The 144179-nt window shown below is 34.2% G+C and overlaps 3 protein-coding genes across 5 annotated transcripts; 1 reads left to right on the top strand and 2 right to left on the bottom strand.

Annotated features, from left to right (window-relative positions):
- Window positions 1-65460: 65460 nt before the first annotated feature.
- On the bottom strand, window positions 65461-66267 carry LOC124361404 (nucleoside diphosphate kinase homolog 5-like). Its single transcript, XM_046815454.1, has one exon. It carries the CDS (start codon window positions 66108-66110, stop codon window positions 65481-65483), a length of 630 nt encoding a protein of 209 aa, XP_046671410.1. The 5' UTR covers window positions 66111-66267; the 3' UTR covers window positions 65461-65480.
- A 7383-nt stretch (window positions 66268-73650) lies between these two features.
- LOC124358955 lies at window positions 73651-81848 on the top strand. 3 transcript variants are annotated; one of them, XM_046811242.1, is made up of 3 exons: window positions 73651-73859; window positions 79208-79901; window positions 81160-81848. In XM_046811242.1, exons 2-3 carry the CDS (start codon window positions 79236-79238, stop codon window positions 81343-81345), a joined length of 852 nt encoding a protein of 283 aa, XP_046667198.1. In that variant the 5' UTR covers window positions 73651-73859; window positions 79208-79235; the 3' UTR covers window positions 81346-81848. The 3 variants fall into 3 exon arrangements, with proteins under 3 accessions (XP_046667198.1, XP_046667197.1, XP_046667196.1); XM_046811241.1 differs by having other exon boundaries at window positions 73653-73841; XM_046811240.1 differs by lacking the exon at window positions 73651-73859 and adding an exon at window positions 74053-74103.
- A 16792-nt stretch (window positions 81849-98640) lies between these two features.
- On the bottom strand, window positions 98641-143792 carry LOC124358953 (antichymotrypsin-2-like). Its single transcript, XM_046811238.1, is given in 9 exon segments — window positions 98641-98857; window positions 117276-117360; window positions 117362-117415; window positions 120419-120604; window positions 121338-121546; window positions 122367-122568; window positions 124397-124579; window positions 128758-128849; window positions 143633-143792. Coding segments are annotated over 9 exon segments (1167 nt in total). The 5' UTR covers window positions 143646-143792; the 3' UTR covers window positions 98641-98714.
- Between the last annotated feature and the right edge of the window lie 387 nt (window positions 143793-144179).

Here is a 144179-nt window from a genome sequence, read left to right as displayed (position 1 = left end):
GACGCCTCTCCCCCACCGAGACTCGCACTTGCCGGTGCAATTTGTGACCCACGTTTCCACACCACGGTAAGCCAGAATGGCTAGGCCGTAGGGGTCCCAGTGCGTTTTTGATTATAGTGAGTTTCCCCAGTAGGCCTATTCTCACTCTTTCACTTTACTAATCACTTTACTCGGTGAAGCCTTTCAATGTGACCAGTATTTGTGTACAGCCCCAACCACCGCTGTACACGATAGCGATTCACTCCATTACAATGTATCGCTCCTCAACATATTTTTGTCTCCTGTAAGTTTCAATAGCCACTTTACTCGGTGAAGCCTTTCAATGTGACTCAAAAACTTACCGGAGAATTTTACATTTTTTAAATTTTTTTATTTTTTACAGCATCTAGAGCGAGGTACATACCCCTGGACTTACGGAGTTTAGGCCTGCCATAGAGGTATCTGTCACACACACACACACACACAACTGCTCCCGGTCTTACGGAGTTTAGGCCTGCCGTAAGAGCAGTAAAGAGCCCCAGGACTTACAGGTTTTACGCCAGCCTTAGGAGCTTACCAATCATTCACCCCGCTCTAGAATTTTTCGTATCTAACCTACAGTTAAAAGTCACTTTACTCGGTGAAGCCTTTCAATGTGACCCGTCGGCGAGTCCTTTCAAGCCAACACGTCGGGATTCTCAACTAAATGCCGAACCCCTCCGCCCCTTTACTAATCACTCGCCGATACTAATAAGCGTTGGTATTGTGCAGCTGTTTGTTAAGGATCTCGAAACGGCACTTTGCTGCAATCATTGCGCATTTCACATTGGGATCCTCGGTTGACGTATGTTGTGGCAACGAGCAAGCAAACCTGTGTGTTGTTTTACAGCTACACGGATTGCCGGCCTCCTCGCACACTATATCGTCCAGTTCACGGACATCACCGTGAAACTTTCTCAAGAACTCTGCCTTCTCCAACCCGCGCGTGTAAATCACGGCAAAGGGTTTGCATAGAGTGCGAAGTACATTAGCTCTGTAGGGATAATCACCCTCCTCCCAAGAAATCTTATGGTAGTTATCTTCAAGCCAGCGAGCTGTTGTACGATTTTTGGCGCTCAACCGTTCTCTAGGAAAAGGTGGTTTAAATATAATTTGACATTGAAAAGAGTTTCCCACGATCGCGAGCTCTTTAAGAATAAAGGGTCTTTTATTGCCTTGAAATGCGTGAAATTCAACTACTGCCACATCCATTGGGCCAACGTTTGTACAAGGCCACTTCAAGAGCTAATTTATGAGCTGTGGAGCAGAGGAGTCCCTGACTATCTGCTTTTGCAAATACGTCCTCCTCTACCAACCCTGATGCTAGTGCGTGAATGGTAAACCGTACAGACTCTTCGATAATAAAATTGTCTCTGAGAGCAATGTACATCAGAGGAAGGCTGTTTGTAAACTGAGTCCATTCGGCCTCGTTAAGCGTTAAAGTATGCTCCCCGTCAAAGAGAAACACGTGCATACGACCGAAAACATTTGTGACCTTGATATCCTCCTCCGTGTCCGATTTAATATAAAATTTGGTTTTATTCTCCAGAGCCAGGGTTATGGAATTGAAATGAGGAGTGATTTGATTGAACACATCGTGTGACCAATAAACGCATCCCTTTTTACCCTTAAAGAGAACCCCGAGAGAGTCACCCCGATTCTTAACAAACCCTACAATTACGCATTTTGAAAGATCACTATCCAAAAAGTAGACAGATCTAAGAAAAACCCCGGTTAACGCATTGATACGCTCTTTACGTTTTGGAATCCGCGTGGGTTCCACGTCCATAGTCTGCGACTCCATCTCAACGTCTGACGTAAATTCTCAAATTTTACTTTTAGACAGGAGAATTTCGACCAATCAGAGACGCGCTTATTTCGACCAATGAGATTTTTTAGCAGGTGGTTCTTCCCCCTCCACCTCCTCCTCCTCCCATTCGTATGTGAAAGGATCTATCGAAAAAGAGACACGAATTTTGTCACAGTCCCTCACATCCCAGGCGTCGCCATGGGATGTTAAATTAGCACAGTTGATGGTTTTAAACGCTTTAAATTTTCCGTCCTTCCACAAGGAAGCGTGTACATACGCTTTAATACCCTTTTTATACCCTTTCAGCTTCACATCATCCTCTCTGCAAAACCTAACCCTAATCCTGTCAAAACCCGTCACATCATAAAACTCACTATTAGGTGTGAAATTAGCACAGTCGAGGTATTTACATGTTTTCATTTCTCCGTCCTTCCACAAGGAAGTGTACACTCCGGCTTTTATACCCTCTCTATACCTATTTAGAGCCTGTTTAATAGGATTATCCTCATCATCCGTGTCGTATTCCTCGGGCTCATCGACTACCTCAAAACAAACCTCAATTTTGTTAAAGTCCTTAACATCATAAAAGTCGGTATAGGATGTACAATTAGTACAGTCGAAGTATCCCAATAATTTCCCCTCTGCTTCGTCTTCCTTATAACTGAAAATGTATAGCGCCATCGTTGCGAGAGTGTTCAACACTGGGTAGGTAATGTACGTCGGCGTAGGAGTCGCTCAATTTATACAATTACCCCACCCTAACAATTACCCCCACCCTAACAATTACCCCCACCCTAACAATACAGCCCCTGTGTTGCGGTATCACGGAAGGGTTCAAGTAGAAACTGTAATCTCGAAAGAAACGGATCGTTCATTTCAGCTAACTGATCCAAAATCGTAATCGAACCCCTAATGTATGAATCCATATAGTGACACTGACAAGTGTCAGGACCTGACGTAGCGTCGGGCCGTGCCCACGCGCATTCCTTGAAATGGCCGTATCTATAAGAGTCACTGGGCACTCTAACTGTAGGTCTAAAGCGAGCAAAGAGTCTTCGCATGCCCTCGACCTTGTAGAGTAGTTCGTTCTTTAATGTTAAGTATCGAGTCGCCTCGACCGAGTCAGGCTCGTTTAGAAAACTGTTTAGCTTCTCCATGACACAGAATGAGACACACGTACAAAATTCAGCTATTTATAAGGGTTTACCCCACCACCGCTCCTACACCACCCGCTTAACGTTACCCGTGAGCAGAGTGTATGCCAGGTGTGAGTCATATAGTACTAAGCAGTAAGCCGCAGTGTTTGCAGCAATAGCGTTTTTAGTCTCAAACTCCAGACGCACGTCTACGGGGCCAGTTTTTATTGAATCATTCTGCTTGGAGCAGTCAATAACATAGAGAGGTACGTTACTTTTAAACGTGTTGAAATCAACTGTAGGGGCACCTTGTATCTGGTAGTATGAGCTCTGGAATCTGGTAAACATGTCGTAGAAAATGCGTAGATCACCATGGATGTTATCGTACGGGAAGTACTGTGAATTCAGAAACAGTTTGATATTGAGTAGATCGCAGTGATCAAAGCTGGAAGCGTCTTTTTTCAAATTGTTCTTCCTTCCAGTCTGGAAACCTAAAATCACGTAACGAGGTTTTTCAATTTGGGTACTCGTTTTTATTGTCCAACTATGACGTGTTGTCAACGGCAAACTGGGGTACTCGTGAATTTCCCATGATCGAAACGGAAGGTGAATCAGTGTATCTTTCTCGACCATACGCAACAGCTTTAACCTGTGGCTGTCTGATATTGTAATGTAAGGAACCCTCCAGTACAAGTCAGTTATATCAAGATCAACAGTAGCAGCGTCAGCTGAAATTACAGCATTGTTATCAGAGGCGGCTCTCAGAAGAACCAACTCTTGTTTACTGTTAACCACTACCTTTTTGTAATCTTCGAAAAATCCCATCAATGTCCTAACGGGAACGGCGTAATTGAACTCTTTAACAGCGTCTGCGGAATTATTCGCCCCGAGCCACCCTCCGTTAGCCAGACTCATTTTTTCATTTTCCTTAAAAGATACCAGTCCTTTGATCGTCGTAGTTATGCCGACACTGCGTGTTTTATCGATTACTTGACCGTTCAACTCGTAACGAATCTCATCAAATAAATGTGCCATCGAGTTGTTCACTAGATTTACATTGCAAGCACTGCCGTCAGCTTTTTTAGCCTGCAGCGTCCCTTTAACATGTATGAAGCTTTCGAACGGTGCTGTGATTATGTCTTGCTGACTAATCGGTATTCTGATTTCATCGTTATTCTTAAACGTAGACGAGGCGTACGGTTTATGGGTATGAAATTCCCACCCCGTTACGTCTTCATCGTACATTGCTCCGGACTCTATCGATAGAAGCGCCATACTTAAAGCCTAGAGACTTTAGAAACTTTATGTTCTTTGATGTTAACGCTGCCACCTTTCGGTGATTACTGACCAGTGTGTGGCTCGGCAACTCTCTAAATACTAGACCCATTATTGTTTTCTTATATGCAAGCGTAGTGAGACTATCTCGTTACGGAAATTAATCAATCTGCCGTCCTGGTCCTTGAGTGTTACGGAAATGTTGTTCACTCTACGAACGTTCACCGGTAAATAGATTACATTGGCGGGTTTCTCAACTATTTTATAGCCTGGGGCCACTTCAGGGTAGAACTCATGCAGCACGTGTCCCTCTACACCGTTTTGAAAGGATCCTCGTGCGATATTGCATTCAACGCGTATAGTATTTACATTCATTATGTTTATGGGGACATCGGATGTGTGTACCCTGCCTGGCTCAAGTGGTTTTTTACTGAACCCTAGTAGGGGAGCGATTGTCTGTTCTCTGTCAAAGTGTATGATTTTATTACAAGTGATTTCGGATTTTAGCGTATTATTGTTTCCTTTCAGACTAAATGTCACATCCGCGCCTAAATGGGATTTGATGTATTCTTCGATATTTTCAATTTCGTACGACCCCTCTGCTATCTTGATTTGTTTATTGTCACCGTAATAAAACATATCGTTTATTCCCGTTTCAATATTTGGAATCGTATAGTATGTGGAGAGGTCAACTAGACCAATTTCGTAATCACCATCGCTCACGTCCATTGGAGGAAATACCTCGCATGATACCTGTGGAGCAGGACCGCTAAGTGAAAACATTACTGCTGAGAAACTTTAAACACAAGTGTCCGCAGACTACTGAGCCCTCACTCTGTCTTCTCTCGTAATTATACCGTACGTTAACGTCTGGTCCTAGGTATGATATAAGCTCTATTGGTGGTCTTAGGTTACCAAAACTGTCAAAGTAGTATACCCTGTTACCTAACTTCCTGTAACACACCCAATGTGTACCTTCACCGGCCGAGTTATCCAGATTAATTATGGCCGATTCATACGATCGTGGGCGTTTGGGTAGAGCGTCTCTCATATAAACTCCACGGAAATTCGGAATATTAAGTAGTTTCGCGTAGTGTACTAGCTCGTAATTTGATAACGGTTTTACTGGTATCGACGTTTTTTTTTATTGCAACACCTCCTCTTCTTTCTTACCCCACCGCCTCTCTTTGGATACGGCTTGAGGTACATACCCTGACCTTTACGTTTGGGCTTCCCTCGCTTGCTCTTCCGCCTCTTCCCTCCACCGAGGGCTGTTTTGGTCTTCATGGCTCCTGTTACAGCTAAGGCTGCGGCTCTTTCCCCAATACTTGCGTCGGCCGATTTGACTCTTTCCCAGGCTCTTTTGGCTAATTCTTTGTCGGCTTCTCTTCGGTGTTCGGAATCCCTGTATTTTGAGTACGCTATATCGTGATTTTTACAATATTCGTCCAAGGGATTTATACCCTTATCACCCCTTGCCAATCTCACCCCTAATTTCGTACCTGGACCACAGTATCGGTACCCACCAGGTAAATGGAGTTCGACAGGTAGAGCGTCAATTGCACGGTTCAAAAGATTTCCAGCGACCGATCCGGCGTTTTGCAAAGCGCTCGAAACCAGACCTCTTCCTCGCTTGACGGTTCGTTTCAATCTGTTTCGCTTTACTTTGTGCTTTCCCATTTTATTCCCTTATATACCGTAATACGTTATAGAGTTGCCTGAGCAGGGTCTCCCTAACACATGTGATCTGCAGTACGTCAAAGATATCCGCCTCGGATCTTGTAACCACTCCTGTAAACTCGTCGTACTCCAGAACGTGACTGTCTGTTATAAAGTACAGACGGCCATTTATATATCTGAAACCTCCTCTAATTCCATCAGGGACTCCTGGCAACACGCTACTGGTCATACCCAACATAGTGCCTCTGAGAGTGCATTCGTTAAGTTCTACAACAAATTTGTCATCGGTAAAAATGTCAGCTGCTCACATATAAATAAAACCATCACGGTTTCGATCTCACCCTGCTCACTGGGTCTTTAAAGTATGGGTCGACAATGTTGAACCTAATCCACTCGTCTTTATCGGTTAGGTGTATAGCGTCTAGCGTCGGAGCCAGTAGTTTGTACATACCGTAAAAGACTTCGCTCACCACTCTCACCAGATAATTAACAGACACAGCGTCACTCATGTCGACAGGGTCGCCCACAAGTTTCAATCTTTTATTCCTACAATTCCACGTGTCACCGTCGAGTATCGGAGTGTTCACTTTAAGGTATCCTCTATTAACAGCATCTCCGTCATACAGCGGAGAAGCTACTTGACTTAATCGTTTACGTCCAAATAACCATTTATCCTTATCCGTATCCGGTGTTCTTTCCTTCACATAATTTACAGTGCACGCGTCGGTATCTTCTTTAGGTTCGGCAACATTAGAAACTCTGTAATTATTAAAGATAACTGTTCCGTCCGCAATACTTTTAGTAGCAGGCAATAGATTTTGAAACTGAGAGAGTGTAACGGCATCGTTTGGTCCTTGACCATCGGCTACATTCACTAGTCTCCTCTTTTTAGCGTCGATCGTGTCCTTGTCTATCGCCAGCGTTTTTTCATTCAGTTTCCTGTTCAAAGTCTGTAGGTTTACACCGTCGCCAGCGAGAAGAGGATCAGCCATCTGTCCGAGTCTTTTGTTATCACATTCCCAGACTTTACCATCACTACTTCTTTTTAGAGTGTTCGTTTTAAGATATTTTAGCGTCACTGCATCTGTATCCCCCGCGGGATCACCTATCATGCGCAACCTGTAGTTGTCAAACCTGTAATATTTGCTGTTCGTGTCCTTATATGGTACCTCCCTAGCAAGACGGCGAAGAGTCAGAGCATCGGTCCAGAGTAGAGCATCACCTATGTTGCTAATTCTGTTACCTTTAGCGTCCATCACATTTTTCTTGGATACAAGCGAAACGTCAGACACAGTCTTGAGGACTGCGCTATCCACATTATTTTTCAAGGTCTGCAGGTTTATAGCGTCTAGACTGTGCTGGGCGTCGGCCACGTTACATAACCGCTTGCCCTTGATATCGTAGTTGCCGTCGACTGTGAGACTGAATCCTTGTCCAGGCGGACCTCTCTTACTTCCTTCACGGACCGTATGACCAAACTTGTCAACACTCATTGTGCAAGTGATGAAGACTCCTCCTGTACATTGCTCTTTATAAATATCTTATCCCAGTCAATATATGTGTTTTCATCAACATCTAAGACGCCGTGGAAGCGAGCTGGAGGTACGGTAGTGTGTATCTTATTGATCCAGTGAAATAGTTGAACTGCTAGACGCCTTATAACTTCTTCATTTGTATTTTGTAAGCTGTTTATTTGATTCTGCTGAATAAGCGCTTGATTCTGAAGGATTGCAATTTGAGAGTACAGTCTTCTTACATCTTTCTTTAGCTTTTTGTTTACAGTATTCGTAACTCTCTGAATGTCTTGCTTCTTCAGAGATTGCGGCCTCTGACCAAACTTATTGATGGTCATCTCATCAATGATCTGAATCTCGCGTTACCATCACCTGATATAGTCTTTGATTCTTTGAGTTCTTCGATAATGTTTATTATTTCGTTCCTATGTCCCGTGTTACCGGTCTCTGCTGAGGACACGAGGAGTCTGAGTCTGTCACACAGTTCGTTTGGGTCATCATAGTAGATAGGGTCTGGTGCTCCTACATCCTTATACCCGCTACCGGTCTTTGGGAAGAGTTGAGAAATAATGACTTTGTATTTCGTTGAAGCGTTACGGTTCACGTGATTTTTATAATTGTAACTTCTCTTGTGAGCAGAAGACAGTGTCAATATATCCTTGTAAGCTCTCATATCGTTTACGTTGTAACGTTTGTCATCAGGCAGACGATTAAAAAGCAATTCATAAAGTCCCTGTGTAGGTCTGTAGGACCGTTCACCTACGAGTATGCTACCGTCATCTCCAAATGATAACTTCTTATCTCCTACCATTAGCGTATTGTTGTCGTAGCGTGGTCCGTACGTATGGTCGATCTTACTATGTTTACCTGACATATCCTTCATCATACTTGTCATGTACCTTATGGTTAGTGGATGAGAGAACGTGTTCTGTATCCATGCAGATGCTGAGAGTTGTCCTTCTTTCGTGCTGAGTATATCACTGACGTCTGGTGACGACGGTCCTGCTTCAAGCACATCATCGTCCTGCAGGAACGCAGGTGTTTTGGGGGTTGACATAACGTCCGGAGTGAACTGTACGGCTGCCTCATCTTCATTTTCCTCTTCTTCTTCTTGCTTTGGTTCGGTTTTCGGTTCAGTTTTTACAGATCCTGTTGTTTTTCGTAACTCTGACAGGATAGGTTTGTACTGTTTTTCTAGAAATACGTCTGTGGCCAGAGTTCCTTCTCTGAACTGTTTATACTTTTGCTTTATAGCTTTCCTCAAACGAGTTATACTGAGAGTAAGGTCCTTCTCCTTTGAAGCCATTGTTTAAACTGACAATGTGACTCGGTTTTAGTACTTTAATACTAACTACTTTATGGCAGTTCAACCTGTCTAAAGAAGAGGGCTCGTTTTTTATGCTTTCTTAGAAAGCGTACGACCTGCTTTAGTGACACCACGGTACCTAGCCCTCTTAGGTAAACTGTTCTCGGTATCTGTACAGGTCTATCAGGGTCCCTGAACACAAAGGTCCTTTTCCATCCGTCTCTCCACTGGGGTATCTCAGCTACAGTATACTTGTCACTCTCCACGTGCTTTTCCATATATTGTTTCAGATGCTCTATAGGTCTGTTCACCCTACTGTGTATGTGAATCATGTAAGAGTTGAGTAACCAGAATTCACTTGGATTAGCTCCTGTAAAACTCCTCCAAGCCTCAAACTGTTTGGTATTTGTAATTGAGTAAGTCCCGTCACGCAGTGTTATTCCGAACTTATCGCAGTACATTGGTACGGTCGGTAAAGCCAATTTGAGAAATTCTGTCGTAAACAGACTTTGACAAAGATTGTTTACACCAGCAAAATCTTTCTTCCTTTGACCTCGCGGTAAACCGTCTGGGACGGGACCGTAACCTACGTTGTAGCTAATGTCAATGTAGCACTTTGAAGCTAGAGCACGATTGTAGATCTTGACAGGGTTCCTGATTGGTATTGTTCTCTCTGTAATGAGAATACAGCGAGCTGCATGCGGTATGTTACACCCGTACTGGAGCATCCTTATACAGGTCTGCGCAAAGTTTACACTACCATGAGCGTTTCTCAACGGTACGATTTGACCGAATTGATCGGGAAACGGTCTGAATCTGGATAACATGTTCTGTGGATTTCTTACCGTACTATTTAGCATGTCCTCGTGGTACACCACGAGTTCGAGCGGTACCCCTTTGTTTTGACTTCTTTTCACAAACTCTATCCATATATCGCGATTGTAGAACCGTTCGCTTGCTGAAATCATTAACAAGATTACGGGTGGTAGACTAGCACTGTACATCCCTACACGCTTATGTCTCCAGCACCTCCTATTGAAGAGAAAACCATGTGGTCCGCGTCTGCTACAGTAATTACCGCAAAACTTTTTCTTATCGGCATAGTACCAGGTGCACAGGTTTGAATGGACTTTGTTGGATCTCTGGATTGAGAAACCTCTGAGGTCATTGTAGTGGTATATCCTTACCATCATAGATCTTGAATGAAACTATCGATTCCGATACGATACCTGCCTTTATCAATGTCACAGTCCTTGCATATGACCAGGAAGCCGTGTCTGTCTTTCCACGCCAGAGCACACATTTGTTTAAACTTTTCAAAGTCTATATCGGTATTGACGTGGTCACTGTATGCATGGTGAAGGTTTGTTTCGTCTTGTTTGAATAGTACGATAAAGTTGGCATTGTCTCTAACGAGCTGTTTGGGTATATGGCTGTAGGTCTGACCTAGGTAGAATGTGTCAATATTCTTGTGTCTACCCATGGTGAAGTAGTTTCGTATATTGTTATGTTTTTCACAGGCTATGTCGTCGAATATCATTACTGAATTCTGTTTAGCCTCACTCGGGTGTATGACAGATGCATTGTCATCATACGCGTGGTATCCGATCTCTTTCGGCATAATCTTGGATAGTAGCTGGTACTTTGGTTGGTAGAGTGATTTTGAAAACACGTAAACATTTTCAAATCTCAAACCGTTAGGATCTACCAATAGGTTAAACAGTACGTTCGTTTTACCGCAATTGGACGGTCCAACAATTAATCCGCGAATCGTGTCAGGTAGCAGAGGACCGTTTTTATTTGTACGATTCATACCACCACCTACAAACTCGTCAAAGTTTCTCACTGGTAATTTCACAGATTGACTAATCAGTCTCATTGTCGAAGATAAACTAAGTTGCACATTATTATGACATAGTATATAAAGTAACAGAGCTGAGCTGGTAGCCCTCCTGGACGTTGGAGCGCACAGCTGCATCCGCTCCCACGCAGCGGCTGGTGCAGCTGCATCCGGTCCCACGACTGCAGTTGCAGTCACACTCAGTGTGTGGTGATGTCATGCTTGCTCACCCATGTGTCACTGTTTTTATCGAACCCTTGCCATCTAACAAGTACTTTGTCTCCTTTCCGCCTCAACACTTTCTCAACTAGATATACATTACCAGTTTTGGACCTGAGGAGTTCTTGTTCATAAAACCCACCTTTCAATACTTCACCTTTAGAGTCTTGTAGAATGTACGTTACGGGTTTTGTAGGTTTTATTGCATATACTGTAAATACTTCATTTGTCCAGTTAGGCAGATAACCTTTTTTAAAAACTCCTTTGTATTTGCTAATCCTTACCTTATCGTTTAGCTTGAATTTAGTGATTTTAATTTTTTGTTTTCTTTTTGTGGTTTTGTTTAAACGGACAAGGATTTGTTTTACGTGTTTCTGTTTAACGTCTTTTGGTTTCATACCGATTGTTCTGTGGACATTATTATTGTACTCCTTGACTATATCAGATAGAATACTGAACCATTCGTAACTTCCACGTGTCGTGAATTTTCTATACATTTTTTCTTTTAATGTTCTGTTTAGACGCTCTACAATAGAGCTTTTCAGATGTGAGTAGGTCGAGTAAAGGTTTATTTTATATTTGTCCATTAGCTTTTTGACGTGAGTGTTGTACCACTCCTTACCCTGATCAGTCTGAAGATTTTTCATTTTGTGTTTAGACAGTATAGGTTCTAGTGCATGAGCTACTTCTGCACCTGTCTTGTTTTTTAAAGGAATGGCAAACGCAAGTTTACTAAAGCAGTTTATCATTGTCAATATATACTTGTAACCTTTGTTCACCCTTGAATACGGGATCATCTCTACTAGATCAGCCTGGTATAGATCATTGAGTCCCTTCAGAGTAACCCTGCGTCTGGGATAGTTTTTCCTAGCCGGTTTGTGCAGTTCTTTCGCTATCGCGTCCATCTTTCAAAATGAAGAAAAAAATCTGTATACCGGTATTTATATTAGTCTAAGTGGTGTGGTTTGGAACACCCACATCGAACACTAGCATGCTCGATGCCCAGGTTAAACAGTATTTGATTTTGAGGGCCAGTCCAGAAGTAACTGGTTGTCGCCCGGTGACCAAATACTGTCCCATCCCTTGTTGCTTAGACAATGGAAAGGTCGCACATGCAACGCCCGGTCCTATAGTAAAAGAGCCGATTGTTACACGATGTACACTCCCATAAACTACGCATTGTGTAAAATGTATCTTCCGTGAAGTAATACGCGGTCGACGATTCTTTTTGCCAAACAGCTGAACGGTCTCGAGCACACATATGACAAAGTCTGCGTAGTCCGCGTCCGTCGTAAACTTCTTTGTATCTGACTACCAATTCAAAGCAGTATTCAAGATGTTTAGATTTAATTTCCCGACGGATGGATTCGGGGATCTGGTTATATCGTAAGAAGTCAATACGGTGTTGGGCAATTTGCCGCAGACAAAGATCATAGAGGCTCTTTGGGTTCCACGCCATGATTGAGAATGAAGTGCTCTCCCACCACCACCACTGCCTCCACGGTTACTCTCCCACCACCACCGACTCCCCCACTGAGACCTCACACTTTGCACAAATATAGGTGTTTACAGCAATATTTACAATTTTACAGTAATATCAACACTATATACATTTGTAATTTGTCATGGCTGAACCGGTCCATCGCTATCTCCCACACATTCACACTCGATCCCAAGGAATTATGGGGATTAGTCCACCTGAAGGATCACATTCAAACCCCAAGGCCACGAACCTCTCGGCACATTCACGGCAAGAGTACATCTATGGGGTTTAGCCCGCCTCGTTGCCACACACATTCATACATGATCCCAAGGAATTATGGAGTTTAGGCCACCTGAAGGATCGCAACCACTCCGTCCGGGACCTCAGAGCCATACACACACACACTCAGGCTTTTGGGTCTGCGAGGGCCGGTAGCAAGCACAGCGACAGGAAAGTCAGTGGACGCTGTGTGGTAGTGGGGGTACACGGTTGCGAGGAGAGCGTTCAGTCTCGGTCAGTGATGGAAGAGAAGCAGCATCTACTCGAGCAATCGCGGGAGAAGTTAAAGAGGATGAGGGGGAAAAGCATTGACCTACGAAGGTTATTGTTTGTGGTGTCTGTGTTTAGAAGAGTGAAGGAGGCTGTATTTACACCTACTGTAAGTATACTATAATATACTAATATTTAGAAACTTTACTATAGCCATACGGTAGTGTCTCATACTCTCCTTCCCGCTTACGCTTAGGACCGGTAATTTTAAATAGTTTAGTCTCTTCTACGGTAACTATGTTTTTGTCTTTTGTCCGTCTAATACGGTTTTCTGTTATTTCTAGAGTTGGATCCGTTTCACTGAGAACCATTTCTTTTAATTTTTCAAAATTTAGACGTTTACTAGTTTTTAAATTTAGAGTGAGACCTTTAATTTTACAAACTTCAACTAACGAATTTTTATTTGTGGACCACACTAAGTAGGCATAGGTTTTAGGACCACCAGAAACGAATTCTACAATGTATGAACCGGGTCCGTAGTCGACCAACTCATCGGTCATCTCCCCGAGGTAGTCACCGGTAGGAACTTTATACATGCCGTTTTTATGTATGTACAGTACACTATCTGTGTCATAGTAAAGGACTTGAGATTGTAGCTGTTCCAAGTGTTCATACAGTTTTAACCTCGCGTGAGATGTGGTAAAAGCGGCCAAGACGACGTTGACGGTTCTGAGGGACTCGCTAACCTCTTCTATGTTTTGCCAATTTACGAGGAGAACCTCTTCGTTAATTTCTTGAACCGTATTTACTTGTGTCCCGGGACTGGTTAGTAGTTTGAAAAATGTGTCGGGTGATCGTATTATCGATGTCTTTGTCTGGTTCTCTCTCTGTCCGAATTTTCCCCAAAACGAATTTAGCATTAATTTTGCTAGGGAGCGAAGACCCGCGTTCTTTTCAATTTTTGTTTGGTCAAGTCTGATACCTTCATGTTCAAAATATTTTTTAATGTACGTTTCTTTGTCCTGATCAGTGAGACACCAGGAAGGGTAGCCCGATGCCTCCTGCTTGATTTTTAAAAATTTATTTACAAAGTCTGTGAAGAGTCCGCCATCCTCATAGGTCACTACCTCGTATTCCCATAATTCGTACATTTCTAAAATGGAATAGCCTTTTTCTACAGCTTTTCTAATTTCCTGCATCGTCCATGTCCCTGTCAATGCTCTCTCTTCCGTGGTGTGGGCACAGTCACCCGAGTACATGTCCTCCCCACACGTCCTACATAAAACAAACATTAATTTATCGTTCATGCGTGTAGGGAGAACCGGGTGATACAACTTTAGCGGAGGCAGGACTTTACATTTAAGAAGACCTTCAGCCTGCATGCCTCGCCCCCTACATTCTCTGTCACCCACATAGATTTTAGGATGAGATTTTACGTACATTTTAAATTTATTAACAAAAGGATAGAGAGAGCATACGTCCACATACTGTATAGACTCCCCCTCTGCACACTTGTGGTATGTTCTTGCGTTGCCTGTTCTACCACCAAAGAAGGCGTCTCTTGGATTAAGTGGGAGCGTGTTTAGAATTGGTAATGAATTTAGGTATGCCAATCTAGGATCTTTTTTCATTTTCTTAAATTCACACTCCCACATCTCGATAACTTCGTATCCGGAATTTTGGAGTTTAGCTATTTTGGATTTGGTCCTTTCGTACCTCAGATGCAAAGAGTCTGAGGGATCGTCTGTTAAGGGCACTTCCCTCTCGTACTTGTAACATTTAGGGCACCCGTGGAAATAACAACCCTGAAATTCATACACACGTTCACCGTCGAAACCGTCTACTTTCATACCGGCAATTTTGACTTCTCTTTCCCGCCCTGCATGCTGGATTCGGACGCCGCGCTGATCCTCCTCCCAAGTCAGCCACTGCAAAGCGATGGGGGATTGCATGTCAACAAGTCTGTATCCATTGTTAGGGACCAGGCCAATAGTATTGGGTTTTAAGAACTTACGTCTAAAAACCAGATTACAGGCGCTGGCTATGGTGACGGCTTCCATGAACGGGTCTACGTTACATTCTTCGAGAAACATTGCTCTGAATTTTATACACGCCTGCGCCAATATGTCTACATCTGAAATACAATACTCAATAAGTTCTTTTTGTAAATCGAACACTACGTTTTTGTTGACCTGGTCATTATGCCAATTTTCAAAATCTGTATAACTTTTTTCGAACATCGATTCAGGGCAGTAGTATTCCTTGGGTGGGATGGGGCCTACATAGTTTTGGTTTGCCAGAGTGTTAAACAAGTGAGGGAAGTAACCCTTCTTCTTCTCTGGGGGTAGATCAAAGGCTTTGTTGAGTGCTGAGAGGGCCATGGGGAAATAGTTCAGTGAGTCGATAAATCTCACGTTGTCCAATTCCATGAGAATTACTTTGGTGCCACGCATAATTAGCTCTGGAGTGAATTTTGTCTGTTCCAGTACGTACTTTAAGATGAACTGAAAATCAAAGCCCTGGCCGTTATGAGCCATTACACAAACGTTTTTGAAATTTTTTCTAACATCCATCACATAATCCATGAATTTAACTACAGGATCTTGTCTAAATACTCTAGTGCGGGTATTACAATGTTCACAATTTCCACCACCGATACATTTGAAACAGAATTGTTGCGAGACACATAGATTTACTTTATGAACTTTTTTATCATTAATGTACTCGTCCTGTCTTGTTTCCAGATCGAAAAATATGAATAGATAATCTTCTGTTTTGGGCTTGCCTGTGTCGACTCGCATGTAGCACTGGTGGTTTGGGGCCTTGAAATCATTACAGATTTTACAGAAAACTTCCCCGCACACGTGTTTCGATTTACGCTGTTTCAGAAATACGAGTCTTTGACATTGTTTGCATTTATTAACAGATTTACACCGTTCACCCTGGTGAGCCGCGAAACATATTTGATTTTTTAGAGTTATGTTACAATTTGGGCAAACTATTCCTCCATGCTCCTCTTTACAGGGCGGAGAAACTGTCTGACACGCAGGACAGATGTTTGAGCATCTGTGATAACCTTTGTGGTCGTAAGGGACATGGCACGCCTCACAATAGAGTTTACAAGCAAAGGCTGCAGTCAGACTAGTGATTACATTGTAGTGACCCCTATGGTACAGTAGGTTAATTTTATACAGAGCACTTTCATTATTACCGCTAAAATACACGTCCCTACCCTTACTGTTATAGTTGTAAACTGTAATATTATATTTTTTGAGGTGCTCTTGAAATTTTGAAAGTTCGTGGACCCCCGCTCCCTGTTCAGAAATTTGGACCCCGGCTTTGGTCATCAATTTTTGGGCTCTAAGAGTTTGTCGCTTACCATTGTCCTGCCTTATTGCTTTGAACTGAGGATCTTTTTTGGCGTAAGCTTTTGCTACCACTATAGCTCGGGGCAGACACAGATTGTCCACATTTACTATCGATACAATACCTGTTCGTGCTTTACATTCTTCGTGAAAATTATTGTACAAGCCAGGTCTTACCCTACCACTACCAACAGGGAGATTGACACGCGTACATTCGACTTTGAACGTATCGGTAGATTTTACAGAGTCCGCGTTACTTTGAATTATCCCCCCGAAAATTTCAAAAAGGATATCGTCTTTGACCTGATCAGCTGGTCGAAATGCCACGTAGCCCGGATCTTTACTTTTTAAATTTAGACTATGAAGTGTAAATCCGAGGTAGTCCGAATCAGTGCAATTTGCTTTCATTTCATTTACAATTTTAGAAAACCCCGTCCTTAGCCAATCGATCTCATCAATGTTTTCAGGAACGGGATTGAATTTAAAGGTGGTCTTAGTACCGTATACCCTATATTTTTTTATGTAAGTCTCGTTTCTTCCTAGAATTTTTACAGGATCCAACTCCATATCCATATATACAGGTTCAGAATCTACTTCAATATTTTCGTAAGACATGTTTACAATATGGTATTATAGAAACGATATTACGTTAGAAAAGCAACTAAAATGACTAACAAGCTTAACTGCTACTAGTAACGATTATTATTTAGATTAAGAAAGATAATTACAAGAATAGTATTAACGGTAATTAAAATAAATATAAGTAAAAATATTTTAACGTATTAGATTGAATTATTTTACTCAAGTAATATCAAAAGATCGTATTAAGAAACAATATTTATTTATTCGAAGAAATAATGTTAATGTATTTGTGTAACGATAGTAAAACTGAGAGCGACACACGTCCTATCTCCCTGACCTCCCGCACGGATCTGACGGGAGAGAGAGGAAGGAGTGCCGGCCTCTCAGGTTCCACCAATCAGAGCGCTTAGATACTATTTACATCCAATCAAGGACGCGCTTATTCCAGCCAGTGGGGAAGCGCGGAATTTTCTTGTTCAGAACTGGCTAACTCAGGTCTATTTATGTTACAGACTTCCTCTGATGACGTCACCACCACATATTGCTATCTGTGTGGCGGGAGTGAAGAGTGCCAATGTGGATAGTTGTTTAGAAATAGTATAATAAATTAGTTTTTACCCAAAAAATGTTTTATTTTAAACTCCTGGAACCCCTATGCTATATCATCACACAATAAGGTACGATTCGTCTTTATTTCTCTTGTTTAGTTTACTTTCCCGCCCTTTTTACATTTGAGGTTATGTTCCCCTGTTCCCGCCAATTTCACAATTGAGGTTATGTTCTACTGTTCCCGCCAACTGGGCGCAGCCATATTGAATACGCGGGAAACCAAGAAAGTGAGGTTAGGTTCCCCTGTTCCCGCCAATTCATCATGGGCGCAGCCATATTGGAATTCCCTCCGTCCCTCGTTTCTCCCTCACCGGACCCAACAAATCACCGATTTTACCGAAAAACACCGATTTTCACACCCAAAATCACCGATTTTACAGAAAAACACAGGTTTTCACACCCAAAATCACCCCAAAACACTAGGATAAGAGTGTGAGCAGGGAATTTCTCCCGCACATGAGGGGATTTCTCCCTCCCATAAGAGCCCATGTTACGGCCCGAGGGGGGCGAGGTCTACTTATTTACATGAGTATATTTGAAATGAACGAGAAGTTGTATATTAATTTTGCTAATTATTCATATTTTTTATTCATATTATAATCAGCAAAACGAAACAATGTAGACGTATATTCATGGTGTATAACTTCGTTTAAGATAGAAGAGTTCAGTCTTACATTAGCATTATTTGTACGCCATAAAGCCTTCGCAAGAATCCTACTTGACGGATTAGGGGAGAATTAGGTTAGGTTTGTAGATTGCACGATAGATGCACTGATTACAAGTGCTTCTGAAGTTCGGTCGGATTGTTATCAATGACATCTGTAACAAAAATTTTCAAACCTAAAAACGGACAAAATAATTTAGACTAATTATTAACCTTTTTCTAAATCAGCATGTAACAAGGCAAGTGTAATGTTTGTGTGATATTATAACATATCAACATAAGGTGCAAGGTTTTTTTCCGGATATTTGCCATCATTCAGTGATGCAAATAATCAGTAACAAACACTACGTTTCGAGATCTGCAATCTGATCTCTTCTTCAGGTAAATAACTAACCTACAATATAATTATAAACTAGGTTAAAGTAGACAAATTATACTAGAGCGTTGTGACACGCGGAAGTCAACAATCACAACCACCATGTTGTGTGTTAACTTCACTAACTCTAAAAAATGCACTTAATTTAAAAAAAAAGGCCTCTGGTCAGTCGTAGGAGGTTGGTCGGCGATGCAGACCTATTGTGACCTGTATTCTGCAGTTCAGTTTTAATAATTAGTGTTGTGTTTAGTTTATATAAACACACACACACACACACACACACACACACACACACACACAAGTGAATGTTTTAGAGTTAGTGAAGATGACACAACATGGTGGTTGTGATTCCTGGCTTAGGCAGATCACAACGCCCTGGTATGATTTGTTTATTTTAACCTAGTTCGTAATTATGTTTTAGCTTAGTTATTTACCTGAAGAAGAGATCAGATAGCAGATCTCGAAACGTAGTGTTACAGATTTTCTTGTATCACTGAACAATGGTAAATGTCCGCAAAATCATGTTTCCTTAACAATGCTTCCATTGTCAAAAACAAACTTCAAACAAAGAATAAGGTGCAATCTATTTTTTAGGTCTTTTATTTCATAGTCACGGCTTTCTGATATACCCTGCCTAACTGGAGTAAATAAATAAATATATTTTTATCATTCCATTACAAATATGATATTTTAAAATTAGTAGTTGCGACTATTTTAACTCGTATCCATGGAATAACCATTGAATATAAATAATATGAATTTTTGAAGTATGTATATAAAATATGACCTGTATCTTTATTTACGGCATATATATTCACATTCAGTAGAAAGAAGAATCACGCAAAGATAATCGTTATACTTAAGTTCTTTAATACCCCATCCAGCCTAACTGATGTCAGAATTCATTTGAATAAAGTTCAACACTTTCGCCAAAAAAGTTTTTAGACTTATTTTTTCAGTGGTTTTGGGACTTATTGTGTAAAATCCAGGCCAACATATTCGATTAATATTCAGTTCTTGCTGTTCCACTTACATTCTATTGTTCTGAGTGAAGTAATTTTTGGTTTTCTTCTGTGGGTATAATATTTTGAGTTTATTACTTACATGATACACATTAGGATGTACAGAAACTATCAGAATTCCACGTTTGTGGAGGTATTCTGCTAATGCTTAAAATGGCTTTTCTGTCACACCAGAAAAAAAATTGATTTTTTGCGTAAAAATTAAATTTTTCAATAATTTCACTCTATACTAAATGACCTTGAGAACTCCAAAAGCCAGCAAGCACTCAGGTGTTTGCTGCAAGTCAACGTGTTTGTATAACTGCTGAATATCTACAATACTAACTGCAGAATAAACTACACTTTGGAAAACAGTTTCAATTTTGTCTGAGGCACGAACTGACATATACACCATGGTTATTTTTCATTTTGTATTTTACATTACTCAAATTTTACATAGAAATTATAATTATTACCCACCACTATCGAAATAAATTTTAAGGAGTTTCTATGTACTTGTGTTGAACAGTGTAACCTACTACAAAATAACAATAACAATACCAATTATAAATATCGACACCATTGATACCAATACCATTCAATAGGGTGAGCCTACTACCACATTTTTTCTTGTGCAAAAGTTAAGCTACATTCAAGGAGTAATATAGTTATTTTTAATGTCCTAATATTAATTTTTATTAATTATTATATATCTATATATGGAATATCCCCATGAACGATAGGCTGCACTAATGATCAGAAAAATCCCATACTCCAATATTTACCTTATTGAACTCGATCTTGCCTGTTTATAAATGATGTACTATGTAACATTTATGTTTTTAGGCAGAAGGTAGATTTTGCATGTCCCTGAATGATAACGCTCATCCAAATCCAAGAAGGGAGATGAACCATATCGAATTCAACAGTGTCAATGCAGAACTGAAATTTCATGAACTATAGCTCAAGTCTACAGCTCAATTGGCTCTTGTCCTCGAGATATCACAAGGAGGGACAAATCAAAAGAGAACTTTTTCCAGCCTATGAATTGTAGGTTTCCCTAACGCTCAGGTTAGACAGAACAAAAAATGGATAAAACCTGAAATGAGCTAAACCAAAAAGACCTTAAAGAGGTTAATACGTGATTCGTACAAGATGCTACGAACATGCAGTAGGAACTGTCTATTTAGCGGCAGCTGTTAAACAGCTGTGACCTCTGATAACAGAGCGACATGAGGTTTATGACCAACCTTGGACGTGTTATAAAACACTTCACTCTGTCATCATTAGCGCTTTATTGCCGATTAGCTCTCCACTCAAACTATGTTTATGTCGGCAAAAACTGTCTGTGTCTGGTAACCTATGACCGGAAAGAGCGCACTATTCATTCAACCATTCGTTAAAGCGTTCTTCCGTTAATTATTAAAGAAAGAGAGATGATAGAGTTTCTTACAATTTAAATTAAACAACAGTTGAAAGAGCTAGCTCACGAAATAGTTGTCTGTAATCTCTGCCGTAACTCTAAGACGGTAGTTTGCCACATCACTCGTGCCGCGCAACAGGTATGTTGAGGTTCAAAGTCAAAGTCAAATAATTTATTGTTCATAGACCAAATATTGTGTACAACATACAGTATTCATACAATAAACAAAGACATGCAAAGTTTAAAACAGACTATGGAAGATGTAAGGGGTATAATAATAAAACCAAGCTAGTACAAGTCTCCGAAATACTCTTCAATTGAGTAATATCTTTTTTAATGAAGTTACACTTTCGCAATCTGTTATTGTTTTAAGAAGACTGTTGAACAATTCGGGTCGTAGGTATTGAATTGATTTTTAAATATGCTAATCCTGAACGTTACTTTTGTGCCTAGTTTCAAATCTGTGGCTATGAGTTGCAATATTGGAATGATTATTAAAAGGGAACAAACAGACTGAATATATGAAAATAGATGGTAGAGTAAACAACAGTTTTCAGGGAAACCTATCGGCAGCTTCACGACATCCCTGCCCACAGATGATTCGAAATGCCCGCGTCTGTAATTTAAACACTCCGTGAAGTGAAGACTTAGCTGCGGTTCACCAGAACATAGTGCAACTTAGAGGAGAGTAAAAGTAGCCGAAGTACACAACCAGTACAGGTTAATGTACAATTTCAAGTCTGTGGAGTCTACCACTTTTATTTTATTGGCCGGTAGCCGCACCGAGCCTTCTTCCCATATTTAGCTACAGTGGTCTTGTCGTCTGCCAATTCTAGTTAATAACCTTGCTTCTGAGCACTTCAACTGTTTTAAACTGTTATCAGTTGTTCCGGTGATTAGGAACTTACGTAATCTAGTTTTTTTCAGGATGAGGTCAATTCTCACTCTCTCTTGGTTTTCCGGACTTCGTAGGTTGAACACGAGCTGCGCAACATTAGTAAACAGAGTGATTAATCTAACCTGGTTGCCCCGCTCCCTCACCATAGCACGGTGAAGTGGTTTTAGTATCGCTCCTTGCCTTCTTTAAATTTCCACGGAAATTTAGTGCCCAGTTACCTTCCAAATTCAGTGAAACGTAAAAATAAACTTTTCAAGTCTAAAGTTCATCTGATTCTTAAATTCTTTGTTTAAAGTTTGTTATTGACGCTGAAAGGATAAGATTTCGGACATTTGCCATCGTTATATGTTACAAAAGCTATAACACAACGTTACGAGGATTGGAATCTATATCCGCGCGCGCGCGCGCGCGTGTGTGTGTGTGTGTGTGTGTGTGTGTGTGTGTGTGTGTGTGTGTGTGTGTGTGTGTGTGTGTGTGTGTGTGTTACTTTGAAAACTCTATTAAGGTTTTGTTGCTAGGTGCTCTAGTAATCAAATAATACCAGTACAGAGATGAAAATAGCGGCCATTCAGCTGATGAAATGACATCGAACTATTTTGGCACTGGCTTTTCTAGTAATCAAATAATACCAACACAGAGATGTAGATAGCAGCTATTCAGCTGATTATCAGCAGCGAGATGGCAACACCGCCTCAAATGTCATTAGAGCATTTTAGTGCTTGCTGCTCTAGTAATCAAATAATACCAACACAGAGATAAAGATTCAGTTGGTTATCAGTAGCGACATGGCAACACCGCCTCATATGTCATCGAACTATTTTGGCACTGGCTTTTCTAGTAATCAAATAATACCAACACAGAGATGTAGATAGCAGCTATACAGCTGATTATCAGTAGCGAGATGGCAACACCGCCTCAAATGTCATTAGAGCATTTTAGTGCTTGCTGCTCTAGTAATCAAATAATACCAACACAGAGATGTAGATAGCAGCTATACAGCTGATTATCAGCAGCGAGATGGCAACACCGCCTCAAATGTCATTAGAGCATTTTAGTGCTTGCTGCTCTAGTAATCAAATAATACCAACACAGAGATGTAGATAGCAGCTATACAGCTGATTATCAGCAGCGAGATGGCAACACCCCCTCAAATGTCATTAGAGCATTTTAGTGCTTGCTGCTCTAGTAATCAAATAATACCAACACAGAGATGTAGATAGCAGCTATACAGCTGATTATCAGCAGCGATATGGCAACACCCCCTCAAATGTCATTAGAGCATTTTAGTGCTTGCTGCTCTAGTAATCAAATAATACCAACACAGAGATAAAGATTCAGTTGGTTATCAGTAGCGATATGGCAACACCGCCTCGAACTATTTTGGCACTGGCTGCTCTAGTAAGTAAATAATACCGACTGACACAGAGACGAACACGTGTACAGTTCACGCGATGACCGCAATAGCCGCCAGATGGCAGTAATGTCGCCAGTTATGTGTGTGACAGTGTATACAAGCGCCAGGAGACTTGCGCCCCAAATTGATACGCTGGAGGGAGGGAGCTGCGGCCGGCCTTTATTCCGGATAGCTCCCTCGGGAGTCGCAGTTCACTCCTCCTCCATTATCCCTCTCATCCGTCATCCGCGGAATCGGCCGTCGGCGGGCTTCATGTTTCCTCTAAATTTAGTTTCTCCAGAACCGAAGTGCCCGACTATAACTTTACGAGACGCTCTTAGTCTGGGACCCGACAGGCAATTTGTATTGCACCTGTGTAACCACACAGCCTATTATTTCGTGAAATTGACAGAGAACCTTCTCTTGAGATAGAAATAGCATTGTATAATTTTGGTGGAGGTCAAAAGAGAAAGGTATTAAAAGGCATATGAAACTATATATTTTTTAATAGGTCATACTTTGTAACTATACAAGCTCACAGATATAAGAACCTGGATAATATACTTGTATTACAGGCTGATTTATTGGTTATCAGTCGGTTATTGTCACCATAACTGATTAATTGAGTCTTAATACTGGGTATTCCCATATATGTGTTTCATTGTTTCCGTATTTTTATATTTTTGGTAACAATTTCTGGTTTCTGCCATATTGAAAAATTAGTTTGCTTACATTCGAATGTTATGATGTGAACGAAACGTTGACAGCTGTAGTTCGACAAAATTTCTGAAACATATGTTTACATTTGAATTTTATCAATAATAAGTAAACAGTGCTTGATCGGTAGTGTAATGCAGATAGTAAATAAAACATTAATATATAAATTTTACTCCAGATTGCGCCAGTGACGAATTAAAATAATCTAATGCATTAAATACTGTTATAAAACTAACCTTAATGAACAAAGTTATGAATGTTTTCACATAAGTTACTTTAAACTGGTGGGCTTCCTTGACATTATGATATTACATTTTAACAATGGCTTACGGAAAATACACCAAAAAACAAGTGTAACGCAAAACTTTAATAACGATTATTTTGGAATGTTGCATAACCTTAATAAGGATTTCCCCCTTATACCGGAAGTACATAAGAAGTAGGTAGGACTTCCCCCTAGGTCGTAATAGGCTTTTCAGTCCTAGCAAACTCAACTACGCCAACACGATTTTGACCAAAATAGATTTCCGAGAACTATATAATCGAACGTATATAGTATTTTAATCGAGGCAATATGGCAAGCTAACCTGTGACATAGTAGGTAAGTGAATTTAAACGGTCTTAAGTAGGCACTTTTTAACCGAAGTAGGCATCTCGGTCCTATCAAGTTCAAGTTCAAATCATCTTTATTCAGGAATAACATGCAATACATTTTTCTATTGTTCCCATGCAACTCATAGGTTGCGCGTGGGATTGAAGTAATTATTATACATGTACTATATAAACTATTAATTTATACAATGTCCTTACGACAGTAATTACGTGATTTATAACAGCTATAGCAAGATATACAAATAATTATTATATGATATAAAATATATAACATGGTAACAGCAATTATAAACTTCATAATCGATAACAAATAACAATAAGGTTTAACAACAATAATATATATTTATCAATAGTGCAACAAATAACAACAACAACAATAAACTTCCTCAAGTAGCCTGCACAAAAATAAATATTATATACTCCATAAAAGTAACCAACCAGTAACCAGTAAGTAAGTAGTAAGTAGTAGTTACTCCTATGTAAGTATATATATATATATATATTTATATATATAATATATATATATATATATATATATATATATATATTCTTCGTCAAAACAACAAGGCAAACTCTACTATGGTACTGGAAATATCTTAGACCTGAAATATATGACAAGGACTGGAAGTATACGCTTTTTGACCAAAGTAAGTTTCCGAGACCTGTGTGATCCGAGATTTGCCTTTTCTTGATCGGGATTACAAGGCAGATTCAGCTGTGACGTTATGTATATAATTAATTAGAACCAGAAATGCTCATACACGTGCCAAACATGATATAAAAATTAAGTTAAACTCTGATACTATTTACCATGAACTTAAATAATATCTACCTGATGTATGCCTACTTACATTTTAAAATGTTTGTAGGGCTCCCATCACATTACATCATAATTGCTTTTTATAAGGACTTCGGTTCTAAAAATTGCTTGCGAAGCCGCGGGTAACAGCTAGTAATGATATATTTTATGTGTTCAATTTAATTAATGGTTGGAGACTTGTTTTATCAATCAATAAGGCAGTAGTACGCTATACCACTTGTCGCGTAACAACTTCGCGATTTCAAGTTCTATAGCTCATTATTTTTACTCTCGAGTTGTTCTGCGTGCACGTAAAAAGGCAGAAAATCATCTAAAAACCATTTGTACATCCTCCTGGTAGATGTGTATGGTGATGATGTGGGAGGACATTGTAGCGCAATCATAGAAATCATGGAAGTAAGGTTTCATGCAAAATTTAAAGTCCACATAATATGATGTGTGTCACGAGATATCACGCTACGTGATACATTAACATTAAGTACATTAAGTAAAGTGTTCAAATAATAAAAGTTTCTGTTAGCTAGGAAGGAAACTAAACGCACAAATGCACTGAAACCAAATGTTGTGACCGAGTTTTAACATTTATTTCCCATTCTAATTCGTTTTACTCTATGAATAAAAATTTCACATGTAAAATCTCATTTCATTGCTTAATAATTTTGTTTACAAATTAACATTTTCGAGATTTCGTGCGCACGGACAGACAGATAGACGGAGTTTTTCTGATTTTTTTCCAGAACGAGCGATAGGCTTCGCCAACGCGTAGTAATAATTCTAATTTTCGTTTGTAAATTTAATAAATCCACTGTTTGACTTTTTTCTCCTGCAGTTATCGGCTATCATATCTTATACCTTCGTGCGACTGTTGTATGGGAATCTCGTCAAAGGGAAGAGCTGAAGGTTTTAACACCTTCCCGCTGACCAACAAGGGCTGCCGTTTTAAAGTCTCTGGAAGGTTGGAATCTCGTGATGGAGAGACGAGGTTGAAAAAGGAAGAGAAGAACCTAAAGGATAAGAAGTACACGAACTCGCGATCCCTCAACAGAGCAGTAAGACCAGAGCAAAAGAGGTTTTGTTAGTTTTTTTTTTTAATTAGAGTAACAGCCATTGAGATGATTTTCCAAACGGCACAAAAATCTAAAACTACATTTGTTGTCACTTTGCAGATTTAATCATTTGAATAGAAATGTTGATCAATTCTCTTACCAAATTCAGCATAAATTGGCAATATGAGGTGTGCAATTTACACTACATGTTATCTTTGATAGAGATAAATTATTCATACGAACGAAGTGTGCCGAGGCCCTATGGATTCAATATTTCTTAGGTCCGACGCTAGAGCTGCGCCACGTTACTTTGATTCAAATACTTACTACTTGAGCCTCTTGCCCCGCATAGGGCAGGCCGATCGCTCACGTTCTCCTTGCATCAATTTATAGCATTGAATTAGTTATCTTTATCTACCTATATTATAATTCCAACAACAGCATCACAGTAAGGACCTGGCCATTAGCATCTGAGAAAATCACAGCAACTCATTTAATAATGGGACGGCACATCGCATCAATACAGGATTGATATCGGCGCTGTTAATTGGTTTAGGGTGCAATTTCTTTGAGACAACCACTTAAGTTGAATTTGCTTTTCAAATTGAGTCTCTTTTGCTAAATTACATAATGTTGCCGTTAAGCACAAAGTTGGCGTGTTACGGCCCCGTTATACCGAGCCTATTATAGGGAGTTTGCCGGGTAATGGTATAATTGGTTCAGTTTGGGGGGAGGGGGCGCTTGCGCTTCCTTCCCTTACATCTCTCCACAGCCCGGTTCACAGTGGTCTCGGGTTCAGCGCTGAGTACACGCTTAAAATACCTAATATAATATATATAAAATTTAATTTCAATAAACATTGAATCATATCATCAAATATATATATATATATTATATAATATATATATATATATATATATATATATATATATATATATATATATATACCTGTATATATACTATTTTTTACTTTAAAAGACCTAGTGCCCACATGACCATATGTTGCAGAAATTTTGTTCGGTAAAGCTAGTTCTGTACGGATTAGTAGTCCATTTTAATCTTCTAGTAATGGCCATAAAAGTGTGAATTAAATTAAATGTGTCACTCAGAATAACGTGTTTAATTCTTTTCTGTAATGGAACACAGATTTAAAACCAATCATGCAATAGAATTTCGTAAAGCAAAAATAGGAGCAAACATTATTTACCGCTGTTTGATGATAATAGGAGAAACCTTAGAAATAACCAACGAAGACAGCTTCAAACCATCGAAAAGTTTGCAGCCTTTAATAAAGAAGCTATTTGATCTTAGTTCTTTGGTTGGTTAAACTTCATCCAATCACAATAAAGCTCCGTCCCATTTTACTTGCCTACAAATGAGTGCTTATTATTGGCAATTTCGGTTTATCAAAATTGCTCTCTAAAGGTAGAACAAAGTATTTCAAGAATTACATTGTGTACGACAATGTTTTGGCATGGTGTGGACCGTAAACTTAAATAATAATGATATTTTAGTGCAATAATACCAAAAAATAAGTCAAGTAAAAGAAGCAAATTTAAGAGAATTTTCTCTAAATCAAACAATGCAAGTGCGAAGTGTGAAGGGGTGGACCCTACTACAACAGTAAAAGTATTTGTCAAAATCAGTGTTATATTTAACAGAGTTCACGCATTCCAAACAGGTAAAGTGTTTAAAAATCGTTCATTGAAGATAATCATACAGTGATTTATAGTAACAACAATATTGTATACCATAAACATTAAATATATATATAGGGTGATTCATGAAGTTCTCCCCCCCACTTCTACAGCACATTGTACTAGTAAAAATAATGAAAAAAATGTTATATAAACATAGGTCCGAAAACGCTTCGTTAGCGAGTTACAGCTAGCGAAAGATTTCGCCTGAATTCCTGGGTAAAGAGTAAAATAAAGCCATACTGAACTTTTGGAAAGGTTAATTAAGTAAGAAATATCATGGATTCTTATGTATTTTTTACCTGATAAAGCTAATAAAATAGGTTTCAGAACTGTACCTGTAGTGTAGTAGTTTTTGAGGGATTCAGGGTTAAATGCAAAAACATTGGGGCACAAAACAATGTTTTTTTAAGTTTGATGTACAATAACTTTGTTAAATTGGTAATAAATACATAAAATCAACAGACATTAATTGTAGAGAATTTAATTCTGAGAAAATTGATATAATCAAAGTTCTAAAAATAAAACAGAAATAAGTACCAAAAAATTGATTTTATTCAGTATAAATACATTACTAGCTGTAAAGAAATACCGTACGTTATTTAGTTAAAATAAAACAAAAACAGAATGTTTGTTCCTTAATGATGAGATAAATTGAGAAAAAAAGATTAACTGTTAAATAAATTTGTTTGTAAATAAAAATATCATGTTTTTATTACGTTATATTTTTTTTTTTAATAAAAAATTTACATCAAATGTTCGAAAATAAATGAAGCAAATATTTTCCCATTATTGTTTACTAATCATCGAAATGCAGTAGTTTTTTGTTTTATTAATTTCTAAGTGGTAACGCACGAATAACAGCTGATCAACAATGGTATTCTGTACTGTTACGTTTAGAACTGTGTGTATTAGTGGTGTTTTGCAAGCTACAGCAGGAGAATCTGGTTCTGTGAATTGTGTTATTAAATGCAATTTTTCTGTGAGTTATAATTCGATTGTTTATTCCAGCGAAAAAATGCCTTACTTATTTACATCAGAGGAATACGCTGATATGGTTTTTTTATTTTGGGTTACTGTAATGGTAATTGCTAGAGCTGCTGTAGAAGAATATGAACTACGTTACCCTAATAGGAGGATTCCAGATACCAAAACAATTTCAGGAACTTTTCGCACTCTTCGGGAAACAGGATCACTACCAAGTACTAGAACCAAATTATGAACGAGCTGTCCAACTTGATGATGATATTGTTATTAATGCTGTTCATCGCAGTCCAGGTGTAAGTATACGACGTATTTCTAGGCGGATAGGAGTTTCGCAGTCAACGGTGTGGAGGTCACTTAATCGAAACAAATTTTAATCCGTTTCATAAAACAAAAAGGTTCAACATCTAACAGCTAGGGGATGGTCCGCTTCGCTTGGAGTTTTGCAACTTTTTGAATATTAATAATCAACTCTACAAGCGTATTTTGTTTACGGATGAGGCACAATTCACTCGGGATGGTGTCAATAACTTGCACAATGAACACTCATGGGCAGAAGAAAATCCACATGAGGTAGTGGAACAGAACTTTTCAACACCGATTTAGCGTCAATGTCTGGTGTGGCCTTTTGCACAATCGGCTGGTTGGACCTTTCATATTACCTGGACGCCTAAATGCTGAGTTCTATTTGCATTTCCTTCAAGAAGAGTTGTCACAGCTGTTAGAGAATGTTCCTTTACATCTCAGACAAAATTTGTACTTCCAGCATGACGGAGCACCTCCCCACTTTTCACGTGCCGTTTCTGCTTACTTAAATCATCAAATTTCCTGGACACTGGATTGGTCGTGGAGGGCCTCGCCCTTGGCCACCAAGATCACCAGATCTATCTCCATTGGATTTATTGCATCTGGGGATGGATGAAAGAATTGTATACAAGACAAAAGTGAATTCTCGTGATGAATTAATTGCCCGTATTATGGATTCGGCTGTGCAGATACAGGGAAGTCCTGAAAAATTAAGAAACGCAACAAAAGCAATACACAAACGTGCTGCAAAATGTATTGATAATGATGGCCTCATTTTCGAACATCTATTATAAAAAGGTGCGTACGGTTGGCCCAACCTGATTAATTTTGCTTAAAACTAGTAATGTATTATACTGAATAAAATCGATTTTTTTGGTACTTATTTCTGTTTTATTTTAGACTTTGATTATATCAATTTTCTCAGAATTAAATTTTCTACAATTAATGTCTGTTAATTTTATGTATTTATTACCAATTTAACAAAGTTATTGTACATCAAACTTAAAAAAACATTGTTTTGTGCCCCAATTTTTTGCATTTAACCCTGAATCCCTCAAAAAACTACTACAGGTACAGTTCTGAAACCTATTTTATTAGCTTTATCAGGTAAAAATACATAAGAATCCATGATATTTCTTACTTAATTAACCTTTTCCAAAAGTTCAGTATGGCTTTATTTTACTCTTTACCCAGGAATTCAGGCGAAATCTTTTCGCTAGCTGTAACTCGCTAACGAAGCGTTTTCGGACCTATGTTTATATAACATTTTTTCATTATTTTTTACTAGTACAATGTGCTGTAGAAGTGGGGGGAGAACTTCATGAATCACCCTGTATATATATATATATATATATACACACATAGGTAATTTTCAGTTTCAATTTGTTTATTTTTATCCTATCGCTTTCAAATATTATGTGTTGCAATTTTTTTAATTTTTAATCATTTAAGAATACATTAATGGTGAAGTAAGTGTTTTCAAGTAGTACGTTTTAGATTTCTTGTAAATTATATTAAATATTTTCCTATATTTATTTTAAATGATGGTTAATTAGTACATTTCTACTAATTTGTTCCTTATAAAAATCTGTGTGAGTGGGAATTGTAATACATTATTTAGTATTATTAATTGTGTTGTTTCCCGGATTTATAAAATATGTTGTCTTTCTTCGTTAAATAATTAGTGTGTAAAATATATATGAACTTTGAAATTTTTCAGTGTTACATTCTTTGGTGTATTGTCTGCACGACTATGTTCTCTTAAAATTTTAAATGCATTGTTTTTTTTTTTTTTTTTTTTTGGTTAGCAGAAATTATATTTTCTTGCTTTGAACTGCCCATGAGAACATCGTATTTAAGGGTTGATTATTTACAGGCCAATAAAGTTGCACCCTTAAAGAGCTTATTTTACAAAACCATAATTAAATCAATTTAATGTGGAGTGACAATCCCACCAACATTATCACTGTGAACCTGCCTACCTCTTCACCCGACCACCCCCCCCTCCCCAACACACACACCACCCCTCCCACCATCTCCCTGTCTCCATGGCAACATCTCCCTAAGTGCTCCAATTTGAGTTTTCGTCACGGCTTATCACACTACGCCCCCTCAGATAATGGCTTAGGCAAATAGCTCGATGTCTCCTACCCTCCCCGGCCTGGCTCACTTATCCAAGGTCTCGCTTAACAGATCACTTCCTGTCACGAAATTGCCCTCGAAATATTTGCGTGGGATGGAGCTGATTGATGTTGATAATTACGAACCCACCCTGAGGATATCACAATCATACAGGCCTACAAGTTCTTTTTATCAAATCTTTGATTTATAGTTTTTGTGCGCTGAAATAAAATTGTACAAACTTTTTTATTATTTGCCCTAATGTGCAAAGTTCAGTATTTATTTTCTCCGAATATGGTTTTAATACATCCTCAGGAGACAACGTTAATTTGTCTCTATGTCTCTACATATCGCGTAACGCTTTGCTGAGGTTGTATGCAAAGTTTTAATCTGTAGCTACATGTTTTACACTGTTACATACGATTGTATTTAGTTTTTTTATACATCTGTTACTTCGTGTTTTCCCTTAATACCAACTTAATATTGGCACGAATGGTTACCCATGATGCCAATGTAAAGTTTCTCGCTAACGCTGAGCCAAATCGCATTGAGTGACAAGCACCATCGTTGAACTCGGTGTTGCCCATATATGAATGATGGTTTATGCAAAATTTCTAGTACGTAGGTCAGTTCATTCTCGAGACGTCGCGGCCGCGTAGGGCGCACAGACAGATAGACAGACAGACAGATATGAACATTTTCAAGCCCCTCCAGTGATAGACTTGCTCAGCCAATAGAACACTGTTCATAATATAGCTATGGTAGGAAGGATTAATTCAATTGAATTTTGAGTTTAGCTCCAGTTCTCCTTCCTTTTTGTGCAGCGTCTGGTATATGACGCTGTCCGAGACTTGACTCCTGGAATCTGGAGTCATGTTCGTCTGAAGAGATCGAAAGAAAGTCGACTATTCAACCAATTGTACTGAAAATTTCACCATTAACATTCTTAGTGCTTCTGGTATGAATATAGAATTTTTTCTTATTTAGAAAATCCCTGAGGGCTACGCCCTACTGGTTTATAAAGTAACAAAAATGCCATCTTTGACTCTAAAGTTACATTAAAGCAAACAATTATTATTAATTGAAAGATTCTTTTAAATTTAATATAATCAACTGCTCTATGTAAACAGAGGTCTAAAACAGTTCAATTATTGTCACTGAATTCATTGTAGCTATTATTAAATCAATAATCATGGAATGTTAGAGTGACATTCGAATTGATTGACAGGTACTTATAAAAACCGTTTCACTCTCCGACTTAACGGCCTGAAAACACTGCTCTTTAAAGCTAAATCTAAAATGTATTAGGAGTTTGGATATTTCCCAGTAACTATCTCTTATCTTAGGAATGTTTAGAAAGTCATTTGAAAGGAATATGCACACGATGTTTCTGTTTTTCAACGAGACATTTCGTGCGTAACTTTTATGAATTCCAAGCAAAGATCGTACGTTTTCATGTTGTATATAAATGTAGTATAAGTGATAGGAAATGTAAGTATATTTAGAACATCTTTATGAGTATTTATACTAACTGACCTAGGCCGTAACGTAGTGGTAAAGCTGCGCCTCTCTAACCGAGATGTTGCAGGTTCGATTCTCTTCAAAATTTGCAAGTGGGTTTGGATCCGTTTGCCCTTAAAAATGTTTGGTGCAGTCTATTAAAAATGTAATTGTCATTGAAACAACCTCTGGTAAACTACAAGACCGAGGAGATATTAATGGCTAACATAACATATAATGTAAAATATAAATATACAAATCTAGAACTAAAGAAATATATAATTTAAAAGCGCTTACTTGATTGGAGTAATCCCACCGAATGATGCTTCTACAATAATGATGTCATAGGCAACCTCTTTAAAAGGCAACATAGACAATCCTGAGATAGGAGCTGGTCATTAGAGTACTTGACAATCAGCGTAACCACTTTTAAAACATAGTGGTTCTTGGATTGGAGCTCTGAGAAGAAATTGAATTACTTTCTTGATAAAATTATGATGAAAACTGAATAAAACTATACACAATATTATAAATTGCATTATATTTTAATTAATTAAAAATATCCATTTCAAAACATTTTTTTATCATTTGAAATGTTTTAAATTTATTTTAAATCGTATTTAGGTTAACTCGTTTTTATAAACTACTAGCAGAGTTACCCGCGGCTTCACACGCCATTTTCAAAATCAAAGGCAATAGTTTTCTTAGTAGAAGAACTTATGATGTGATATGATGGAGCCCTGCAATTTGGTTAAACATAAGTGGACGGTGCATATTATTTCAGTCTCAAAAACCTAATTCGGTCAAAAAGTGTCCAAACTTTTGTCTGTATAGATTAATTTTCTATCTAAGGTGTTTCAAGTTCCATAGTTAAGTTTGAGTTGTGCCCGATCTAGAAAATATATACCATCAAAAACCAACTTCATCAAAAAAACCCGTATTTCGGTTCTTTTAATTTACTTTCTGTCCAAGATTTTGGAAGTACCATAGTGATAGTTTGCTTTTTTGTCCCGATAAAGAAAATATATAACTTACGTACGACTGAAAAGTTACTGCGGTCCAAAAGAATCAGATATGACAGATTAAATTCACTTCCGCTCTAATTAATTTATTCACGGTTCCACAGTTGAGTTTATTTTGTTGCAATGACCAAGAAAATAAACAATTATGTGGGCACATATGTACGTTTTGGAATCCTATTTGGATTTAAAGCGTTTATTTGCGTTCTGCGATGTTTATGGTGCTATCAGTAATATTATAGTACCATAAACCATTATTATTAGCCTATAAGTAATTGTTATCCCTATCAAGAAAATGTGCACACGTAACCTTAAAAAATTCGTTAACTTTACGGATTAGCCTACGTGTCGTAAATATTATAATTATTTTTCAGAACTATTAACTATTCTGAGAAACGTTTCCAATGTCTCTCACCTTTCAAACCTTCCTTGGAATCGAACAAATATTTCAAAACCAAAATTAACCAAATCGGTCCAGCTTTTCTAGAGTTTTAGTTATACTAGCAAACGCCATTTCGTTTTTATATATAAAGAAGAAGAAGATAATTCATTATTAAATAAGTAAATAGACAAATCTTTCCTTCATAAATGCAAAAATTAAAGATTGGTAGTCCTTATTGCAAAAAAGGATGTTTTGTACATTGTAGGGATATCTGACATTTTTCTAAAACTTAATTGAATCATTTCACTTCAGAATTTGGAAAAATAAAATCTAATGTACAATTTTGAAACTTTTAGTAAAGAAAACAAATTAAAGAATTCTTTTAAGAAAAACAAGAATTTCATTGAAGGACAACTTAAATTATTCTCCTCTTATAGGAAAATAAACCATTGCTGTAGAAGAAAAATACACATAATATAATTATTGAACAATTTTCTATTTTTAAAGTAATAAAAAAGAATTATTTGGGTTTATTTAATATTGCACACAAATTAAACACCTCTAAAAACTTAAAACAAAACTAGAGATGAACTGATTAACATTAAGGAGTTAGGTAACGTATCTATTTCCTAGAGGCTACTTTTGATAACACAGGCCAACGATGAAAAAACTTTTTTACTAAAAATACCTTATTCTAATGTTTTTTTAGGTCGCTGAATCCAAATATGATGCTTAAAAAGCTGTATCACCCACAATTTCTTCACATTTTGAAGTAACATTTTTTTAACTAAGCGATTTCTACAGAGTTTAAATATAATCAAAAAAAGTAGAGGTAATGGACTTAAATTGTGTTGGTAGCACTGCTGAAACACACTAAAAGATCAAAAAAGGTAGATTCCATTTGAACGTTAACAGCTGATGTTTGTTTACTGTCAATCTAACCTCACTTTCACGGTTTTTGTACACGTGCTCAACACAATGTCTAACCGCGGTTGTAAAAACTCTGTTGACAGTTTTTGTTATATTTGTGGTGAGTTTGTGATTAAAAAACACCAAAGAAACATTACGGACTTTGTGAAAAAGGTTTATCGATCATACTTTGGAACTTTACTTGGAGATCAGGATAAATATTGGGCGCCGCATAAGGTATGTTATGTATGTGTTGAAGATCTAAGAAAATGGTCAAAAAAAGGAGAAAAAATCCTTCAAATTTGCTGTTCCTATGATATGGAGAGAGCCAAGAAATCATTCTGATGATTGTTACTTTTGCAGTGTTGATGTAACTGGTCACAACTCAAAAAATAAGAAGGTAATAAGCTACCCTAACCTTATGTCTGCCATCCGACCAGTGAAACACGGTCAAGATTTGCCGGTCCTGAACCTCCAGATGATTTGGATTCCATTCAAACTGAACCATCTTATGATGTAGAATCTGAGTTAGATGAACAAGATGATGAAGAATTTCGATGTATTACAGAAAATGTAGAGCCTAAATTGTTTTACTCAGATTGAACTTAATGACTTGGTTAGGGATCTAGGCTTAACTAAAGAAAAAGCTGAATTGCTTGGCTCTAGACTAAAAGAAAAGAACTTGTTGGGTGCTGGAACCAGCATTTATGTGTATAGAAAGAGAGAGCAACAATTTTCAAAGTTTTTTGAACAAGATGGTGATTTGGTGTACTGTACAGACATTCCAGGTCTGATGAATGAATTTGGTGTTGAGTACAAAAAGGAAAGACTGGAGGCTGTTCATTGACTCATCCAAAAGAAGTTTAAAGGCTGTTTTATTACACAATGGAAACCAGTACGCATCTATACCTGTTGGTCATTCTGTACACATGAAAGAAAGCTATGAAAACCTAGAAATAGTGCTGAATAAAATAGGCTATTGTGATCATGGTTGGATGATATGTGGTGATTTAAAAGTAACATGTATGCTACTTGGTCAACAAGGTGGTTTTACCAAGTTTCAATGTTTCTTGTGTGAATGGGACAGTAGGGCTAGAGATCAACATTGGTGCAAAAAGAACTGGCCTGCTAGGGAATCTTTAAAACCAGGTGAAAAGAAACATTCTTCGCAAAAAACCTCGTAGATCCAAAAAAAGTGCTCCTACCACCTCTTCACATAAAGTTAGGCCTCATGAAACAGTTTGTCAAGGCTTTGCCTAAAGATGGGCCATGTTTTATGTATCTCTGCCTAAAGTTTCCACACCTTTCAGAAGCTAAACTGAAAGAAGGCGTCTTTGTCGGACCAGACATTAGAAAAATGATGTTAGACCTTAACTTTGAATCGAAAATGACCTCAAATGAGAAAGAAGCATGGGTGTCATTCAAGCAAGTGGTTACCAAGTTCTTGGGGAATAAAAAGATCCAGAATATGTTGCTATTGTTGCTAAACATGTTAAAGAACTTTAAAAAGTTAGGATGTTTGATGAGCCTGAAAGTTCACTTCCTGAACAGTCATCTTGATTACTTCCCGGAAAACTTGGGCGATGTAAGTGAGGAGCAAGGAGAGCGTTTTCACCAGGACATTAAACTGATGGAAAAAAACGCTATCAGGGCCGCTGGAACACTAACATGATGGGGGACTACTGTTGGTCACTTCACAGAGAAGTTCAGCAGGCGACTCATCGTAGAAAAAGCTACACAAGAAGTTTCAAAGAAAAGAGGGAAAGAAAAATACAAACCAATCCCAGATGACTAATGGAACCTGTATTATACCACATGTATAACTATTTCAAGTAACCTATTGTATTAATATATTCATAATTATGATGTAACATAGTGTTTCATTAATTTCACCATATACCGTATTTATACTACATAAGAAACTACATAAAAATGTATACTACATAAAAACCCAAATTGCAGAAAAACTATGGGTGATACAAAAAAACTAAGGCCAGATTTGGATTCAGCACATAAAAAATCTATAAAAATCAGCTATTAAAGTAAAAAAAGTTTTCACAAAAAAATTTTTCATTGGCCTGTGTAATCTACTATCTGCTTCTACAATTGATTTTTCAGTATTTAATGTGACTTACCAATTGGAACGACATTGAATAGAACGTAAATTTTATTATTTATTTGCGTTTTGCGGTTATTGTAAATAAGTTAAGATATGTCATAGTGCTACTTATTTTAAGTAGTGGCGATAATTGTTTTTTTTTTGGGGGGGGGAGGATGATTTATTATTATTATATTCCAGGTGCTTGTTCCACGAGACTTGTTAGACCCTTGAAAAATGAGACCTCGCCCTCAACAAGGGGCGCCGCCCGTCCAAGCGCTCTGCAGAAGACGAGACCACCCCACAAGAAAGTGACAATGCTAAATGGCCTCTCAGTCGCGATAAACAACTAGAAGAGAGGTGACACTGACAACCCTGAAGCTGTTTACGTTGTCAACCCTTTGCTACCGTGCCAGAGTGCGGTGTCTGGAGAAACTCAGTCATCCATCCGCCATCCATCTGGTGGCGCAGGCCATCAGTCATCTGATGCGCAATACCAATAAGAAATAACGCCCATTTGATTTCTTCGTACTAACAACATTGGAGAGAATTACTTTTTTCGTGTAAACTATGGTTTTGTTAGTGCTATAAAAACATCTCATGTGTCTTTATCTGAATGTGTTGTTTTTGTGTGTTTGTAAGTAAAAGTTTAAACATACCGCCGATGTTTCCAAACTTTCTACTTATATGTAATGTGATCTTCTGATTAGCTAATTATAAAATACAGCTTTTTAGTTTTTGGATTAACTTATATCTCCCTGTAGTCTGTAGAGTATTGGGACCATATTGACTGAAGACAGTTAATACACAAAACCAGGAGCCTATAGCCTATATATATACAGGGTTTGTACATAAAGTCCTGCACAGGATATAATTATTTTCTGAACGATAACAGATAAATCAACAAGATTTGGTACATCAACACTACACCTAAAAATCTTCTTTTTGAAGGAACTATCAGTTTTCTGTAATATCATGGGGACGTTTCCGCAAGGAGTCAGAAGGAAATCTTAAATAGGAGCATAGGTCAATATGCACATCATTTTAAAGGGCTTATCTAGCAGAGTGTAATGCCGCAAATCGCACTCAAAAAGATTGATCCAGTACAAAATGGCGGCTGTTCAAAGGTTTTATTTAAAAAAGATTTCTGCTTACCAGAGTTTTTCACAGTAAATGTTCGAATTGTTCACCTCGGTTATTTGACAGTTGGAAAGACGTACATAAAAAACTATTAACAGAATTTTGAAGGGCAACTTGAGGAATCGTCTGACATTGTTGAAGTATTCTTTGTATCAGTTCATTTAAATTTTAAGGCTTTGTTTTTGTAGACCTTGTCCTTAAGGTAACCCCAAACAAAATAGTCTAATGGAGACAGATCTGGTGAACGCGCTGGCCATTCTACAGTCCCCCCCGCCTTCCGATCCACCGTTTGCCAAATAACAGTGTTTAAATAGGCTCTTACACACTGCCGTAGTGTGGGGGTGCTCCGTCCTGTTGAAACCAGATATTCTGGAAATGTTCTCCAAACATGTTTTTAGAAGTGCTGGTGTAATTTTCATTTTCCAGCAAACGTTGGTATAATATTGCATTAAAATTTCCTTCAATAAAAAAAGGACCTACCAACTGGGTACCTACCACACCAAGCCAAACATTCACCTTTAGTGGGTACTGCGTATGTGCCTCCCGCATCCAGTGAGGATTTTCGGTACTCCAGTAACGGCAATTGTGCCTGTTTACGCTTCCATTCAGCATAAATGAACACTTGTCTGAAAACACAATATTGTTTACATCAATTTTGTTGCGATCTATTTTGGCCATCATAGTTTCACAAAATTCTATACGTCGATCGAAATAATCTTCGTTGAGTTCGTGCACCAAATGATCTTTATAAGGCTTAAAATTAGACCTTTTCGGAATTTGTTTAATAGACGTAACAGAGATGTCATGAGTTTGTGCTGCTGAGCGTAGGAACTCTTGCGGGTTCTCAATAAATGACTGCAATACATCTAAAGAGTTGTCTTCGGTTGTCGCAGTAGCGGGCCTTCCTGACCTATGCGATCCGAAAACACTTCCTGTTTCCATAAAGCATTGAAACAGTTTCTCCCTACAGTTGTTCTAGAAATTGACTGCCTCTTGTGAAAGTAGTCATTAAATAAATGGCATGCTTCCTCGTGTGATCGTCTGTTGTTTCCCCAACTAACCATCATAAGAAGTGTTATACGTTCATGTTCGTCAAACCGACATAGTGTAGTTGAAGAACTACAAGCAATTACGACAAACTCTTTTGTACTAAAGCGCACTGATAGAAAGGTTGGACAGCACTACCAAAACAAGAAAACTAGAATAGCCTACTATGAGTAGACTGGCTAATAGGAAAGTCCAAACTGCGACCCAAAGATAAGAGCGTTTCTAATTGTTACTCTTATCAGGTTTTCCTCCTTATCAATATATTAGGACCAAATTGTAACCCTTGAGGATAACTAACGTCATAATTCACTTCTGTACAACTGACAAGCATAATGTAGTATGTAGCTGCAGTATTCGTTTGGTTACACAGTTTTTGCTTTACTGGGGCTACTAATAAAATGTAACCAAGTAAAACATTTGAACAGCCGCCATTTTGTACTGGATCAATCTTTTTGAGTGCGGTTTACGGCATTACACTCTGCTACATAAGCCCTTTAAAATGATGTGCATATTGACCTATGCTCCTATTTAAGATTTTCCTTCTGACTCCTTGCGGGACGTCCCATGATATTACAGAAAACTGATAGTTCCTTCAAAAAGAAAGATTTTTAGGTGTAGTGTGTTGATGTACCAAATCTTGTTGATTTATCTGTTATCGTTCAGAAAATATTACACCTGTGCAGGACTTTATGTACACCCTGTATACGATATTTGGGTAGAAGCAATTTTTGAAGCTTTATTGTTTTTCCATACATATACAGGTGTCGCCAAAAAATGTAGGGAACTTGGCTAAGAACAGACGCCGTATTTGGTGTAAAACCCGTAGGCATTGGCCCAAAGAAGCTTGGAGGAGAGTAGTAGTCTCTGATGAGTGTAGATTTGAGCTCTTTCCTAGGCGCAAAATTCGTGTGAGGCGTACAAAAACTGAAAAATTTTTGCCTGCCTGTGTTGCCCCGGCAGTTCAACAGGGCGGCGAGGCTCTTATGATCTGGGGCTGTATAACTTCAGAGGGTCCTGGTGAATTGCACTTTGTTGAGGGTTCTATGAACAGTAAAAATTTTGTAATACTATGGAGGAGGTTATGCTGCCATCTGTACGAGCCAAGCTGGGTGGCAACTTTTTGTTTCAGCAAGATAACGCACCTTGTCACAAATCACGCTTTACCATAAACTGGTTTAGTCAACAGGACATTGAAATTTTGCAATGGCCATCTAGGAGTCCGGATCTCAATCCGATTGAGAACATTTGGAATATGATGGCTATTAGACTTGCCAAGAAGAAACCTTCAAACAAGAATGATTTGAAGTTGTTCCTGTCCCATATATGGAACAATATCACCAAAGAGGAGTGCATTAAATTGATTAACTCTATGCCTAAACGAATGCTGGAGTGTGTTAGGGCTAAAAGGGGTCCTATAGATTATTGAAAGTTATTATGTAACCTAAATCACAAAGTTTACATGTTAACTCTAATTTTGAATGAATAAATCTGATATTTTTGTGAAAAAGTGTCTTTTTTGGTACCTGTCCCTAAACTTTTTGGCGACACTTAAGTAGATATGAATATGGGTTTCTATGCCACTCACTTAAGGGTGCAACAGAAAACCTAAGTAATAAATATCCTGTCCAAAGTACCATATAAATTTATATACAGCTGTAAACACTAAATCTAACACGGTTTTGTTGTGTGTTTCTAAGCAGTGTTATTGAAAAATGTAAATGTTATTGATAAATCTAAAGAAAATGTTTGGAGAATTTATTAAAAATCTGCTTGGAATCAATGTAAAAATACAATACATTAACACACACTGCTTTCGGAGACAACATCACTAGTGTGTAATTTAACAATGATTCCAAGCATATTTAATAACATTCCCAATAGGTTTTACATTGATTCAAGCAAATTTTACAAAATTTCCAATAGATTGTTTGATACAGATTTGATAACATTTTTTTCTAACAATATTTTGTAGTAAAAACAATTGTCTTACTAAATCGATTTAGAAGAGCTAAATAAAGTAGGCGATTTAGGATTTAAAGAATATAAAAAATTTAATGAATTAGAAGAAAAAAGTATAAAATGTAAATTAAGATAAAATTGAATATTCGAGTTTACAATCATTGCAGAGTTAGAAGAATAGAAAGTAGACTTGCCTAATAGATTTTTTACTGTCGTAGTTTATAAAAATATTAATAAATATGTATAAAAGAGATAATTTACCATTAATTGTTACTGAAAAACACAATAAAAGCTCAAGAATGTGCTACAAATAAATATGTAGAATAACAATTTTTCATTGGTTTTTCAAGCATTTTCATTTGATTTCAAATCGATTTAACAACATTTTTTAATATATTTTTTATTAATTCCAAGCAGTTTTTACATTGATTCCAGAATCCCCGTGTGTGTGTGTGTGTGTGTGTGTGTGTTGTGTGTGGTGTGTGTGTGTGTGTGTGTGTGTGTGTGTTGTGTGTGTGTGTGTGTGTGTGGTGTGTGTGGTGTGTATGTGTGTGTTATCATTTTTTAATTACTTAATGTTTTCTTTGAGTTGAAAAATATATCCCAAACGGCATCTTTTTAAAAAGTACCTCTTCCAAAAGTTTGAAAAGATTTATTTTTGTCAAAACATAGTTAAAACCGTAAACAAGCGAATGGACGTTTCCTTTAGGGAGACGCAGCATGTCGGGATATTCCCAAATAAGCTCACCTCAAAAAAACTCAATATTTCATTATCTTGAGGATTTGTTAATCCTAATAAATTGTAATCTGTACATTAAACGTATAAAACTTACAAAATAGGCGTTATTAATTATATACGACTTGCACCCGCTGAAAAAGTCAGCTCACCGGACTACACGCAGCCCCTGAAGCTCTGGTGGTAATTCTATTCCACCTCCTGAAGGTCATAAGGCTGGCCGTTGACCCCTAATAGTGGTTTCCTGCAAGCGAATCTATGTGGTGACGGGATGCGGCACCAAGTGATTTTGCACGCCTATAAAGTTACGTTATAGTACAATAATTTCCGAATCTTTTGACACTCTATTTCAAACAATGATATTGCACTTTTAGAGACAATATAGCCCTGGAAGGAGAATATAGGGAGAATAAATATATGGCTATGTTGTCCTCAATAGATATTTCTTCTCATCATATTTGAACGCTGAGGTTATTATCTGACCATACGGTGAAATAAGTCAGTAATTTTATTATTTCAACTATTTCCCGTTTAAAAAGTAATAATCCATGATCGACTTTCACTTACATAACAACTATGTTTAGGTTCATTCAAGATGAAGGTAATTTTTGAAAACACTATATTGGACTGGCAATTGTTTTTTAAGCCATCTTTTAATTCCACTCATGTGATGTGAGGTTGGTGACAGAATCGTCACTTCCTTCTAAGCTGCTGTTTGTGTCGCCACTATTGCTATCTTGTAACAGTCTCATAATTGTGTTTTCTGGAGCGCCCATTTTGTAGTTTTACAGCAAACAATAAACACGCCAGAAAATAATATGTTACTTCATCAATAACCACAAACATAAAAACAAAACCTAATATACCCAATGCGGAAGATGATGAAAAAAACACAGCCTCATCAAATTGCAAACAATAGCCCCAAAATGAATAAAGAGCTTCACCCCTTACCTGACAGCTGGTACAAATTTTATGTCCGATGATGGGGGAGGGAAGGGGTGATACGTATGCCAACTAAATTTACACTGTTGCCAAACATTTTGGAGGCTAACTTAAACTGAGAAATATGAACAATAAGTTTGTGTGGGATCCGTGTGATCAAAGTTTGTTCTATGATGAATAAATTTTGACGTGGCAACGTCTTAAATTAGGTTGCGGCTCGGAGTCACTCATGAAAAAGTGTAACGCCCGGTAACGTTACGATGCCCGTCCAGTGGGTCCGCCGCACGGGATCCGCACGTAATAAAGCAGATAACTGTGGGTCCGCCGCACGGGATAAAGCAGATAACTATGTTTATTCGTGAAAATGTGGAGTGCTTAGATTCGTCATTTACAACAACTACAACAATAAAGGTAAATAATTGTACACTGATATTTCATTATCGTAAACTATGATTGATTGATTAATTGTTAGATTGATACAAAAGTTGAGAAACTGAGTTTATAGGTTATGTCATACTATTGACAAATGTTGATAGTGTTAAGTAAATTATTAGTTTAAATCACTCTGCAATCAATCGTAATTCAGTCGATTGAGAAGAAACAACGCGTATTGCTAGTCAAACATTTAAAATAACAAATTATAACCTCTAACCTGTCATAACAGTGCGACCAAACAAACGAACTAAACCGACCAATCACCACGCGCGGAGTTAGAATTTAACTGTGTTTAGCAAGAATTTCAAATTCCAATTTTAGTAAATGTTTTATTCAACTTTACCATTTACAATAAAAAATTTTAATTAATTTCAAATTATGTACAATGTTTTAGTAAACAAAATATATTTCTATAGTTAAAATTTGTGCAATTCTTATTTTCATTCAATTCCTTGTTCCTATTGTGCAATTTAATAGTATTCATATCAATAAATATTCTACCGAGAAAAAGACGTTGTCACGTAAAATCTTCGCCCGTAAAACCGACTTTACAGGCAACCATAATTTTTTATAGTTTCAACTCTTTGCCATTTAATATTTGCCAGTTTATGCCCATCGTACGCAGCATAGATGTTAAGAATAGAATAGAATTTTTATTTCTCAAAATAACATCACAATAGATACCATTCAACTGTAGAAAAACAGTAACATACAAAAAAATCAAACCAGACTGACTTTACAATTAATAACTTGAATTAATGAATCGTTCATCTCAAAGGCAAATACCTGATTTGAGATATCAGTAACTTACAAAACAAAAACAAACGAAAAGACAAGGCTCAATATATTCATTTTCATAGGACCACGCCTAGAGATACAAGGGGCTCTGAAGAAATAGTTTTTTTATGTTTTCTTTAGCCAACAATTTGGCAGCCTGGTTTTTATCCATGATGCTTAGAAGTTCACTTGTTCCGTGGCAGTACTTCATTTTTTTATCTCAAAGTATGAGATTCTGACTAGTATTAGCATTTGGTGTGATATCTGGTGAGTTTAGGTGTCTGAAAACAAATTGTTAACAAAAACATTTCGATGTTGGTTACAAACATTCGTGTTTCTTTTTTGTCTAATTTAATGTATAGAGTTAGTAAAGGCAGGAACATTCTTAGGAGAAAATAGAACATGGGAAATGTTTGAAGGTGAACAGTAGGTAGTAGTAGTAGATCTTCTTTGCCAGGGGGTTAGCAGGCAATGTCCTAATCCGAAAAAGGAAATGCCAGGATGAAAGAACCCAAGACTGGATAAACATTCAAGTATTTAATTAACATAGGGCTGTAACAGTAGAAACAAGGAACATATGGGAATATCAAAGGTTTAAACCTCCAACTGTCCTTATTTAGGTCCAAGGTCGTAGAAACAGTTATGAGGAAATCGAAAAAAGTAAATATTTTAAGTCAACGGTAATTTCTTTAATAGTTGGTCTCCTTTTCAGCCTTATTATGATCGGTCTTCCGATCGCAGACAGGACTTAATTATTCAGTGTGGATACAAAGGAATCCGAGGTAACAAAGGATCTTCAATACTAAGTGAGTGCTGATGTCAGAGCGGTTTAAGCACTTGAACTTTGGATCAAAGTTAGAGATAGCGCAGGTTAAAGATCTGTCTGTTACCCTATCACTTTTTATCAGTGCCAGCGACTTTGCACTTAATCGCATCTTCACCTTATTCTGTTTGATAGGATCCTCGCACAGGCCAGTTGCCCATTACGACGGGCAGATAAGAATTAAAAAGATAACGGCCTTTCCTTTTCCTAATAAAAAGTGTTACATGAAGCTCAGGATTTTCTACCAGAAATTATCTCTTTACTCATCGTGTAATCCCAGTAAAGACGCATTTTTGGAAGTGTCAAATCCCTGAACTAACCAGTTGAGACACAAACGTGTAGCATATTTTATTCAAGCCTGGTTATGCTCTAATTCGTCCACAAAATTAAAACCGGAGATTTACAAGCGGTTAGTCGTTAAGTCTGATATTTGCTCAAAAATGAAAACCTCTTCTCTCTAACGACATGGAGCATATTTGGTGCGGGGGGGGGGTTGTAGAGCAGAAATGCCTCATTAATTTTAACGTATTCGCTAACAAGCCATTATCCGCGCGATCTGGGCGACCGCCAAGGGACGCGCTCCAATTTCCCCGCGAAATTAAATCCCGAAATTGAATGCATTTGTTCTGCCACATGGGTGGCTTCACCCCTCTCGTATGTAAATTCAAAGGATAGTACTTTGTCTCGGCTTTTATATGTTGAATGTTAGTCCCCTTGTTGCGGCAGCACCGCAATAAAAATTTAATGTTCCTCATTCATAAAAATGTTACGCAAGTAATACGAATTTTTACAAAGGTCCATTTGAAAATAATTTAAAATGTTTTTTTTTTCATTTCACCAGCAATTTTTTATTTTTAAAATATAAAGCATTTTTCATTGTTATGAATTAAATACGAAGTATTCCGCAAACCATATTTTGTTCATAAAACAAATTTTTATTGGAAAGTGATAAATTTATTTTGAGTAAACCATTTTTAATGTGGGTCTAAATGTAATCAATACGGTCATTTTTATTTATAATTATAATAATTTATTTAATTTCTGTATTACGAACTCCAGTTCATAATATTGATTAAAAGATATATACCTGTAAACTAAACCTATTTTAAGTTATCATATGCACAATTCCATATTAATGTATGAACCAATATATTTGTATTTTTCATGTTTTGGATATCAGAAAAGGAGAAATATAATGCTAATTTTGGTCCCGGCGGCCCATCGTAACTCAATAACAGAGTAAAATATCTTTGACGACAAAACGTATCTTTTTTACTAAATTCATTTTTCTAGAAACCTACATATTCTTGTTGTTACATACATCCTGTAAATACTGCTCTGCTCACTGAACGTACAAGAATATAAATATGAATTATTAAATTATAGCCTCATAGCAATAAATTTTTGTTTGCGATTGCAAGACATAAAACCAAAATCTCTGTTTATTCTAAAATAAAATCCCAATTTGAGCAGAATTAAATAATTTTTTATATTGATTTTATTTTTCATTCTGTTCGAAATTGTGGTCCAGTAACATGTAGGCTTGATGAAGTACTACATTTTTTGCAACCATTAAGAACTAATTATTAGAAAATACCTTAAGTTTACTTCATAAGAAATGTTAAAAAAAAAACTTAAAATTTGATAATTCTTTATTCTTAGAGTTACGAAAGACGTTTCGTTTCAAAAATAAAATTAGCACATACAAAATATATAAAATCTGTTGTCTCTTCGGCAAAAATACAGGAGCAATCATTTTTAGATTTAAAATTGTTCTTGTGGGGTCTTCAAGGTGGCGCGGCGCCAGTACCATTGATTATTAAAAGTATTTTAACATTTCTCCTACATCATTCAACTTATTTTTACTAAGCATTTTTAGCTCCATATCGTCTTTCGTCTAGTGCAGCGTCTGGAAATGACACTGTCAAGGACGTGATTCCTAAAATATGAAGTCTACGCTCGTCTGAAAAAATCCAACAAAACCGAAACGCAAGAATACCTTGGCTATTAAGTTTACTGTCACTAATACCAATACTACTTAGTACTTGCCATAATGTCAGTATCTTTGATTGCACATCGACTACAACACAATGAGACCTTAAGAAGGGGAGAGTGGTTAAGAGAAAAAGATTACCTTTAATGCCTAACCTGTCCAGGACAGTGATCAGGACAATTAAGTAAATTTAATAGAAATCCTACTATTGCATTCGCCCTCATGTCGGAATTCCTGAAAGATTTTTTTCATTTTCTCAGATAGTAACTCTCAGAACCAAAACTACCATAATCCGAATATATCTGACAGCCAATGGCGCAGTGTAGCGGGTTCAACGGAATTCGCAAGACAGCCAGGTCAAGCAACGTCGAGCGTGGCTGCTGCTTGGATGGGTGGCCGCTGAACGATCATGTCCTTTCAAGCAATCCGCCTGCCCGGCCATTGGTGGTGGTTCGGAAGTCAGCTTTAAGCCGTTGGTCCCCAGGTTAAATGTTAGATATGACTTCTTAGCCCTAACTTGGCCTGGTAAAATAAGACATCTTTACTTTACTTTACTCTATATATACATACATGGGCAGATGGAATAAAACGCGAGCTTGTGAACATGAAAATTGCTGTAACTTTTAAAATATCCAGACAATAAACTTGGTAATAAAGACAGCGTAGATGAGTTCCTTACAAAAACAAAAAAGTTTCAAAATAGCGCCCAATCGCATTCCAGCGGAAGTTCTCACTTAACTATTTCCCAACATATATCCAAAACAATACATTTTTAACATATTAGGTAATTACAGACAACTTGTATCCTTTCACTTTTTTCGATATCTCTTAAGCTTTCAAGATTTCAGCTACTCAAAGTTTGGATCAGGAATGGTTATATGTGAGTTATGCATTATAGAGCAAAACAAAAGTGTTTTATAATTCTCAGGTAATTTTCAATAATGTTTGTTCTAACGGGGTTTTTAGGTATCACGCATGGTTTCAAGATAACGGGCGTACAAAGTTTTAAGTAGTATATAACATTGATGAAATAATTGTGAACGCAAAAAATACCGTACTTTTTGATAGATTCAGAGTAAATGTGGTACAGAGGCAGTATTGACACAAACCTTGTAATGAAAATTTTTAAAGATAGCTGTCATTTACAATTGGGCAAATTTTTATCTTGCGTATTTCATATTACAAATCAAAATTAACACTTTTATTGCCAAACAATTTTAAACAACACATTTATCCTTTCTTATTTTTCGATAACTCCTCAGGTTTCAAGATGGTGGTCCTTTAAAGTTATAAAAGTATACAATTCAATTATTATAAGTAAATATGTTGACAAACTTAACTTAGGATTAATTTTGAAGACTTAATAAAGTCCATGTCTTTATAAAGAAATTAATATGGTTATAACACTTATTGTCTTTTAATGTTTCAAGATTTTGGAGTTCATAAATGTTTGAAACGAATGTATAAAAAAGGCAACAATAAGAGCTATTGTCCCACCCGTGCAAATTAAACATCTAAACTAATAAGTATCATCAGGTTTGACTTATAGAGATGACAGCCACACGTGAAATCTTAGCCAGAATGGACATTTTTGTGTCCTTTATTTTTATTCTTAGTTGTTTTTGAGTTGCATCCTTTCGACACCAGCTGTGCTGGACTACTGAAGAGTTCCCTCTGATTATTTTTACTGGTTTGGAAGGAGCATCAAGTTAGTAACCAATTCGTTTGCATCGTTTCATAACCAATATTTACTGCTAATATTGATCAAATTAATCAAGTTATTATAATAAAATATATAATATCGTTAGAATTTCTGCTATTACATGCCTAATCAATGGTTTCATGGTGCAATCCAGTGGGCTGCGAGATGATGGACCAGTGCCATCGAAACGTTCCCCGGTAAAATCGCATTAAGGAATGAAGACGGACAATGGAAGGTCGGAAAGAGGAAGCATTCCGCAAAATTACGACATAAATGTAGGATCACGAACTAGCAGAAGCTGTAGGCGGCCATTTTGTCGGTGCCATTTTACTCTGGTTCCGGTTCCGGGTCGAGGGGAGATCCTAAACACCGGAAACTCGCCCGGAGCTCGCTATTATCGTTAATTTATTACATGATATGATGCTCATTTCGGCAATTACTGCTTTCAACACTGCCATCTCTCATTGTAGGGTGGCAATGAGTTATTGACCGCCACGCCACGTCGTTGAGATTCATCTGATTGTGGGAATTACTCGATTTTGTTATTTCTTAATTTTCGCACAATTTTTTGTACCACATTATGGTTTGAGAAACGATTAGGTAGTTAAATCAGTTTTTAGTTTATAATTATATTTTTTAATATCAAACAAACACTCCTTTAAGAATACTACCTTGAAGGCAGAAAAATGTTCACCACACTAAAAGGAATAAAGTCATTGATTGTTGCATTAAATTTAGAGAATATTCTTCTCAGATTCAAATAAAAATAGCTGAATATAAAAAAACTTCAGCCATTATCATGTTGACACGCCATGCTGTTAAGATTCATCTGATTTTGGGAATTAGTTAATTTTGTTATACGTTAATTTTAGCATAATTTATAACTTTTTGATCCACATTACGGTTTGTCAAACGTTTAGGTGGTTAAATATATTGGTGGCTTTAGGTGGCTGGTTATTAGGTGGGTGGTTTTATTTTTTAATTATATTTTTTAGTACCTAACTAACTCTCCTTTAAGAATAATTTCTTGAAGACAGAAAAAGATGACCACACCAAAAGGAATTACGGGAATTGTTGAATGAAATCAAAACATTCTTCTCAGATCCAAATAAAAATGGCTGAATCTAAAAAATTCAACCATTTCATGTTTTTTCTCTTTTTAAATAAAAAAAATATAACGATTTTCGAGTCTTGCCCAGCAATTTTAGGTATTTTAATCTATTTTATATAGGAAAATATGTAGTAGGCCTTTTATACAGTCGATGTGACTTTGTTCAAATTTGAAAAGTTCTCTAATGTTAATCTTAGGACAGTTTGTTTTAATAGCTAACTACTAAATCACAGATATTACTCAGACAGTAGTTATTCTCAATTCACTAGCAAACTGAGTATCAGCTGATAGGTTATAACAGAAGTATAACTGAAATAGCAAAACAAGACATCGATACCAGGCAAGGAGGTTCGATTGTGAGGAGTCAGATGGTAAAAATCGCAAAAAATCGTTTTTTTTCTTAGCTTATTTGAATATACATACTTTTAAGCCAAATTTTACACAAAGATTATTTTATTTCATCACTAATTTAAAAAAGTTATGACCTAAAACGTAAGTGCGTACAAAATACATCCTCAGGAAAATTTGATGTTTTTTGACAAATACGACTTTTACACAGTGCAAGTTTTATTTACTCTAGTGAGATATTTGTAGAGTTATGTTGGCAGCATTTGGATGGAACAATTGAAGCCTATATTCAAGGACTTGGGAAAACCCTGTCCTGCTCCACAGATGCTTACCTGGTGGAACTTAAAATATTGCAAAATCGTTAAATAGCGTAATATGGTCACGGGTGCCAAAAATCATTTTTGGGCAAAAGTACACTCGAATTAGGTGTCTATGAAGCCATTACATTACATTATAAAATGTTAAGATTGTGAAGAAAATTGGAGTATGTCCTGGGAAGAACCGCATTAAGTGTATGAAGAAAGCTGATCAGATTAAAATAAAGAAAATAAATTGAAAATGCAGAAAAAAACAAACATTAGCTAAAAGAAAACTTGAGGATGATTATAGAGAGCAAGAGAACCAGGAAAACCCATCATAAAGTTCAGGAATGTACTAAGGTAGGGTTTTACTTTCATAATTTCATATATTTTACAAAATGTTCCATTTTAAAAAGCTTTGTTTTTTACAGTCAATGTACCTTTTTCAATAACCACTCAAGACATCAAGATATTTTTCAGAAAATTAGTCTTAACAAGCAGAGGAAATCCCAAAATAAAGAAAATAAGATCTTAATAGTAAATTGTATTTCAAATCTTTACCTAAAAAAGTTACTTTTTACGAAATTTTAATTTGTTGTATGATAAAATAACTGTCTGCTCACATTAAAGATCAAGGACCAAACTTTAAAATAAAATATAAACCAACATTTTAATTATTATACTTTGTAACAAAGTTACGTCAAACTAGTTAAATGCTACGTAACAAAATACGACCATCCGACTATTTTTAAGTAAAATAGAACATTTTGTTTGTTTTTGTGCCTTGCTCCCCCCTCTCACAATGACTGGACAGATGTGTAACAGAGTTACTGAAGTGCTCCCTTAGTAACTCGAATTTCATTAAACTTAAGTAAGTTGAGGTATTACATTCAGTCTTTGGTAAATTTTGTAAACATGGCACTCCAGACAGAAGTTTTTAGAAGCAAGTCGGACGCTCCTACAGCCCAGTGACAGTTTATGAGGATCAACTTGATCATCATTACTACTTCTCATTTAATGTTGTCTCACATGGACGCACATAAGGGCGGCTCATGAGGCCCAACTCCACCCCGAAAATTTTAAAGATGAACAATAAAATTGTATCCTGTAGTTTGTTTTAAGCTAGAACACATTTATGGAGCCTTAAATCTCAAGAATTTCTTGAGGAAGATTCCCGAGTCCCTGTTTCTTCAGGGGAATTTATACTTACTAAACACCCCTGTGTATCAGTGCCCCCCCTCCACCGCCCAAATGAATTTCTATATACGCCACTGTAATGTCCAATATCTGTGATTGAAGAAGTAAGAAAGAAAGAAAGAAATACATTTATTTCCAGCCATAAGCAATACATTGAACAGCCATAGTAACTATGTATAGAAATGAGATCCTCGCATGGGTCGTAACCTGTGCGCGAGAATCGAGTCCAATCAGTCCACATTCAGTAACTAAGTGATATATCAACAATTAGCAGCAATTTTACACATTCTCTGATTAAAGTGGAAATAACAGAAGCAATATATGTGGCCGCACAGACTGTGGCTCTAAATAGCAAGGCACAAATATGTGTTAAAACTGTAAACCATATGGGGCATAAATCGTTTGACCTGCGTAACTCATTTCCAAATAGCAAACATTCCACGCACGATTGATTTCATAAACAGAAACAAACACAAGGTTTACCTAGTACCACCTAATTTGCGAATACACCCATCCTTTCTAGAGGTCACACACATGCCAACTCACACACACACACACACACGCGCGCTCACTTATATTTATATAAGTGATTGAACCAAGTCGAAACAACAAAAGCACATCTATATCCTCGGAACCTCGAAGGGTTTTTTGATTGCTTGTGTTTTTTTTTATTACATAAGGAAATTAAGTTTTTTAAATAATAAAGTCATTCTTCCCAATCATGTTTCACATACAAAATGTACAAATGTGCTATATCCTTATCAACAACTTTTTTGCAGGCCTCATTAAAATTTATCCTAAATACTATTTTATGTGTGTTCATAAGATTAATCCTAAATTGCTGAGTCTGTTAAATTAAGACAACAATGATAATGCTAGGTAGGTTAAAATCAACCGTAGTGTTTATAACGATGTTGAGGCAAAGCCCGCCGAAGAGTGATAATACCCTTTATTACAAGTTTTATATTTATATTTGTTAAGGTGTTGAGTAACCCCCTTTCTGATTCATCATTATAGGTAAATATTTCAATTTGGCACGTTGAAAACTCTACAACTTCTCTTTTTTAATAAATTGAAAAAGTTACAAAGGTTTAATACTGTTCAGCCTTCGAAGCGCTTAAGATACAAAACATTGCAAACCTTGCTCAGTTTACTTTTCTCAACCCAAAAAAGATTAGGATTAAGTTATTAATCCATATGGATATTTTTTCAGTATTATTATAAATCCAGTAGTTTATCTCTTTCCTATTCAACCCTCTGGGCGTCCATCGACGCAATTTGCGTCTATTCTCACTTGTGCTGTGTAATCGACGCAAATCGCGTTGATAAACGTTTGCTGATTAAATTAACTTTACCGGTGCTGTTACCGGTCGGGTCGTAATATATAAACTATACTGTTCCAAAGCTAATGAGATTTTACTCCTTTGTCGTGTTTTGGATTTCTCGGAGTCTGCATCAAATTAGCCGTCGTTTTGGTAAATCGCGTATTGTTGTTTGTTGATACTCAGATATGAACATCTGCATTACGATGTTTAGTGCATGTTTTCTTTTATGTTTGTGTTTATTCAGTTAGTAAGTGCAATGTTAAGAAATTTAAAATTAGTTATCTGTGTAGAGCTATTGACATAAGGAACATTCTTTTTCAAAGTGTGTCACTGATTTTGTAGAATTAAGGTAGAGGCAGTTCCTAGCACATCAAGGACAAGAAAAATTAAGGAATTTACTAAAACAATTTTAATATTATACATTTCTGTGTGCATGACTAAATTTGCTACAACTTGGCTATTTTAAATTCGTTGTACATGAATATATAATATTTCAAAAACATATAAATACTATTTGCAAAACGTGTTTGTTTGTTTTTTCTAAAAAAAACTTTTTTGTAGCAGCTGATGTTAAAAATGTAATTTTTTTGTTTCACACCAACACACTCTTACTCTACAATTCTATACAACAAATTGTATACAACACTTTATATATAAAATATGATTAGCATTTTTTATACATTTTACAAGGAGAGCTTCCAAAACTCCTCAAAACAAGTGTGTATTCAACAAAATATGATGAGCGCTCGAGGATTGAAAAACCGTTGTTTTTTAATGGTTTTGTATGAAATAATGTCCTTGAATAATACAAATTAAGATGGTCATTTTAAGCCAAATGTTTGATGCTCTTAAGTTCTTTAATTTGTGCATTTAAAATGGGATTTAATATTTTAAAATCTGAAGTTGGAAGACGTCTATGAATTAGGGGATTCTCCTCCTCTAGATGCCGTACTTTAAAAGGTAAAAATTGGATACATTCTGTTTCTTATTGGCAAAGACAGTGTTTAAATTTTATATAGAAACCCTTATTTTATAACAATTGGTTTATTTAAACCTGACGTTACGAACACTGTGTTCATGCGCAAAAACGTCCTGTGGTTAGTAGCACTACGTTTCGAGATCTGCAATCTGATCTCTTCCTCAGTTGGATAACTAATCTAACATAGCAAGGCATTATATACGCCATGAAATAAGTGAAATAACACGCTCACAACTAACGCGCGTTATCCTAAAAAGTATGCTCTACAACACCACACACACACACACACACACACACACACACACACACACACACACACACACTCACACACACACACACACACACACACACACACACACACACACACACACACACACACACACACAAAATGTCTAAGACATACATATAATAAACTAAACACTAATAAAATTATCAAACCGAATTCAAGAAATCAGGCAATTAATTGATAACAATAGGTCTACACTTAACAGTCAAATGCAATGCTGATTGCTTGTTATCTTCACCCAAAAAAATTTACTGTCTTCGGTTTGTAGCTTTTTGGACTGTCACAATTAATTATGTGTTTTAATATTATAATATCGTTCCACAAAAATAGTGTATATATTCATACATTAATTATAAGTATTTAATTATTTAGTATTAACAGTACTGTGACTAAATGAGAGTAATTCTATTGGTGAACCGCTAAGTAAACAATGTTTTGCAATAAAGGCGTGAAAATTAAAAACACCATAACGTTGTATTTATTTTATTTTACCAAAGTAATACTCCTTTGTTTGAAGTTTGTTTTTTGGCGATAGAAGGATTTTGGGGAACAGGATTTTTCCGGACATTCGCCATCGTTCAGTGATACAACAAATCAGTAACACTACGTTTCGAGATCTGCAATCCGATCTCTTCCTCAGCTAAATAACTAACCTAACACATAATTACGAACTAGTTTAAAAAAACAAATCATACCAGAGGGTTGTGATACGCAATCAGGAATCACAAGTAATACTCTAACTCAAATAAACGCCTCAAGGTCTTTTTACAGTTTACGTAATCTTTATTATATTATTTTTAAATTATTAAAAACATAATCAACTAATAATTTGTGTTTTTGAATATTTATATATTTATTTTTATATAGATATTTTAATTATTTTTTTAGTAATTCTATTTAATTTTTGTTGTAACTAAGTTACAATAAAATATTAAGTAAGAGTGCGGTACATTACAGAGACTCATTCCCAAAACACAAGTTTTTACTTAGTTTGTGAATTAATTTATATGTTTTATTTTATAAAGTTTTACAGCAACCTAACCAGTTATTGTAGTACATTTTATTTCACCTAACGAAATGCATGTAAACTAGATGTAAATGATTTTTTATGGAAGAAATAAATACTTTTTGACTTTGATTTACAAAACACTTGCAATAGTAATAATTAGTTGGAAATTAGTAATCCTTGCGTAAGATACAATTTTTAAATGCCGCATCTTGAATAGTTACATAAACAAAATTCATAAATCAACAGGGCAATTCGAATTCACTCAAGCCTAAATACAATTTTCCAGCGCGTTAAATTTTCTCGCGGAAATCTCAAACGAGCGAATAACGTCCAGAGCCTTTTCACAAGGGTAGCTACAGGGGATAATCATGTTGTCCTTTGACCGGTAACAATACGAGCGCCACCGTACTCCAGGCCTCGGACAAGTCGACAAAGGCCGGGTTATGAAGACGTATGGTCCTACCAGGGCCGGATCCCGGCGGCACACGCACTCTGTCCACGGGGATTCCTGTGAAAACGACAAAAGAGCGGACAAATCGATTTAGCCTGTAATGTGTTCTTTATGGACTGTGTTATTGACTGAAGGCGCCAGCTGCCGACCTGCACCTGGAGGTGTTTGTCATTCTCTTGGTCCAAAGTCAGTCGAGCCTGCAGGACCTAATGACTTTTAAAGGAACAAACCACTTTTTCTGCTGGCCAACGCGCCTTTAGGGCCCTCAATAGCTTTGTCTGACCCGAAGAAAAGTGTACCTGTAATTATGAGCTTGAGTTAGGCAGTGGCTAGCGCTCTCTTTGTTGGATTATATGACCAGAGGTTTCATGATTACAAAAGTAAGATTTTAAATTTCCAATTATAACTGTTCTAATATGAAATAACTACTGTTACTGAATTTAACTGTTGAGAAAAATGCAGCCTTGCTAAATAATCAGCTGGTGGTGCTATCAGTTTTTTTGGTTGCATTAATCTTTTTTAACTTCAAAGTCATATCCCTTATATCTTTTGAAGACAGAGCAAAAATACAATTTGATCACTCCAATTTATTGGTTTGAAAGTACGAATGTTTAGCAATATTTTAATAGGAGCCAAAATAGGAAATGACCTGGTTTAAAATTAAAGAAAAATTACATGATTACAACACTGCTGAAAACGAATAACACAACTTATAAACAAAACTGTTATTCTGTTCAGTTATCTTCCAAATACAGGGTGTAACAAAATTCTCTATAGAAACTTTAGGATACTGTTCCATGGACCAAGCGGAGTTAAAATTTTAATGCAACTTATGATCTATCTCTTTTTTTCCTTTGCTGTAAGAGTGCCTGTATGTGTTTTTCAGTTTTTATTTTTTATCTCAGAAACCAGTGAAGATATAAAATTAAAATTTGATATATATTTTTCTTGCAGTTTTCTATCAGCAGAAAAACTAATATTATATTACTATATTACGTTTCAAGATAGCTGATGGTGGAAAAGTTTAAAACTTACTACTACTGTGAAAACTCGTAACATTATGAAAATTTGTAAAGAATAAAAGTTGCTACATCTAAATACAATCATTTTGACACAAGAAACACAAAAATCGGCCGATAAACAATGTAAGCTTTTAAATGTTGTAATGCATGACAATTTAAATTATTTACATATTTACGGCATCATTAAAAATGCATTACAACCGTTAAAACTTATTTCATTACAGTTTACTGACCGAACTTTACGATCTACATGTCAAAATGTTTGTAATTAGATGTACCAATATTTAGTACTCTAGCCAATTTTTTAAATATTTTTTATAAATTATTTAATTATTATATATTTTTTATTTTTTTATGGTATTTAGCTTTAAAAACCTCAACCGTCTGCCATCTTGAAACGTGATAAAATAATAAAATATTGGTTTTTCTCATAACATGAGACTGAAAGAAAAATAATTGTACCTAATTTTAGTTTTACATCTCCACTGGTTTCTAAAATAAAAATAAAAACTGAAAAACACATACAGGTGTTTAGCTCCTCTTAGTCCATAGGACAATATCCTAAAATTGTGTAGAGAGTTTTGCTACACCCTGTATAAAGTACACAAATTCCATATACCTTTATTTAGCCGTTTTCTGCAGCCAAATTCAGTACAAGGTACCCCAAACATGACTGTCAATGTCTACAATTCCTGTAGCGAAACCTGCCTTATTCTTTTTTTTCTTGGTTGATATCTTAAAGATTTTAAATAATTATTATAATTGTAATATGTTAAAATTTAACCCATTCGCACTCTGGATTCCACCATCTTAATTAGGTAATGTTCCTAATATTTTCTTAATCTGTTGTTCATACTCATCTATGAGTGCCTGCAATACGTTTGGGATACTACACCAGTCACTTTAATGTTACCGTGTAGTCTTATTTTAACCGCAGGCTCTATGCACAGTTCCCCATCTTATGTTGAGAATATGAAGGATATTCATATACTACGCGTTTTCATTGCATTGAAAACTATCTTTTAACGTTCTGTCTCATAAAGTTAGTTAGGAATTGCATCTTTTATACATTGTAATTATATCTTGTTTGTGAGAAATAATGAATTTAAAAGCGATAAAACATTTATTATGATACTCCATTAACTATGTTTATCCAGTCACTATATTAATATAGTTTTGTGAGGCCACTGGCAAAATAAACTTGGTATCAAAATGTTCTAATGAAAATGACCCGTTTTTAATTCTTCTTGGTATTTTATACAATTTTCTTCCGATATTGAGTTATTACAGCTTGAAAATTTCGTACGGCCCGTCATTTTGAAACCTGATATAATATTTATGTGAGACTTATTTTTAACAGGCCTTAGTTAGATCAAACATATTTTAACGTTTTAACTTTATGCATTTATTTAATTTAAACGTATTTCCTCCAAAAACACAAAGATACAGACAGGCTTTATATGACATTTCTTGCATGTTTTGGTTTGACAAATCATATTTTAAAGTTTTATAGAATAATTTATGGACACCCTGTATATTACAGAAAAGTATTAACATGTTATAGTGAGTACACTCGGACAACAATAAATAATAGCCAACATTTTTTATTTAACTGAGCAAAAGAAAATCAATTTAATTGATTCATTGATTTCAATTCATTAAAGATTTAACGTGGTGCGCTATATAACTATAGACACAAACAACCACATCATACACATATGTGGAAATAAATGTGTGTTGACTAATATTAAATAGGGCTGCCTGCTTAGTTTACATCTGAGTCTAGCAAATGTTAGTAGACTTTCAAGAACCTTATTAACAGTTTACTCGAAGATATCAGTCACTCACAAAGTTTAACTTATGTATAGAAGAGGGAATGAGAGTGTTGTTCGGGTTAAATTACTGCACAGTAGTAAATAGGAATACGTTCTAAACAAAGTGAGATAAACACACATAATGTAGGAGTGCACCAGACTAAACGCATAATAGAGAATTTAATTCTTAGAATTTACAAACAAGATAGACAAACAGAAAATCCTACACAAAAGAATTTTACAACACCCCCCCCCCCCCCCAATCTACAGCGACAGACAAAAGAAAAATAATGTGCCAACCTACTGAGAAGTTACAATGACACTCAACCAAATCATGCACAGAATCTCAATCGCAGAAAAAAAATTCCAAATTTAAATTCTATAGATGAAACCTTCCTTGAAATATCTTACGGATATTTAGGTTACACGTCTTAAAATGTCGTACGATTGTATACAGTTGGTTTACACATTTATTTATTCTGCAATTTTTCGTTTCCATAATGGTTACTCATAGACCAATGTAAAAATGTTCCCTAACGCTCAGCTAAATCCTATGGAGACATGCGTCATTATCGAACGCGTGTACCTTTAAGAGATTAACCTCTTTTCCGGTATAACGTAAGATTTTGGATAGCTTTCTCCCATTTCAAGTCTTGGATGTGCTACTCGGTCTTTTTTTGTAGTTTGTGTGTGAACACCATCCCCACGGCAATAAATCGCAGATGGGGTGAGCACGTGGGTTACGATAATACATAGTAGGCCATCATCAATATCTGAATATTTCACCAAATTCTTAGAGGGACAAATGTTAGAGTTTTCTACACAATTGATCAAAATTCTACGTTGTCCCTTGATCGTGGTGCATTCAATGAGGGCTTTTTCAGACTTTTTCTATTTCGGCACGTCTGCGATTCATTCTGGAACCACATTCTTCGATTTCACACAGAATTTGCCGAAAATTGAGTTTGTTGATTTTATTGCGAACAATAATAATTATAATGATATTCTTTACATCAGCAAACAATAAAAAATAATTGTATTACAACTTACAAGCGTCATATAAAACATAAAAGTCCTAATCTAATAACTAACACCTTTTCATTTTAAGTAAATAAACAGATAAATATCAAATTAATATTACATTTTTGATACGTAACACCTATCGTCGATTCCTCGACTGTGGCCGACTTTCTTTTGATATCAGAAGAGGAGTTAGGAAAAATTATTTTTTTATTTTTATTGAAGACTAACCCCGCGGCCCATCGCAAACTCGTCAACTGAGTAAAATGCCCTATTAATTGACGCGTTTGATCTCTTCAGGGATCTTATTGAGTACTCTTTTACCAACTTGAGATGGCAAGTATTCAAAAACAGTAGTTCTGTGCTGTGCCGTACTAAAGTTGCCCCGGTCACTAGTGCCGTACTGGTGTACGTCGCTACCCCGAAGTGAGACGCACTTGAATCGGCAGTATAGCACGAGTCGAGAATATACAGGCTAGGCAAAGTCAGCAATCCAAGCTCCCCGAAGGCCAATTTAAACGACTCTCTTTGACGTAATTTTAAATTATTCTCGCAGCTTTCTTTTGCGTTCCAAACACTCTGTTAAATTTATATCTAGAACAGCCACCTCACAATCTCAGACCATAACTAAATGTGGTTGTATTAGGCAAAAGTGAGCTGTCTTCAAAATGCCCAAGGAACAGAATTTTGCCGAATTGCGTAAGACATAAATGCCTGAAGCAACCTTGAACAGACACTATCAATGTGATCGTTCCATGTCAGCCCTCGATCAAGGCGCATCCCAAGAAACTTGGTGGATTCTTCTTCTTCTATTATGGCTTTATCCACCATCACAATTGGTCGGATTTCGTTTCCATGTTGCCGAAAACAGAAATTGATCAAGCTTGTTTTTGAACAATTTGTTGTCTATTTTATGTTTGAAAAATGTTCAATGCATGCATTTAGTTCTTCGAAGCTTTGATTTCAAAATATGGTTTAGTTTTTTATCTAATGCAGAGAGTTGTATGGTCAGCTTAATAAATCATCTTTCCATTATGGATTGATGAACTCAATCTGTTGACGTAGACGAGAAATAGGACTAGAATTGATATGCAATGTTGAACAATGACAGAGGTCTGTGAACGTCAGCTCTATAAGTTGTGACGAATCATGGGGATAAACTGTTTCACCATTTCAAGAAGACCCTCTTGACAAACACTGGAAGTCACTTTTTTCTGAAGATCAGAGTCAAGAGGGCTGGCACAATAGAGAGAGACCGGGGTCCCGGGTTCGAGCCTCCGCTCGGCCAGCTGTCATGGCGGCTGGGTGGGGTGCTCAATGGCGCACATTTCACACCAGTTAGCGGCTGATTTGTAGCCAAGCAGTGTGCGATTAACGGCTCAATCCAGCGCATTGTAGCGCTCTAGCTGAGCATGGCCGCCATGCAATCCATTTGCCATGCGTCTATTTGGATAAGGCTGGCTTTATTACACAATCAACTACCATAATACATGGATGGATCCATTCGATAGTCCTATTTCCTCTTACTCAACTAACCTGCCAGGTCCTTTCTTCCAACTTCCTATGTTAATGATTGGCTGAGCGTTAGCACAAGATCTCGAGAACGAACTGACCTATAGACTTGAAACTTTGCATTTCTGAATAGGCGACATGGAGATAGATGGTGTTGCATGCCACTCTATGGGATTTGGCTGAGCGTTAGTGAACATTTTTCGTTGGTCTTATGGGTAACCATGAAGAAATCACAGAATAAATATATTTTTGAAAGAAACTGAGTACAATCATATTACATTATATGTGACCTAGTAACACATGTAGCTATAGACTTGAAATTATGCATGCAGCCTTAGCGAACACTGTTGGGCGACAAGTGGTGTGGCTAATTTCTACCTTGATATACAGAGCCTTGTAAGGTGATATTGAAGATGACGAAAAAATCTAACCTTAGAAAACATAAAACGTAGAAATCTCACTGGAATACAGTCCACAGCTCGATCCTACGGCCAGACCTATAACCTACAATTTTCCGGATATAGCTCAGTACCGAATTAGGTTTACTGTTCAGGTAGTGAGCATAGTGAGATATCTATGTTTGGACTTCTTCGGGACCAAACGATTTTATAGCGATATTTGTTTTGTTCGTTTTACACTTCTTTACAAAGAAAACAGTGACATTTTCTAACTTGAATTTTGCCACGTAGCAATGAGACATCTGAATAGCATGGGAACAACATAAAATTGTGTTCCTTAACATGAATTGTGAGTTTGCGGTTTTAACAGTTACATTTATATTTAATTTTGTTCAGCAGGTTTTAAACGTAACATATTGAATGATTGAAATACGTATTTATGTAGGGGAAAGAAAAAACTTATGGGTTTTCAATGGATTGTGTATGGCCATAGTGTGCGGTAGTACACAAATAATAAAGAAAATAATGCATATATTGTGAGAAACCAAACTACACAGATGCAGTAAAGAAAGACAATGATAATTGCTTTCTAACACACTTTGAGGCCACAGTATGATATGAAAAAAGGAAGATAGTTTATTGTAAAAAAAACTCAATTACACAGGATTAGTAAAATAAAAACAAACATACTTGCTTTCCAACGCACTTTGTAAAGCTACAGTGTGATATAAAAAAGGGAAGATAATGTATTGTAAGAAACCAAACTGCACAGGAGCAGTAAAAGAAAGACAAAAATACTTGCTTTCCAACGCACTTTGAGTTATATTCCCACAGTGTTATATAAAGAGGGAAGACGATGTATTGTAAGAAACCAAACTGCACAGGGGCAGTAAAAGAAAGACAAAAATACTTGCTTTCCAACGCACTTTGTGGGGCCACAGTGTTATATAAAGAGGGAAGATGATGTATTGTAAGAAACCAAATCGCAAAAGAAAAGACAAAAAGTACAAATTTGTACTTGTTTTACAACGGCCTTTATGAGGGCTTAATATGAGAATGAGAGTGATAAAATAACGTAAGGTTCCAAATTACATAGAAGAAATAAAAACAGCTTGTTTTCAACGGGCTTTAGACTCTGTGGCCCTCGTACATGGAATCAAGACGATAATGTATTTCAATGTAAGCCAAAGTACAAGTACGCTAAACAGGATTGGACGCTTCGCTGAGGTTGAATGAAAAATATTAAGCCTATTGTCTGTAGTGAAACATTTCATCAGAGGTGTTCGTATGCCACATGTTAAAATGTCATACCAATGTTATAATGTAAATTGTATACTCTGTTTCCAGATTTACTTATTCTATAATTCTCGTCGCAATCACACTTACCCGTTTAGACCAATGCTAAAACATTCGTTAACGCTCAACAAAGTCAGAGCTCGAAAATCGAACTCGATGCTGCTCATATAAAAATTAAGCTTCACGAAATATTGAAATTTCAAGTATATATGCCAGTTTGATCTTGGGATATTGTGTGGACAGACAGACATAAATGATTGTTTCCAGCCTTTTAAGCGATAGACTTCGCTGTGGCTCAGCCAATACACAAAATGTATAAAGTAAATACGAGACAAGTTTTTACAAAACACGATTACAGCTTAATTCCTGTATTTTATTTAATATGAATTTCATCGTTTTAATTCGATAAACCCGATATCAAGCCTACAAATCAACAGAGCAACTAGCGAAACGTGCCATAAGTAAAACGCGACACCTTATCATTATTGTTCAATTTAAACGTAGTCAAAGGATGAGGTTGTCTCCTGCTAACAGACACGGTATCGATTATTATAGTCATAACTTTAACTATTCATAGTAAAACTGACGCATTTTCAAGCCACATTTTCTAACACCAAGAATTAAAACAATAATGTAATGCGTGATTTTTTACTATATTTAATATATTTTTATGTTTAGCGTTCCGACCATTTATCGGAGGGCCAGTGCCATAAATATAGACAATTTTTATTAACAGCATCTACAATTTAACAGTAATTATCGGAAAATGATTGATGACGTCATATGGCGATCCCTTTAAATTTATTTTAGTTGTACCAACCAATATTTTTAAACTACTTAGCAGTCAAAATTTATAAAAATGATTTTTTTTTTCAGTAAATTGCCTAATTCTGTTCTTGTTTATTACATATTTTTAAATTTTAAAACAAGCAAACCTAGAATACTTTTTTAATGGGCCATTATTTATTTATTTATTTACATTCCCACGGTATAACCATTTTGCAAAATTACAATAGTTAAGATGACTAGTAATAAACAGTAATAAATTCTCATAAAAAAGTACAGTATGAAAAATCAAGTTCAGCAATTGACCATGCCTACGACATAGTGAAATAAACAGATATAACAAAGATAAAACTAAAACAATGTGAAACATAACGAAAGTGGTACCAATAACAATAGTGCAATAACAATAACAAGTAGTGATATAACAAGTAATAAAAAATAATAATACAACAGTAACAATAATGATAACAGTAATAGACTAAATCATCAAAGATAACAATGGAGTAACTATTGTAATACTGTGCAGGACTCGGCAAGCTCACTCTGACTCAAATGTCTCCAGTCTCACTGTCAACACAGCACGTCTCAAAGCTCCCAGACGATTGCAGAAAAAGTCTACTTCACTGCACACCTCGTTGCCAAGCCGAAGTATTCTTGGGACAGAGCTGAACTAGAGATAGTTGCGGTTCAAGTGGCTCAGCTCGAAGAGGCGGCGCGACCTTGTGCCAGAAGGGAGACGAAAAGCAATTCGCTCCAAAAGAGGGGGGCAGACTACCACAAAGTTGAGAATCTTATAAAGAAAGACAACATCTGCAACCTCCCTTCTAACGACCAGTGGATGTAGCCGAAGCAAGTTCAGAGGCCTATCAGGCTCTCACCAGTGCAAATACCTAAGGAATTTATTTTGCACGGACTGCAGTCTGTCAATGAGGCCCACTTGGTAAGGAGACCAAACAACAATCAATTTATGATGCGAATTTAAATCAGTTCGTAGTTATTTCGATCCGCACGTTTCCAATCTTAGCGGTATAGTAGGGCGCTACCTTAATATTTAACGTTATTGAAATCTCGTGAAATTTTAAAGACAAATTGATCCAGATACAGAAACAATTACATTGATCTTCTACATTTTTTCCGTATGTTCCTTAAGTAGGCTACTATAGAATCTCAAGTGGTTATATAATGTTATCAAAGAACGACGTCTTTAATGGATCCTATGTGTTTCAAGACCTGTTTCAGAGCACTGAATACTAAGGGATAAGGTTTCGAGATCTAAACCGATGATTATTACTGATCATTAGGATGTTGTAGAGTCCTCAGTGTCCAGATCATTGGATGTACAATTATGTTACGGTTGGAGTTGCACTCTGCTTAGCCGTGAGGTGAGCAATAATGTTTATAAATCTTTACAAGAACCGTTACAAAACAGTTCAAAAACCTCCTATTTGCCACTAGAACATGTTTTAATGTTACATGCAAAGAATTCCAGTATTAATTAAACCCATTATATTAAATACAGTTTGAGAATTTCTACTTAGTGTTTACTTTCACTAAAATTCAACTTCAGGATCACTTGAATGTCAATTAATTAAAACCTGTACCAGTCTAAAAGTAAGAAATTTATATTATTTATTGTTCAGCCACGTTTGTACCAATAGAAAAATAAATATTCTATTGATTACAAAAATAATGTAATTGATTTGGCTTAAATGTTAAATAAAGTTGGAAAAATAAAGAGGCACTCATATAAAGCCACTATTATTTCAATATCAAATGTCTTTTTAATACTTAGGGAGTTTTGACAAGGGATGATGGCGGAGATGCTGTTCCACCTGTGGTTGATTAGGATTGTTTTGAAGTAGCCAGTCTGCCAACCACAGCATGGGTTCAGCAGGCTTCTCCTTCAGCATCTGCGCTAGTCCCTCCTTCAGCAGCGGCTTCACGTGCTCTTCCAACCACTCCAATCCTTCTTCTAATCCGGTCCATGGCTCCACTTGACACTGTGGGAAGAAGAAGAAAATCTCCCTTCTCGCTGCTTTCAGGTCCGCGCTAGCGTGCACCGCAGCAAGGTTACACTCAACGCTGCCGTAAAGTGCGTTCAAAGACCCAAGGGCGTCTCTTATAGCTACAGCTATGTCTCTGGGGCCCACGATCTCCACCAGTTTTTCTACGGCACGATGCCTGCCCACGCAAAGAGCAGTAACGGGGGCCACTGATGTCGAGGCTACTAACAGAGGGAAATCCCTTTGTCCGTAGAGATGGTAGTAGAAGTCACTCACCTGTTCCGGAGTCAAATGAACGGTTCTTCTGGCCAAAATTGTGAAGCCTTCTTTCTTGATACGGGAGATTATTTTCTTTGCATGTGGCATTCCCTCAGGAGTGATCAATGCTAGAGTGTGTTCCACAGGCATTTTGGAATTCGGAAATTTTGTAACTTGTCACAAACGAGCAGTTAGAACACTGGTAACCTGTTTTTAGTTTGTTAAAAGTATATAAAAAATGTCATTATTATTAAAATTAACAGCTGTGGTTGCTATATTTTAACTCGATCCCAGAAGATTTCAAATCTCGTAATTTGTATAAATGATTCACATCTGATATTCTGTCACGGCCGGAACTTATTTTTCCAATACTTGATTTGAAAAGAAACTACTAATTGTTCCCACTATTTGAAGAGGTCTTTTTTCTTAAAGCAAATTCAAGGAACATTGCGGTTTCAATAAACTTCTCTGCTAAGTGCTGGTCTTCTTTGATGAGTGATATTTCATTATTGCTTTTGTTTGTTTTCTGTTTTCTTATGACCTTCCATGCAAATTTTCTATTTTTTTCTCACCTATGTTTGCACATAATTTATGCCATCCGTTCTTCTTGATATACTTTGTAACTTAAAGGGTTCTTATCCATCTTGAATTTCATAAAACTAAGCCTTCGTTAACCCATTGCGGATCGTGAAAACGGCGCGCGCGCGGGACTTAGAGTACGAATTAATCCGTATTACAACGCAGCACTCGCCGCCGGTTTGCACGCTGCCTGCATTAGCGCTTCGTTGTACATGTTTTGTTTGTTTTACCTCTACATTTCTCCAAACATTATACAGATCATATTAGACAAAAACATAACATATCCTCGGAAACTAAACTTGAGCGTTTTTATTAAAAAAACACTATTGAAACTTGTTTTTATTCTTGAGTTTCCACATTCCGGTGGTGTCCCAGGAACAATGTCTGAGTGCCTCCGGCCATCAGCGCGGGCTTCGACACTGTCAACATTAGTGCTGCCCCGCGTAATTATGAAAACGTCGGACGAAATACGCGTGAAAACCGTCTCCATCCTCGAGATAACACTATCAGTAAAATATCAAATTCCACTTTCTAATAATCAGTCTATATAATTCAGATGATCGTAAATTGGAAAGGCAATTATGTACCGTGCACACGTGATGCCGCGCGGCCTGCAATCAGGATTCTCGAAAAGCCACGACTAACAGCCTCAGACAAACAATTTGTCACAATACCTGGAACGTTATTGACTTGATAACGTTTGTAATTTTGTGGACGAGTACCAGAGATTTTTCGTTCTAGTCCAGGAAAACTGTTTCTATAAATTTCTATTTTTGTGTTCTTCATACTAGTGTGGTCGATAATCCGTTCAAAGTACCAAATTTTCTATTTTTTTTTCCACTGTTTGCACATAATGGTCACGTCATCCGTGCTTCTTGGTCCACTTTGTAACTTAAAGCGGTTCTTATCCACGTCTTGAATTTCATAAAACTAAGCCTTCGTTAAGCAATTGCATGACAACATTCCGCAGCCCACCATGATTTTGGTGTAAAGCCTTTTTGGTTACTTATACTAGGATTGTTCCATTTGGGTATTTATTTATCTCCTGCATTGTTCATAATTTTTTCTAACATTACTATTTGGATGTTTAAGGACTCGTGGACATACAGCAGGGGTATAACCTCCGCCCCAAAGCGAGCGCGCTTATCAATGGCTTTGATGTTTATAGGTAAAGCATTCCACAATCGACAGGCAGAAACTGCAAACGACTTACTAAAGGTAGTTGTTCGATGAATTGGGATAGATAATAAAGATATCCCTCTCCTTGTACTTCGTTCATTTATTTAAGACATAAATTGAAAGTTGTTTGAAAGATAACTGGGACAATTTGTATCCCACTGACTGAATGAAATAAGCTCGGAATGGTAGTGAATAAGTCACTGTTAGCCAATATAAAATTTAAGTTACTGAAATTCTTGAAGATGTCATTACCTATTTTGTCAGGTTTTTTTGCAATTCCAGAAATGATGGTGAGCATTATAATCTCCACAAATCATTGTAATACCTCGATATAAGCTAAAAAATATAATAGTAATAATACTTTATTTTCCACCATTTACAAACAAATACAAAATTTACATTCTTTGGAAATACACTGACCAAAAACCAGTAGCTGGTCAGCGTAAAGAAAACAAAAAATTTACAAAAATAAAATAAAAAGAGTCCTTTCCTAATAAAAACAATATTCCAGCCAACAAGCTGCTCTCCATGACGTTTTCATCTGACTAAAACGTCCAGAGGCATATAATGAAAAAACAGTATATATATATATATATATATATATATATATATATATATATATACAGTATACATAAATATACAATACAATAGACAAGTTGCCATTCACTAGCCTATATTAAAAACAAATCTGATATACATTAATTGTAAGTTTGGCTAATACCAATTACAAGGAAAAATAACAAAAAGTTGTAATATTGGTAAAATAAAATAAATTCAGAATTTAGTATTCTGTTTGAAAACATTAAAAATTGAATATTCAGATAAAAACATTTGTTAAATCACCAATATTATGATTGGTCAAAAACCAAGCTTTCAGCATTTTAGAAAAACAATTCAACATATTACATGATTTTATTTCGCTTGGAATCTGATTAAAAAGCTTCGGTCCTATATACTGAATGGATTTCCTAAAAGATTCTTTGTTTACTTTTGGTATTCTGAAAATTCTGTTATCTATACTTCTAGTCCTGTGCAACAAATCATTTGTTCCAACATTTTCAATGCGCAAATACAAAATTCGTAATACTTTATATACATACAAATGTTCTACCGGCAAGATTTTTAACTGAACATACAGTGGGAAAGCACTTTCTCTTCTATTTTTGTTCAATATTATACGAATCAAGTAGTTTTGTGTTGTTTTTAATTTATTGATTAAATACTTGTATGTACCTCCCCAGCTATGTACAGCATACTGCAACCTTGATTGTGTTAGGGCAAAGTATAATGTTCGCATCAAGTTCGTATCACAAAACTTTCTGAGAAAATAAAAAGTTCTAATCGTTCTATGCAACTCCGCGATATGATTTTCCCAAGTTAATTTATTATCCATGGTAACGCTGAGATATTTAAAAAAAATTTCTTTCTCTACACATTGACAGCTACACAGATCTGGGATACAATTTATTCTGTGGTATTTTAATTTTAATGGGAAATCAAAATCTCTAAATCCAAAATTGATATATTTGGTTTTTTTAACGTTAACCTGCTTATCATTTTCAAAGCACAAACTTTTTAAGAGATTTAGGTCACAACTTATCCGATCGTATAATACTGCAACCTCCGCTTGAGACTAAGACAAAGCAACATCATCCGCAAAAGCACTTACTTTACCGAAAAATTTACTTTCTAATAAATCTTTTATAAAGACCAAAAATAGGGTTGCTGACAAAACCGATCCTTGCGGTACGCCCGACTTCACGGTCAGAGGGGAGCTTAGACAGTCTTTAATACGTACTAGCGGTATTCTGTTCACCAGAAAACTTTCAAACCAGTTTAACGCCACACCTACCTTTTCTATTTTTTTAAATAATATAGTATGGTTAACTAAATCAAATACTTTTCTAAAATCAATAAATAAGACTGTTGTTTTCTGATTTTCATTAACACTGCTGTAAATACGATCTGTTATATTAGTAATGGCTTCTTCAGTGGATTTATTTGTCCTAGAACTGTATATACTGCCAGAAGGAGCAATTTATAGGTTTATTGGTACAATATACGTTGTATATTTTTAATGATCTAAGAGAGTTCGTTATTCTTTGTTTGAAGGTTATTTTTGACGATGGAAGGATTGTGAAGGAAACAGGATTTTTTCCGGACATTTGCCATCGTTTCAGTGAAACAAGAAAACCGTAACACTACGTTTCGAGATCTGCAATCTGATATCTTCTTCAGGTAAAGAACTAACCTAATACATAATTACAAACTAGGTTAAAATAAACAAATCTTACTAAAGCGTTGTGGCACGCCTAAGTCAGGAATCACAACCCTACATATTGTTTGTCAACTTCATTAACTCTAAAGACATGCACTTAATACAAACTATACCAAACACTAATCATTAAAAACTAAACTACGGAATACAGGTCACAATACGTCTTCACTCGTCTACTAACCACCTACGACTGACCAGAGGGGCTAGCCAATGGTAACCGTGACGGCTGGCTAAAACAAGATGGCGGAAATACAAGGGAAGGGGGACAGGAATGGGCCCTTTCGTTATTATTGGTTCATGCGAGATGAACTTCTTAAAACCATATTTGTGACTCCGCATTGGTTTATTACAAATATCCGATCCGTTTGATACTTTTGGTTTTTCTCTTTAGTTCATTTTTTAGAATTGGCAACCAAAGCGGCCTAATCTCGACTGATGGTTGGACTGATTGGTTGGTCTGCCAATTTAATGTATGTTGCCTCAATTCATTTCCTTTTGAAGAAATGTGGTTCCCGATGTATTATGTGGGCTTCATCCCAATTCATATGATGGTCTTCGGACCAACAATGGTGTGCAATTTTTGACTTTTCTGTGAAACCCTTTCTCGTGTTTTCTTTGTGTTCTTTTATCCTTACGTTTAGTGGTCTTTTTGTCTCGCCTATGTATTCCCTATTGCAGCTACATTTTATACTGTAAACACAGTTTTTGGAATCCTGTGTGCCATTTTTTTTGGTTTTGTTTTTACGAGACTTTGTCTAAGAGTGTTGTGTGTTTAGAAGAGGTATTCTAAACACGGACTCTTCTTCTGCCGTCCCTCATGTTCTACCAACCATGAATTGAACAGCGTCATCCCTCGTCTGCACAGGCTTGGAAATCTGGTCTCCGCGAACTATGATTTCTTCTACGACAGCACTTCTAGTCTGAGGACTTTATTCCTATCCTTAGAGCACTGACTTTCGAAATCTATTCGAAATCTAAACAAATACTAAACAAATCGAAATACTAAACAACAGCGGCATTTAACTGATTTCGGGTGTATTTCATTAACAAGGCTCATATCTGTCTTTATTGTTTATTGTATTGTATTTATTTTAATCGTCTCTTAGGCTATTGTGTATTCGGCATCTTCTGTTATTAATTATTAAATTGTTATGTATTTATCTTTTTCCGTAGCATGTTCAAGTTGTTACGTATTTATAGTAGTTACTAGTATGTATTGTTAATTTTTCATAGTCTATTAGTGTTATCGTTGACTATCATTATGTTGTTTATCAATTGTTTTCGTTCTGGTTCTTGGTGTTACTCATATATCTAGTTATGTTATTTTCATTCAAGGATCTAGCTTTTTACTGTACAATTTTGTTAATGTTACTTATTAGTGTTTTCGTTGTCTATCTTATGTTGTAATCAATTGTATTCGTTTCTGGTATTTAGTGTCACTCATCTATCCAGTTTTGTTATTTTCATTAAGTATCTAGCTTTTTTACTATACAATCTTGTTAATATTACTTATTATATATTTATCCATAATTTAATTGTAGTCATGATGGCTTTTATTTTATTATTGCAGACAGCCATCTGCAAACTGTGTTTAGTTTTGTAATTGGCGTATTGCCCGTGAATAAATAAATAAAAAATAAAAAGAGTAGGTAGAAAGTACAACATTAGAACCGCGTTTAAAACACACAACACTCTTAGACAAAGTCTCGTAAAAAACAAAACCAAAAAATGGCACACAGGATTCCAAAAAAACTGTGTTTACAGTATAAAATGTAGCTGCAATAGGGAATACATAGGCGAGACAAAAAGACCACTAAACGTAAGGATAAAAGAACACAAAGAAAGAGACTTAGGCGTGCCACAACGCTTTAGTAAGATTTGTTTATTTTAACCTAGTTTGTAATTATGTATTAGGTTAGTTCTTTACCTGAAGAAGATATCAGATTGCAGATCTCGAAACGTAGTGTTACGGTTTTTCTTGTTTCACTGAACGATGGCAAATGTCCGGAAAAATCCTGTTTCCTTCAGTTCGTTATTGTTATGCCTAGGATTTGGATATTATTCTCATTATGTTCTTTGATTATTTGAGTGGTCAGAGAGTTATGAATAACGAAGGCTACACCTCCATAACAATCCTCTTTATCAAGTCGTAATATTTTGAAATTGTATCCTGTGGGCTAAGCCATGTTTTTTTCATATATTGAACAAGTTCTGCCCACTTTTGTTTAATAGATCTTAAGTTTCATTGAATCAAATTTAATTGAGTTTATTTTCTTTTCTATTAATTGCAGAAGTTTCGTGGATTAGGAACAAAACACACTGTCTTTGAGGTATATTTGTCTGTTTCCTGCTTTATTTGATGTGTTTTATTATATGTCTGGATTGTATCTCCAGGTTTTTGAGATTCGAATAAATCTTTAAGCAGTTGTGCCAGTAAGTCATCTACCTTTTGCTTATTAATAACCCCCTTCGCCTTGAATTTTAGTTCTCAATCCTTTGATTTTGTCATTTAGTATGTATTTAACTGTCCACTGTTCGCAGGTGTTGAGCGTTAGATTTTCGGACTTTTGTTTGCAGGTTGGTAGTTTGTACTGTCGATACTTGAACTGGTGGTTCTACTATAAAATTTTTCAGTATACTTGTGAAGTAAAGTGAAAAATTTACTAGACGTGTACATATTTCCTCAATTAATTACATGTTCATTTATCTCCCCAAAGATACACAAAACCGCCCACTTGTAAAAATAAAACACAACAAGACCAGCTACACAACAGAGAACAATGATGAGTACTTGTAGTTAGGGATGCACGTCGTCACCTCAGTATTTGTTTTGTGCATGAGTAAATTAAACGAATTCGCTGTTTAAAAGAGATCGCTCGATGAGAGACTTCTGCTCACGAGGGGCCAGTATAGCTGACGCGTAGCCCTACATAGCATAAATCCAAACACATAAGCCACGTGTAGTGTGGAATGGCCTTAAGTGTGCTGGATTTATTAAAATTGTAGAGGTAACATTTTACGATTTCACTCAAAAATATCACCACACGTGGCTCCATCACAATCCTCTAAAATGTATGACAATCTTTGAGCTCAGAATGTTATTTCTTTATTTTTTTTTTAATTGGAAAAATACACCACATTGAACACTCAATCAAACACACAGCAATCTTTATCATACCACATTCGCTCCAGGACATAAACTCGTCGGCATTATAAAGTGCTTGGTATTAAAAAAACACTCTTAGCTTCAAGGCATTTTATCTAATTCTGGCAAATTATTGATTAAATTATCTCCTATCTACGAGAACAAGTATTTGTTTAATCAATATAGGACCAAGTTGTAGAGGACTGTTTGTTGTCTAGAGCTGCTTGAAACAATTATAGTAATGTAAGTGAAGATAAAGCCGTAATACAGCGTCATCAGAACTTGAGTGCGGTAATAATTTGCTAAGGATCTCAAAACAATTGTTAATGGCAGTACGGATGGAAGCTTTTACATTTTCTACATACGAGTACCTACTTACATTTACTTAGTCCCCTCATCCTATTTCTCAGATAAATCGCATATTTTTTGTGATGACGTAAACATATCCATTATTGATATAGATATAGTACAGTCCAATATAATCTGTTATTGACGTTACAACAAAATCCATAGACAGATGTACAATAGAATCAAACACTACAAAATCTCATAACAACTCCAGCTGAATAATCAAACACTGATAAGTAATTAGACAGGCGCGGAACATAGTTTGTTTTCGTGTCATTTTGAAGTAGTTTGTATTGTCCAGTCTCTCGTGTTTATACTTTGTTTTGTAATGTAACTGTTGTTGGGATTTGGTGTGAGTTAATATAATGTAGTAGGTTTCAGTGAGCTATATGTTTAGTTAGTTTATTATTTTTGACACTTAAGCTGATTCTCACTGTTTTTATTCCTTATGAAAACAAGCAAAGAAATATAATAAGAACAACAGTGTAATAGGCTATAATATTTTTTTAGATTTTAAAGTGAATATAAATTTTTTGTAAAGTTAACATACTTTTTCACAAAAACAAAATTTGGTAGGCCTATATTATGGAAAAATAAATAATTGACATGAAAAGGTTATGTTCTCCAGTCTCTAAAATAGCCTAATCATGGGTTTTAATTTAGTGGTATTATTAGGTGTAGCATATTGTTTTAACTTTGACCCAACATTTCAAGTCCTAGTTACGAATATAAAAGAAATTAATTTGTCGAACATTCTTGTGAAAATAAACCGACGACATAACCTTAAAATCACAACAAACCGACTTGTGTGTGTGTGAAAAATAAAACATGGTAGCCTAATTATGTATAGATTGACTTTCATATACAAAACAATACGCACATTTTTATCATTACGACCAAAAGAGGTCCCAACTTCAATTTTTGTTTTACTGTTTCTCATGGCCTGTTGTAAATGTTTATTGTGCTCTAGGTTAACATTTGTACATTGTGTAACAGTTATCACAGCTGCAGTATAATAAGAGGCCACCACCACAATAGAATCAAATTTATGGTTATCTAAACTATAGAAAAAGGGTAGGGTACGATAAGCGGACCCGGTTTTTTATATTGAAGAATGTAACTATCGATACCTAATGTCACATCTGAAATCCTAGACTATCAATCGATATAAAAGTATCTATAGTCCTCAATAACAATCATATGTTTCAAATTAAAATATGAATTTAATATTTACAGTGATCAAAGAAATTATTATAACCAAAATTAGGGAAACTGAAGACGACCATATTTGCTCCTCTCACAGTTACAGTTGTTTCTTTCCCACAAATTTCACATAATGGGTTTTTCTGTACGAGTCCAACATGTTGAAGCCACGAAAAACACGTCTTATTGTCTTTCAAAGCAACGTAATGTAGTTTTCTAAAATTGACTGCCATTTTTAATAATCAAATGTTACTTATGTAAAATTGAAATATTACATAACGTGTATTATTTGAAAGTGTTTACAGCTGTTGATATAGATTATTTAAGTTAATTGTTCAAAATAATTAATTAGTATCGAATGATTATATCGATGGTTATGATTAAGTAATATCATTTGCCAATTTCGATATAAAAAACCGGGTCCACTTATCGTACCCTACCCTAGAAAAAAAATGTTGACACGAATTGTGTTATAGATATTTTAAAAATATAATTCAGCTGTTCTAAATCTAAAATATTAATAATTTATTGATGAATAAAAAACTATCTATAAAATGTAACAAATAAAATAGTTTAACATTTAGTTACTTTTTACTGTTTTTAAGGATAAATGTGTGTGACAGCTAGTAACACAACACATATACTAGTGGCCCTTACTCAAATACCATATAAGTGATTATACTTTGTTTGAATTAATTTTGAACAATATTGTTATTTAATACAATAAAAAGAGCTGATAAACATTAATTGTAAATAACTGTAATTAAAATGTTGGTACTTTGGGATTATACCGACCACACCCAGACATGAATCGTTATTTCACATTTCGTTTCTACTGATTACTAGATTAGCGTAGAACAATATTTCGTCAATATAAAACAGGAATTGTCTTATCGCAAACACCTCCCCATCCTCAGACAGAGGTCAAAGTCGAGCGTCTAGTAGATAACGTGATTGCAGAGTCTCGCCGCCCGTTCAGCTGGTGCATCGCTTTGTTGTACTTCCGTGTTTTACCTCTACATTTCTCCAAACACAAAAATTCAACAAAAACAAACATTTACCAAACTAAACTTTTTATTAAAAAAACACTCAAAACTTGTTTTTATTTTTGATCACATTCCGCCACCCAAAATGCGAGTGCCTCCGGCCATCAGCGCGGGCATTGACAGCACCTTCGGTGCTGCCCCGCGCTGATGTCGACGAAAGAAAAACATCCCTCGAGATAGTACCTATCAGTAAAATATCAAATTCTAAAGGGGGCTAATCAGAAATATAAATTGAATTGTAATGGAAAGGCAATGATGTACCGTGCAAATCACGTGATGCCGCGCGGCCTGCCGTAATCAGGATTCTCGAGAAAGATAAGATAACAGCGACAACAATACCGATCACAATACCTGGAAATGCTTGTAAGTTTGTAATTTTGTAATTGAAGAGTTGTTTTTTCGTTCTATCATGTTTGTTTCTATAAATTTCTATTTTTGTGTTCTTCATACTGGTGTGGTCGGTATAATCCCAAAGTACCAAAATGTTTTTGTATTTGATCGTTTTAGTATTTCTAATTGATAATTTTATGGATCGTCGAATGTTAATAGTGTTGAACATCACCATTGTTCTGACCTACTCATTACTCACTACGCAAATGATTTTACTTTGTTTGAGTTAACTTAATTTTGAGCAATATAGTTATTTTGTAAAATAAAAACAGCTGGCAATTATTAATATATAGGTAAAATGTTTTTATATTTGATAGTTTCAATATTTCTAGTCGATAGCTGATTTGATTGATGTGGTACTGCAGCCATTTTGTATAATATTAAATACCTATATTTCTCTTACACACAAAAATAGCTTCACTATAATACAATCTTAAAGCCTATAATGTAATTCGGTTCGAAATTATAGTTCTTAATTAATTGAAAAATGAAGTAAAATCATGTGTATGGTATTTGAGTAATGATCACAAGTACAATGTGGATGTACAAGTGTTATATGTGTCACAAGATGTCAAATAAGTTTATCCTTTAAAACAATATAAAGTAACTGTATGAATAGTTATATTTTTTTGTTACATTTTATAAATACACATAGCCTTGATAATTTTTATTCATCATTAAATTTTACTTGTTAAGATATAAAAAGAGCCGAACTATATTGTAATTTGAAATACCTATAACGTAATTTGGGTCGACATTTTAGTATCAGTAGTTTTAGATAATCATGAATATCAATGGTTCAATTATCATGTGGCCGTTTATTATATTGCAACCGACTACTATTGTATTAAACTGAAAGAAATATGTGACAGAGAGATAATTTATCTAATATAAATAAATAATTTACCAAATTTTGCGCTTCTCCACTCCAAATTAAGGATAATATTTGCATTAGGTACTCATGTTACCTAAAATATTCTCAAACCACTTTTAACAATTTTCTATAATAGTATACTTTAATTACAATAACAAGTTTTAGACAGTCACAGACCACTTCATTGCATAAAGATTAATAGCATATTTTAAATCTAGGTTATATCTCAAATACTCCATCAGTCTAGTGTACCCTTAAGCGTTCACGATTGGGCCCTTTAGAATTTTGATATTTTACTGATAGGTATATAACTCAAGGGATGTTTTTCATTCATAATTGTGCTCCTCTGTGGTGATGACCGGAGGTATTACTGTCACCTTGTTTAACTATGGGGGTCACTCTGAAAGTTTTGAGATACTAACAGAAACAGTGCGTACTGCATTAATCTTTCATTCATATCTAATTGTCAGAGCACCTGTCAGTATCTGATGGCAACTTTGGTTCATCAATGTACTTGAATCATCTGTTCAGAAATATGAATTTCTTGACGTCATGGAATTATAAAGAGAGCGTTTTCAGTCCATGATTTTAAATTCAGTTTGTCTCAAGAGGAGTGGATTGGGTGTTCCAAATTTCCCTTTGGTTTTGAAGCACCATCTCGTGCTACTGTTTTTAGGTGGAAATCAGAAGGGCTGTAATTCAATTCAAGACGAACGTCCCAGAAGACCGCATTCTGCCATCACACAAGAAAACATTATTCGGGGTGCATGCTAGATCCAGACACTGTACCTATTTAATGATTGAAGCTTCCATGTAGAGATTGGATCTACAGCAGTGAGAATAACCTTTTTGTAAGTCAGGAAAATTGTTTCTCGAATTTTTGAGGTTAGTAAAAAGCTGACCATATGAGAATCGCTTAGCAGATCCTCCAACTGCTTAATAATGGTGATCATCAGATTATTTCTAAAATTATCACTGGATTTTTTTTCTCTCTTAAGACAAGAAGCTTATAAATTGCACCTAGTCCTGTAAGAACCTTTGCGCTGCTTCCGGTGTGACAGGATTGGCAAGGTTAGGGGCCGCCTCCTATCGAGATCCATGAGGAAGAATTAGGGCACTACATCTCAAAGTCATGTCTCCCCGGAAGAAGGGGAGGCCAGCTCTGAAGCAGCCTCTCCAGTCAAAGTAAGCAGGAGGTGACACACCTTTGTTGAGGCTAGCAAGAACCTCTGAGGATAGGGAACAAACCCCACCAACTCCAACAGTCATCTCCCACAGTAGACTAGACCTATCGAATTGCCCATGAACCCCAGAATCTCGACATTTGCGTGAACATTTGCGACATTTAGTGAAGTGCCGCTCCTGGACATCCATAAGGTTGGCCAGATTTAAGTGACACATCGGTTTTTGCTGTGCCCAGTGGTGGGTTCAACTGGTAGGTATAAACCAGCCAGAAGTGATCCCTGCTGGGTATTGTCACTGGTTATAAGACATACTATGACATTCAAACTCAAGGAGAGAGTTTCGTGTGGGTTTTTAAAGATAGTCAAGAAACGGTGAAGAAAGAAATGTGCTCTCTTTCTTCAGGATTGGTTGAAGGCTATTAAACTGGAGAGGCAAAGAGCTGTCATAACAAGTTGGTACACTGACCCATGCCTCCCGAGATGTTCTTCGAGACTTGAACATAAAGGGTTTAATTTTGCAACAGGAAAATGTCTCATCTCACACACTGTCGCAAAAAAATACAAAAATGACCATCAAAACGATGGAGCACCCTCCTTATTCACCTGATCTTGCTATGTGCTTGGTTATTCTTCAATCAAAGAAATATTTGAGCGGTCATCACTTTTCTTCTTACACCGAAAGTGATGATGATTTTATCTATTCCAAAAATGTAGAAGCGGAGTGTTTTTAATTATTGAAAAATCCAACTTTAAAAGTGCACTGACAGAGAAGGGGATAACTTTAAACGCGTATAATGTTTAGGAAGTCTAGCACATAAACTTCATATATCTTAAAACTTGAAGTGAGACCCTCATATTAGTTCCTTTTTCTAAAAGTATTTACTTTTTAAAGCATAGTAAAATTGTTGTTAATCTACAAATAAAGATTATCAACCAGCATCTCAACGTTAGAAAGCATAATTATTAAATACATGTTTTCTGGTGATAATTGTGTGTAACTTATAAGAACTCAATTTTTTAGGTGGATTCTAATTTTACCATTTTTGGAAATGGAAACACCCCCTGTCAATTCAAAGAGGACTCTAGTGAACAGTTTGAGCAAATCATCTCTGACCCCTTGCAGGCGGTTGGGACTATGCCGACCATCATCAGGCAGCTTAAAAAAGTCTCTTCACTTGAGGACTTTGGACTCTGTGCCAAATGAATCAACAGTGAAGAAAAAACTTGAAGACGTTCTAATATCTAGTGACAAAAGCCCAGCTTTAGATGGTGAGGATAGACTAAAAACTCCTTTAAAGTCCATTGATGTTTTGAGTAAAACAGCAAACCCCAAAATAAGACGCTGTTTAAGTATTGGATCGAAAACACCTCTGTCCAAAGCTCCAGTCTTATCACCATCAAATGGAGCTTCAAACAACTGTGATAATTTCAATAATTCTAAGTATGATTTTAAGAAAAATATGAACTGCCCTAATGAATATACCTGTGATGACTCTAAAAGGATTAAAGTTGACAATTCTTTAATTGGTCATGAAGAAAGTGAGGGAAGTAACCAGTCTAAAAGAAGTGTAATAAATTGTAATTCTATAGTCGATGCTGGAGTAGAAGAAACTAAGGAAATAAGTTGTGAAATGTTTCAAAAACTAATATATTCTATAAAAGAGAAGAAGAAAAAGCTTGAACTTCTCAAAGTCCAGGAGACTTATGCTAGAAAGGTAAATTTCAAATAGTGATGTAAAAATTGAATGACTACAGTTGTGTGTTTAAGCATTGAAGGTCATGTTAATTTAGATTTAATAATTGAGGAAACTGGCTGAAGAAGGGCATACAGTTTGCTCTTTTTCAGTAATTACTTAGACATATCTGTCATGACGTTTTTTCAAAGCTTAGCAAGTTTAAAATCCATTATCTATATTCGGTACCCTGTTGAAACTTTTTAGTAGGTACTACATTCCACACCAAAATAACTAATTTTTGTCGTATGTTGTGTGTGAAATCAGATCTTTTAAGAATTTATTGTTACCTAGGTTTCTCGACTGTGACTGATTCAATTTTGAACCCTCGAGCTGGTAGAAATTTTATGCTTAATGGTGGGGATTTTAAGGCCATCGACAATTTTGTATTTAAACAATTATAAAACATCAAATTAATCATATACTTATTATTCTTCAAATTTAATTGTGGAATATTAAGTTATTATTTTATTGTATTATTTTACCATGATATATTGTAATGTGCGTCTCAATGTATTATTAGAAACATATGTGAAAATCTATTGGTTACTTTTTCAGGGATGCTACAGGTCAGGGAAGTCAGGGAAAAGTCAGGGAAAAAAACAGGACTGGAAATCAGGGAAAAGTCAGGGAATCCGGTCTCAAGTCAGGGAAAAGTCAGGGAATTTCGACGTTGGTCAGGGAAAAATATAAAATCCCTTTACACAAATAAACTTACTGCCGCCGTGCCGAGTCCAAGCCTGCAGACGACGCGGCGCATAAAGCAGGCAGCCGAGGCGGCTCGGCTGGCCCACCCATTAATTGCCAAAAACCCTGGGGATTGCGTCAAAAAAAGTCAGGGAAAAATGAAAAATTTGGTCTGGAAATCAGGGAAAAGTCAGGGAATTTCGTTATTGGACTCCTGTAGCAACCCTGTTTTTACTAATTTTACAATTTGTTTCAAATGCACTTTAGAAGTAGTGAAACCGTAATATTAACTAACTAAGTTATTAACAACTTGTTTGAATTTGACAAAATATACACCAAACACTTTAAGTACTACTCTAGCACTACACAGTAATCTTGGTTATAAATCCAGTCCTGCTCATACTACAACGCACTTCTGAAAATAAAGCAAGATCCTAGATCCATTCAAGCTGGAAACCTAATTTTATCCAACTTTGATAATTTTTGTTGTTACAGATCCTAAACATATTTTATACATTTAATGGAAAACCATAGTATACTTTGTATGTTTCAGCATAACTTGGAAGATTTACGGGCTCAGACAATGAAATGGAGGACAGCAGGTCAAGATGCTCTCCGTTACTCTCTGAGTCTTGCAAGGGATGCTGGGTACCCTGTCACGTTGGCGGATCTCATGACGCAACACGCCTTTCCTCCACACTTGATGGGCTACAGTGCCGAGGATGATGAGTTCAGCTAATTGGTCATACTCAGAAAGGTGTTAGAGTACGAGTGAGTTTAAACTATTTAGGTACGACGAAATGAGTTGTATTCTTCTTTTAACTTCACACCACATTGTCAGTTCTTTAGAGATAGCGAGGTAAAATACAAATATTCAATTTTCCTACTGTTTTTATGTTCTAGTCAGAAGTGATATATGATGAATTGTATATTTCGGAGTGTTTGTTAATTTTGATTTCAGAAATTGTATAACAGTAGTTACCAGTAATTGGCTTTAATATAAAAACTGAATGATGGTTTAAGACATGTTGACATGCATCTAGTTCATCACAACCTCATTAATAAATAAACTGTTTATTGATACTGCAGAAAAGCAAACAATTTTATTAAAAAATTATTAGTTTTGTATTGATTTCAACAGATTTGTTGTGCCCTCTTTGAGAGTGCATTAGGCTATTCATTTTTGAGATTCATAATTTAGACTCACATTGTTTTAAGAATATATTTATTGAAAAGTAGAAAGGTGCATTATGTTTATTTGTTTACCCTGCCTGGAATAATTTATTTAGCTCACTGGGATCAAGGTTGTTTGACCTGCTTGGATCAACTTAGTTCTCTCAGCAAAGTTATTTGAGTTATAAATTTACTTATTCATAGAAAAAATTATTAATATCATACAGCATAGAGCTACTCAGGCCTGCCTGTATAAGACTATGTCTCTGAATAATAACAATGATGTAACATTTTCTCTTTAATAATACTTTAATGTGTATCTAAATTTTAATTCTATTTTAGGCATAACAATATTTTCTGTTACTTTTCATTTTGTATTATAATTTTGGAAATTATTTTTATAAATACAAGATTTAAATTATTGTATTTGATTTTTTTATTTAAAAAAGTAACTTATTAATTTTTAATGGTCAGTATAGAATAAATCTTCTGAAATTTTTGACAAGCTAGATTATGGTATGACAATTACTCTTATTTTATTTATATACACAGCTATCTAGCATACTTATCTGTGTATCTTGGCAGTTCTGCTGCAAACCATTTGTTTTATTAAACCAAAAATATATTATTATATTCCAGTGGAAAATTCCACTTCATAATCAGAGATGTCGGTGTCCCAGGTCACCATTTTAAGAGATATTGTTGAAATGTACTATGTTCATTAAGTATTTTACTATTAACGTACTACGTTCATAACGTATTTTACTATCAATGTACTACGTTCCTAACATATTTTACTATCATACTATTAGAATATGGTAGGGCTATGTGCATATACACCAGACCATGTGTCAAGTAACAGGCAGGCCTAGCTAAGTTTCAAAGCTATGGGGTTATCTCAAAAACTTCCTGGTGAGATACAGATATTCCCATTGTCCCTAAAGCTGCCTTGACCTAACTGCTGCCAAAAATTACTAAAAGTTATCTGTAATCGTGACTAAGAGACTTCTGTTAAAAGGTAATGGACATGTCCTTGACGACATCCTGGTCAGATGAGGTCCTTCATTTTTGCCTTTGTAGAAATGGTTTATGTGAAACTCCAAGCCAATAAGCTCAACTCGTTCTCGATATATTCTCCTCAATGACAGATATCGTTAATACTCAGCCAAATCCCATGAAGGGACATGTACCAACATTGTAACTAAATCTTGCCCATTTATAAATGAAGTTTCCATTCAAATTTCAAGGCTATGGTTCAATTCGATCTTGTGAAGTCCCACGAATAATAGCCTCAGTCTATGTTGTGTATTGTTTGTATAATTAAATTCATTTAGTGCTTATTCAAGAGCTTTGATTTCCTTAAACTGTTATTGTGTCTTCCTTTTTTATTTGTGCGTAATACATTATGATTTCAAATTAAATGTTACGGCAATGCCATGGATAAAATAAAATAAATAATGAATAAAATTTAGAATTAGATAATTTGTGCCAATTAGCAAATGTCTCAATTCTTCTTTATCAGATGAAAGGTATGAGGCATGTTTTTTTTAAGTAAGTACCATTTTTGTATATATATAAACAAAATCAAGTAAACTTTGTGTAACAATTTTATTTTTATCTTCTTTTTTACATAATTGCCATCAATATTAACCCTTTCCGAGCCAATGACGTTACTAGACGTCATACCTAAACTAGCGCGAAAAGCCAACAACGTCCACTGACGCAAAATACATTTTTTTTAAATATATTATTTAAAAGCATTTCTGGGTAACAAAATTAGTAAAAACTGTTAAACAAGGGACAACCGTTTGTGTCTATTTTGAAGGTCACGGCTCTTGTTCGAGCGACAAAATGGCGGGCGGCCGGATGTTCATAGTCTCCCGCAGAGCCAACGACGTCTACTGACGCGCGCTCAGTCCGCCTGTAGCCTTCCGTGAGGTAGATGTTTATTCGCCCTTCTATTTTCGATCCGCGTATTTATCTTTTCAATTTTGATGTTAATCGATATTTTTAATCAATGTACAGTGTAGTTTATATATTATTATCGTGATGTAGGGCTTTATTGTGCGCGTCGAAGCCTGCCTTGCATCCTGACCTGTGTTTTGAACTGTACCACACAGAACAAACCTACGCCTAAGGATCACATATATGTAGTTCATTTTCAATAAGTATCATTTATAAGTTTTCTCATGTTATAATATTGTAAAAGTAGTGTGTTCTTTATTTTATACTTGGAAAATTGAAATTTTTTGTAGTTTCATTGCTTTTATTTAATTTGTATATACAAATTTTTACTATATTCTTTATATTTTCTCTAAATAAAAATTACCATATGCTTGTTTTTTTGTAAAATATTACAAATATTGTGTTCAATTATTGTTAATTTTATATATGAACACATAGAATGACAAAATTAAATTTTTTCAGTGAAATTATGATTTTACCATTTTTTGGCTGTAAATTAACAATAAAGAGTTAAAAAAAATATTTTGTCTTTTTTCGTACCTCTTATGTTATAAGAATTATAAAAAAAAATTGGTTTTGGTTTGTGGGAATTTTTTTATTTTTAAGGTGTATGGCTCTTAGGAGTAGTTTTGGTTATTTATTTGTGGCTCGCTAAGGGTTAAGGCACTTATTGTATCTAAAAACAATCTTTTGTATACTGTCGCCATAGAAGATTGCTGCCTGATTTAACTGCGAATGCGATGCAATCATTTTGAGATTATTGTCATCGTTACGGCACTGACCTTGTTCAAGATGCTTCTCCTTATGAAAAAACAAATTGTAGTCATTGGGTGCTAAATTGGGGCTGTTGAGGAATTACTAAATTGTTTCAAAATGCTGTGATGAAATCTTGAATTTGTTTTGCCGCATCTGGACGGACATTGTCTTACAGCAAAATATATTTCTCAATAGAGGTGTCAGAGAAAACTTCTTAAAATGAAGAAATTGTTAAATGTTCACCTTCTGAACCAAATTGTATGTGATCATTGAAGATGGTCAACTTTGTTTCTCACCATCAACATTCTTTTAGTCATCTTTTAAAGCTCTTACCCATTTGAATGTCATTCAGTCACTCCATAATATTTTTCCATACACTTCATTTCTGATAGGGAATTTCAACTACTTTCACAATTTTACCACCAAAAAAACAAATAACAGCACGTCCTTCACAGTCAGAGGGATTCTCAATTGGCGGGGAAATTTGAAATATCCAATAACAATTAATTGTAAAAATGATCAATTTTCGCTGTAATTGCATTTGTGGCTTATTAACAGATAAAGGTAAATAGTGCACAAGCACAGGACAATGACCACAGCGCTGTGGAGGCAAAATTTCAAAATGGAATTTGCTTAAATAAACATGCCTTATATATTCTGTTTCAACCTACCCCTCATCTGCAACTCTTTAGTGTTCTGGCACTGCTACATTTATTTATTAGCACATTAAATTATTGATCATCCTCTTACGAATAATCAAAGAGGAAAATCAAAAACCGCCACCACTTGCACCTACTGTAATTGGTTTTCAGTTAAGTATGATATATATTTACTTTATATGCCCTGAAGCAAGTAATGCTGTCTCCATAAAAGTCGTCTTACTTCAGTCCTAATCATGAAGTTGGAGGATTCATAGCATGGGATTTTAGTGTAGTGATTGTAGAACAAATCTGCTTGGAGGGAACATTGAACTCAATTTTGAGCAGATGGTGCAAGCATCAGAAGGGTTTCAAAAGTAAACTAAAGCAGTTATCATTTTATTACAGCTTGAGTTGTAGTATTTATGTGTAGACAATCTAGACATATTGTTTGTCAGACACATTTGTAAGCTTTCGATACTTAATTTTCTGGAATTGACGCTAAATGACCTTTGAAGAGAATGAAGTTTGAGCTGGTGTTGAGAAGAATGAAGTGGAACGGACTTCTGGCGTAGAAGTATCTCAGGCTTTCATCCAGACTAGTTAGTGAGATCCCTAGGCCTGTAAAATTGTATTTAATCATTTAGTAAATTATTATTCTATACAATACCAGCAATGTATTGGAATTAAAAAAAAGGATGGAAATGGAAGTAAAAAGGGTGAGGATTGGTGTTGTGGTATCCATAATGCAAATCCACTTATAATTCACTCTTATACAAGAGATAACCTGCCCTCACACATCTCCTGCAGCTCTGCAAGTCATTCTCCTCCTCCTAGTGAAAATCATATGGTTACACTAAGAATTTCAGTGAAGATTCCGGTAAACAGGTAAGCGTTAGACCCAATTTTGTCCTGTGCTGTCAGTTAACCATACTCTGTCATTTATCGTGCTCAACAAACAGATGATAGCTTCTAATAAATGTCTGAAATAAAATCAGCCACAGTCTAAAATCTATCTGCGTTGTCAGGTGGGGCATTACAAAAAAATTGATTCTCAGTAAGAATTCAGAACCAGTAAACAAATCCGTGAACTTGCACCTTAAGTCAAATAAGTATTCCAACCATCTGACCTTTTTACACAAATGTAAGGATGAAAATCCAAAGCCCCACCTGACAAGGAGGATAGATTCCAATACTCTAAATGTTGTGCTATACCTTTTATAACCTATAACGATGGCAAATGTCAAATCCTGTTATCCTTTCATCACAACAGTCACGTTTCCGCGCTACAAGCCATCCGCAGCAATGACATCACTGTTGCATTTTTATATTTGTCTTAAAGCAGTGTGAACGTATACGTTTTGATCTACTCGTTTTATGTTAGTGAACTACTCTGCCATCTCTCTGTAACATTTGGAAGCAAACTGTGGTAGTTCTAAGCCACTAGGTGTCCCCCCCCCCCTACCGGGTGGGGGTCAGCTAGCTCCCACCAAATACCGGAACATGCCCTGCTGTCACTTCAGCTGGTTCACGATATATGTCTTTTTTATATTATGTAGGCTTATACAATGTGAATGTCTGTATGTATTTCTAAAATAAAACTACTGTCATCTTTGTACAGATGGCTTTTCATTTTCCTATTGGTTACTGCAAAAATTAGTGGTTTGTTAAAAAATGTGGTTATATGACATTTTCTTACAAAAAGTAATAATTTCTAAACTAACACCAGATAAAATATCAATATAAAAAATTTATAAAAACAATAGTTTAGCAGATTTATTTTAAATTTCACTTTTAGGGGCTATTAGATACTTAGAAAGTCACTGCTCCTTTTAAAATCGTGTTTATTTAAAATTTCCACGCTAAATTTAAAGCCAAGGAGTGAATAATTAATTTTTTTTAATTTTATTGTTTCCAAAGGATGGTTTTTAAAGAATATCAGAATTTGTCATCAATACACTATGTTCTAAAAATAGAACACTTCACTGTTTGACACTAGACTAGAATTGGATTTTCCTCTTCTGGAGATGTTAAAACATGGACTTGTGTTTGTTTAAAAAAAGATAAGCAAATCATTTGTATAGTAATAAACTGTCCAAAGTCAAAATTAGCAGAAACAAACTGTACATCAAAAATGCAGCACACCTAAAAGTTCAGAACAAGAAGCACAAAACACCAATGCGCTCAACACAGAGAAGCATTTACTCAAAGAAATTTTAAGTGTTTCACAGCTAATTTCTCTGAGGTTGTTAATGATTGCATATTTTGTTTCTCTGCTGTCCAATCATATGTATGTAATTCAGTGGATTATACGTGTTCACTTACTTAACAGCCACAACTCCCGACGGTCTCATTATGTTGTTGGATATCTGTTCTGATTCTCGAACTGAATACTACATATACACACACATACTACATACTCCTGCCAACCATCTGATTTGTTATAAATAGATTTTCAACCAAAGCTTTTTAATGTACTTTAAAGTTTGTACATGATTGTAAATTGTTTGTTATCTAATTTTGACATATCTTGTATTTTTAACTTCTAAATCTTTTTATGCAATTCGCTTTCTCTATCCCACAGAACTTGCTTTTTCATTAAGATTAATAACACATTAACATAGTTTACTCATGTAAAATATTAAAAATTATTTCAAAACCTCTATTCCTATATTCAAATTTATTAGTCAGTGAAATGAGCAATTTCTGAATTTAACTGCCTCTTTAAAATCTTTGTATTTTAACATTTGAGGCAATAAATTTTAGTGGTTCCTCTCTTTGACCAGGGTTGTACCTAGAAGGAAAGTATAGAGGAATTAAGTCTAATATTGGAAACTAAAAAAAAACAAATAATATACCCTATTTATAATAGTGATTATTACTCCCCAAATGAAATTCTGGATGGTATTTTTAGTACATACATATAATAAATGTTGTTTACATGCTTGTGTAAATAATTTTAGATTCAAAATAATGCTATTTACTACACAATTCTTTATCATATATTTTTGACATTTTGTCAAATAAAATGAGTTAAATATGTTTAGTGCTAATTTGCAGATAGTAGTTAACAGATACTTATTTAAGACTATGCTGAGATTTAGACTCTAGGATGATTTTGTGATTATTCCAGTTTTAATAAACTAGTTTTGCAAAAGAAGGTCTTGCAGATTGTTTGGGTTTTAAGGAGCATCAAGAAAAATTGTTTAAAAACTTTCCAAATGTAGAAGTACCCTATATGGTTATTTTCTGTTAAAGGGTAACTCTGTAACTGCAAGACCAGCTTCCATTGTATTAGTTATCACAATAAATGGTCTGAAAGATAGTAACATGGTCTGAAGATTTTGTGTAGGCATGATTAAATCTTGTTAACAATAATTACTTAATTTACATATACAAAAAGTATTTTTTATTACAATGAAAAATAGTTTTGAAGTTACACTGAGAGGTTAATGTATAACTCTGAATTTAATGCTGTTCTAGCTTAGTATTCCTAGCTATCTTATCTGCATTCCCTCCCTCATCTAAAGCAATGATTGCAACTCCTCCCTTATCTACAGCACTGATTCTATGTCAGCAATTAATTCCACAATTTTAAGTTTTGGAGTATTGTTTCATCACATGTTAGGGTTCCCTGATACCAAATAGAATTTTTCAAAATAACTTTTATATATGTATCTGAAAATAGAAATACGTACATAACCAATAAACTAATACTGTATTGCTGAAAGTTTGCCTATTTGTCAGACGATATTAATAATGTTTTTAAAAGGTTTCATATAATTTTGTGTAGAATAAACATTTTCTCAACAACAGTTATGATTTAGATTGAATATTCATATACTGATTGGGATTCATTTCCCTCATCAGATATCCTGTTCTAGCTGCCTCATGGAAAAATTTGATATACACCAACTTCACTGGAAGCAGCAATCCTCTCTTGCCAAAATTAAGGTGGCAGTGTTATCTGGAAATCGCCAGCTTCTCAGTCAATCCTGTCTTGCCAATATTAAGTTGGCAATATTATCCGAAAATCACCAGCTTCTCAGTCAATCCTGTCACCAATATTAATGTGGTATCCGGAAATCGCCAGCTTCTCAATCAATCCTGCCTTGCCAGCCTCATGGGTGGGATTGGATATTACTGGCTTTGCTATTTTACCATTATCAAGAACCAACCAATCTAATTAATTATTACTTATGGTATAATATTTCAAATGCACACAACTACACATCCAATGATTAAGCCCTCATATTTAAAGCATAAAATGGTTTCAATTGCATTTGAACTCTGAATATAAATTTATATCTTTTATAACTTTAAATCTATAATTTCTTAAAAACTTAATTAAAATAAACTTTCAGATTTTTTCACAAATATTTCGCCTCTTTCACAATATATTTATCCTCTATTTTTCTTGTACTATCTATCTGGTTTCGGCCCGGTTAAAATATAGTTTTACTTCAAAGTTAAACATTTTTGTGATACGATTTCTGCCATTTTTCTAACATTGCATTGAAGCTTAAAAAAATATGTAGATGGTGCAAATGTAAATGTTTATAGTAGTTTTGTGTGTTTACTAAAACTGTTGGTTTTCTATTTTAAAAATCAATCAGCAATTAAAATTGAAAATTTAGAAATAAGGATAATTTTATCAAAATTAGACCACTTGTGTGATCTCTAAATATAATAACTGATACAAGATGGATTTTCTGCCTCTTAAAAATAGAACAGTATTGATAAGGATCAAGGATCGAGAAGTACTGATTGAGATAGTTTGGACCTTTCAAGAGGGTTGGAGGACATAGGTTGTCTCAACTATGGCAGTTTTTGTTTGAAGGAGACAAGGGCTCGGAGTATTGTAGTTGAAAGGGACGAAAGAGAGCATGGAGGGGAAAGGAGTGGACTGACTCATAAAGCTCTAAGAGAGAAAGAGTTGGAGAGAACTGTGTGTCGAGCAGGTCCAGTTATGAAAACAGTTGGTGGTGTTGATCTAAAACCAAATTAAAGGTGCAATACACGAATATGAATATTTGGTATTGTTTACTCACACTATGAACTAAGAGTCATTATACCCCCATTTTAATCTAATCTTTAGAATGTAGTGGACAAGAAAGTTTTGTTTTAAAATTACTGTTGGTGTTCCCTGATGCCAAACCGCGTTTTTCAAACTTACATTTCATATATGTATCTGAAAATAGAACTATAGACACAACCAAGATGTACTACTGTCGGTGCATTTGACAATTTTATACTGCTTTAAAATTATAAACAAATCTCTAAAACAATGCTGTTCTTAATACCCCACACCAAATGTTAAAGGAGCAAGATAATAATATTATTTTGTGGAAGCATGCAAACTATAAAAAAAAATCATTAAATTAGTGAAAGGAAGTTGATGGCCTGTTGTTAATAACGTGCAACAGTTCTTATTTATATAGTGTGACAATATATTTCAGTTTGCCCAATGCATTTTTGTTTCTAAATCTAGTAGGAAGCCAAATTAGATCCCATGTTAATTTACACAACCAAATCATTAATCTTGGATAATATTAAATAAAAGAAAAGATTAGACATAAGCATTAAATTAAAGGATTTATGTGCAATGTTTTCTCAGAAACACAACAAAGTGCATGTTAAGGAATAAAATTAATCAAATATTTCTTCAGACGGAGGAGGTGTAGTCAAGCGTCCCTCAAACAGAGCATAGTTACGCTGCGTGTTAAGAAGTATAAAATGGAAAGGCCATGCAGCGTAGAAATATCGTAAGTTCAGCTCAGCACTCATAGGCTTTAAAAGAATTCCTGGAACAGAAATAAAAACAAACTTTACACAAGGTTAAGTCTTTTAATGCTTATAATATACATTTATATTGTATCTTATCTTATGTTCGAAACAACACTTACATATATTTTCAAAAAGGCAGTTTTTAATCATTTAAATTTTGCCTTACATGCCTAATTCATTATTAAAAATTTAAAACGGACAATGCAAAAATTATAAAATTTATAAATACACTATTTTTAAATTTTAAAAAACTACTAAAGTTTTGTTTTATTTTAGTTATTGAGAAAATATAATTTCCTCCAATATGTACTTAATTCATTTCCATTACAAACTGAAATAAAGTCCATACACTATTTTTGTTATTTCCAAGAAAACATTCTGAATTTTAACGGCTGACATTTATTGCATTCTAATAAATAACATGCACTTTAAATGTTATGAAAACAAAGTACATTTTCTTGCATAAATGCCACACCAAAATATTGAACTCAGACTCTAAACATGCAGTTTGAATGTATTTGATGGAAACTGTTTCAACAAACATGTTAACTAAAAATTAAAAGGCAGTTAATTGTTTTATATTACTAAAACAATGGAAAAATGTCTTAAAAATATTTTACAACCAATAAAAATTGCATTTTATTAAGAACATTCAATATTTTTTAAATGTTTAAATAAATCACAGTTAAATAAAGCTTAACAAATCAAATTTTTTTAAGAAGCTTGATCCACTTCTCATTGAATAACACCATCATACGGAATTTTATTAGTACTAAGGATTCCATGTGTTATAGCCTTGTTGGTAATTTTGTACTGCATCTTGGTTTTGATAATGTTGTTGAGGAACTGGTTGTGGGTATCCCGGTTGACCAGTGTAGACAACCTGAGGGTAATATACTGCTTGGTTAGGTTGGTAAGGATTTTGTGTGTAGAAACGTTGCGAGTTAAAATTCTGAGTTTGTTGTCCGTTTGGGTTTTGTTGATTGTGATTTTGCCATTGTTGAGTTGGCTGTTGACCTTGTTGATTTGGTTGTTGCCATTGTTGAGTTTGCTGTTGACCCGGTTGATTTTGTTGTTGCCACTGCTGAGTTTGCTGTTGACCCGGTTGATTTTGTTGTTGCCACTGCTGAGTTGACTGTTGATTTGGTTGTTTCCATTGTTGATTTGACTGTTGCCCTTGTTGATTTTGTTGTTGTACAGTCTGAGTGGTGGGAGCCTGTTTGTTCATATTTGGTTGTTTAGGTTTTTGTTCTGGCTGGTTATTCAAGAATTTGTCTTCAAAGACAATACTATCTTCTTGTGAAGCAACTGGCCTCGCGGTGGGACTGTTCTCCAGAGGCTGGAGGAATCTTCCTCCAAACAAGATCAAACTTCGATTGCTGTGGATCAGGTAATACAGGAAAGGCCTTGTTGCGTAGAATATGATCAAGTCAGGGTTAGCAGACAGCGTTTCTAAGAATACTGAAAAAAATTATTTTATAATAGTGAATAATTATGAACTAGTCATACAAAAAACTAACCATGCAGCTCAGTAATTTGTATATCCCCAGAAGCTTGGAACTAAATATTTGTTTACACTAAATTTACCCAATGGTTGCCATTGCAGCACATGAGTGAAGGTCAGTTATAGAATGAATGCCTTTGATCTGAAGAGTCTTATTACTTAATAAAAGTTAATTCAAGGAAGACTCATTAACACAAGACAAAGAAGAACGATAATGTTGTAGTATTTACAAACAGGATGTACAGGAACAAAATAAAATCTTTGACATTGGTTGAGTATTTTACTATTCAAGTATTTTTAGTTCTCAAGCAAATTAGCAAAATTTTAAGATGAGTTGTTAAAAAAAGGTAACCAAACTAAACTATTGAAAAACATTTGAGATACAGTGATCACCATATACCATTGTAAAGTGCCAGCATACCATCTATATATTTTAGTGCAAGTATGAATGATAGATGAGTGATACTACTAAATTGATACTGGTTAAATCAACTATTTGTTAGCAAGTATACCAAGAATTAACAGTGGTAACTAAATGAGTCCTACAGTTTATATGCAGCCTGATCCACCGAGATCCCATTTAAAAAATTTATTACTAGAGTATTACAAGCCAACTAAAAATTCAATGGATGTAATGTCATTGTGTGTATGTTAAAATTAAAACAGTTTATTGTTCTGACTCACAAGCAGTGCTTTAAACAATGTATGGAACTGTAGATATTGTTTACCTCTCAGTTTTTTAAAAGCATTTTATTTTCCTTATTCATTCCCTCATTTTCTTAAACTTTATATTGTTGTATTTGTAATTAAATTGTCTAAGAAAATGTAGTAACTGTAACTTTTTATCATATGTCGTTTTTAAGATATTTACCCTTAAAGTTTTTAAGAAACACCAGTTTGAAAAAGATTATAGATTATTTTGGAATTAGGACTTAGGGTTATAAAGCATTATATCCAATTTCAACTTATTACAAGGTGTTCTTAGATTAAAACAGTAAAGCGCAATATACAAAATGGTGGCTGTTTAGGTAATTATTGAATTAAAAAAAATTAATATCATATTTTGTTTTGTCTTTGGTCCAGGAATAAGACCTGCAAAGGTTGGTAGACAGTTTTGGGACATTCTATATATTATTTGCATGGTTTTCCAGACACAAGTGAACTTGGTTCGTGTGTAGAAGAAAATTTTACAGTTAATGAATGAATTACAAAATCTTGTGTTGCGCCTTTAAAGTTTACTCATAACTATTTGTACCACTATGAAGTTTCGTTAGTGAGTATTTATGGAGTTTCTCTCACTAGTTGATGATAAAAATCAGATTTCTGACTTTTGTATCTGTTAATAACTTTTGAACAAGATAACTTAGATGTTTAAAATTTGTGTTACTGAAGCTTGAAATAACTTAATTTTTTAATTCCTTTTCAAGAACCTTATGCATTTTTTATCCTTTTCTATGTATTTGGCAATGCTAAGTTTGTTTTGGAGATAGAAGGATTGCAAAGGAAACAAATTTTTCCGGACATTTGCCTCTGTTCAGTGATACAAGAAATCAGTGACATACAATTATTTCTTGTATGATTGAACAATAGCAAATATTCAGAAAAATCCTGTTCGTTCACAAGAAAATGGCTAATGGACTTAACTATTGACTATTGTATCACACTATACAAGGCCTGTCTAGGAAGTTATAGTCATTCTGAAATAAAAATTTTAAAGATTAAAAACCAAATTTTATTATATACATTTCAAAGGTAAGTTTTCAAACTATTTTCTACTTAACTGAAATTGAGGAACTGGTCATACCGTAGCATAAGTGAAGAGATCAGATTGCAAATCTCGAAACGGAGTGTTACTGATTTTTTTGTATCACTGAACAATGGCAAAAATCCGGAAAAATCCTGTTTCTTCAATAGCACAAGTATTTCAATATTACCTCTGTGGAAATTTGCCATCTGCAATTTCAGCCACTGGCATGGGAGTGTTAGTGTGTACCTTCCCATCAAGACACATTGTTTTTTTCACAGTTAACATGCTTCACTCAAATTTCATCATCAGTTATTTCATAATAGTCGATACTATTGCATTCATTGGTTGAGAACTTTGCTACAGTTATTGTTGTAATTTTTGGAAAAGCCAGTGCCACAGATAGACTCTTTTTTACATTACAACTTTCAAAACCCACCTTGTACTGAATTTGTGAATTAAAGTTTTCCACCACATTTTCAAGCACCAAACAAACCCTGCGCAATGTGTGGGAAACTATCCGAAAGTTCTGTAATCGTGAAACGATGATTTTTTACAAATGTAGGTTTTTATTACCAGTTCATGGGTTACAAAGCTAGGCCTACCACTGTAGTTTTTGTAAACATTTGTGTTGTCATTGCCTCGGTCATATAAATTTCAAAGCTGGCAATAAACATCAATTTGTTTTTGGATTTTTGCCATCAAAGCTTGATCAAAAAATGAACCTCAAAATGGTCAGGACTTTCTGTTTAAGCACATGTCACAAAGAGCAAAGTAGGAGGACACACACCCATGGCTGAATGCCTACTGAGTATATGAACATTTAACGTCAAGATCACACGAGTGCTCGAGGAACAGTCGCAGTAGGCCTAAACACTATTCATTTTTGGGCAGTCCTCGTAAATTATTTTTATCGTAGAGAAAAGGCTGGGATATCTTTTAAGGTTGATCAAAGAAAACACTTTTTCTACTATAAACGTGTTTATTAGAAACCTTATTTATGCACAAAATATACAACAAATCACTGTTCAGTAAAGCTGATGGTTACATATTATATGAGAAAATCTAGTGTAGCCCATCTTATCATAATAATATGCCTCAAACATTGCATTGTTTATTGCAAGTGTGTGGGCAAGCTGAATCTGCCCAGTGAACAACACAATACTTCCTCTATTTGAGATCAGGTAGAAGAGGAATGGATGATCTGCCTTGAAGCGTTGTCGGTTGATGTTCAAAGATTTAACAACGAGTGAGATCCCTGTAAGCATTGCTTCCTTAGACATCAGGAAATACAGCACTGCCAGAGAATCCTCGAATTCAAGTTGTGGCATTGACATTGAGTTAAAGCAAAATACAGATTGAAGCGTGCTTGAACAGTAATATGATTGTGAGTGGTAATGTGGTGAGAAGGCTGGTAAGAAAGCTGGTAAGAAAGATAAGTAAGAAGTTAAAAATCAGAAATATCGTAATATATTAACTTGCATATAACTTTTTTTTAATCTCTTGCTCGTGATTTTATGAGGAAAATGCCAAAACTGGAGTGAAAACAAATCAAGATCTAAGTAAAATATCCCTTCTGGCTCAATCCGACAAAATATTTGTAAAATAAAGTGTAGCATGTGTTGGTGTATCTATCTCTATGCAGTTTTGTTACTATGATGTAATAACAGATGCACCTCAGAAAACATAGTTTCTCAATAGATTTGAAATATACTTAATTGAGACAGTTGTAGATTATAGATCAGAGCAGTTATTAAATATTTAACACAAAAATTGTAAGTTATATTACTTATATGTTATTCACTATGTAACTTTTTCACTTTCTTCTTCAGATGTAATAATGAGAAGGCATAATGATGCACCATTAAGGAACCCCTAACTTTGCATTATTTTTACAGTGCATTGGTCTTACAATAAATTGGCTGTATAAGCGTTGAAAGTAAAATGAAATTTGTAACCCATTTTTAAAATTATAAGGGATGAAAATGTAAATGCGAAGTTCAACATTAACATAGTAAATACATGTTACTATTTAATTTTTTTAGCCTCTTAATTTACTAACCACTTAAAAAGAGACAATGTTAAGTTCCACTCTGAACCCATAAATATAGTTTAATTGTTGCATAATTAACTTTAATTAGGAAAGTTGTTCAGTTTTGTACAGCCCTCAATTTGATGGGGCAAATACACTACTTGCCATTTGTAAAAGTTTGAAAATACAGTCATGCATGGTATTATTTGGAAGCTTGTGTCATGAAGTATCGAAAAGAGCTCTGAGCTCTTCTCCCAGGGATGAAAGTAAAGTTTTTCCCATGAGGTATGAAGTATAATACACTCCCTGCCGACCCTATCATTAAATAATATTAATGCTGGCTTTCCTATTGGCTCTTCCTTTTAACCATAAAATTGTTGGTGAAGCCTGAATATAAGGACTACAATAAAACATATTACTAGTGTATCTAAAAAATTTACCAACACTTAACCCTTACCACGCGTATTACGGGAAATCTCGCGCGGTGAAAATGACGCTTCACGCGTATTACGGTAAATCTCGCAAACGAAGTTATTATTTTTTGTTCTTAAAATATAGTTCGTAAAACTGCCGATAGCATGAGGTAGAATGATGTCCGGACCTCAGACAACGACTGCGCTCGATTCATTGTTCTCGGCTACCCGTTACCGATCCGAAACTGGTTGTCATAGCAACTGAACGCCAATCTGACCTGCAGACTGGTGCGTCTTGCGGGATTTCCCGCATGGTGAGGGCGACCAGTGCTGTTCACGAGATCTGTGCGTTATCTTGTTCCTGTGTTTTACGTTATTACTGAACATTTTTACAGTTATATTATTTCAAGAATTGTGACCTTCAATTTAAAACACTTCACGCTTCAAAGTGTTTCATTCAAAAAAATATTTTTGAATTTGGAAAATTCCATGTTTAATTTTTCTATACATTTTAATATGTAAAAATACAAAAATCATTAAAAAGATTCCGTTTTAATGTTTTTTTTTTTTTTTTGTAACAAAGTGAAATATTCAAAAGCTGGGGAAAAGAAATCTGGGGGTATTAGCAGATTACAAATATACAGAATATCTGGCTAGTAGCTAAGTTTACAGGTTTAATAAACAAAGTTGAAGTTGAATTTTTTTGGACAACAAGTTTATATTTTTGATAAGGCGTAAAAATTCTTTGTACAAAACAGAAAACAATCATTTCTATTCCGTATATCTTGAATAGGGTAAAAAGTTAAATAGAGCATATCAACTTGATTAGAAGATCCATTTAGGTTATAATAGTAGATTTTGAGTTATTCGAAATAAAACAAAGACATCATTTTGAAGATGGTTTACTTAGAGAAGTTTCTACATGATAAGAGACTACACAATTCTGATTATACATAAAGTCACTCCTGTCCGTTTGGTTGCTGAAATCGGCCATTGAACAACACGGCTCCACCTCCTCCAATGAGGTAAAAAGTGAACGGACGATCTGCTCGGAAAGGGATATAAGGGGAGATCTCCAAAGAGTAGTTAACTGCAATGATGCCTGTGAAAACCAGTAGAATCAATTCTACATCCTCTATTTTTGGATCACAAATTTATATTTTTAATAAGGTGTAAAAATTCTTTATACAAAACAGAAAACAATTTCTGTCTTGTATATCTTGAATTGGGTAAAATGTTAAATATAGTAGAGTAAATTGATTAGAAGATTCATTTAGGTCATAATAGTAGATTTTGAGTTATTTGAAATAAAACAAAATACATTATTTTGAAGATTGTTTACTGAGAGAATTTTCTAAATGATAAGAGAATCTACACAATTCGGATTACACCATAAAGTTACTCCGGTCCGTTTGGTTCTTGAAATCGGCCACTGAACAACACGGATCCACCTCCTCCTGTGAGGTTCTATATATCTTGAATAGGGTAAAAAGTTAAATAGGGCATATCAAATTGATTAGAAGATCCATTTAGGTTATAATAGTAGATTTTGAGTTATTCGAAATAAAACAAAGACATCATTTTGAAGACGGTTTACTTAGAGAAATTTCTAAATGATAAGAGGACTCTACACAATTCGGATTACACATAAAGTTACTCCTGTCCATTTGGTTGTTGAAATCGGCCATTGAACAACACGGCTCCACCTCCTCCAATGAGGTAAAAAGTGAAAGGACGATCAGCTCGGAAAAGGATATAAGGGGAGACCTCCAAAGAATCAATAACTGTAATGATGCCTGTGAAAACCACAGTAGAATTAATTCCAGAATTCTCTATTTTTGGACCATAAGTTTATATTTTTTAATAAGGTGTAAAAATTCTTTATACAAAACTGAAAACAATCATTTCTGCTCCATATATCTTGAATTGGGTAAAAAGTTAAATAGAGCATATCAAATTGATTAGAAGATCCATTTAGGTTATAATAGTAGATTTTGAGTTATTTGAAATAAAACAAAGACATCATTTTGAAGACGGTTTACTTAGAGAAGTTTCTAATGATAAGAGACTCTACACAATTCGGATTACACATAAAGTTACTCCTGTCCATTTGGTTGTTGAAATCGGCCATTGAACAACACGGCTCCACCTCCTCCAATGAGGTAAAAAGTGAACGGACGATCAGCTCGGAAAAGGGTATAAGGGGAGACCTCCAAAGAGTAGGAAACCGCAATGATGCCTGTGAAAACCACAGTAGAATCAATTCTACATTCTCTATTAATTTTTTTAATAGGAAATGCTTCATGCGAAAATCACACCAATAAAAACCCAAACGATAAGCATAAATCATTAATTAAAATAGATTAAATTACTTGGTTTTTAAGTAGATCATTATGTTTATTCTGATTATTAAATATTGGTATTTTAATTATGAGAACTGATCGTCAATTCTATATTACGAGAATAAATGTTTGATGTTATAATTATGGGCATCATACTTAGTTGTTATAGTAATTATGGGAATTGATCTTCAATTTTACAATTACTACAGGGCTGATCTTCGATGTTACAATTACAGGCATTGACAGTAAACAAATCAAGGCAAAAGTAAAATAATCAAACAAGGTTAGATAGTTAGAAATAAGATGTACCTTGTTATATGATTTTGTCAAAATCCCACATTAAAAAATGGATGCAACATTTCACGTAATTTCAGAACATCGTCATATAACTTTGATGTCTTTTACTGCCTAGACAATTTTAAGCATTTTTTCCATTAATTATTTTCATTTCATTCCTGGCTGCAATATTGAAAATTGTCTGTTCTTCAAATGATTAAACAGTAAAATTTAAGCATAATCTCATGCAGTTTGTAACCGAACTAAAATTGAGTTACCATAATTCATGAAATATTACCCTTCATTTGACACATCAGAAGATTAATTTATGAATTCCATTATCCAGAAATCAAAACTTCACGTAAGATTTTGCTATATTCACATGAACATGTTATCCACTAACCTACTCCATAACTGCACAGAATAAGTACAAACTAACTGACAATTCAAATTAATTAAATACTTCTGTGCCACAACGACCTCCGTTATATTGCAAACAAAAACATATAATATTAAATTGATTGGTAATTGACAATTTCAGTTATTTACAACATAGTCGTTCAATAAATAAAGATATATATAAAAATATTGCCACACTATTTTATTGACTTTTAAACTACCTATTGATTTATAATTCATAAAATATTAATAACTAAACGAGTACCCTAGATTTGAGAATACTCATTTTATAATGTAGATCTATATAATCAATAATAATTATTTGTACCATTACCAATTTACCCATACAGTATCCGAATCACACATCATTCCGTTTGTAATTATTTTAATTGACAGCTAATTAACAATGATCCAGCAGACCAAAATTATTCTACGTTTTTATTATAGAATATAACACACATAACTTTTTAATCCTGATTAATTCATTTAATGTATATGCTAGAAGTTACCTCTTTTCCATATTGCATATTTAAAAAAACATAAACACATTGTTAGTATTTAATTGTATTTTTATGTAATTTAGTCCACTATCAATTTGTGCCACCGTTTTCTCGATAACAATCTTTAATTAAATTACAAATTATAATCGGACAGACCTTCAAATCATCGTAGCAGATCCCAATTGACCCTTCGATCATCCCATCTAATATGCTCACCTTTTATTGATAATTTCAAATTTAATAATTATTAGATTACTTTCCATTTTTCAAAATTATATAAATGATTCTTTTGCCTAAAAGTACAAAACCCACAATTCTGACATTGGAGTCATACGTAAGTCATTTAATTTTTTCCTGCATTTATTAATTTCTAAGAGTAGTACTAAACCTTATCAATATAAAACAAAGATTATTTATGACAGTAACAAAATTCTTTGTTTGAAGGTTATTTTTGACGATGGAAGGATTGTGAAGGAAACTGGATTTTTCCGGACATTTGCCATCGTTCAGTGGAACAAGAAATCAGTAACACTACGTTTCGAGATCTGCAATCTGATCTCTTCTTCAGGTAAAGAACTAACCTAATACATAATTACAAACTAGGTTAAAATAAACAAATCTTACCAAAGCGTTGTGGCACGCCTTAGTCAGGAATCACAACCTACATGTTGTTTGTCATATTCACTAACTCTATAAACATGCACTTAATAAAACTTTTTAATCACTTAAAACACTTTAATGATTAGTGTTTTGTATAGTTTTTTATTAAGTGCATGTTTATAGAGTTAGTGAATATGACAAACAACATGTAGGTTGTGATTCCTGACTAAGGCGTGCCACAACGCTTTGGTAAGATTTGTTTATTTTAACCTAATTATGTATTAGGTTAGTTCTTTACCTGAAGAAGAGATCAGATTGCAGATCTCGAAACGTAGTGTTACTGATTTCTTGTTCCACTGAACGATGGCAAATGTCCGGAAAAATCCTGTTTCCTTCACCGTAACAAAATATTATGTTAATCTAAAACTACTAGTTTCATGAATAATACAGTGGTTTTAATTACAAAACTAGTGATTGATGATTGATAAAATCTTTCTAGATAAGAACTCAAGAACTGAAGTTAGTGCAGTCATTGAAGCGAAAAATACGGTCTTACCTCCGAATTTTTTTACTGTGAACCGATTTGCATGAAATTTTGGAATTAGGCTCATCTTACCCTTAACTTCAAAAGTGAAAGTGATCTGAACTCCGCCTATTATTTTTAAGGGGTGTAAACAACCCCTTAATGGAAAAATCGACATTGAGCCATTTTATCGCTAGAAAACATGTTTAATAGTAAGTGGTGAAATTGTAAAGTGTTTTCTAACACAATTAACTCATATTAAAATCGTTTTCAACCATTTGAAAATCTTACAACCCTTGCAAACAACCCCTAAATTGAAAAAATTACAAAAAAAATACTTTGGTATGACATAAAAGATGTATATTTCTGACAAACAATTTGGATTTTTTTATTTTTCTGTCAAACAAAAATTAAGAAAGTATACAAAAAGTATATAGTAAGTAATATTTTATATTCTCTATAATAATTATCAAATTTTTAATCCCTTTTCAACCCTTGAAAACCACCCCTTGATAAAAAAATGTATAAAAAATTTTTTTTGATAAAATGAAAAGGATTTAAATATTATTCCACACTCTCGAAAATGATTATCATATTCTTAAGCTTTTCTGCCCTTAAAACTACCCCTAAATTAATACAGTAAATTAATATATATGATTACATATTTAAAAATAATTTAATTTAGGGTAAAAAATTGCCATTTATTGAATGAAATATTTACAAATTATATAAAATTCACTCAAATGTGTTATATATACATATAAGAACGTTGTATGTATTCATGCCTACGTTTCCAAAATATATGAGCTATATTATGTATATATATATATATATATATATATATATACACATTACAATAGTTTTGGATCTCTGTTATACTGCGTACTTTCACATTGCTCCAAATATTCACAGTCCGAAATTTTCAGTTACTAAGTAGAAAAAATATAATAAGTTTTTGGACCATAAACTCCTTAAATTTTCATGCTATCACAATTTATAAAAAACCATTGTAAAGGTAATTAGGAGAGCTACAACACCCTTCATTGCAATATATAGTAAAAAACCTTTTTCTCAAACGGTGAAGGGTTAAAGGGCTTAAGAGAGGCTGTGATTGCGCTGCCACGCACTCTTTAAACAATCATATTTCCGGCAATTTTTGTTTCACAGAAAAATTAAAAAATCCAAATTGTTTGTCAGATATATACCTACATTTTTCATACCTACACTTTTATACGTATATGTCGTCATTTTTGAGATATTTTAAAAAATTTGAATTTTTTTTTAATCATGACTTTTTTTTAAAAATACGTGTCCTGAAGCAGCCAAACTGATACAATCTATCAAACTCTTCATAATAAAGTTGATTCTAGGCGGAATACGATTAATTTTAATTTTGGTGGAAATGGCACTTATGAAACCCATTGATTTAAAAGAAAAAACATTAGATGCTCCTCTTATTTGCAATACAGCTCACTTATTTTACGTGCAAAAGACTTTTAATAGTGCTCATTTTAAAGCTTATTTCAAGCACTCACTACAAAACTATTTTTTATTAGAATGCCTAAAATGCATCTGCTCGCCGCTAGATGGCATTGACCACATCGATTAAATTTCAGACAAAATAAATAAAACGGCTTTTATTTTTAATATCTAGCTTAATATTGCACTTAGAATACTTTATAAAAAACCAAATTGTTCATCGTTTTACCTGCTACAATTGTGTTCTTTATCAAATTTTCGATAAAACGTATATTTTTGGACATATTTGCAAAAAAACAATGAAAAAAGTGAAAAAATTGTGAATTTTCAATTGCCAATAACTTGAAAATTATTGGATTTTTCAAAAAACGTTATAGATGATTTTTTGCTTAAAATTAGGCCTTCTATCGATATCCGAGGTTATTTTGAAAAAAATAAATCCACCCCCGAGAAGGGGTGGCAACCTCCCCCAGGGTGGTTGCGGAGTTCAAATCATTTTCACTTTTGAAGTTAAGGGTAATGTGAACCTAATTCCAAAATTGTATGTAATTCGGTTCACAGTAAAAAAATTCGGAGCAATAATGCTTCAATGACTGCACTAAGTAACAAACTGAAACAGCCATCGGTGAACAGAACTAGACAAAGTAACCTCCATATTTGCTATTAAAGTGTCAATATTTATTTTATATTAAATTAACAAAAATGGTTTAGTAGGACTAGTGAATGAGTTAAAACAACTCCGGTTATAAAAATTTTGTTTATTTGACCGGTGAGTGACTTACAGCTAAACAAAATTTGTAAACAAAACACTCTGATGTTTTAAATAGTTTTATTTGAAATGTTTGCGAATAAATGGTATGATGTCTTGTTAAATCTGTGTTGGTGTTTGCAGCTTTCCTCTTAATAGCAATAATCCATTCTCTCTACGAATTAGGTAATAGACAAAAGGAAAATCGGCTCGGAATCTAATGGAACGATATATGACAGCAGACAAACCCATTACTTGTACTCCTAAAACATCACATTTTTGTCAACCAACAAATCATTGTTAGATTTTATAAAAGATTTATGTTCCTGACAACACATAACAATAGAAGGGTTTTAAATAAAAATAGTTTATAATTGTTGACAGCTTTAGCGATTCTTTTAAAATAAAAACATATAACTAATTATTATATTAATTTAATTACAAACATAATTTTAGCACATGCAGACATAACCATTGTGTTGAGTGTAAAATATAACATTATTTTGGAAATAGAAAACCTATACTAGTTTCAAAAGTAATTTTATTTTATATTTTTAGTAAAATCTTCTACTATTACATATCTTTAAATCGCCATCTACTAAAATTTAATGTAAATTATAAACTCATATACATAACATTACAAAAGTAAATGTAAACAAATAAAAAAGTTACGTCTATTGCAAGTAACAAAATCTTCCATAAATCAAAATCATAAAAGAAGAATTGATTCACTGATGCTTTTAGATATAAGTCAATTAGGATATATGATTTACATTTAACTTATCAAAATAATAAAATATGTACAATTTGAATTAATCTTTTTCTTCTTCTATGGCGTTAAATATACAATCATATTCAATATATTGTACAACAAAGTATTTTAACAATCCAAAATTGTTATTTTGTATTGCAGTTGAAATATTTGTTTCCAGACCCTCCCTCTCCAGCTGTTATAAAATGAAATTTCATGAGAATTCTATCTCCCTACCACCTATTCCTGTATTTGTGTTTGTCTAAGCACTGCCAGTCACCAAAATACAAACAATCCATTTTTACCATATGTGGTCCAAACAAATTACATAACACGTTCACAACGTCAGCGTTTTTCCAGAATTCTTTATTTGCCATCGAATTTTTCAATAATAATGCCAAAAAACCATAATCAGATTTTTACATCATACATCTGAGTATAACGAGAAAAGTATATAGTCTTCGCAATTTTGCACGAAATAATTATTTTATTACTTTTTTTCTCCGTGTACCATAAGGGTTACCTACAAAGCAATTGTGTGCCTGATGGGGTACACGATAATCTGAGGTATTTATTTAAGCGCAGGATCAAATTTAACAAACCACCAAGGCAGGCAAACAATAAAAACACAATAATGAAATGCATAGCAATGTGTACCCTCTATTGGGCACACAATGCACTTTACAAAAGCCTGGTATCCGGTTGGGTACACGATGGCAGTTGTGAAAGATCTCATGTACCCGATGGGGTACATGTCGTCGTGAACATGTTAACATATAAAATGTAAACATTGAAATATGATTGATAGTGATTTTTTAAATGCCCAATAGACTATAAAATCACTGTATTTATAGAATAATAGTAATTCCTTGATTTAGGTTCATACCTTTTAAACAATTTGCTATGAAAATTGGGACTTTATTATACTAACGGACAAACGTTTTAATAACTTCTTCCTAAAAAGATGCCAATGATGAAATGAGGTATTCATGGAATCTTTAAGTTCTCTGTTGGGTTTGAACCTGCATTCCACTTATTGATTTGATGAAAAGGGAAAGTCACTCTGCATTAAATTGAGGAGATAATCTATTTTTCTTATTAAAACTCTCAAAAAAGTTGTACAGTTACATCAAACAATGGGAGGGCATGTTTTGTCTCGTGTAGGAGGTTAAAAATAAACATGGCATATGGAATGGATTTTTTTCAAACCAAATGGTTTGAGGGATTGAAATGTCTAAAATGTATAGAAGACGACAGATAATTTATTAAAAAGCTCATCAACAATCTAGAAAATTAAAAGATTATGATAGTAGTGACAACATAATAAAATTTGCAGCAATTACTAAAATTAGGTAAATGGACAAAAATAATCAGTCACACACATCTATTACATTGTATATGATATTAGCTACTGTCGACAATCAATGATTGAACAGCAGAGGAAGGAGATATGCAATTGAACAGAATACCTATTTATCGAAAGCCGTACACTATTCAAAATAAACATTTGCAAAAATAATATTCAAATATTACTAATAACTGAAACTGAAAAAGTTCTAAATCACAAGAAATACAATATTATTAACATATATAAATGTCTATAATATTCACTTTTTTGGTTTATAAAACTCATTCATCAATTTTTTTAATAAACATTTTTCAGGAGAATATTTTTAAAGTAAAAAAAAAATAGAAAAATGGTAGTGTATAGTGAAAATATCCAATTTGAGACCTATAGTCATCATCCCCTCCACCTGAGTAAAAAACAAAAGTCTTGTGAAAATGTCCATCCATTGGGTTTTAGTAACCGTTACCAGGTACCAAACACAAATGACAACTTTGACAAAATTAGGTAGAGGTGACTGTTGTTTTATTACTTGCGAGTAATTTTTGGGACAGACATTTAGTGAGTATATTCTAGAATTTTGTAATGTAACTCAAAATCATTAACCGCTTGTTCTAAATGAAATATACTACTATTAAATTAAATTTGTTATCTTAAAAAGAGTAAATTAACTCCAAAATATAAATGTGGTAAAAAATCTAAGAAAATTTAGATCGATAAATATTAAATTTTATTAAAAGAGAAAGATAATAAAAAGTTGTTAGACAGTAAAAGTCAACAACAAAACCAGTCTGAAAGGACTAAGAAAAAATAAAACTTCAGTATTCATAAACTAAACCTTTCTTCCACTACAGTAAAATTAAGTTGTTCAATATCCATTGTGGTAATTAAGTGGTAAACCATTGTACCATTTACCATATCTGGTTTAATATTTTTTTATAAATAATTTGAAACTACAAGATATACCACAACATATTTATATAAAAGTTAAAAATAACTGTAGATATTAAAAACGATTATGAATAATAACATAATTGTATTACCTGGGAGATACGTATCTTCATTTTAATTGCTCTGGAGATTGAGATTTTGTGATAACTTAAAATCTTTTGATGAAGCTTTAGAAAAAAAATTTCACTAGTAACTCAAGATGGGTCACCATCAAATCTTGGAGATTGATTTAGTCTAGACACACTGCATACTCATACTACGCCACTTCTTCAGTTTGGGGAAAACAGAAGTCTCTTGACCAAAATCATGTTTATATACCAGATGTTTATACACCAAATTTTTCATAAAAATTATTCAGTTGTTACTTGATTACACTGATGCTGTCATGGAGCACATGAACAGGCTCATTAAATCCTACAAAGTAGTACAGATTTTTGGATCACATGATGCTCTGACCCGGAATGTTAGTCACATTACTTCAGGCAATGTTCACATGGTTATTTGTCGTGCCCCAAACTGGTAGATGAATCAGTGCCTCTAGAAAGATAGTGAAATATACACTTGCATTATTACAATTCCTGACCCACAAACAGGAAACCTGTCCCAGAACATGACGGCTGTGATTTTCTTGTTGCTTAAGTTTATTTAATCCTTTTATTCAGTGCGTTTATGCACATAAGATCTTGTCTTGTCTTGATTGTTTTTAAAAAATTACAGCTTCTTAATGATCAATAAAGGTCCATCTTGATGTCATTCAACAAGTTTTATAGTTTACAGATATTTTGTAATCTATCTACCTACCAATGCTAGCACACTGCACAATACACACTATACACTTCAGAACAAGTGAGAGATGTATCGATTGCAAAACTTTCAAGCATATATACCTCAGAGTCCAGGGTGGTCGGAAGAAACACAACACTATAATGATTATACAATGCTGACACACTACACAATACATACTATACACATCAGGGCAAGTGAGAGATGTATCGATTGCAAAACTTTCAAGCATATATACCTCAGAGTCCAGGGTGGTCGGAAGAAACACAACACTATAATGATTATACAATGCTGACACACTACACAATACATACTATACACATCAGGGCAAGTGAGAGATGTATCGATTGCAAAACTTTCAAGCATATATACCTCAGAGTCCAGGGTGGTCGGAAGAAACACAACACTATAATGATTATACAATGCTGACACACTACACAATACACATCAGAGGAAGTGAGAGATGTATCGATTGCAAAACTTTCAAGCATATATACCTCAGAGTCCAGGGTGGTCGGAAGAAACACAACACTATAATGATTATACAATGCTGACACACTACACAATACACATCAGAGGAAGTGAGAGATGTATCGATTGCAAAACTTTCAAGCATATATACCTCAGAGTCCAGGGTGGTCGGAAGAAACACAACACTATAATGATTATACAATGCTGACACACTACACAATACACATCAGAGGAAGTGAGAGATGTATCGATTGCAAAACTTTCAAGCATATATACCTCAGAGTCCAGGGTGGTCGGAAGAAACACAACACTATAATGATTATACAATGCTGACACACTACACAATACATACTATACACATCAGGGCAAGTGAGAGATGTATCGATTGCAAAACTTTCAAGCATATATACCTCAGAGTCCAGGGTGGTCGGAAGAAACACAACACTATAATGATTATACAATGCTGACACACTACACAATACATACTATACACATCAGGGCAAGTGAGAGATGTATCGATTGCAAAACTTTCAAGCATATATACCTCAGAGTCCAGGGTGGTCGGAAGAAACACAACACTATAATGATTATACAATGCTGACACACTACACAATACATACTATACACATCAGGGCAAGTGAGAGATGTATCGATTGCAAAACTTTCAAGCATATATACCTCAGAGTCCAGGGTGGTCGGAAGAAACACAACACTATAATGATTATACAATGCTGACACACTACACAATACACACTATACACATCAGAGGAAGTGAGAGATGTAACACTTGCAAAACTTTCTAGCATATACCTGAGAGTCCAGGGTGGTCAGAAGAAACAGAACACTATAATGATTATACAATGCTGACACACTACACAATACACACTATACACATCAGAGGAAGTGAGAGATGTAACGCTTGCAAAACTTTCTAGCATATACCTGAGAGTCCATGGTGGTCAGAAGAAACACAACACTATAATGATTATATAATGCTGACACACTACACAATACACACTATACACATCAGAGGAAGTAAGAGATGTAACACTTGCAAAACTTTCAAGCATATACCTCAGAGTCCAGGGTGGTCAGAAGAAACACAACACTATAATGATTATACAATGCTGACACACTGCACAATACACACTATACACTTCAGAACAAGTGAGAGATGTATCGATTGCAAAACTTTCAAGCATATATACCTCAGAGTCCAGGGTGGTCGGAAGAAACACAACACTATAATGATTATACAATGCTGACACACTACACAATACACACTACACACATCAGGGCAAATGAGAGATGTATCGATTGCAAAACTTTCAAGCATATACCTCAGAGTCCAGGGTGGTCGGAAGAAACACAACACTATAATGATTATACAATGCTGACACACTACACAATACACACTATACACATCAGAGGAAGTGAGAGATGTATCGATTGCAAAAACTTTCAAGCATATATACCTCAGAGTCCAGGGTGGTCGGAAGAAACACAACACTATAATGATTATACAATGCTGACACACTACACAATACATACTATACACATCAGGGCAAGTGAGAGATGTATCGATTGCAAAACTTTCAAGCATATATACCTCAGAGTCCAGGGTGGTCGGAAGAAACACAACACTATAATGATTATACAATGCTGACACACTACACAATACATACTATACACATCAGGGCAAGTGAGAGATGTATCGATTGCAAAACTTTCAAGCATATATACCTCAGAGTCCAGGGTGGTCGGAAGAAACACAACACTATAATGATTATACAATGCTGACACACTACACAATACACACTATACACATCAGGGCAAATGAGAGATGTATCGATTGCAAAACTTTCAAGCATATACCTCAGAGTCCAGGGTGGTCGGAAGAAACACAACACTATAATGATTATACAATGCTGACACACTACTACACAATACACACTATACACATCAGAGGAAGTGAGAGATGTAACACTTGCAAAACTTTCTAGCATATACCTGAAAGTCCAGGGTGGTCAGAAGAAACAGAACACTATAATGATTATACAATGCTGACACACTACACAATACACACTATACACATCAGAGGAAGTGAGGGATGTAACGCTTGCAAAACTTCTAGCATATACCTGAGAGTCCAAGATGGTCCGAAGAAGCACAAATATATGATTATACAATGCTGACACACTACACAATACACACTATACACATCAGAGCAAGTGAGAGATGTAACACTTGCTAAACTTTCTAGCATATACCTCAGAGTCCAGGATGGTCCGAAGAAGCACAAATATATGATTATACAATGCTGACACACTACACAATACACACTATACACATCAGAGCAAGTGAGAGATGTAATTTAAAATGGGAAAAGTGTATAGTTGTACATGTCTATGAGAACCTAAACAAAACCGGTAAGCGAAACAACTTGCTCCAATTTTATAAATGATTTTATTTCTAATGTTTACCAATAAAGTCAAGTGTTTTAAATGGTAAGTTGTCTTGTTAAATATTTGTTGGTGTTTGCAGTTTTCCACTGAATAACAATAATCCATTCCCTCTGCCAATCAGACAATAGGCAAAGGGAATATCGGCTCGGAAAGGAATGATGGGAGTCGTATCGATAGAGGCACCCACAGCAAATATTCCTAAAAAATACATTCTATCGTCAACCAAAAATATCGTGAATTTTTTAGAAAAGATTAATTTTGTTAACAACTACTCAATAATATAAAGGAGAGAAATAAAATATACATAATATTATTCTAAAATAAAAGGAATATAGTTTAGATTTATTAATTATCTAATTAGTGTTTTTCGTATCACAACCGAAACATATTTTTGTAAACAAGAGAATCATTTTTTTATTTTTTTCCATAACTTTTTGTTTATATTGTATTCAGTATATTCATATTTTTAATACTTATGTATTTATAATTACTCAATAAATAGTAGTAGTATTATAATTATAGACATACAAAATCTTTTATACTTTTATTTAAATATGGTAGGAGATTGTATAAAATAGAATAATACTCATAAAAATAATGTTTAATATTCAAGAGTTTATACTTTATATAAATTTAACATTTTAATTATTAGAATATTAGAATTATTAGAATATAATTATTAGAATTATTATTCAAATGTAAGGTGCATTAATAAATCAAATTCATCTGTAAATACTCTTTGAGAAAAAACATAACTAGCAGTATAAAAAAGTAAGTATGAACAAATTAACAGGAAAAGATAAGAGATAACCGCAAAGAAAATACTCTTGTGAAATGACCAAAGAAGAATTAATTGTTTACCCATGCAACTTTATTTCTAATACACCTAAGCTACATAGAGTGGCTAGAAAATAACCTGGCTGTTATTACTACATTGCTCTCCAAAAAATTACTTATTTTTCAAAAGCACTTTGGGGCTTTTAGTTGAGAAGTCAAAAACTTTGAAAATGGCAAAAATTGAAAGGCTGGTTAAATTTTATATTGAAAATCAGAACACTTAAGTACCTGACCCCGAAATGGTTATAATCATTGCGTTTCATTTAAAAGAAGACGAAACATAGAACTAACTTGTGAATGTTGTGATTTTGGAACTACCAGAGATTGTGTACTCAATGTAACTATTCAGAACCAAGGAATAAAATTTATCTTATGTTCTAAACGTCAGCATACAAAAGTTAAACAAGTAATAAATCAAACAACAGCACAGGATACTGGCTTTAACATTGACAAAAGAAACATACATATTGAAGCGATTAATTTGTAGGCTAATAACATGGACTGAACCTGAATGAAAACAAGACGTAAGCAGTGATTATAGGTAACTCGAGATTGATTAACCATTTAACCTTGATACCAAGCCGAAACTAAAACTTAACAGTAGTGAACTAAATTACCAAAATAAAGTAAAGATCTCAGACTGACTATGAATACAAGGCTGAAGTGAACAGACAGACCATGTTACAATAATATGTAACAAGTCTTTGCTGGCATCCATGGTTTAAAGAAGTTTGCTTTGTACTTGCCATTCAATATTCATGTGATAATGGTTTAAGGCATTTATATTTCCACACTTTAATTACTTTGAGGTTGTGATCAGTGATTTTACTGTTCAGCAATTGGACAGACTTCAGCTTATTAGATTTATTTTTAATCTCAGACGTAATGAGCACATTTCACATTATCATTATATATCATTCATAAAACTCCCAGAACTATGCCAATTCCATACTATTTCCAATGTATATTCAATTATCAAAACTAAAACTCCTATTTATCTGTCCCATCACTTCAATTTTATCTCTGATAACAGTGAATGACCTACTGGAAGCGGAGCCACTTTACTATCAATTCCCATTCACTGATCAACAATTTTTAATAGGTCGCTTACTGTTCAGGTTTGTCGCCTTTGGAACACTCTCTCTGATGATATTAGAAATATTGAGGGTCGTGCGCGCTTCAGGGCGAGGCTCAGGGACTTGCTACTGGGGGGACTGTGGGGGTGACGGGCGGTGTGTGTGAGGTAAGACAGTGTGTTGGAGCGGTTGAATGTGTTATTGTTCTTTTTATGTTCTCTTTTACATTGTTAGCTGTTTTTCTTTATCTTTCGTTAAGAATTACATTATTAAGTTCACGAGTTATTGTATGTTAATTAACCAATTTTGTTTAAAATTTATTATAAAGTTAAGTATGTTAAAAGTTTACATGTGTCTGTATTCAGTACTATTAATTTACTGTATACAATATGAGGTTGAGTGGTAGAGAGGGCTTGACAGCCCTAACTCTGCCTCTTTAATAAAGGCATTTTTCATTTCATACATGTACTGCGTGTTATTTACTTGAACCAACATTAAGCCTTTACTCTAAACCAACAAAGTGCTTTACTACTGGCATTACGGAGGGATGAGAGAATGGCCAATATTGGTCAGTAAGGGTACAGAATAAATTGAACAGAAATCATTGTGAGAAAGTGAATATCGTGAAGGAAATTATAAATAATAATATAGGTTACTTATTCTGGCTCAGAATAGATTTTTCTGTGGTTTTATAATGCACCGGATACGGAAAAAACAATAGATGCTGTGTTTACAAAATATTTAGCAAGATTTTATTCCAGAATTTTCTTTCTTATTTCAGACATTATAAACCCCTCATTTCATATTTAGAATATAATTACAATGAAAATTAAGGGATTATTTCGTAAATATGAGATTGTAGTGCAAATGAAACTGACCAAATTATAGAAACTAATACAAACGATAATAAAGAAAATGTATGAACATTTATTAATTTAACATTTAGAAGTCGGTAATCATTGTAATATATGAATTGTAAAAAATTTGTATAAAATTAATATAAAATACAAAACTTTTTTTATGTTAAAGAATTGAGTGCCTCATGTTATTTAAAAATATCACCATTTAATAACTAGCAAATGCAATTTTTCAAGATATATGTTCACAGCCCGTTATAAGAAGTAGTCACTTTTGTCGGTCAGTCCCGCAACTGCCTTTCCATTTTTTATAAAGCAAAACATTGAATTTGAAGTTTTCATACTGATCTGACATTTTAGGATCTAACAAACACGGTCTTTTATCAAAAACAATCCGCATTTTTTTACAGGAGGGAAAAAAAAAGTGAAAAAGGGCTTGACTGTCAGTCTTCAATGTTCCAACTCTATGTCTATGTGATATCATTGCTAGATTCTTAAAGAATCTTAATTCATTTAGCTTTCATCTCGAGCTATAAATAAAACTAGTGCTGCCAACCATTGAGATATGGATATAGACGTTACGGAAATGTATTTTAGCAATATAAATATGTACCATTACAAATTTGATATAAAAAGTTTATGAACCACCTCAAACCAACCTTACTGTGGGTAAACACATAATTAATAATACAATACAATAAACTTAGACAGTAAATGATAGTTGTAAAGTATGACCATACCTGTAAGAAGAATTCTTCAAGAGTTTTCTCTTCAAACACCAAATGCCAACTCACAAAACATGTAAAACAACCTACACCACAACTGTGAAAACTTGCAACACACAATCACCGAAGAGATCAAATCTACTTAAAAACGCAAATTACTTAAATTTATTAACCATGCCAACATTTTTGTGAATAATACAACACGCTTCAGTTGCAACTGTACTCATTGTGTTGTATTGTTTCATTTGATTCAAAGTACAGCAACTTTCTAAATAGAAGTTACTGTTCTTATTTTTCTTCTTGAAAAATATAATTACATGAATATTGCTGTTTAGTTTCAAAGGATCTATTAAGTGATCTCATGAGGAAAGGTTTTTTTTCAATTTTTACTCCTGATCTCATGAGGAAAGGATTTTTTCAATTTTTTACTCCTATCAGTCACATCTCCCAAGGACATACAACTGCATTAGCAGGTTAATTTTCTTCCTACAAATTCTATATCATTGTATTCTTAACGCAAATAAATGTCATTACAAGTATTTTTCATTTTTGATAACGTGTTCACAACAGAGAAGTTTCTGACTATTTATCAGCCATTGCATTTTTCATTAATAATGATAAAAATGTTTTTGTGTAAACATTTAAGTATTACAAATATATCTTGGTTTTGCAATTTCACCAAAAGTAAATAGTCAATATGTTTTATCAACGTTTCTACGCATCAGGTTAACAACGCGCCTTGGTTACTATTAGTTTCAATGTTTCAAGTTTTTTTCGAAAGTAGTTTCAAATGTAATCGAGACTTATGTTATATGTATATAAGTAATACTTTTTTGTATCTAAAATACTGCTTAAAGTAATTTAAAGTTTTACATTTAATAAGGTAATTAGAACTTTTATTGTATACTATGACTTTTTACATTGAAATTTTAAAATCCTGCACTCGATTGGGTACAAGATATTATAAGGCATTTCTATAAGCATGGACTCATATTTCACAAACCAGGATGGCCAACACACTTTGCTAAAACCCAACATTTCCCTGATCGGGTAGACAACTGCAGATACGAAAAATCACATCTACCCGATGCGATACACATCATCATGAACATGTGATTATTATTGGTATGTTTTTATTTCTTATAACCAAATACAAGTAAAATGAATAAATAAGTAAATAACAGTAGAGAAATATCTTAGTTTTAATTAGAGAGGTTTCTATTAGTTTCTATTAGACAGGTTTCTATCAGTTTTAAAATATCTTAATTCAGCATCGTAGAGAATCTTTGAAGCCAAATTAGTTACAAAAGTTTTTTTTTTTTTTTTTTTTTTTTTTTTTTTGCTCAGGTGGCAAGATTTTGATCTCAGAGATGAAGTGAGAGAAACTATTGTAAAAATATCAACATTACATTACAGCTGTAATGTCAAAAAAACAATGACAATGGGTATTACTTATTTTAGCTTTGGATCACTAACCTTCACTGAGATTTCAAAATTAATTTCTTTCTACATTTTTATATTTATTCACCAAACCTGCTAGGTTTTGAAATTTGTCCATTAATACCCATTTATAAATTGTTCCTTTTATGCTTACTATGAGTGAAGAGTAACATAAAAAATGTCAATATAATCTTTAAGATTATATATTTAACAATTTTAAAAAAATTTCTGTTGATGAGGATATTGAAAATACAATATAAATGTTATTAAATATTTGAAATTCTAGGAGCTAAATGTATTGTTGAGCAAGTCATAGTGCCGCAAAATGTTATAACACCTATTGAGCATACTTTATCTATTTCCTCTTAGTTGCATAACCTTAGTTTAGACTATGAAGGTTTAGGATGGCACCAAATGCTGTAATGGGGTTTATTCCATGGCTTGGAGCCAATACGCAATGTATTGGCACACAACCCAGTTTGTAGTGAAATCAATATATGATTTTCCACTAAAAAAGAATTGATTGTCAACCAAACTAATGTTGGTCAAAATATGAAATGATATTTTTCTCAGTGCAAATTTTTGATAGTTCGACTCAATTAAAAACAATCATTAGCAATAAGTAATATATTATCCAAAGAGATAAAGAGACTGAAGTAGTTGTCATCTTCACTTAGGCAGTCTTTGTATGGTTTGCTGATGATGATTTAGTTTTAAGTGTATCAAATTTTATATTTATGAGATGAATTAATACAAAAATATTAATAACAATTGTTTACAGCAGAAACTAAATTATTCTGTAACAAATCACAATCCACTGATTTGCTCATCTACTTAGAAATCGTATGTATATGTATGTATAGGTCCCTTTTTGATGTTATAACTACTTTTTGTTAGAGCAATATATGAAAAAGCCCCAACACAATTACCGTATGTTATTGTCATGCAAAACACAATAAATACCATCACCAAAAGAAAAGCATCCCATTGAAAAGAGCACAAAATAATAATGTCAAACAACAACATATTGTTTTCCTCATTAATTATGAACAATTGTATTAAAAATCATGTAAAAACAAACACAAAATAGTAAATTACAATATGATTGTCTGCACTCAATGACCCTTTGGAAATTCAGAATTTTACCTGCTTTCCCTCCATGTGAGACTCTGTTGACTCACTGTCTGTGAGGAAACCGTTACCGTTCAACTGACGGAAGGCTTCTCAACTACAGGTATTTCCATAAAGCTGGTATGTGCAAACTTTTCAGGCATGATTATTTGTTTGTATAAAAATGTACTATAAATAAATGGATGTAGTTGTTGATGGTTTAAAATAATATCCTGTACAATTTTGAGAAGTTAAAAAATATTAATGTATTTTAAAGAAAAAATAAGGCATATAATCATTTATTTAGAAGATAAAACGCCAAACAGACAAAGCTTACTTGTTAATTTGAAATGCTGCATTAGCAATTATTCTTTACAGAACTTTTGAAGTTTTCAAAACTAAAATCTGTTTAAGGTTTTATTGATGTGTATCTTCTATTTAAAAACCCAAATTCAAATATCTTTATGTTCTATCAATTTTATGCACACATAGCCATAATATGATTTTGTTGTAGTGAGCTACAGAAACTCTGAATTTTGTTATTTTTACTCATAAGTTTCCTTGTTTAGCCAATACATTTTTTGTTACAGAAAAAGAAATAAATGTCATAAATTTCATTTTAGCAATTGCAATCTATGCCTCTTTTATTTTACAATATTTATTTGTAAAAACACTTTTGGAAATTTTTTATTCTTCAAGAATTTACAAGTACTGTATCTTGTACTTGTAGTTTATTCACCTATGTTCTTTTAAACATTTGATAATATTGGAAGAAAATTAATGAGTTTACTTAGAAACGCTTTTAAGGCTTTCCAGAGAATTTAGACATAAAGATTGATTCAGTTTCTCTGCTGACATTCTAGTGTCAGAATGTCATCCTATGACATTCTGACAATGTCATTTACGACATTCTATGTCATAAATTACTGCAAGAACTCATCCTATTCAAGAACCATCAAGAATTAGTTCCTAATCTCACCTGTGGCAGCAGCAGCCTCCGTCCCGTTCTCGTGAACGTTGATGAAGGTTTTCTGGATAACATCGCTGACATACAAATTATCTCCCATTGGCCACACCGTGCAGATTTGCTTTGCTGGAGAAAACATCTTTCAGACCCATCTGGAATTTCAAAGAGTTTTAAAACTGTATCTCTGTAGAATGTTTATTTTTGCTGCATTTATATACACACCTATGCAGTATAAAACAAACATTATTTTCACAATTTATTGGACGGATATTATATTTTAAGTGAACTGTGTCATAGAATTTGTGAAATTTCATTTGAATATATTTGAAATTATAAGTTGTTGTGGAGCTTAGTTTATACTTCAATTATATTTGTTCAAATAATACTATATAAATTGTAATAGTAAGCATATATTTTATGTCACATAAAAAGTCTTTGAGGGATATTGTTTTCTAAAGCTGTATTTTTTTCTAAATACATAGAGTAAAATGTCAAACATATACAGTGAGAGTATTGGGTTTGTAAATGAAAAATCTTCTACAGTGTCCTGGAGAAACATTTCATTAAAATCCATACTAGTTTTATTATTTTAAATTTAAATATAAACTCTGCTTTGGATGAACATTCCCACAGTACAGTGGTATATTTCATAATATAATATAAATACAGATAATATAACATTTCAAAATCTAATACCAGCTGTAAAAATAAAATACATATCATGCAGGACTGAATAATATGGTCTAGAGTCCTAAAATGTATACAATGTGAATCTGTTTGAACGTTGGTTTAGTTTTATACTTAAGAAAAATATTCCATTTTTTATATAACAAGCGAGAGATTGCACCAAAATGGGTACAGAGGACAACAAAATTTTAACTATTGTAATACAAAGTGAGCAAAATACTAATGGATGTAAAGGTCTTATGAAGAAATATAGGGTGGTTATAAATTATTGTACACATTTTAAGATTGAATAAATAAATAACCAATCAACTTAAAAACATGGAAATTGTTTTATTAAATAGCAAATTTAAAACAGTTTTATTACCAATGAAGGACAAAAAGATTACTGTTACTCATACTTTTACAAGGAAACTAAACTAATTCCACGTGGTCTCCGAGGTTTGCACGCAAAGTTTGTAGTCTAAATTCAACCTCACACCATGTGTTTCTGAGCATTGCTGGAGTTATGCTTCCAATAACCTCTCGAACTCTATTCTTGAGTTCCTCAATATCTTGAACTTTTTTGGCGAAGACTCTGTCCTTGACATAGCCCCACAAAAAAAAGTCTAAGGGTGTAATGTCTGGGGAACGTGGAGGCCAAGGAATTGGACCATCCCATCCAATCCAACGACCAGGAAACGTGTTATTTAGGTAATCACGCACGCCGAGTAGACTTACCAGGGCTCCTCGTAAACAATTCTCTTACTTGATCAACAATAGCTTCAGAAACTGGAGGTCTACCAGCACCTTTTCTATGTTGGACACTTCCCGTCTGTTCAAACTGCCTATACCTGCGTTTTATAGAATTGTTACTCGGAGGATTGCGGCCATACTCTAAACGAAACCTTCTTTGAACAGTTATTACAGATCTGCTTTCATGAAACCAAAGAACACACCTTGCTTTTACTTGCACACTAGCCATTTTGATACTGAGGTTAGTTTAGTGTTTGTTTAGTCAACTGTAATTAACAGCTGGTGTGGAAAGATCCATTGTTGACCAGCTGACTATGTCACAACACAAGTCATTAAGAAGAATCATACCTTACACCCACAGTTTAAGTGACATTTTTACTTTCTTTTTATAACTACTTTTTATAATTATTGTAATGTGTACAATTATTAATTTTCAGTCAGTATATAAAACTGTTTTAAATTTACAATTTAATAAAACAATTCCCATGTTTTTAAGTTGATTGGTTATTTATTTATTAAATCTTAAAATGTGTAGAATAATTTATAACCACCCTGTATATAGAAGAGATAATAGATACTTTCAAGCTGTTAATATTGTTAATCAGAAAAATAATACAACATTTTAAAAGTGTGACTAACTGCCTTGGGATGGTATCTTTTACGTGTTAAATACACTGTTAAAGTTATTTTGAATTTCAATATCCGCTTATTGAAACACAACTGGGATAAGGTGAACTTTAACTGTTTGAATATAAAGAAAACAGAGCATTTAAATGTCCTAAAATTAATTTTCAATTAATTAAACTGGAACGAGCATATTTTGAAACTTTATCGAAAACTGAGGCCTATGTTGAGAACTTTTTATTTTTTAAGGCGGTTCTGTGACCCAAATGTATTGTGAATTCTTTATTTTTCATTAATTCAGTCTAGATTACAGTACAGGTTAATTTTTAAAGGGGGGTGCATATAATTATATTACCAATTAAAAGTTTTGCCTATACAACACCCTAATGTTTTCAAGGTTCTTAAATTATTCTATTTGAGAAGTGGAAATGATGGAACACATTTCTTAAGGTACGACACAAGAAACGTTAAATTATTTAGAGTTCCTAAAATCGATAAAGATTTTAGACAGTGCTTCCTCTATTCTGGTCCTTTTTAACAGTCTACCAATGGAAATTAAATGCATTAGCAATTCAAAATTATTCCTAACCAGACTGAAAAAATGGCTTTTTGAAAACAAAAATACTGATTTTGTTATATAATGTACTCAAATAGATTTTTTATCCTATATAATTGCTAAGTAAAAAACTGTAATTTCCCTTATGTTGGTCTTATGATATTTGCTTGATTGTATTTTTGCTGTTTTGTTGTAGTATTGTTTTTGTTGATGGATTTTGTTATGTTACTATTGTTCTATTCTGATATGTTTGTTGTTACTACAAGCTCTAATTACATTTTAATTTGGCAGACACCCAGAGTGTGACATGTAGCTGTTTGTATTAAGTCATATAATATAAAAAAAATAATAAAATCTGTAATTAGCTAAAAATTATAATTTTATATAATGTAAATCTAAATTTAATTTTAATGTACATCCAACTAACTACATTACTGGAATAGTGATTAGTTAGTCTTGTAAATCTCACGTGATCTGAAAATTGTAAAGAAATTGAGGAATAAATCATTATTTCAATTAAAAATAGCCATTTTAAAAGTTTAAAAATTAATCTCACCTTTTGTAAGATGTCCTTGAGCTTAAGAGTCTGTTCTACTTTAAACTTGGGAATCGTCACTTCCACCCTTGTATCCCTTAGGTCCTTCAGTATGCTCTCTAGGCTTGTCTCCGCCAGTTTTGCCTCCATCGCTTGGAGTCCATCCTCCTTGTTCGGCAGGATGAATACCATGCTGTACCCTTCCTTCTGTAATAAGGTTTTCCCTTATGAGATAACAGAATCTTCCAAAAGAACCTGACAGAAAACTGTGTGTATTTGAATAGACGATTCAGAACATTGACTACAATATTTTTAGCCCATCAAAATTATATTCAGTAAAATACATTATGAACACCTTCACTGCCAGTGTACTCTCCATGTGATTCTGCACTGTACGACGTCTGCTGTGGTCAACATGTTAATCAGCATTTGCCTAAAAGTCTATCCGTGGTCAGACAATGTGTGCGAACAACAAACCCGGAATCGGACACGTAGGAATTTTTATACTTTTATTTTGCAAATTGCCTTTAGTAAATGTAATTTTAAACAGTTTTAGATCAAAAATAAATTATAGAACAGCGGATATATATCTGTAAAATGTCTGCTACAAACAGTGTTTATCAGATAAATCCGCAACCGTCCATTAAGGGTTGAGTTTCCAAATTTGTATTGCAGCTTGAATCACATTCAGACAAAATAGTTACAAGTTTGTTAACTGTTAACTGGAAAAGTTAACTTTAGTTCATGTTATTTATCAATCACAACATAGTTTACAGGGACGACCTTCATTCTGTTACTATTGATGAAAGGAATGTACAGCGGCACAATAAACTTTTTCATTTAGTCAAATACACTCATTTTCTAAACAGTTTGGAACTTTAATACATTGTATTAATACTTGATTTTTTATTATTTTTACTTGATTATGATTCATACTTACATCATAATCCATCTTTAGAACTTTGGCGTCAAGAGCAGGATCTTCTTTGTAACCAAAGTAACCAGTTTGAGTCATCAGTTTGGTTTTTACTCTCTTATCAGGTGTCACCTTAAAGTAGTCTTCATATGCCGTAGTAAAAGTGCTTTTCCAGGTGGCTTGGAAGTGAACCGCGTTCACAATTATAAGTCTAGTAAGGTCAGTTATGGTGTCTGAAATGAATTTTTTTTAATGAATTTCATCTGTAAATTTCTAGTAACTAATAATAGTTTAGTTTAATTCTTAGAAGCAGTTGTACAATTTTTTATAAATGCCTACTGTTTCAATTCTGCAACAATATTTTCTCCAAGTTCTTAGTTATTCAACCAGTATAAATACACAGCTCATTGTTTATCATGCTTATTTTTCTTCTTTTTCAAATTATGTAATCCCTGCATATGAAACTGAAATCATTCTAAAAAATTGTTTAAACCCCAAAAAAAAAAACAGTAAGAATTCTTATGAAGGTCTCACCGCACACTTAATGCAAGGAAATGTATTGTTCTCAAAATTGCTACTTATTGCCTATTTATTTGAATTAGCCTGCATGCTCAGATCCAAAATTGATGTTTATTGAAGAACAATACACCCAAGGCCAGAACACAAGAAATACAAACATAATCAAACTGGTACATCAGCTAAAACTTTTTTAATCTTCTCTACAGTATGTTGGAATAAAAATTATCAAATATCTTACAAAATTTAGAATATAATTTCGGAAATGGCTTCAGAAAAAAACATTTTATTCCAGTGACAATACTTTAGTATGAAAATGGCCATACATTTTCCGCATGAAATGTTTTTTTTAAGATAAAATAATTTAAATTTAAATGTCATATCAGACGAAAATGTATAAATTTTATTATAAGACCTTGATTAACAAGTCGCTGGTCATATGGATGGTGTGATGTGGCGCTTTAAAATAAATACATAAATTTCCGTAAAGATGTATATTAAATCTAGTAAAAACGAAAACCAATTTTTTTTACAAACCTGCTGAAATGAGGTCACGGATCTTGTTGTTGGTCTTTTCGGCAACAAAATCATTAATTGTACTGGCAGCCAAGCTTGGATTGCTATAATTGAGGCCTTGAACATCGGAGAGGAAATATTCCCGAGCTACGCTGAGATAATCTGGGCTCAGCTGATAGCCAGCTGCAGGATACAACTTGTTGGCTATTTTCAGTACATCATCCTAAAAAGAGTAACAAGTCATTATATTACTCAGGCCTATGTTGATTACCTCTGAAAGGCCTTTTGGCATTAAATTTCCTAATTCTAGGCATTATGTTTAGTAATATACAATATAAAATCACACAACTGAAAAACAACACACTGGAAAATCACTTTGCACAAATCTATGTCAACAATCACAAATACCACAACACTGATGTCATCTGGCCCTATTTGTCTGACTGTTAGTCTTAGTGTAGTGTTACCAACACAAAACATCAGAAAGCTAAAATGTAGGTATAATATACACTATAACAAGTGAACTATTCCATAATTGCATTACATCGCACAGAAGGTTGTAGATCAGACGCCCCAAATCTCATGTCATGCATATGGTTTTTATTTTTATACATAAGTAAAAGATTTGTCACATATATTGTGTTATATATTTATTTAAAGAGAGTAAAACGGAGAATATTTAAGAATAAACAAATCAAAATTGATTTTTTTAGCCCTAGAAGGTACCAACTCCCGTAAAATAAAACATATGTATACCTACAAATGTTTTACTATTGTGTATGCAAAATGTTATATCCAGTTAATATGAGCAAATGAAAAAGTATTTACTTGGTTACATATTTAGAAGAAACACAAATGCTTTTCATAGATTCTTTGCCCATTAAATTTATTTAAAATGAATTTATAACAATATGCCAAACTTATGATTAATCAAATACGATGATCAAAGAATACAATGGAACTTATGAGAAATGGTGGTGCAACTAAAAAAGTTCAAGACAGTTGCTGGTTTGTCTTACCATTGGTTTTTAAGGGTTATATAGATTCTATTTTAATTTACTACTTCCGCAATTGCTGAATTCGAATTACTACTATCAAGAACTGAATAAAACTAAAATCCCATTTCTAAGCAAAATTCTAGGTTTTTCCAATCAGAAGGGGCATTTTTCTATACGACAAAAGATGTCTAAACATTCACCCAGACCTATAAACCAAACTGTTAGCGAATGGTTCCTGAACTGTTTGCAAATACAGGTTCGTCAAGTCTGTATGGTACTCTTAGGTGGTTTACAACTGCTCACAATTAGCCCATCTGTGAAATCGATAAGAGAACGTAAACAGAAAAATATGTCTGTCTGTATTGAATTTTTTACTTGTTTTGTTTTGCTGAATTTTTACAATATTTAACGGGCTTCTGTAAGTTTTTATGGCAGCAAAATTGTCACGATTTTTTTATTTATTTTTGAATGATTTACTTTAATAAAATTTATTTTTCTTTATAAAAGTGTTTAATATTGTGATACGTTGCCTCAAAATGACAACCTGGGTAGTGAATTCGATGTTTGGATGGAGAGTGATTCTTTATTGTCTGACAAGTAATAAATAAATTGAAGCATAGATAAATAATCACATAATGAAAATACTACTATTTATTGTGGGTTATATTATAAGTATTTTGGTGAAAAAATTGTGAAAATCTTACAAAATGTATCTTATATATTGTGGCTTTCATAAATCTATGTGCTTTTCTATCAGATTTGTTCAAAAAAGTCCTACACACACTAAAAAACTGCATGAATACAACACTCATCTTTCTGTAGCTGTAGCATCAATAAACCTCCAAAGGATAAAGAAAATGTTTTTTGCTATTCTTAAGTTACCCAATAAGGTCTATTATGACTTGCACTCATAATCAGGTCAACAGAACAGAATACATGAATTATTTATCTTTTTCATTGCCCAATTTTACACACCACCTTAGTAACAATGTCCACCTAGCTATGCCCTGCTGTGAACTAAACTTTAAGGCATTACGTTTGAGCATATTTTACCTGTATTCCTGTAAGAATGGCTTTGTATCCCTCCTTGACGTCAGCATTTGAAGCAGCTCCCAGCTTGAGCACTGTTGCCAACTCGGTAGCAGTGGTGCCACCTGCACCTTGGAGGAGAAGTGTCAACGCAACGTGCAGACTGATGGGGCACACTAACACATTGTCTGGCGTCTCTGCCAGTTTCTGTACCATTACAAAAATTATTAGACCCTGGGTAAACTGTGAAAAGTTAACTGTCCCATTAAATAATAAGTAGCTAAATTTCTTAAGAGTACCGGGTGTATCAAAAAGAATGACCTGATTTTGTACGGTAATAATTACGAAACATAAGGCGTGCTGGCAAGGAAAGCTGTGTATTTGGAATGGGCGTGGCCTAAAGTTTCATAAAATCGCCGCTAGATGTCGGTCAGTGCGTCTTCTTCGTTTCCAGTCAGTCTGAAGTAAAAAATGGCGTCCGCTCAACAAAAGGCGTTTTGTGTGTTGCAGTTTTGCCAAGGATGAGTCAGCTGTTCCGGTCCAGCGTGCTTTTCGTCGCCGTTTCGGCATTGATCCACCTTCACTTAAAAACATTCATCGATGGTATCGCCAATTTGAAGAGAAAGGGTGCTTGTGCAAAGGTTTAAAAGTTCAGGCCGACCTCGCACTTCTGACGAAATGGTGGAAAACAGTTCGGCAAACGTAATGAGCGCAGTCCACGAACGTCTACTCGCTGTGCAAGCAGACAAATGGGTATGCCTCACATGACTGTCTGGCGAGTGTTAAGACGTTGTTTGCTGTACAAACCATACAGACTAAAATTAGTACACGCTCTCTGGGTTGGGTATAAAAGGAAACGTGTTAAATTTAGTAATACTCTACATGAGGACATGGAAGTGGATACATTTGTATCACGGATAATTTTCAGTGATGAAGCAACATTTCATACTAGTGGTAAAGTAAACCGACATAACGTGCGCATATGGGGACTCGAACAACCTCACGACGTTATTCAGCATGAACGAGGCTCGCCGAAAGTGAACGTTTTTTGTGCAGTCTCTCGTAAAAAAGTGTACGGTCCCTTCTTTTTTGAGGGAGACACTGTGAATGGAATGAGCTATCTTCAAATGCTGCAGAATTGGGCTTTTCCCACAACTTCAGGCAGACTCTGGTGACTTCATTTTCCAACAGGATGGAGCTCCGCCTCACTGGCACAACAATGTTCGGCAGCTTCTCAAGAACACTCTGCCCCACCGCTGGATAGGGCGCATGGGACCTCGAGACAATGCCCTTCATTCTTGGCCTCCAAGATCACCAGACTTGACCCCATGCTACTTTTTCTTGTGGGGATTATGTGAAGGAAAAAGTGTTTGTTTCCCCTCTAACTCATGACATCGAAGAACTAAAGAACAGAATAACTCAAAATCACTTTATTGTCGTATAAATCTCATGATCATTGACAAAGTCATAAATACAGCACATTCTGGTAGCCAAGTCCAACATAGATAGTTAAAAGTTAAAAGGTTCAACACAGTTTTACATCAACAATATCAGCATAATGCACTTAATGTAATTTAATAATAATTTACATTATTTGGCAATGCAAAGAACTAAACAGTAAATAACAATGGTACCACTGTAGTTACATCGATGGATCTGTATTGAAAAACATAACATAATCTTATTAAAACAAAACAGACTTATTGGGGAAAAATTCCTCTACAGAGTAGAATGGGTTCTCCAAAAGCCATAAATATTTCTTTAAGAAAAGTGTTTTGTCAAACTTTGGGATTAAATGTGACAGATGGTTATATACCTTCAGGGAAAGTACCTCATGACTCTTTAAAGTTTTACTTAATCTATTGAATTTTTATTTTTGATAAATTCTTGCATCTTGTATTGTGCGAATGGGTATCACCAATGGGCTTTATTAAATTTGGATTTTGAAAATATATTGAATTAAATCAAATAGATACAGGTTTATGACAGTTTGAATGTTTAGTAATCTAAATAGCGGTTTACAGTGTTCTAAGCTAGATTGATTTTGGATATAATTCTTATGGCCTTTTTTTGGAGGATCAGTATGTCATTGATCTTACTACCATTGCCCCATGCAACCAGCCCATATCTAAGTATTGATTGAAAAAAATGCAAAGTAGGCGGTTTTGACATAGTCGGTGCTAACAGAAAAGGTTAGTCGCCTAAGGAGGTAAACTACTCTTGACAATTTAGAAGAAATATATGTAATATGAGAGTCCCAGTTCATGTTTCTATCAATGTATACTCCTTTTTAACATTGTCTGAGAGACTAATGTTTAAGTTACGACTGTCAACTGTCCTCGTACTGAAAATAATATTGTGCGTTTTTTATTCATTCAATAAGAAACCATTGCTTGTGAACCAATTTGAAGCATCTGAAATAGAATTTTTTGAAATTAAACTAAGTTCACTTAAATCTTTGCTAATATTTAAAAATGTAGTGTCGTCTGCATAAAGGATGGTTTGAAGCTGTAATTGAAGTAGGCAGAGCATTTATACAAATTAAAAACAGCAAAGGTCCAAGTATGGATCCTTGCGGGACTCCGTACTTCACGATTACTTCATGAGACCAGCTTTCCTCAATGCAAACTTTTTGTTTTTCTGTTATTAAGGTAAGACTCAAAAAATAAAATCGGCATTTGACCAAAACCGTAATATGCCAACTTCCTTATAAGATCATTATGGTTTACACAATCAAAAGCCCTGCTCAAGTCACACATAGTGGCTTGAGCAAAGGCCTTATCCTCCAAAGTCAGAGACACATCCCGCAACAATTTATCTAGGGCTTGAAAAGTGGAACGATTTTTCCTAAATCCAAATTGCACGGAGCTAAGAAGATTGTTAGTTTCGAGATAATTGCTAATTTGCTTATGCACTAGAGCCTCCAACAGTTTGCCAAGAATCGGAATAATGGATATCGGGCGGTAGCTCTCTGGTTTATTTTTGAGTCCCTTTTTATACACCGGACAAACTCTTGAAATTTTCAGCTCCTCGGGGAAATAACTATCTTTTAAACAAAGGTTTAAAGCAATGTGTCAATGGAGATTAAATGTGAGGGGTTATTTGCTTTATCATATTATTAGACATACTGTCGCAATAAGGTCTGTGAACGCAGATACGTTGTGTAAGGTTTATGAAGAATTTTAGCTATCATCTGGATGTTGTTCGTGCTGCTGCTGGTGGACATATAGAACATTTTGTAATAACATACCTAAAACTTTAAGATTTTGTGAGTATTTTGCAATAAATATTATTTTGGTAATACATTTTTAGCAATAGATATTGAGTTTTAAAATCAGGTCATTCATTTTGGTACAACGCTGTATTAATTAATTACTGTAAACTAGTGCTTGTTTAATACAAAGCATCTCAAATCTTGTGATTACAGAAAGCATTTAAATACATGATACTTTATTCTGAATTGTATTCTCTAGTTGTTCTGATTCTGGTCTCTATTTGTTCTCAATTAATTATGCTCTTTAGTTGTTCTGAATTCTCTAGTCGTTCTGAATTCTACTCTCAGGTTGTTGTGAATTCCGATCTCTAGTTGTTCTGAATTCTGATCTCTAGTCAGGGCTGGATTTACATATGGGCTGAATGGACTATAGCCCAGAGCGGCAGAATTTAGGGGGCGGCAAATTTTGGTCAAAAAGTAAAAAATAACTTATTTCAAAATTTATGGATAGTTACAATATTTATGTCATTCAATTATTTGTATCTTGATTTTTTTAAATATTGTATTTCCTGTTCGGTTATTATAAGTTTTACTCATTTTGTAAGAATTCTTCTATGCTATAAAACACTTTTTCTAGCCAATTTTTAAAAACTAACCTTTAATTTTATATATAAGTCAAAGTCAAAAAATTTTTATTTGTTTTAGTTGCAATGCTGTAACATTTGAATAGTGTCAATTTAAACTTAAATTAAAAACACTAATATAAAATAAGTCTATAATAAAACTAAAATAAAACTACCTGATTTGCAAATCAAAATATTCATCTAATGAATATAAAGCCATTTCCATCAAGTATGCTTTAAGCTTTCTTTTAGATATTTTATGTTCTGTTTCTTGTTTGATAGCAAGTGGAATGGATTTAAGAAATCTGGATCCAATGTATGCTGATTTTTTTTGCGCAAAAATTTAGCCTACGGCGAGGTATTAAAATATAATTTTTATTACGTGTACTATACAAATGAATTATGTTGGTCCGTATGACAGAATTATAGAATCTGTATGACAGAATTTAACTGTAACTATCCCAATCTTTCTTTGACCAATCATTTCCTCTACCACATTCCTCCCGATATGTGACCATGAACTTTTTATCTGCTAATGAACCACTCACCTGGTACAGGTCATTGGCAAACTGGTTGGACGCCTGAGTGACTAGTTGAGTGTCTCCCATGACTTGTTGTAGCAACAGCAACACTACTACCACTGTAACACCAACAATATAAATCTTAGTGGCAATCTACCTTTACTCTGTTTGAAGTAAATTATCATCATTTGTTAGCATAAAATGTAACAGTACAGGGAAAGTTCACTTATTCTGCAATAACAATGTAAATAACAAAGGGAAGTGTATTTACAGTACTTATTATATTAAGTATTTTCACAAATAACATATAATTGAGAATCATAAAAAATAAATAGGGTATTGATATAAAAAAGGCAAATCACTCATTAAATATTTTACACATAAATATGTTAATTTATTAGAACTTGATAAACTCCAATCTGTTATAACAGTTTGATAGCCACTTCACTTTTGAAACATCTGTGGTGGAGCCATCAGTTTTTGATTAAACCAAATCTGTTACACATTCAACGTTGAGGATTTTGTCAAAATGTGAGCTTCTAGTCTAGAATCGATTCCAAGTGTTTTAACTTGTGTAATAACTAAGGTTTCATGACAAATCACCTGTGGTTATCACATTATGATTATTGCTGTACAATAAATAAATGTGATTGAAATTTTCTAACCAATTTTATGCAATATAAATGTATAAACATTGAATCACAATAAGTACTTACTGAACACATTAAAATTTCACTTCGTATAGTAATTATTGGTTTTGAATTTGAGTAATAGAGTTCCCCAATTCAATTTTGAATCAGTGTTAATGTCTAATATTTGTACTGATCTATTTTATATATTTTACAGATTTATTCAAATTGAGTTTTTTCATTGTTGCGAAACAGGTTATTGGCCAAGAACCAATTTACTGCACTATAGCTGATTTCGAAATCGCCAGTAAAGTTGCAATATATCAGTGCTTGGAAAGTAGTTTTGAATCATCTTAATAACAACTGCATCAGATATAAAGTTGGATGGCGGATCATTGGCCAACGCAATAAAGAAGAACGGTCCAAGCACTGAACCCTGCAGAATATAAAATTTAATTTTGAATTCTTATTGTTACAAAGAGCCTGCAAGCAATGGCTTTTAATTAGCCAATAAATATCATGTGTCATTGCCAAGTTTGCTAACTTTATACCAAATAAGGCCTGAATGCTAAGGGAAATCAAAGCTGTGTATGTGTGAATATTGTGATCTTCAAACAGTACTAAATTTGGTACCTTGACTAGTCTCATAAGAATAGCGCGTGATTGCAACAATTGACAGCTGTTGCATACTGTCAATAATTGCATTACAAACAGTCAATTAGCCTCTTTTATAGTCCCGTTGACTTAACGGTTCTCTTATCAACTCAAGATTTCATGGGTTTGAATAACGAAGAATAGGATATCTGTTTTTTACAACGTACATAAAACAGCACAACTGAAAAATCTACCAAGCAATTTTGGTAGTCAAATCATTTACAGTTATGTATTGAATATATGGGGCACTACAAAACTGAAGTAGTTAACCCAACATCTTAAAAGATATTGAAAATCGATACATTTTGAAAAATACGAGTATTTAACTTAAAACATACATTATAAACCAAGTTAAAGAAATAATTATTCTTGAATTGATTTTTAACTCTCCTATTGACTTTCATCTAAAATATCAAAAACTGGAATTAAGAAAACTTTGATTATGATCCTACTCTATGATAATTTTAAACAAATGTTGTTAATAATTTTTTTCTAAAGAATAATTTTAAGTTTTATGAACTAATAATTAGTAAATTTATAGATTTTTAAATTTCACTTATAGATTTTAACATAAAAATAACTAATCTAGTAAAACATACATTACATTTACTTTAAAATCATTGATGTAATTTGTAAAATACAATTTTATTGGCCAATGTAAACACATGCCTTCTTACAATTTTCAGATTTAATGTTTCAATTTAGCAGATTTTTACTTTATATTTATACAATTTTTTTCAATTATTACTTACATATATATTTTCCATTTTTAACAATCTTCATTTATGCTAAAAATAATTCTGGTAGGAACCAAAAAATGAAAATTTGCAATTTTACAATAAAATATTATTACAATAACTAGTAATTATTATTTTTCTTTGTAAGTGGTAACAATCTATTTTCTAAACATTACCAAATTCTATATTTCGTGCTGAAAAACTATATACAGAGTGTTCAGTAAAAGTGTTCCAATACTTTCTACAATTTTTTCTACACATAAAAATTAGCAAAAAAGTTCATATGAAGGTATGTCCTTAAACCTTTAGTTTTCCGTCTATTTGTTTTTTATTTAAAAATTATAACTTTTGAACCTATTAAGATAAAGTTATGAAACTTGAGAATTGCATTAACCTTTGGTAGACTTTTTTTTTTAAATAAAATATTAAGAAAATCTTTTTACCTGTTCAAAATGGCGTCTGTTTAAAATTGTTAAGTCAAATAACAAAAAAAAAACCGGTATAGTTATAAAAGTGCATAGGATACCAATTATTTAGTCACTTTTATACCAATTCCAGCAGTATCTTTTTCAAAGAACTCTGTCAACGCATAAGCGAGCACAATCACTTTATAAGTACGCTTGCACAAGCCGGGGGCAACTAAGATTTTGTCTTTTGATAGACATAAGCTATTTTAATAAGTTATACAAATTTTACAAGATACCAACTATTTTTAAATTTTTATGACAATTCAAATGGTACTTATTCCTACATCCACAACGCATAAGTGAGCAAGGCCACTTTAAAGATAGGCTTGCACAAGCCGGGATCACCAAACATGTCCCAGTTGAGAGGTATCAGTTGTTTGTTGCTCCTGGGTGTGATTTGACTGATAGTGTATGTTTAAAAAATAAGAGCAAAAGGGATGGTGGGATGATGATATTTCCGACCGAAATCACATGAAATCTGTCATGACAGAAACTAATTCAAAGATTCCGATAACAATTTTATTTTTTACTTCTTTATTCATTTAAAATAGTTTTTTTACAACTCCTAACCTTTGTTATATACCACTAATGAAAATACATATTACAATTAAATAATGACAGTTTATATAGGTAATAATTAGGTTAACAATTAACAAGCTACTGAAGGGATTGGGGGCCCAAATGATTGAGACCAGTCCGGTACCTGGTTGACTATCTTCTGATTCTCTCTCAAAGTTAATGTCATACCTAGGAACACTGCTAAATGAATGTGTCTTTTATCCGAACATTATAATTTTAGCGTATTATACTTTGTTTGGGATTAATCTTCTTGTAATAGAGGTTACAATCTGTATATACAGTTTGCTTTAGGATAAAATTTAAAATACCATAAAATCCATGTTTGGATTGTGGAAGTACGGGAGTGCCGAAGGCCGAGCGGTCTAAGTCGTTGGACTTTGGGTCTGAGTTAGAAATAGCGCAGGTTCAAATCCTGTCTGTGATCGTTGCACTTTTTATCAGTACCATCAACCTTGTACTGTATCGACTCTCCCCCTTATTCTGTTTGATAAGATCCTCGCACAGGCCAGTGGCCCATGAGGACGGACAGAATAAGGCTTAAAAGGGGATTGGTCTCTCCTTTAAAAAAAAAAAAAAAAACAGTAGGTGACTGACAAGACAAAATACTACCGATTTTAATTCTCCGCAGTTGTGTGTATGAGCTCTGCGTGCATGGGTGTAAAACTACCTGGGCACAGGCACACTCAATAGGGGGTATTATAATAGGCCTTGTGGTTTAATATAAACATTATAGATAACCTAGTGATAATAGAGTGATGTATTATTCTAGGTATTTTGAATGCCTTACTTAGAAGACTTCATTAAAAAAATACTGTCAATGTTGGTAAAACCTAACGTTCTTTTTCCTTTATAGAAAAATAAAGTCTTATAAAATAATAAGAGTGTTAAAGTTTTATTTTTATTTTTTTACAGTTTGAGATCAGGATCCCAATCCAGAGGAATAAATATCCATAAAAAGTTAAATTAAGGAAAGCTGCAACATATGTCTTTGCATGTTAGCACATTACAGGTCAGAAATGTTGTTTCAAAAACAAAGTTAAAAAAGAATTATGAACTAGGTCCTTGCTAATTATATCAAATTTGATTGCGAACACATAAAAATAATTCCTTTTTCGTTGTTTTGATGAATAATAGTAAGAGCTCCTGTCATGAAACGAGCCACAAACATGCCTTTTTCATGTTCATTATTGAGCAAACCAAAAAAAAAACATTTTATTTAACCTATTCACTGATAGATGGCCAACCCCATCCCCGGCCAGAAGAAATTTCTGGCTGCGCCCCTGACTGACGTCTATGACCAAATCAATTGGTCTTAAATGAAGAAAAAACAAGTACTGTTATATTTGACACAAAAGAAAATCTAATAAAAATTTCCAAAATTGTTGGACTTAACCCTTGACCCAGCTCTTTGTTGGAATCAAAATATTATTGACCTCAAAAAGAAACTCTGTCAGAGTATTTTTGTTCTGAAGCGCCTTATTGGTGAATTACATAGGGACAATCTCCGACTGGCTTACTTTGAGCTGTTTCAGACCCATATTAATTATGGTCTAATATTGTCTGGGGTGATGCTTCACTATCACAAGAAATATTTCTAGTACAAAAAAAGCTGTAAGAGTCATAGCAAGAGCTACTAAACTTGAACATTGTAGAGAATTATCAAGAAACCTCAGAATTAATAATTTGTTTTGAATTAATAAAAAAGTACCCTGAGAAAGTTCAATTCAGAAATGAAATACATTCTTATGATATTAGGTTTAGTTGTCTTGCTGATATACCATCTCATAGGTTAAACAAAAGTGTTAAAAGTCATTTGATCATCTCCTGCAAGTTATTCAATAAAATTCCTGTAACTGTAAGGCAGTTATGTTACTTTAAGTCTAAAAACAAGATTATTTTACTTTATCTTAAATAAACATTTTACTCAATTAGTAAGTTAGTATTTGAACAATAGACTGAAGAAGACGTTTTGTCATAAATCCCAATGCTGCCTATTATTGTGACTGGCCTTATATATTTGTAATGAAATGTCTCTTTGGTGAATAAATATTCTATTCTATTGTAATTAAAAATTTAGAATAGTGAGTAGTATCGAAAGTTCAAAGTTCTTTAAAAATTCAATACTGATTTATTACGAAGACAGTCATTGTTTGCGAATGGCCAACATGTTATTGACCAAACAGAGTAAATATGTATATTTCACAGTTCTACAATATTCATAATAGGTATATCATTGAACATTATAAAATTAAAATAATAATTATCAAAAAGTAAAATACAATGTATGGATGTCTGAATACTTGTTACATTAATTTATCACAAGAGTACTGCTATGTCTTTAAGTATATTATGAATACAAGCATTTTACTCAATTAGTGAGTTTGTATCTGAACAATGATCTGAAGAAGATGTTTTGTCATAAATCCCAATGTTGTCTATTATTGTGACTTACCTTATACATCTGTAATGAAAAGTCTCTTTGGTGAATATCTATTCTATTCTTAATACACCAAAATTCCCATTTATTGAAATGAAGAGTTATCATACGTTCACTGTATTATGAATTGGCTAATGGAAACTCGCAGAGGCAGTGGGACTCTAGAAAGATTTCCTAACAGAAGAATTGGACAGAGAAACGTTCACAAATGTTCATTGGACTCTGAGGCAGCATGGAACTTTAACACAAGCTGAGATATTGGGCTGTCCAATTTCAGTGACAACATTAAGAGTTCAGGAAAGAATATTATGTGCTGTTGAAGTAGATCCAAGTACGAGTTTCAGAAGATTATCACAGGGGGAAGGAATATAGAAAACCTCTATTTGGCGTATTTTTAAATCTTAACAATTGTATCCGAATCAATTGACAGTCCAAAGTCTATCTCAAACAGACTTCCAGCCCAGAATGAATCTGTGTCAATGGTTTTTGATAAAAATTGCTTTGATTCCACAATTTCTGTCAAATGTTTTATTTACAGATTATGCAAGATTTTTGAGAGAAAGCATTTTTAATTACCATAATAATCACTTTTTTGCCTGATTTGAACCCTCATGTTATATGACGATGCAAATGTTGAGTACGTTTTCCCCTCAATGTGTGGATAGGTATTATTGGAAATAGAATTTTAGGGCCTATGTTGTTGTTTCCCAAATAGATTAAAATGGGCGTTATATTTGGACTTATTACAAAGCTAGTTACCTGAACAACTCTACAAGAAATTCAATGTGGTTTATGCAGGATGGTGCTCCTGCACATTTTAGTTTAGATCTTAGACATAATTTAAGACATATTATAAAGAACAGGTGGATAACCCGTGGTGCTCCTCTAGCATGGCCTGCCAGGTCTCCTAACCTAAACCTCCTTGACTTTTGTTTGGAGTTACCTTAAATCTTTGGTGTACCAAACAACCATGGAAGGTATTGAAATGATATGAGAAACAATAGTGAAAGGCTGTAGAAACCGGGAGTATTTGAACAAATGAAAAGTTCTATGAGAAATCAACTTGAACAATACATAGGCAAGAATGCTGGACACATTGAGCACATACTTCAGGATTGCTAGTGTTTTTTTTTGTTATCTAACTAAATTTCATACTTGTTACACATTCTCATTCAAAAAAAGAGCACTAGACCATCCATGTCACATATAAACTACTCCTAGTATATATATATATATATATATATATATATATATATATATATATATCGTATGGGGGACAAAGGCAGCTATCCATAAATAAATAAATTAAAAACTACAATTATTAAAAAGTGAAGTTGTTCGCGTCCGTAGCTTGCTACACGTGCTCCCTGGGTAACGCTAAACGAACAGCAATTTTTGGTAGCTGGACCGTCACTCTTGTGATCTCCCAGTTATGGCAGCTATCGAAGACTACTCCTAGTGTATCTATTTCTTAGTAAATGCATTTAATTTTCTTAAATTTTACATTTCTTACTAAGAAATGTAAAATCTAATACTAAGAACAAGGAAGGTTTTATTTTACAAAAATTTCAATTGCTCCGTTAATAGTTGTCCTATCTTAAAAATATTTATACCATAATTTGCAGGATTATATTGTTCAACATTTTTGTCTGTTACAGGTTTTTACTAAAATGTAACATTTTTGAGATATTTAGCTTTCAGAATTTTAAATGACTGCCATTTTTAATAGGAATGTTGTACAAACATTAACATCTTAAAGAATATGTTAAGACCAGTAATCATACCAAGTTTCATGATTTTGTCTGTAGTAACTTCTGAGATATTAAGCTTTTTGTAAAATTCATATAAAGTGGAAAACGGAGCGAGATAGACCATAATGTTCACATGGCATTTTTGTTTGTTTTGACCTTTAAAATAAGCCTCCTGACGTTTGGCTGCCTACATAATGGACACCCTGTATAAATCAGTAGTTCTAATTTCGCTTCCAAAAAGCCAAGTTTTATTTTTAATTTCATCTGGCAAAAGGTTATGAAAGATTAACATCTATATCTATATATATAAAAATGAATGTTTGTATGTTTGTCCTTTATGGAATCGTGAACTATTGGACCGATCATGATGAAAATTTGTACGTATATGTATTTTTCCAAGGAGAAGGTTTATAAGCTATGCCCATCCCTTTCCCGATTCAGGATTCCGCCCCACTGGTTACAGAAATACCCATAAGAAATGCATTGCAGCAAACATATGTTAACGTCTTTTCAAATTTTTAATCAGCTGTTCTTTGTAAACATATATTACACTTATAGTTTTAAAGCATAGAGTAAGCTTAAGAGAAACGACAAATTTTTGTTTAAACTGTTTTTGCAATCACTGTTAAACATAGACTTTACTATCCAGATAATACAATTCAAATTTGACGTAAAAATTCACCTTTAACTGCAATATTTATTTAATATAAACCATGCTCATGCTTGATCAGAAGAGTAATGCAGATATCATAATTACTATCTTACGTTGGCTACAAATATAAAGAATGTTATAAAATCAACCTTAGTTGTTTTTTTTGACAGAAGTATGGTTCTCAAAACTCCGTGTGTACATATTCTCTCGATCGAGACAACAAAGCAAGCTCAATCGTGGCATCGGAGATATAACTAATTTAATCTAAAATTTATTATAGTAAAAAAAAAAAATTTACTAAGTAATATAAGGACTTCGGTTCTTAAGATTTGCGTGCGAAGCCGTGGGTAACAGCTAGATAGAGGCAGGAATATGGTACATACCTTCATAATACGCCCAAGAGGCTCACGATGGAACGACTATCAATTATCTCAGCAATGTTTAGAATGTGATAGAAAAAGAATAAGTGAATATAGTGTACTGTTTTCAACGGGAAATTGCGTGCGAAGCCGCGGGCAACTTTTGCAAAAAATTATTGAAATGCGCAGCAAAGCGCGCCGGGCCCGCTAGTATATATATAAAAATGAATGTTTGTGTGTTTGTCCTTTATGGAATCGCAAACTATTTAACCGACCATTATGAAAATTTGTATGTATATGTATTTTTCCACAGAGAAGGTTTATATACTATGTCCATTGATGTAATTTGCCACCACGCAGTGCTGCAAAAGATACAAGTTTTCAAAGAGCCTGCACACTAAAAACTGCAATTACGAAACAGTTATTATTAAATAACCAAACACTATATTTAAGTTATGATAAATATTTGTCTTGAAGATACATTTCTGATTGAATTAAAGTTTGAGTGTTAGACCACTTTATAATAAATTACATGTAAGTGTATGATGGCTATAAATACACAGATTTTCTTGATCGTGGAAACAAGGCAAACTCGACATCGGCACTGGAAATATAATTCACTTGAACCAGAAGTGCACATACACGGGCAAAGCTTACAAAAAGCGTGCGAAGCCGCGGGATACAGCTAGTTTTATATAACAAAAAAGAAAAAAATATGCGAAACAGTTATATATTTTGTGGTTTTACAGTAAAATAAGGTACAAAATTATCCAATATGGAGGTACCTCCTACCTACACATATTTTAAAATATGTAGTCGTATGTCAGAAAAAAGCTTTGTGAATAATTTCAGTATATGGAAGATTGTTAGAATAAATAAACAAAAATGAATGAGTGTTCCCAGAGACAATAGGTATATAATAGTCTTCAATCTTATTACCTAGACCAAATAAACCTGTTGAGCACTATAAACACAACATGTTTAGGGGCAAATCAATAGTGGTTTTTAGTTACATAGAAATAATCCCATTCATTTTTAAAATCTCCAATCATCAAAAAATTAACAGAGTTGGTAAATTTTTTTTTTAGAACCCTGTATATATTTTTAGTTATATATCTTGTTCTTTTAATGTGTGACCACTTTTCTATTACTCTCTTACCAATATAAATTAAGTATTTATAACAAACATAATACATATAATTGATAGATTTATATCATTAATGACAATTATCTGCAACATTTGTTACTAACACAACAATGTAGGTTTTTATGCTACCAGAACCCATAGAGTAAGCTACACTACTGTTGTAGAACAAGTGAAGGGCCTAAATTAATGCTAATCATGAGTGCATATGAGGAAGTCCTTGGTGTTTGAGTCAGGTTTTCCCAATGAGCAACTCCACCAATAATAAAGAGCAGTTAGACAGAAGTTGATGCAAGGGAAATCCTATCAGGAAATCAAGGTCAGTTTTAATACACAGAATTTCTTGATATACTTTTAACTATGCTGCTCAGACTGCTTATCTGTATAAAAGTAATAATTATAATTTTTGAAAATTATTTTAACAAACAAAAGTATTACTTTGAAATTAGTTTAACAATAATAAATAAAGATGATTTATTTGTAAAAAAATTGTTTTAGTAAATTAAATTAATATATTTGTGTTTTTAGAGAGAAGAGGCTTTCTTTGTGTTGTTGGTTTTATCTCATCAATATATTTAATAGATGTAGTTTGGGTATTACCCCATAAGAGCAAAGTTTAATTTCAAACAGCCTTATGCACTTAGTTTTATATATAGAATTATGGGAGGTGTCTCATTTTTAAACATAATTAATACACATCCAAACGCTTTTTTATTTTGTTTATAAAGATAACAATTTTTGAGTATGTAATAAAAAAAGTAAATAATGTTTTAAATTTGTTTGAAATAACCAATAAAATTTGGATATGACTTGTATTAAATATAATGTTTTAAATTAAACACGTCCATCAAAAATGGATGTAAAAATGTTTGATTTTATCATAGTTCTTAAGGGGCTATAATTAAGACAACCAACGGTACAACCAGCTATTAATCACTACATTAATGACTCAATGTGTTATTAATTTAAAAGTTTGAATTGCAACCCTCTTCACATTTTGGTAATTTTTATATCCATTACAAACATCCTCAGTTAGACCATGCTATTATAAACCTCTAAAGAAGATTTGAAAACACAACCTTTGAATAGTTAATGGGGGTGGGAGAGGAGTAAGACATTTTTAAACCCGGTAGATAATTACATTGAGTATAAATAACACATTAAATCAAAAATGTAACAAAGTGGAAAACGTAAGTGACCAAAATAGCATGGAACACATTTTATGTGATATAACGTAGAACAAGGATAGAGAATAAGATACCAAAAATTAATATATAGAAAATAATATTAATTTTGGAAATGTATTGCACAGTATTATTTTATAATATTTGAACTTGTATTTGGTACTTCTTGTGGGGTGTAGACCTTATTTTTGTTCCTATGAGATTCCTGTTGTTGTTTGTAAGCTAGAGTCAAGAATAACAAATCATTATAGTTTGGTCATTTGCTGTCAATGGGAACTCTGATAACTTGACACTGACTGCTAAACAACAGAAAGGAAATAAAACTAATTTGTCATGTTAGGTATTTCGTTGCGGTAATTTGTTTTCATGGACAGGTGTGTTTTGTTTAGTGTATATCATTTACAAAGCAGTCTACAAAAAATTACACTGTAGTGTTATAGAATAGAATAGAATAGAATAGAATAATGTTTATTGTCATTTTACAAAATGCATTGACAAAGTCATAAATACACCTAAGTGGCTAGTAAATATAGGTGGCTATGTAATATGAAGTATCCATGTTTTTGAGTACTTTCGTTTTTATTGTGACAATAGTACACATCCGTATACAAATATAAATAAACCACAATAATTTGTAACAAAAATATAAAATCATTAAAGTTAATTTCAAGATATCTTAAACAATAATGTATTTTGTACCAAAAATCGGTTTAATCTTAAAATTCCAGGTTAACCATAAAAATCAGTTAATAAACTATAAAAATTAATACCAAAAAACTACAATACTTTTTTTGGAGTTTAAAAAACCACTGATAATATGTGACAGATGAGGTATGAGAGGTGTAAAGTGAAATAGTTTGCAATAAAATACATTAAAGTATTGATATCTAGTAATCAAAGTAGTGAGCAAAATAATTTGATGTTGTCAAAATCCAAAATTATGTTTACAAGAGTGTTCAGAACAGTTAAAATTATATTTTATAATAAATTTATCCGTTGTTGTTCATATCTATTTACTGTGAAACCTTCTGTAAAATTAATATTTTTCTAGTTGAAATTATATACAATACAAGGAGCATCCATTTGAACTGATCTTTTTCCTCAATAAAAATTAAGGTAGGAAGAAATACACTAACGTGCTTAGATAAAAATCTGCTCTTTTCCTTTATCGTAAAAATTAAACAAATGCTCATGTAAACAAATTTTTTAATTATTATATATAAATCTCTCTAAATCGTTGTAACTAAATTCATATCTATCGGCTAAGAAAAGTATCGGTGATTGAAAAATTAAAGTTAAAAAAAATTAATTAAATTAACAATGTTTCCCTTAAGTGTTTACAAACATGCATGTGTGTGTGTGTGCGCGCGCGCACACACACACACACACACACACACACATGCACAATCGAACGTCTACATTGCATACACACACTTTTTATTCTCTAGTTTGGGTATAATTATGAGGAAAATGCAATAGCTAATATTGTACATGTGAATATACGAATAATTTAATATTCATCAATACAGGATCATTGAAATCTGCATTTGTTTAAAATAAACTACAACACAGCTGATAACAATTTTTTTTTTATTTTTGGATTATCATTAAATTACTTTACATTAATTAAAATTACAGTGAGAATAATGTCTATGGATGATAGTTGATAAACTCCTGACCCCAGTTTACAACATCATTAATTAAACATCATAATGAAGAGATAGATTGGGGTTTTAATTGGTTTTATTGTAAAATATCATACAGCTCGTGTCTAGATGCACCTCAAAATTTAGCTTTCTGTATATCTGTTTGTGTTTCTTACCTAAATATTTAATTGAATACGATTGACTTATAGATATCAAAATTTGCGTAGCTATGGAACTTGGCACATGGAACTTATAGAGGGGTTAAATGTAAAAAATCTTTTATCTGATACCAATAAGTCTCTTTTTGAACTTTTTACATAACATTTCTCAAAAATTAAATCAATAATAACTCAGAGTCCAGAGAAGGAATTAGCTTGGTACTGCTCAATACTACTATTCAAATATGAATCAATCTTTGAGTCAACATTTCTGTGATTGAAATGGTAAATATTTAATTACTGTATTATTGAAATGTATTTGACCAAACATAAATAAAATTCATATCTAAATATTAGTCCAAAACTGCTATATAGTGAAGAAAAATAAAAGTTACAGAATGCTTACTCTATAAAATATGAATTATATAACTTTATTTAAATAGTATTTTGTAGTGTTGGTTTATATCCTTTTATATGAAAGGTGTTAAATATGTGAAAATAGTTAACTCATTGTGTATTAAAACATATTCAATAAAATAAATATGTAAACACAGGATTCAATGAAAAGATTACAAAAATAATTCTTATAAATTGAATTTGGTTTTTTTGTAGTTATTTCTATATACACAGAATAAATATTTATTTGAATAATTTTAACTTTTATGTGGCTTTAATTTTGTAAACTTATTTTTTGTGTGGAATAACTATCAAAGATACTAAGAGTAAAAACAAGTATAACTAAGAAAAACATAATATCAAGTAAAAATCAATTGGCTCGTATGTCACACCTTTCAAATAATAATACACTTTGCCAAACTCTAGGATGAAAACTAAGTTAAGTGAGATAGTTGGTTATAGTTTATCATTATTTTATGGGCAAATCTGGACATTGTCATTTCTTAAAGTTCATTTTTTATGGTGGAAAAAGAAGGTAACAGGATTTGTTCATACATGTGCCATAGTTCAGAGATATGAGATATCACACTGTTGTAATTTCTTGTATCTCTGAAAAATGGTGGTTGTCACTATTGCTGCTTCTTAATTTTGCATACTTATTAAGGGGTTTGACTATTTTGTTGACCCAAGTCAACAATTAACAATAGCCTGTTAATCGGGCACTGAAAATTTAGATATTTCAATGAAACTTGGAATGAAGAAATATTACAATATTTTCCATACCATCTGAAAATTTGAAGACAATCAGAGTTAAGTGACAATTATACATACCACCTTTCGTTAAACCTGTTGACCCGGGTCAAGAACTGGTGAAAACATGTTGACTGGATACTAAGAATTGAGATGTGTAAATAAAACTACAAAACAAAAAAATAGTACCTACAAGACTTTCTATACTGTCAGTAATAATGTGAAGTCAATGGGACAAAGACATCTCAATTTTAGTACCCTATCAACAGGTTATTGTTTATTGGTGATCAACAAGCACAATGGACGGTAAAGGCAATTTCCTTGCCCGACCGACTTAAAATTTACTTACAGTGTAGAAAATCTTGTAATACTTGCTTGTTCCAAGTTTCATTAATATATCTTAATTTTTAGTTCCTGGTCACCAGATTATTTAAGGTTGTTTATCTGAGTCAACAAGCATAAGTAATAGCTGGTAATATAATCATATTACCAGCTATTCATATTACAAAGAAAGGTGCCTTTTTAATCAAAAAGGCACCTTTCTTTGTATGACTTACTTCAAATTTAAGTACAGTGTAGTCAATCTGGTAATATTTCTATGTATAAAGTTTCAATGAGATATATTAATTTTTAGAACGTCTTTTGTTTGTTGTTCACCCAGCTCAACAAAATAGAAGATCCCCTCATTAAGTACTAGTAGTTGACAATCTATTATCTATAACTATAACTGAAAATGTTATAAACATAACTTGGAGCAAACTTAAAATCCAGTGACATTGGTACTTTGTTTTCTTAGCACAATGAATATTTACTTAAAATTTTCCTCATACATTGGCCTTCAACTCCATTGATCAAATTAAAACATTTTTACTTTTCTCACCTACATTTTCCTGATTCAACCATACAACACCCCTCCCCCAATGAAAACTGAAATGTTAGAATTCTTTAAAAAGTTTGGTTAGTAACATTCACACATTCTATGCATTTTTCAAATAATCTCTTTTATATGTCATTTCAAAAACATTGACTTACAATCGTGCAAAGAATAGTATTATCGGTGATAAGCAAAGTCCAATGTTCATCTAAAATTTAGTGGAAACACCACAAAAAGCAAGTCGGGATGTAAAAGAAATTATGATATTCAATTTTTAATTACAAATGTATATACGTTACCTTCAAAGACAACTAATAAGATATTTGCCGGAAATTTTCTGGCAACTATCACTAAATGAATCTATTTGAACGTGAGATAGATTAAAAAGATTTAATCAGGAAACACATCATGCCTGAACATGTTCAATATTGGAGTTTCGTGAAGCAGGAAAACCTTAAGTTTATTCAAGAAGCATCATTACTCACCGAAGGCCTTCATGTCTGCTGCACTGGCTGAAAGCGACTGGACTGAGAGACACAAACAAACCGGTTGTTCGCGAACGTCACAGCGGATGGGAAGTCTGCTCAATTATCTCGGATGTGCCGGTCTTATAAACAGCGCCTCTTCCTATCACTGTTCAGCAAATGACAAACCGTTGTAACTCCCCCCACCCTCCTCCCACCTTGCACCGCGCCTCTGACTGTGTTTCCAATATCATTTTGATTGCGTCCAGGTTACCTGGCTGATAAAATAATGTGTCAACATTCTGTGATATTTACATATCCTTGGCCATCTGGCAGAATCTGTTAGTATTATTTTAAAAGCTAAACAGAATTCTAGAACCTGGCTATTAAGACACCGTTCCCTTACACAATATAGGTACACCGCCGGGAAAAACTGATAAGGCTATTTTCTGTTATCAATAACATATTTATTCACATTCCACGCAAATTTAGTTGTAAGACTAAATGAAAATCAAATACGTTAATTAAGGAATTATTAATATTATACTTGCATTACTAATTTCAGGAG

This window comes from Homalodisca vitripennis, chromosome 4 (genome assembly GCF_021130785.1).
Source record: "Homalodisca vitripennis isolate AUS2020 chromosome 4, UT_GWSS_2.1, whole genome shotgun sequence".
Taxonomy (NCBI): Eukaryota; Metazoa; Arthropoda; class Insecta; order Hemiptera; family Cicadellidae; genus Homalodisca; species Homalodisca vitripennis.
Note: the sequence above shows the minus strand (reverse complement) of the source record. Positions and strands in the feature narration are given on the sequence as shown.

Coding starts and splice junctions, on each gene's coding strand:
- LOC124361404 (XM_046815454.1), bottom strand. CDS start 66,110: ATGCCTGTGGAACACACTCTAGCATTGATCACTCCTGAGGGAATGCCA.
- LOC124358955 (XM_046811240.1), top strand. Junction 79,902..81,159: donor AGGAGACTTATGCTAGAAAG/GTAAATTTCAAA, acceptor TGTATGTTTCAG/CATAACTTGGAAGATTTACG.